Below are 110,980 nucleotides of genomic sequence, written 5' to 3' on the forward strand. Positions count from 1 at the left end.
CACAATGGCCAGAGCTGTGCCCCAGTCTGAAGCCAGGAGCCAGGAGCTTCTTCCAGGTCTTCCATGCAGGTGCAGGGGCCCAAGGACTTGGGCCATCCTCCATTGCTTTCCCAGGCCAGAGCAGAGCGCTTGATTGGAAGTGGAGCAGCCGGGACTCGAACTGGCACCCCATGGGATGCTGGCACTGCAGGCAGTGGCTTTACCCCCTACGCCACAGCGCTGGCCCCACACATACATACTTTCTTAGGTTAACTGGCAAACTGCTCTCCCACCCACGGTTGTCCTTTTCCTCACACCCTCATCAGCACTTGATGATATCTGACTTTCTACATGCTACCATTCTTGCAGTGATTTCTGTTATTTTAACTTTCATTTCTCTGTTAGCAGAGTTGAAAATCTCAGTAGATTCAGGGCCAGCGCCGCGGCTCACTAGGCTAATCCTCCGCCTAGCGGCGCCGGCACACTGGGTTCTAGTCCCGGTTGGGGCGCCGGATTCTGTCCCGGTTGCCCCTCTTCCAGGCCAGCCCTCTGCTGTGGCCAGGGAGTGCAGTGGAGGATGGCCCAGGTGCTTGGGCCCTGCACCCCACGGGAGACCAGGAAAAGCACCTGGCTCCTGGCTCCTGCCATTGGATCAGCGCGGTGCGCCGGCCGCAGCGCGCCGGCCGCGGCGGCCATTGGAGGGTGAACCAACGGCAAAAGGAAGACCTTTCTCTCTGTCTCTCTCTCTCACTGTCCGCTCTGCCTGTCAAAAAAGAAAAAAAAAAAGAAAAGCTGAAAATCTCAGTAGATTCAAGCCTCGCTCCCTGTAAATCACTCTCCATAGCCTATGCAGTAAACCTTTTCCTATTTATTAATCTTCTCAGTTTTGCACATTACAATTATACTCCCCTAATCTCTCAGCCTTCTGCTAATTTTGGTTATTCCTGGCTTCTTTGTATTGCCGACTCTAGATTCAAAGCCAGGAGCAGAGTGTTGTTGCCTAGTGGGCAGGGAAAGGAAGGATCTGATCCCATTTAGTTTCCATAGTAGGGAGTGGAGCCCTGCCTCCCACCAAGACTCCCACCATGGAGAAATCCACCAAAACAGTGCGGGGATTTTCATTCCAGGCAGCACTAGAGTTCATCCCTCTGCTTATTCAACATCCACATAAACCCTTCCTTCCTCGCCTACCTATGTTTTGAAAAAAAAAAATACTTCCACCAAATACAGGGAAACTACCTCCTATAACTAGAGCTGCATTCATCCCCTTTTAGGAGGGAGGCAAACCCAGAAGTTAGAATGTCTTCAGGTACAAGCAATAGAAAACCCAATTCCGATGCAATGTATTGGCTCCCTTAACTGAGGAGTCCATAGGCAGGAAGACTTCAGGCATGGTGTGATCAGGAACGTGCTTCCATTTTCTCTGTGATTCTCTTAGCTCTGCCTCCTCTTTGTCAGCTCCATCCTCAGGTCAAGCCTTCTGCATGTTTGCAAGATGGCTACCAGCAGTGAAAGCTACATGCATCCTTGTTCATATCCAAGGGAAGACAGGCGGCTTCTTCCCTCAAAAGCCTAAGCCTCAGTGTGATCAGATCATCCTTGAACCAACTATCACTGTGGCTAGGGGGTTGAAATTACTCTGATTGGTTTATACCAATAAAGGCCTATACCTAGAGTGGTTTGGGTAGTGGGGCCCATGCCACTCAAATTGCATTAATTGTTATACAGTGGAGGAGGAGAATGGAGATTGGAGGATGACCACACTGTCCACTAAAAGGGAGTAAACTAAGAAAGAAGAAGATATAGGGTCCGAGAAAGAGTGGGTACACCCAGAAGAATAATGAAAGGACGTCCCAGGATGACAGCTGTGCCGCAGGCCTACAGAGCAATCAGTCCAAATTGGAGCAGGAAGACGGAGGGCTCCAGGAGGAAGGTATCTGGGAAAAGGGATTCAAACGGTTTTATACTTTCCTTAAGAATTCGGAATAACCTTAACCTAAGAAGGTGATAAAGTCAGACAATGCAGAGAAAAAAAGAAAGGCCATTAGAAATTCTGGAGGGAGGGGGGAACTGTATAACAAATGTAATCATGGTACACGAATTGGATTTGTGGAACAATATTTACATAAGCATAATAGAATAAACACTTTATTGACTTTTGACTTTTAGAATGACCTATTGGTGATGTATGGATGACTCAATTATGGTCATAGAACAGAATGCAAGGGGCCGGAGCTGTGGCACAGTGGGTTAACGCCCTGGCCTGAAGTGCCAGCATCCCGTATGGGCACCGGTTCTAGTCCCGGCTGCTCCACTTCCTATCCAGCTCTCTGCTGTGGCCTGGGAAAGCAATAGAGGATGGCCCAAGTCCTTGGGCCCCTGCACCTGCGTGGGAGACCTGGAAGAAGCTCCTGGTTTCAGATTGGCACAGCTCCGGCCGTTGCGGCCAACTGGGGAGTGAACCATCGGATGGAAGACCTCTCTGCCTCTCCTCTCTGTGTAACTCTGACTTTCAAGTAAAATAAATAAATCTTTAAAAAAAAAAAAAGAACAGAATGCAAATATTATTAACCTTAATAATGTAAAGGTACAGATGACAGAAGAGATTGAGTATAAGTCTATTAGTTAAAGGTATAAAGCTAAAGAATAGGGGCCAGTGCTGTGGGATAGTGGGCTAAGCGACCACTTGCAGTGCCGGCATCCCATATGGGCCCGGGTTCGAGTCCTGGCTGCTCCACTTCTGATCCAGCTCTCTGCTAATGGCCTGAGAAATCAGTAGAAGATGGCTCAAGTGCTTGGGCCCCTGAAGCCACATGGGAGACATGGAAGCAGCTCCTGGCTCCTGGCTTCAGACCAGCCCATCTCCAGCCATTACAACCATTTGGGGAGTGAACCAGTGGATGGAAGACTTTTTTCTCTGTCTCTGTCTCTCTCTCTCTCTCTCTGTAACTCTGTACCTCTCAAATAAATTTTTAAAAAAATAATAGAAGATAAAATAATTAGTGACATGGCTATATTGGGGGCATGGAAGGAAGGAGGGCAGTTTGGCAGCATAAATAACAAGAAGCCAATGGAAAATGAGTAAAATTGAAAAATAAGTTGATAAATAGAAAAACCCACATATTATTTAAGGATATGAAGACAATAACCAGAAAAGTGAAAAACAATTACAAGTAGACTAATATACTTCCAGGTTAAGAGGAAAGACCATGTGTTTATCTTCACCCTCCTCCAGAGGTCCTGCTAAAAAGGTCATAAATGAATTTAAAAGCAGGGGTGGGGGGGTAAAAACAATGAAGACGAGAATGGGAGCAGGTCCATCATGCAAAGGAGGATTTCTACAAGCTTCTGGAAGATAGGAAGTAAATGGACGAATGGTGATTGCTGAAGTATGGTGGAAGAAGCCACAGCCTGGGGGTGTGCATGGAGGTGATGCCTCTGAGGAAGGGGTTGGTCTTTCTGCAGAAGCCTGGAGTGTCTTGGGTCTGTCAAATGCCAGACGACGAAGGGTGGGAGTGAGACACGGGGCTAAGAACAGGGAGTTTAATTGGAAGGCTGTACACCAAGCCCTCAACCACCCCCTTGTGCACAGTTCACAGCAGCCTGGCGATCTGTCTGTTAGATAAAAACCAGGCTGTTCTTTGCCAAGGAACTCAAACCATCTCAGAGAAGAGAGCTTGGCACTGCGGCCTTCAGGCCCTCTGCAGTCTAACAGTCAGTTCTCCAGTCACAGTAAAGGGACGTTAACTGTTGCCCAGCCCTTCCCCCATGCATACGGAACTTCCAATCAGATTTTTATTGCTACATTCTTAAATACCAGCAACCAATTGCAGATCACCAGGCATTAGAGAAAAGATTGTAACATGAAAGAAAAAGACCAAAATAAGCAAACAAGGAAGGGGGCATTCCAAATGAAATACACATGTCAAATAAAAGGAAATATAAAAATACTTCTGTTATTCTCAAAGAGATTCAAGGTAACTGCATCCATAAAACCAGAACAGGATGCTTTAAGAAAGGAAAAGAGAATATGAATGAATACTTGGAAGTTTAAAATGCAATACAGGGGCTGGCGCCATGGCGCAGTAGGTTAATCCTCTGCCTGCGGCGCCGCCATCCCATATGGGCACTGGTTCTAGTCCCAGCTGCTCCACTTCCAATCCAGCTCTCTGTTGTGGCCCAGGAGGGCAGTGGGAGATGACCCAAGTCCTTGGGCCACTGAATCCATATGGGAGACTGGGAAGCAGCACCTGGCTCCTGGCTTTGGATTGGTGCAGCTCCGGCCATTGTGGCCAATTGGGGAGTGAACCAGTGGATGGAAGACCTCTCTCTCTGTCTCTAACTCTCACTGTCTGTAACTCTACCTCTCAATAAATAAATAAAATCTTAAAAAAATTCAATAGAAAGGTTGAAAAGATAAATAAAAGTTAAATTTTCTCCTGGAGAGTAACTACACACAAAAGGAAGAGAGAGAATTAGCTAGGAAGAGAGGACAGTTGGAGGGAGGGAGGAAAAGGGGAGACAAAACATGGAAGACAGCAGAGAATATTTATTTATTTATTTTATTTTTTATTTGAAAGAGTAACAGAGAGAGGTAGAGACAGAGAGAGAGAGGTCTCCAATCTGCTGGTTCACTCCCCAAGTGGCTGTAATGGCCGGAGCTGTGCTGATTGGAAGCCAGGAGCCAGGAGCTTTTTCTGGGTCTCCCACATGGGTGCAGGGGCCCAAGGACTTGGGCCATCTTCCACTGCTTTCCCAGGCCATAGCAGAGAGCTGGATCGGAAGAGGAGCAGCCGGGTCTCGAACCGGCGCCCATATGGGATGCTGGCACTTCAAGCCAGGGCTTTAACCCGCTGTGCCACAGCACCGGCCCCAGAGAGAATGTTTTAAAAATTACAAAGGATAGCCGGCGCCGCGGTTCACTAGGCTAATCCTCTACCTTGCGGCGCCGGCACACCAGGTTCTAGTCCTGGTCAGGGTGCCAGATTCTGTCCCGGTTGCCCCTCTTCCAGGCCAGCTCTCTGCTGTGGCCAGGGAGTGCAGTGGAGGATGGCCCAAGTGCTTGGGCCCTGCACCCCATGGGAGACCAGGAGAAGTACCTGGCTCCTGCCATTGGATCAGCGCGGTGTGCCGGCCGCAGCGCGCTGGCCGTGGCGGCCATTGGAGGGTGAACCAACGGCAAAGGAAGACCTTTCTCTCTGTCTCTCTCACTGTCCACTCTGCCTGTCAAAAAATAAAACAATAAAAAAATAGAAAAAAATTACAAAGGATAAATTCAGGAGGCCTAACATCCAATTTTAAAGATTTCCAGGATAGAACCAAGAAAACAGAGAAGAGGAATTATGCCAAAGATAAAATATAGAATCTCAAGCCGGCGCCGTGGCTCACTAGGCTAATCCTCCGCCTTGCGGTGCCAGCACACCAGGTTCTAGTCCCAGTCGGGGTGCCGGATTCTGTCCCGGTTGCCCCTCTTCCAGGCCAGCTCTCTGCTGTGGCCAGGGAGTGCAGTGGAGGATGGCCCAAGTGCTTGGGCCCTGCACCCCATGGGAGACCAGGATGAGTACCTGGCTCCTGCCATCAGATCCGCACGGTGCGCTGGTTGCAGCGCGCCGGCCGCGGCGGCCATTGGAGGGTGAACCAACGGCAAAGGAAGACCTTTCTCTCTGTCTCTCTCTCTCACTGTCCACTCTGCCTATAATATATATATATATATATAATCTCAAAAGTTAAAGAACTTCAAAATGAGGGGCTGTAACAAATCAGCAGGAAGATGAGTGACAAAAGACCCCAAACCTAAACACATTAAAATTTTACAACACCAAAAATGAAACTGTTAAAAAATAACGAGAGTGAGGCCGGCGCCAGGAGTGGGAGTGGATGGAGTAGTACTTTTTCCTATTCTTCCCACGAAGTACACAGAAGATCCTTACACACCTAAAAAGACTTTGAATGGGGGAGAGAAGGTGGTGACACAGTAGTGAGTGCACCTCAGACATCCCAGACTTAGGGCTAGAGAATTTCGCCAGCAGTTCCGTAATAACCACTCTACCGCAGCCCAACAGCACAGAAGAAAATTGTGGTCCCACTCCCACCCCGCCAGCAAGGGTCCAGAGAGAAGTGTAGACTCCTCCGTGAGTGGACACTCTCCCTTCCCTCGAAGGTGGTGTCAGAGAAGGCTGTGTGGGTAGTTGGAACTCTCATGCCCACCCAGCAGTATTGAGGAAATCCTTCCCCTCTGTTATCCATGGAAACTGAGAGGGGAACTTGCTCTTCCATGCTCACTCAGTAGTAATGAGGCAGTGTCCCTTCTTCCACTGCCAGAATGGCAAGCTAAAATAGAATATTTAAATAATATCTAGTGTCTTATTAACACAATACCAAAAATGTCCAGTTTTCGGGGCTGATGTTGTGGTGTAGCCAGTAAAACCACCACCTGTGAAGCTGGCATCCCATATGGGCACTGGTTAGTATCCTAGTGCTTGGCTTGGGCCCCTGCACCCATGAGGGAGACCCAGATGAAGCTCCTGGCTCCTGGCTCCTGGCTTCAGCCTGGCCCAGCCCTGGCTGCTGCAGCCATCTGGGGAGTGAACTAGCAGATGGAAGATCTTTATCTCTGTCTCTCTCTCTGTGTTAACTCCTGACTTTTGAATAAATAAATAAATCTTTTAAAAGACCAAAAATGTCCAGCTTTATTTTCTTTTTTTTTTTTTTTTTGAGATTTTTTATTTATTTATTTGACAGGCAGAGTTAGTGAGAGAGAGAGATAGAGAGAAAGGTCTTCCTTCCGTTGGTTCACTCCCCAGATGGCCACCATGGCTGGCACCACGCTGATCCGAAGCCAGGAGCCAGGTGCCTCCTCCTGATCTCCCATGCGGGTGCAGGGCTCCAAGCACCTGGGCCATCCCCCACTGCCTTCCCGGGACACAGCAGAGAGCTGGACTGGAAGAGGAGCAACTGGGACTAGAACGCGGTGCCCATATGGGATGCCGGCGCTGCAGGCGGGGGATTAACCCAGTGCACCACGGCCCTGGCCCCCAAATGTCCAGTTTTCAATAAAAATCCCTCATTATATCAAGAGCCAAGAAAATCTCAATGTGAATGAGAAAAGACACTCAACAGACACCAATATCAAGGTGAGAAAGAGGTGTTAAAATTATCTGACAAGTTTTTAAGGAGCCATTACAAAAATGTCTCAATAATCAGGAACATGCTTAAAACCAGTGAAAAAGTAGAAACTGTCAGCAAAGAAACAGAAGACTTAAAGAATAAAATGGAAAATTAAGAACGGAAGAATAAAAAATAAAACAAAAACCTCAATGGATGGGCAATAGCAAAATGGAGAGGACCGAGGAAAGAATCAGTTAACCTGGAGACACACAATAGAAATTATGCAGTCTGGGAAACAGAGAAAATAGACTGAGGGGAAAAAGAGAACAGAGCCCCTGGACCTGTGAGAATGTTTTTTAAAAATCTAATATTTATGTTCTTGGGATCCCAAAAAGAGAGGCAAAAAGCAATGGGGGAAATTATCTATAAAGCAATGAGACTCAGATTGATAATGGGATTTCTTATTATTAAAACTGGGTGCTAGAAGAAACTGAAGCAATGACTTCAAAGTTCAGAAGGAAAATGAAGCTGAATCTCAAACTTTATAGTCAAAGGTGAAGGTGGAATAAAAATACTTTCAGACACACAAAGACTCAGGAAGTCTATTTCAAACAAAATATTTTTGAGAAAGTTTCTTGAGGATGTGCTCCATAAAACAATGTCAAAACAGGCAAACAAATAAAACAAAATCTCTAGAAATCAGTAAATAGTGGATATAACCACAGAAAGCAGTAAAGGGAAATCCCAAGATGACAGCTATGCATCAGGCCTTAGACAGCAACTACTCCAGATTTGAAAAGGGAATGATGGACTCCAGAAAGAAAGTCTCCTGTGGGGCAAAAAAGTTGACTTGACAGAATTCCTAATGTAAAGAGACTTTTTAAAGAAAAATTATAGAATACATGATTAAGTAAAATAGTGAAAGAGAAAAAATATCAGAAACTTCAGGAAAAAGAAAAAGCTGATACAAGAGAAAAATAAAAGTACATTGCTTGGCTCTAAAATGAAGAATACTTAGTCATATTAAGAGCTGTTTATTAGTTTTCAATGTTCAGAACCTAACTCCAGCAAACACACACACACAGACACACACACACACAATTCAGTTTATAGGATTTAACGTTTTCAGTTTTGACAATATAAAAGACAAGTGACAGAAATTGGACGATTAACAGTGGGGTACAGGGCTAAAAGATCAGGTCAATAAATACTTTCTCTAGGTCGTGGATCAAGAAATAAAGGAGTTACTTAAATTTTAGAATAAGCTAAATTATACTGAGAAGCAGGAAGGAGTTGAACCTGGTATAAATAATCTAAATCCCCATCTGCATAACAAGACATCAAGGGGTAATGTCTGAAAGTTAAAAAAAATGCCTGTATAGCACATTATTTAGGTATGGAGACAACAATAACAATGGTTGCTAAAGTCAGAGTAGGGGGGAGGCTTTTTGGGGCAGTAGACTCCTACATTTCCTAAGTCCTTCTGTACTGACTTGAGTTTATTGATTTTTCTAAATACTACACATGCATTACTCCCATTTTTAAATGAACATTCGAGAAACAGCAATTTTTAAAAGCTCAAAAAGGCCACTCCTGCCCACAACTCTCCCCCGCCCCCCCCCCCCAAGTTCCCCTGTTCCTCCAGACCTACTATAGCAAAATATAGTCTGGGAAACCATACAATCTCCCTTCCTCTCTCCATGTTCAAATGCAGGCTCTACTGCAAACTGAACTATTTGTTAGGCCAAACATGATATAGCTAGATCACGTCCTTGCTTGTTTTCATGTTTTCCAGGCCTGGAAAACCCTCCCTCCTCATCTCCACCAGTTAGAATCCTTCCTATTCTTTAAGCTCAGTTCGAAGTCCACCTCCTCCAAGTCTTCCTGGTCCCTTGTAGAACATCTTCCCCTCTTCTCAGGAGCTCCCCTAAATCCTCTCATGCTTCTAATTATTACTTCAAGTGCATTGAGGGCAGTGTTTCATGCCCCAAACCTTCTTTCCCAACAGCTGATCATGTCAGTTTCCTTTCTCAAAATCTTGTCCAGCTTCCTGAATTGCTCTACAAGGTCAAAGTAAAGCTTGATTGCATGGCTTTCCCTACTTCTTCCACTACATGGGACAATGCAGAGTCCCCACAAAAATCCACGTGCATTCCTACTCTTCATATTTTTGCTTAGACAGTTCCTTTGCTTGGAAGTTCTTTCCTCCCTTTCCATTTGGCAAACACCAACCCTTCTTTCACAACTCAATTCAAATATTCCCCCCTTCTATAAAGTTTTCCTGAGTACTCCTTCCACGCAGAGAGTATACTCACTTCACTTCATCTAGCCTGCCCTTATATCATTTGGCACTTCGAGTATATGTGTCTGCTTAGTTAGTCTCCAATTAGACTGAATTAATACAGGGTAGAGTATATTATGCCCAGAACCTAGCATAGGGCCTCACACATTGCAGGAATTCAACATATGCTTTCTGAATGAGTGCATGGGAAAATGATGTGCAAGTGAATATATGAATGAACAATTGTAGTAGTAAGTGCTCACTCAAAAGGGTCTTCAAAGTTTATGGAAAATGTGCATTACGACAAAATTGCATGAATTTCAAATTTTTTTTTACATCACCATAAACTTTTTTTTTTGACAGGCAGATTTTAGGGAGAGAAAGAGAGAGAAAGGTCTTCCTTTTCTGTTGGTTCCCCCCTCAAATGGCTGCTATGGCTGGCGCGCTGTGCCGATCCAAAGCCAGGACCCAGGTGCTTCCTCCTGGTCTCCCATGCGGGTGCAGGGCCCAAGCACCTGGGCCATCCTCCACTGCACTCCTGGGCCACAGCAGAGAGCTGGACTGGAAGAAGAGCAACCGGGACAGAATCCGGCGCCCCAACCAGGACTAGAACCCGGGGTGCCGGCACCGCAGGCAGAGGACTAGCCAAGTGAGCCATGGTGCCGGCCATCTACCATAAACTTTTTCATTCATTTCCCACGAACTTTTTGAAGCCTGCTCAAGTTAGCTTGTGACTAAGTCAATGAATGAGAAAAAGCAAGCCACTAACTCAATGAACAAAAAGGCCCAACCCAGGGAGGGCAAGAGAATGTCCTCCCACCACTATGTCTTGCTTGAAACCCACCAGGAAGACCTTCCACCTTGCTCTCCACCCATCTAAGCTGCACAGCATCATGGTCACCTTTTAGATTACAAAGAGCAGAGACATACTCAAGTTAACGATGTGGATTTATTAAAGCAGTCACAAGGAAATAAGCAAGACGAGAACAGCTACACAGGCAGCCTCACGGAAGAACAAAACTTGAAAACAGTTCATGATCCAAAGGCAGCTCTAGAGCCTGGCTTATTTTGTCACCCCCTCCGCGGCAGGCATCTGTTGCTCCCTTCTCTAGTGCTTCCCAAAATGGTGACTCAACTACTTTCTGGCTGTATTTATACTCCTCCTACTGCTACTGACTAACTTCTGCCTCCCTCGTTGCTAGCCCCATGGCTGGTGCTGCCTCACAGCTTCTAGGTCCTCCGCTGGCTCCTGCAGTTTCATGGTGCTTGGGGCTTCAGGTCCTATTACTCCACGGCTTCTGTGTCGTAGCTTCTGCTCGCCTCGTAACGCCTGCTGCCTCTTCAATTGTCGCTGCCCTGCTACCACGGGGTCCTGGTGACCTTGTGGCTCTGGCCGTTTCATGGCTTCTGCTGCCTCGTGGATCTTGTCTACTCAAGCCTTCTGCAGCTTCATGGATCTGTTTTGTCTCACGGTTTCTGTTCCTCACGGCTCCTGTTGCTTCATGGCGTCTGTATCCATTTGGCCACTGCTGCCTTGCCGCTTCATGGCTTCGGCTACGTTGTGGCCCCATGATCACACGATACAAACGTTTCATGAGCTCTGCTGTCTTATGATTTCTGCAGCTTTCTCTTTTGCTGTTGTTTCTGGTTAGCCCACATCCACCATCACTTCTGCCTCATGAACTTTTGATCATTTGCTTCTTCCGAACACCTCATTCGTCCTCCCTGAAAGATCTGATTGTTTCACGCACTCACCGTGTGATATGTGCCCTATGAGGTGGAGTTCCTGCATCAGTCCAGCATAGGCAGCTATGCATCTCAACCTGGCCATTTGTGGCAAGGACTGTGGGGTCACCTTACAGAGGGTGGCAACCTAGGTTAAAGAAACCCTCTGGAAGGGGCTGTAGGCATGGCCAGTTTGCCACGGACTTCCCTAAATGGGTACTGCAATCGGCAAGCATCTTGTTTGGCCTGTCTTGTACAGTATGCCCTTCAAAGCTCACCCAGAACCCCTTTACCCCGACCACTTCTGCCTGTCCTGATCTGCACTGGGATAGATCAAGAGCAAGGCTCTAAGAGGTGATGTGGGAAGGGAACTTAGGTTTCAATTCTGGCTCCAACACTTTCTAGTAGTGAGACACTGGGCAGTTAACTCCCTGAGGACCTCAGGAGAGGGTTGGACAAAGTCCCTAAGTTCCCTTAGGGCATCTCACTGTATGCTATTGTAGGAGAGATGTGAGGCTTACCTGGCAAAGCCCTCAAATCACCTCTTGAGGTAGGAAGGAGGGAGCCGGAGTCCTGGCTTGGAAGAGCCCCACTGCACAGGAGGGGCTTAGGCAATGTTCGTTGAATTGGATGCTTGGCTCAATGACTGGGAGGGGGAGTGGGAAACCACTCAGAACTGCACGGAACAGTCAACGGAACTGAGGGGGCAGCTAGGAGACTCGGACTCGGAGATGGATGAGGAAGACACCACCGGGACAGGGCAGGAGTTCTGGATACTCACGGGTACTCATTGCTGCCTCAGGCACCCTCCACACCACGTCCAGTTCCTCACCTTCCCTTAAGAGCCTACCCCTTGTCACCTCCAATCTATTCCTGCTGCCCTTGCCCTAGGGCAGGCCTCCAGGCCTCCTCACCAGTCTCCACTGCACGTTCTCCCTCACAATGTGTCCATTCGTTCACAAACTTTATTGGGTGCCTGTTTAGTGTGAGGCACTATGCTTTTTGCAGGGGATATACTGGTATCTATCCTGACCTGTTTCTTCATAGGCTGGCTGGCCAGAGCAGGCTTGTTCAACTGACATCTGATACGGGGTTCTCACCCGCCCCTGCCCTGTCTCCAAACAGCTTTAAGGCCCCTCCATTGTCTTCAAGCTGTGGTTGCCAAACTTGCTACACCCTAAAGTCAAGCTCCCAAGGCCCCACTTGACCTCCTGCAACTGCATGTTTTTAAGAGGATGGGCCTAGAATGCCCCACGGCTTTCCCATGTACAGCTGGCCTGGAAATCATACTAGCCCTCAAGGTTAATCTGAACCCCACAGCCAGGGACAGGACCCACCCCGCCTCCCGAATGGCTTTTTTCACTGCTCTTCCTCCATCCCGGGGATTTGGGCTTCAGTATTTCTGCGATTGCCTTGCTGGTCTTCCCACTACTTGGAAATCCCTACTACCAGTCCCTCCAGTCTCAGTTTAGAGATCACTGTCAGAGGTGCCTTCCCTGAATCCCCACCTAAGCTAGATGCCCCTCCTGTGCTGCCGCGAGAGTGCTGATCAGACCTTGTGGTCAGCAGCTATCTCTCAAATTGCCCCCCTAGTTAGACAGTGGATGCCTCAAAGGCAGGATAAGGATCTGACTCGTCCTTTGTGTTCCTGGCGTGCAACACAGCGATTGCCCAGAATCACAGGAGGCAGTGGGCAAGCAGTAAGGAGACCCAGGGTCTAGATTCTGACACTACAGAGTCCTGGTCAGACCACCGCATCTCCCCTACCCCCTCCTCAGGATTGAAGCCCCCGAAGCGCCTCTGTAGCATTTGTGTTCTTGTGGCCCAAGGCCTTAGCCCAAGGCACTTCATGTAATCCTTCAGACCCCGTGAGGTAGGGTTAGTTGTCTGGGTTATTAGCCACACCTACTGAATCAGAGTTCCAATGATGGGGCCCGATCCCCATGTCCCCTGGATGTGGAGGTGGAGCTAGGAACTGCCACTTTTCACTGTAAGCTCTTCTGTGCTATTCTGTTTCATTTTACTCTATACTATTTGGTATCTGTGAACATATTGCTGATTTTTAAAAACAGGGAACAGTTTTGCGAATGACTCTGTACAGCCAAGGTGAATAACCATCTCTATAATGGAGAAAACCCTAGCATGACTGGAGGACTGGGGCTCAAACCCATGCTGTTATCTGGTCATTCAACGTTTCCGGGCCTCAGTTCCCTCAACTGTAAAGTGGGGAGAACAGAAATTGCTATCTATCTTTAAAAAAATAAACTGTGATCTACATGCCAGGAAACTACTCCAAATCTATCTCAGGTACTCTTCCCTGCAGTGCTGCAAGTATGCGTCATCTCCTTTTATAAGGACCCTGGGGCTCAGGTCGGGTCACCTGTCCAAGTCTCCACAGCTATGCTTTGGGCCACGTCTGAGCCCTAAATTAACAGCCTTGGCCAACTTATGGTAGATGTACCACTGCTGGTATGTGACTTCTTTGGTTGAAGACAGACAAATGTATTTCGATAGTTATACCTTTTAATATGTATTAGAAAAATACATACATAGCACATCAAACCTGTGACTTCACAGCTATTACTACTTAGGGTGAAGCGGATGTAGATGACAATCAATGGGAGACCTCAGAACACCTCAAGAAAAAAATACTGAGTAAATACTACAGGAGGGCAATTTGGAAGTTATCTCTGAAAAACAAACATATACATTCCTGACTTCACAATTCCATTACGAGGAATAATTCCCCTCACCCCTTCTCTCTCTCTCTCACACACACACACTCACACACACTTTCACACAGGTATATGGATATTCCTGTGTATTATTTTGTAATAGGAAAAACTAAAAACAGTCTTAATGTCCACCCTAGAGAAATGGATAGTAAAATGCAGTAGGGTCATATGGTGATCCATACAGCAATTACAGAGAAGGGAATGATCTACACTTAGCAACATGCATAGATCTCAAACACATTGTTAGGCAAAGCAAGCAAACTGCAGAACAATTCAATATGCCATACGCATTAAACACAGTATTTCCAACGAACTTATCTATGTAAGAATGTTAAAACAAAGTCTAAATGAAGTATAACAGCAGGGAAGGGACAGGGTGGGGAGGAGCGGGAGGGGGGAGTAGTCGGTAGCTGAATGAGGCTTGTCTTGTCCCTTGTCTGTACAATCTAATTGCTTAAAAGGAGAATGGATTCCTGCATTACTTAGGTAACTGGAACCGATTCAACTTAAACGACAAATATACAGACAAGACCAAAGTCTGATGTGTACAAGCGATAAAGGCTGAAGCCCTCGTGCCAGGCGTTACTGCCACTGCATGGTCCTTCTAGCTCAGGAGGGGAGTCCCTAAGAGGAGTCTCACGTGCGTTAGGCTGGGATGTGGCCCAGGCTACCTCTTCCCTGCTTCCTCACAACCCAGGCTGGAGCCCAGGCACCTGGTTATCATCCATGGCTGAAGCTATAGGTTTACCCCGGCCCTCCACTTACCAGGTAAACCTCATCAGTGCCCTGGAACTCTCCCAGTTACCAGGGCATTTACAACATCTCAGATTGTCCCTAACGGCCAGGATGAGAAACCCTCGGAAGCCCAGGCATGAGAAGGCTTGTATTCTGAGAGGTCGGCACCTAGTGGGCTCCACACAAGGATAAGGCCTCCAGTGAGGAGCTTGACATCGTTAAATCCTATGAGGTAGGTAATATTCTCAGCCTCATTTTACAGATGAGACAAGTGAGGCACAGCAAGGCCAAACGACTTGCCCAGCGTCAAACTGATGAAAAGTGGAACCAGAACCCGTAACTGTTCCCAGAGCCCTTTGTTCTGATCTCAGTGCCTAACTAAAACCCTACCAGTCTGTCAAGGTCCAGCTTAAATGTGACAATTACCAATTACCTGGACGTAACTGTCCTCTTCTCATATTCAAAGCACATAGCAACGTTCAGCTAACCCCAGTAATTCATGAACCCATTGTATCTCCTTACCAGGACAGAGAGCATGCATGGTTCAACTCTCAATTCCAAGCACACAGTCGCACAGAGGGCACTCCATATGTGTTTGACGAACAGACAAGTGAATGAACACACAAGTGAGTGAGTGAGTGAGTGAGGACAGCTTCAGGTGACTGCTGAGGACTCCTAGGAGGCCTGGAGCACCTTTGTCCAGCTCTGGAGTGCTGTCATCCTAAGTGCTCTTGGAGTCAAATTCATCCTAGGCTCCTTCTAAAACAGTCTCCAGTATCTTTTATTTTTCTGCACACACATGCACACAGGTGAACACACATCCACACACACCCACACATAAAGTGGGCAAAATACCCAAGGGACCCATGAGTATGGATGGGGGGGGAGGGTCCGGGCAGGGGAAGACAGACAGATGGTCCTGTTCAGCCCAGCTCAGCTCAGCGCCTCCTTTCAGAGACCAGGATGCTCCCTGTGGCTCATGACTTTTTGCTCCAGACCTAACATCATCTCTGTTCCTCTTCACGCTTGATAGCAGTGCTAAATCCCATGACTACACCAAACAGGGCTAGAAGGTAAGGGAAGGTTGGGAGCCACAAATATCCAAAGACTGGCAGAGGGGCAGTTTAGGGATCCAGACAGGGCAGAGGGCAGAAACTACTGTTACTGCTCATTGGGGTTGGGGTTGGCATCTGGGTACTTGGTGAGGTCGAAGGTCAGGACTTTGCTGATCACACAGTCCCCTTGCTGAAGGAGGAGGGAGAAAAAGAAAAAATAAAATTGTGAGGAGAGAACTGAGAGGGGCCTGGTGCCCTAAGACCAGGGGATCTCAAACCCTCCTCCCTACATACCTGCCCAAAGCCCAGGCAATGGTACTCTCTGGGTGTGAGAGGATGTGCTCGGCCCCACGCACCTTCTCTCCCTGCCTACTACCTCTGCACTCTCCTCCTTTCTCCACACCCTGTCCCCAAATGCAACGGCCCTGCCCAGCTGGGCTGGCTAAGCTTCCAGGGCAGGGCTCCAACAAGCCCAGATGGCCGTTCAGGACCTGGTTCCCTATGCTCCCCCGCCCCCTTGTCCCTCCATCGCAGCCTTCCCTTCCTGCCCTGGGGAGTCAGGTAGGGAGTAGGGCTTGCTCTTGAGCCTGGCCCGCCCTACCTCGGGATAGACTCCAATGAGGCTCTCAGCCTTGGTGTAGAACTCTTCCTTGAGAGAGATGACGATGGCCTGGAAGTTGCAAGTCGACTGCTCCTTGATGTAATTTGCTACCTGTGGGAGGGGCCACCAGGCACTTAGCAGAGCTTAAGCCCTAATGCACCCCTGTGTTTTTCAGTCAGAACCAGTAGGTGTGGTGTGTGGGGTGGTAAGGTGGGGAGGGGGAGGAAGAGAAACAGAGAAGGAAGCTATCAACTACCACAGTGTGTGGAGGACCCTGCGCCCAGCCACCAGGGCACAGAATACAGGCAGCAGGAGCAGGTGGGGCACTCAGGAGTTGGCTCCCTGCAATCCAGCCCCAACCTGGGGTCTCCCTCCCAGGCCCCACTTTCCTTGCACCCACCTTGCCAATGTTGGTGTTATCCAAGGCAGCATCGATCTCATCCAGGACGAAGAAGGGGGCTGGCTTGTAGCTGGGAGGGAACCAGTAGGTGAGCTGACACTGAGGGGGGAGGGGCGGCAAGGCGGGGTGGGACAGCCCCAGGGCCCATCCAACAGGCCAGCTTCCCCCTCCACTTCTTCTGAGACTGAACAACCTAGGCCTCAATGCTGCCTGAGCTGCCAAAGGCCAGTATGTCAACAGAGGCCGCCTCTGCACCCAGCCCTGTGCTCCAGGATCTGGGAGAACATGGATTTTTCAGGAGCTTCTTAGCTGGCTGGGAAAACAAAGCTGTCCGTGGATCTGGCCACACTGACCAAGCTCCCCAGAGGTCCAGCCCAACACACGCCACGCTGTTGTGCCTTCTTGCCACTGCATGTGCTGTACCTGTAAGCCTAAAATGCCTGCTGGTCCCACAGGCAAACTTCTCAGTCTTTACATCTCCTGCTCCAAGTGCTGCCTACCCTTAAAAGCCTTCCCTGGCCTACCCACAGCCTCCCCCAACACTGGGTTAGGTGTTACCTCCTCTGTGCAGCCATGGTACCCATGCTCACTCAGTTTGGGCACTTGGCACGCTGCCTGTTTACATGTCTGGCTTCCACTTAAGACATGTGAGCTCCTCTAGGCCAGAGACCATGTGACTCATCTGTATGCCCAACCCCTCCAGGGGGTCTGACACACAGCAGCACTCAAGAAATGCTCACGGGCTGACGCTGTACACTGAGCACTACGTGCTGGGGGTCAGGCTCAAGTACTACTGGCATTCAGGAGGGGGAGGGCAGGGTATGCCAGAGTGGTCAAAGACGGTGTCCTAAAGGAAAGGGAGGAGAATGCGGAGGTGCGCAGAGGTGGAAGGTGAGGGTAAAGCTAAAGTTGCATGGAAAGGGCTCACTAGCTAGCAACCCTGTAAGCAGAAGCCTGAAGGTGGGACTGAAAACAGGCAAGGGCCAGTGAGGACATGCTGAGGGGGTGAGGGGGGATGGGGAAGACAGGTCCAGGAAGACCAGGGCCAGGGCTGCTGCCGTCAGTAGGGAAATGGGGACGCAATCCAGATCCCACCAGAACATCTTCACCTCTGCAGATCTCTGCAAGCCTTGGGCCCCAGGGCCTCTGGTGGCTTCAGCTGAATCTCTCGGTCAACTGCCTTGGGAGGCAGCCTTACCTGTGGATGGCAAAAAGCAGAGCCAAAGCTGCCACTGTCTTCTCCCCTCCTGACAAGTTGTCCATAGGCCGGAAGCGTTTGCCAGGAGCCACGCAGTTGTAGTTGATGCCATCCAAGTAGGGCTCCTCTGGGTTCTCAGGACCCAGGAATGCCTGGGTCAAGACAGACAGGTTAGGATCCAGACCTGAGCCTGCATGATGGCTTAGAGACAGGAAGCCTGGAGGGGAAGGCCAACTGAAGCTGGGTGGAGTTGGTTAGGTAAGGGGCTCCAACCTACCTGGGCACTGCTGTTGCGGGACAGAGCCTTATAGATCTCATCAATGTTGGTAGCCACAGATTCAAAACAAGCATTGAAGCGGTCAAAGCGCTCCTTCTTGATCTGTTCGAATGCCTGCTTGGCCTTCTTTGCTCGCTTTCGGGCTGCCTCAAACTCTGCCAGAAGGAAAAAGAGAGGACCCCTCAGGGCCTTGGCTCTGCCAGGGCAGAGGACTAAACCCTGGCAAGAATGATCTGCAAATGACGACCCAGAGCAGACACATCCCACAGAGGGAGAGGAATGCCTGAAGAGGGTTATACAGAGAGGACCCCACATGGCTCTGCACCCAGCGTGTCAGCCACCAGATACAACGCAGAAGAAACTGGGGCCTAGAGACATGTAAGTGTGGACCACCACCACCCCTCCCCGGGCCCTACCAGCAACCAGCTGTGTAGCCTTGGGTAAGTTGTTGACCCTGACCTCAGCAGTTTTCCACAGTTTTGGTGGCCCCACCACGTAGGGTTCCTGGAAGTCTTACGTCACGAAGTATGTCAGAGACAGGAGCATGGCTGCAGCCTCCTGCCCTCGCCCTGGGCCCCCCGTACAGGGGCAACTCTTACCATCAGAGGTCTCCTGGAACTTGTCGCGGACACTCTCCAGCTTTTCCATGGCTTTCATGTTGGGGGCAGCAATACGCTGAAGCACACTCTGCTGCTCATTCAGCTTCTGCTGCAGTGTGTTCATCTCCTGTTTGATCTCCTCCTCAGCCTGGGCATCCTGTAAGCCCCAGGACCCACGACATCAGGAAGGGCCTTGCTCCTGTGCCCAGGCCTCCCCACAGAGATGAGGGACCAAATGGGGCTTGGGTGCCTTGCTTCTGGGCAAATTCAGGTTCTTCCCCAAGTCGGCTCTTTCCACCAGATCCTCCTACCCACATAACCATTCCCACCATGGCTGGAAATAACAGGCTGACGCGGCTTTCTCATCTCTAGCCCTTCCCCCCAGGCTCTGCCAACCTCTCTGTGTCTCAGGAGGAGCAGCTGGTGGTGCCCCTCTCTGGCTGTCAGCCCAGGCCAGGAGCCAGCACCATCCCAGGGTGACCTCGAGGCTCCCACACAGGCTGCCCTGGACTCGACTTACAGCATCACAGTGTTTAAGTCAACTCATATTTTCTGCTTTGATCATTAGAGCTGAGCAAATCTCACCTGAATTTGGTTTAAGGTGTTATGGATATTGCAGCAAATGCCTGGGTTTGTGCCTTTCTGCCATTTTTTAGTCAACACTTCTTTAGGGGCAGCCACGGTAGCACAGCAGGTTAAGCTGCTGAGAGGGATGCTTGCATCCCTTACCACCGTGCCTGGTGCTGAGCCCTGGCTACACTGTGCTTCTAATCCAGCTGCTTACTGGTTGAAGCACCTGGAAAAGTAGAGGAAGATGGCGCAAGTGCTTGAGCCCCTGCCACCCACGTGAGACACTCAGATGGAGTTCCAGGCTCCTGGCTTCAGCCTGGTCTACCCATGGTGGTTGTAGATATTTGGGGAATAAACCAGCAGAGGAAAAGATCTATCTCTGTGCCTTTCAAATAAAATGACAAGAATTTTTCAAAAAGGGTAATGAACTTGAAACTTTGCTTCAAAAGCAAAAAACTCAAGAAAGCAACATAGCAGTAGTAGTAACTATATGTATACAGATTCCCATGTACACAAATGTGTTGGGGAGACTTTCTCCTGAGGGAGGCAAGGAAACACACGTACAGAACGATTTCTGAAAGCCAAGCCTTTCTGAAGCTCTCTGTACACCACTGTGGAGCAGTATCCAGGACAGGTTTTTCAGTGAAATATGAAAGGCATACTACAGTATGCTCTTTTATTGAAGAGGGAATATGATTATATTTGTATTTTAAACAACAAAAAGGGATAATCCAAAAACTAATTAAAGGATTACCTACAAAGAGAGATAAAAGGGGTAGAAAGAGAAGTTAAAGGTTCTCTTCAAGTACCTTCTTTTATACATTTGGTTTTAGAACAACATGAAGATGTTATATAACTATAAAACAAAATTAAACCAAGGTCAGTGTTGTTGCACAGCAAAATAATCTGCTGCCTGTGACACTGGCATCCAATACTGAAGTGCTGGTTCCATTCCCAGTCACTTCTTTCTGGTCCAACTTCCTGCTAATGCACCTGGAAAAGTGCTTGGGCTCCAGCTACCCACATGGGAGACCAAGATGGAGTTCCAGGCTCCAGGCTTCGGCCTGGTCCAGCCTTGGCTGTGTAGTCATTTGCTGAGTAAACCAGCTGATGGAAGATATCTCTTTCTGTCTCTCCCTCTGCCTTTCAAAGAAATAAACAAATCTTAAAAAAAAAAATTAAGTGTAGGGGGTAGGGGCTGGTGCTGTGGTGCAGTGGGTTAAAGCCCTGGCCTGCAGCACTAGAATCCCATATGGGCACCGGTTCAAATCCCAGCTGTTCCACTTTTGATCCAGTTCTCTGCTATGGCCTTGGAAAGCAGTAGAAGATGGCCCATGTCCTTGGGCCCCTGCACCCCCATGGAAACCCAGAAGAAGCTCCTGGCTCTGGATCAGCTCAGCTCTAGCTGCTGCAGCCATTTGGGGAGTGAACCAGCAGATGGAAGACCTCTGTCTCTCTCTCTCTGGTTCTACCTCTCTCTGTAACTCTTTCAAATAAATAAAAGAAACAAAAAAAAGTTGGGGCCTGCTCTGTGGGGCAGTGGGTTAAAGTCCCAGCCTGCAGTGCCAGCATCCCACATGGGCACTGGTTTGAGTCCTGGCTGCTCCACTTCTGACCCAGCTCTCTGCTATGGCCTGGGAAAGCAGAAGATGGCCCAACTCCTTGCACCCATGTGGGAGACCCGGAAGAAGTGCCTGGCTTTAGATCAGCTCAACTCCAGCTGTTGCGGCCATTTAGGTAGTAAACTAGCAGATGGAAGACCTCTCTCTCTTTGTCTCTACCTCTCTCTATATAACTGTCTTTCAAATAGATAAATACATCTTTAAAAAATAAAATTAAGTGAAAATGCATGAATTTAGGGGTAAAAATATTGTTGGGGAACAACATATTCGCAAGATGCCAAAACATCACCCCAAAGATTACTTATTAATTAATGTCAAATGCAAAAGTATACACGAAGCATTCAGGAACCTGGCAATTAACATTTTAACAACTCAGCACCACCAACAGTGGGCACTCATGATAGGAAGCACTTCTTGGCAGGTGCAGTACAAGGTACGTGGTGTCTCATGAATGCAGAGCTCTTGCCAAGGAAAAAAACCCACTGATCCCCAGACTACATGTAATTTCTAATTTATAGGAGATAGAAGGGTTGGAAAAATAGGTTAAATGATACATTCTACAAAGAAACTAACAAGTCTCTAATGCGGTACGTTTTCCATGTGAGTTCACATCGACTCTTCAGAAATCAGTACCATCCAAGAAAGTGAAGGGACTCCTTCACATTAACAGAAATTAAAGGGGCAGACATTTGGCCTAGAAGCTACGATGCCGCCTGGGAGGCCTGCATTCTACTTCAGAGTGCCTGGGTCTTAGTCCTTGGGTAGAGTTTCCATGCTGCTCCTGATTCCAGCACACACCCTGGGAGGCACCAGGTGATAGCTCAAGTGACTTAGTCCCTGCCACCCAAACAAGAGACCAAGACTAAGTTCCCAATTCCTGGCTTCAGGCTAGCCCTGTCCTGAGCTACTGCAGGCATGTTGGGAATGAACCAGTGGATGAAAGATATATCTCTCTTCTCTCTCAAATACTTAGAGACAGAAGGGGTGGGTGGGTGGGGGAGACATAAAAAATCCAAAAGCAATTCAATAAATCTTGACTTGATCCTAGTTCCACCAAAGTGTGTAGGGGGGAGGGGGTCTATGAATACTCTTGAAGCATCTAGGAAAATTCAAACATGGATTAAATACTAAATAATATTTATTCTCTTAGGTATAATGTGGAATCGTGGCTATATGAGAACCCCTTGTTCTTAGCATGCTGAAGAATTTAGGGTTGAAGTATCATAAGGTCTATACTTCCTTCAAAAGGCTCAGGGATAGGCATTTGGTACAGTGGTTAAGATGCCACTTAGGAGCCCCGCATCCCATACTGGAGGGCCTGTGTTCGTGTTGCAGCTCTTTTTCTGATTTATTTATTCTAGTGCAGACCCTGGGAGGCAGCAGGTGATGGCTCAAGTGCTTGGGTTCCTGCCACCCACATGGGAGACCTGGATGAAGTGCCAGGCTGGCTTTGCCCTGGCCCAGTCCCTGCTGTTGCAGACATTTGGGGAGTTCAATTGGAGGATGGAAGAAGATCTCTCCCTTTCTGTTCCCCTGTCTTTTGACTTAAAAAAAAGTGAATGTAGTAGAGAGTGGAGAGAGAAGAACTAGAGATAAGAATCTCAATGTGGTAAAATATTCATTGATGAAAATAAGGTGAAAGGTGTATGGGTGTTCACTGTTGTTTCAACTATGCTATAGATTTAGAATATTTTAATATTATAAGTTGGGAAAAGAACAAGTCAAAATGCTAACATGAACAATCCCTAAAAATTTGAAAACAAAGTAAAAGAAATCTATATATTAAGTTGGTTGAACATTCAAAGAATTCTTTCAAATTACTTTAAAACACAGGAAAAAGACTATACATGCTCAATGAGCATTTAGCTTATGATAAAAAGAACATCAAGGAAATTTTGAAGCTATTTAAAACTGCACTTAATAATCAAACTGATACTAATAATATCTTAATGTGATTTTCAAACTATTATATACAGGATAGGATAAAGTAAATAGGTTACTATGTTAGTGTTGCTAGGAACCGAGATTTTCAGCAAGAATCACTGGAGACTCAAACACAAAATCAATGTTAAGCTGTGAACGGTACGATTTCAATTGAAAGTATCAATGTGAACTCATTATGACACATTTTTCCTTCAAAATAAAAAAATGTATTTCGTAGCCCAAGCTACTGAAAAGTTCTAGAAGCACTGACCAACCCCCAACAGTCATGATCACTCCATTATCTAGATGGCAGTTGCTAAATTATAGCATTTCCCACTAAAAGAAGTCAGCTTCTCAGAGAAATGGCTGATTCCGGGTCTAGGGTGGGAAATGTCGAAGATGAGCCCAGACATATCAGAAAGCAAGGAGGATATTAAAGACTACAAGGTTGTGTCAAAATGACTCACAAGTCAAAGATGGGATAAGTGAGCACTAAGAGGGCTAATAACCACAACAGACTCAAACACATCAAAGGAAAATAACACGGTGAATAAATCTTGAGAATGCCAAGGAACCAACTCATCATTTTGTAAACTGACGAATAAAGGGAAACAATCAAGCAGATACGTTTCCTATACAAACTGTATCGCAGAGTAACGGACGAAATGATAGCAATTCTCTCTCTACAGTATTCCAGCCAACAAAGAAATGACAGAACAAGATCATTGTTTGGCAGTCCTCAACGGATTAATGGAGCTGGGTAATGATCATCACAGCCGGGAACCACAAAGTCCTGCACCCAGATGTTATGTGTTTCCTAATGGAAGCAACTACATTACCTGTGAATAACCACACCCACAACAAACAAGTCAACCCCAAAGACTAGCATCTAATCAGGCCTCTACATTGGTGCTGTCCAATACCATCCCTGCTAGCCACATGAGGCTCTGGGCACATGAAATGGGGTAAGGGCGACTGAGGAACGAAAGTTTTAATTTTACGGGATTTTAAGTTCATTTACATTGAAAAACTGATCCTTAATTCAGTTACTGGAAAACTTTTTAAGCATATTTGGAACAACTTGGGTATATGGGTCTCCTTTCTCAACTGTAAATTTTAGGAAATCTAAGTATAGATCAAGTATTTCTGAGGAAAGTTTAGCATCTAAACTAAGATGTTCTGGATTTGAATACAGGATTAGGAAGACTTAGTACAATAAAAGATCATCAAATATCAATAATTTTATATTGTTCACACATTGAAATGACATTCTTGGACACACTAGGCTAAACATAAAATATAATATTAGAATTAGGAGCATGGGGCCGGCGCTGTGGCGTAGCGGGTAAAGCCACCGCCTGCAGTGCTGGCATCATATATGGGCGCCAGTTAGAATCCTGGCTGCTCCACTTCTGATCCAGCTCTCTGCTACGGCCTGGGAAAGCAGTGGAGGATGGCCCAAGTCCTCAGGCCCCTGCACCCGTGTGGGAGACCTGGAAGAAGCTCCTGGCTCCTGGCTTTGGATCGGCGCAGCTCCAACTGTTGCAGCCAATTGGGGAGTGAACCAGCAGATGAAAGATACCTCTTTCTCTCTCTCTCCTTCTCTGTGTAACTGACTTTCAAATAAGTAAATAAATATTAAAAACAAAAAAGAATTAGGAGTGGCCATCTGGCAAAGCAGTTAAGACATTGCTTGAGATGTCTACATCCCATTATCAGAGGGCCTGGGTTTGATTCCTGGCTCTGTTTCTGATTCCAGCTTCCTGTTAATGTACTTCCTGGAAGTAGCAGGTGATGGCTTGAGTACTTGGGTCTCTGTCACCCATGTGGGAGACCTGGATTGAGTTCTGGACTCCCGGCTTCAGCTGGCCCAGTCCTGACTGATGTGGGCATTTGGAGAGTGGACTCATGGATGGATGATTTATGTCTTTCTCTGTCTCTTTCAAATAAATAATTATTTTAAAAGCACTGGCTATAGCAAAGCAAATACCCCAGTTGAAAAATACTAATTTCACCTTTTCCATTTTACTTTAAAAAATGTGGCTACTAGAAAATTAAAAATTACACAAACTGATCTTTACCTAACTACTCACTTATAGGAATGACAGAAAGTAGAAATATTTGTCTTGTTTCAGGAGGACTTCACTTCTGAAATGTTCGCTGTGGCCAGGGAGTGCAGTGGAGGACAGCCCAGGTTCTTGGGCCCTGTACCCCATGGGAGACCAGGAGAAGTACCTGGCTCCTGTCATTGGATCAGCGCAGTGTGCTGGCTGCAGCGCGCCGGCCGCGGCGGCCATTGGAGGGTGAACCAACGGCAAAGGAAGACCTTTCACTCTCTTTCTCTCTCTCTCACTGTCCACTCTGCCTGTCCAAAAAAAAAAAAAAAAAAAAAAAAGCCAGGGCTGGGCCAGGTTGAAGGTAGGAGCCAGAAACTCAATCCAGGTCTCCTCCATGGGTGGCATGGATCCAATTACTTGAGTGATCACCTGCCATCTCCCAGGGTGTACATTAACAGGAAAGCTAGATTTGAAAGTGGAGCCAAGACTCAAGCCCAGGCACTCTGATATGGAAATGTGCGTGTCCCAAGTAGTTTCTCAACTGATGCACTAAATGCCCAGGACAACACTGTAAACATCACAGCAAAGTACAGAATGTGGAAAACTTTTTGGGGAAAATGAAGCAATTTCTCCACCAACAAAATGATATTGCAGAGAAAAAAAAAAGCAGGTGGAATGGGGTCCTATTGATGAAATGAAACTTGAGAAACATCAATCGTTTTATTAATCACCCATATGTATCTATCTAATCATTTACAATCCCAACTCAAGCAACCAAACTCTAGAGTTTGGATGTGTGTATGTGTGTGTGTATACGTGTGCACGTGACAATCAGGGAAATGTAATACCAATCATATTAATTATTATAGAATCATCATAATGGTTCTAATTATTTTTAAGAATTATTATTTATTTATTTGAGAGGCAGAGTTAGAGAGAGAGGAAGAGACAGAGAGAAAGGTCTTCCACCCATTGGTTCACTCCCCAAATGGCCAGAATGGCCAAGGCTGGGCCAGAGTAATGTCAGGAGCTTCTGGGTCTCCCATGTGGGTACAGGGGCCCAAGCACTTGGTCCATTTTCTGCTGCTTTCCCAGGCCATTAGCAGGCAGCTAGATCAGAGGTGGAGCAGCCAGGACTCGGACTGGCACCTACATGGGATGCCAGTGCTGCAGGCAGAGGCTTAACCTACCACACTATAGAGCCAGCCCCCTATTTCTTCTAGAGATACATTCTGCAATGTTTACAAATGAAATATGATGTCCAGAATTTATTTTAGCATCATCTGGTAGTAAGCAAAGAGGACATCATAAGTAGGGATACACATGGAAGAAGTTTGGCTATGAATTGATAGTTACTGAAATTGGTGATAGCCTAAAACTAGCATTTTACTATTAGACCTTTGCATGTACATTTTTCCATAATAAAAATCTAAAGCCACCACAAAAAATCAATTTGAAGTGGCTCCCACTGGCCCAGAATGGGACAATATAAGCATCAAGAAGAAAAAAATGACTCCAACAGCTTGAAACATTAATATATCTAAACATTTAAGTTTATGACAAACACAAATTTAAAACATCATCATTCACTTTGTTTTTTAAAGATGTATTTGCTTCCTTGAAAGGCAGAGTTATGGCAGAAGAGGGGGTGAAAGAAAGTTATTTTCCAGCTGCTATTAAACTTCCCAAATGGCCACAACGGCCGGGAACGGGCCAGGCCAAAGACAGCAGCCAGGAACTTCATCAGGGTCTCCCTACATGAGTGCAGGGACCCAAGCACTTGGACTATCCTCTGCTGCTTTCCCAGGTCATTAGCAGGGAGCTGGATTTGAACTGGTGCCCATATGGGATGCCGGCATCACAGGCAGTGACTTTACCTGCTACACTACAGCGCCGGCCCCCATCAGTTACTATTAAAGGCGAAAAAGGAAGTCAGCTCATTATTCCAAAAGAAAAAGAAAATGACATTTATCCTATGTTTCCTATACTAACCCTAGTCTCCTGTTATCCCCAGGGACTATGTTCCAAGACCCCTCCAGTAGTTACTTGAAACCTTGGAGAGTACCAAACCCTACATATATGAAGTTTTTTCCTATACATACATATCTATATAAAAGTTTTTTTAAGAAGATTTTATTCGAGGGACCAGCGCTGTGATGCAGTGGGTTAACGCCCTGGCCTGCAGTGCTGGCATCCCATATGGGGATGTCCTTGGGCCCCTACACTCGCGTGGGAGACCCGGATGAAGCTCCTAGCTCCTGGCTTGGGATTGGTGCAGCTCCAGCCATTGTGGCCAATTGGGCAGTGAACCATCGATGGAAGATCTTTCTCTCTCTCTGCCTCTCCTCTGTGTAACTCTTTCAAATAAATAAATGAATCTTTAAAAAAAAATATTTTATTTGATAAGCAGAGTTATATATAGAGACAGAGATAGAAGGAGAGACAGGAGGAGAGTGGGGGGAGAGAGAAAGGGGAAGAGGGGAAGAGGGGGAGAGGGGGAGAGGGGGAGAGGGGGAGAGGGGGGGAGAGGGAGAGAGGGGGAGAGGGGGAGAGGGGGAGAGAGAGAGAGAGAGAGAGAGAGAGAGAGAGAGAATCTCTTCCCTCAGTTGGTTCACTCCCTAAATGGTCTCAACTGCTGGGGCTGGGCCAGGCTGAAGCCAGGAGCCCGGAATTTCATCTGGATCTCCCACATGGATTGTGGGGTTGTCCAAGCACTTGGGCCATCTTCTACTGCTTTCTCAGATGCATTGGCAGGGAGCTGGATGGGAGGTGAAGCAGCAAGGACTTGAACCAGCATCCATATGGGATACCAGCATTGCAGTCAGCGGCTTTTACCCACTGCCACGCCAACCCTCTATAATAGTTTATAAATTAGGCACAGTAAGAGATACCTAATAATGAAAGAACAATTTACAACAATGTATTAGAAAAGTTACATGAATGCCATCTCTCCCTTTCAAAAGATCTTACTGTACTGTACTCACTCTTCTTGTGATGATGTGAGATGACACAATGCCCACGTGATGAGATAATGTAAAAGGTGAATAATGTAGGCACTGCAGAGTTAGGCTGCTCCCCGAGAATTTCTTGAACGTAAGTACTATAATATTGTGGCAACTGAGCTGGTAACTAAGTGCCCAACCAGCAGCCAGGGGTGTGAATATAGTATGGATATGCTAGGCAAAGAGAGGATTCCTACTCCTGGTGGGATATAGTGGGAAAGAGCGAGAATCCAACATGCTACCCAGAACAACCCATGATTTATAGCTTGTGTATTGTTTATTTAAGGAATTTTCCATTTAATATTTGCAGACCATGGTTGATCATGAGTGACTGAAACTGCAGAAGGCAAAACTGCAGATAAGAGGGAACTACTGTATTTCAAGAGAATGAAACAGTTGACCGTGTTTCTTTTTAGAATTCCAACTAACAAATGGAGGAAAAATGAAATTTCAAAAATTACCACTTTGCAATCCTTAACAGATCCAGCCAATGATTGCCAACAGCTTCTGAAACCAACTTAGGAAAAGAGAGAACTCTATAAAAATGGACCAGTTCTTAACTTGTGTTATGTAAATTATCAAACATGCACAGGAACTCAGAGAATAGGACAGTGAATCCCCCTTACCCAGTTTCAACAACTATCAGCTTATGCCGGATACACGGCCATTTACCCCCCTCCCCAACTCCAAAATAGTCAATTATTTGAAAGCAAATCCCAAACATATCATTTCAGCCACAAATACTTCAGTACACACCTCTAAAATCCAGTTTCTGAACCTCAGCACGACTGACACTCTGGGTCGCATGATTAGTGGCCTCTGAGGTTGCCCCTATGCATTATAGGATGTTTAGCCCCATCCCTGGTGTCTACCTACTGCTTGCTGGCAGTAACCCCCCATTTCTGGGTGTGACGAGTGTGACAAGAGTGTCTCCAGACACTGTCCAATGTCCCCTGGGTAGTAAATACCCACTTTCCCACTGAGAATCACTGCTGTAAAAAGATAAAGTTTTGTTCTTGCACTGGTGTTTCCTACATAGTCAGCTCTCTGTATCCATGGGTTCCATTATCAGTGGACTGACATAAGCACCCAGTAAAAAAAAAATCTGGAAACATTGCATATGTAATGAACATACATAGACTCTTTTGGTCATTATTCTCAAAATAAGACAGTCTATCAATTATTTATATAGTATTTTCATTGCTATTGAAGTACATGGGATGAAATGTGTAGGTTATATGCAAATACAACCCATTTTATGCAAATCTTGAGCATTCTCATATTTTGCTATCTGAAGGTCCTGGAACCAATCCGCCACCCCTGTGGGTACCAAGGGGCAGCTGTCATTGGTAAATATAGTAGGCTGATCAGATCCACGTCTGAGTTTTTGGCAAGAAGAGCTCACAGAGAATGCTGAATATTTAACATTATACAGTGATAGAAATGACATCAGATGTCTACTAATGTGATGCAAATAGAAGTTCACATAATACTACCTATATTCTTATCAAATAAAAAAGGTTGACTCCAATCAAAACCTGGTGATTTGCCCACCAGTATATAGGAAACACGGGGAATGAAAGAATATGTTAAGCCACACAATGGGGACCAAATCAGCCAAATCCAGAATGCAGAAAATTATACAAGACCAACAATCCAATTTCTTCAATAAATAAAAACTCACAACTAGCACAAATTTTAACATATGGACCTCACTTGAATCCTGATTTAAACACATAAACAAAAAAAAATATGAGACATTTCATGAAAATCTTAATAGTCACCAAACATGAGATTATAATGCAGAGCAATTACATTATTTAGGGGCCAGCATTATAGTGTAGTGGGTTAAGCCACCACCTACAACACTGGCAACTCATGTGGGCACTGGTTTGAGTCCCAGCTTATCCACTTCCAATCCAGTTCCCTGCTAATGTGCCTAGGAAAGCAGTAAAGGATGGCCCAAGTGCTTGGGCTCCTGTACCCATGTCAGAGACCTGGAAGAAGCTCCTGGAGTCAGCCTAGCCTAAGCCTGGCCCAGCACTGGCCGTTGAGGCCATCTGGAGATGGAAGATATCTGTCTGTCTCTCCCTCCCTACCTCCCTCTCTGTAACTCTGCCTTTCAAATAAATAAATTTAAAAAAAAATTTTTTTATTATTTATTTGACAGATAGTTAGACAGTGAGAGAGAGAAACAGAGAGAAAGGTCTTCCTTCCATTGGTTCACCCCCCAAATGGCTGCTACGGCTGGCGCTGCGCCGATCCAAAGCCAGGTGCTTCCTCCTGGTCTCCCACGTGGGTGCAGGGCCCAAGCACTTGGGCCATCCTCCACTGCCTTCCCAGGCCACAGCAGAGAGCTATGGAAAAGGAGCAGCCAGGACTAGAACCCGGCGCCCATATGGAATGCCGGCGCCGCAGGTGAAGGATTAGCTAAGTGAGCCACGGCACTGGCCCCTAAAAAAATTTTTTTAAGGTTTAATGCTATGGTTTTTCTAAGTCTGCATACTCTATAGAGTATGCATACTGAAGCAATTATGGGTGCAATAATATCTGGTATTTGATTTAAAATAGTCGACTGGGAGTAGAGGAGGGGTGGAGAGCAGAAGTAAGGAGACTTATCATATACTGCTGTTGATGCTGGGTCATGGTACCTTGGGTTCACTGTATCATTCTCACTTCTATGTATGTCCATGATAAGTTAAACCAAATGAAACACTCTTGGATATGAAGAAGTATGGGTTGGAAAGCACTAGAAACCATTTAGGAGGCTCCTGCAGGAGTCTATGGGAGATGAGTGAGAGAGAGTGGAAACAGAAAAAAGTAGAATAGATGTTCGAGGGGAAATCAATTGGGCTTGGCCATTAATTGACTATGTAAAGTAAGAGAGGGAGGAGCCAAGGAGGCGGTTCAGATTTCTGGCTGAGCCTAGGGGTAGGGAGCACTGAGAAGGGGCAGATTGGAGAGGAAGGGTGTACCCTGACGTAGCTGTGGGGCCTGGCAGAGACGGCAGCTGCAACCAGGAGGGGAGAAGACACAGGATTAGAGAAGGCCAAGGAACAAAGAGTACCTGAGACAGAGCCAAGCTGTTCACCACACAGGAGACTGTGTGTGTATTATCTAGGCATAGACATGTACACACAGGAAAGCGGCAGACAGAGTAGGCAGGGGCAGGAGCAACAGGAGGTATGGGGTGGGAGATGTGTGTGTCTGCATGTTCATATGAGAGGGAGACTGACTCAACCTGATCCTCCTCCCTGGCCTGCTCTCCCCTTTCTCTAGCCACGGTCCGCACAGGGGCCCCAGATCATCTGATGCTCTCTGTAAAGCTGGGGAGACGCCCCTCCCCCACCATGGTTGACCCTTACCTTCAAATCCTCACACAGGTCACCGTAGTCGATCTCAATGAGGGCCTCTCGTGCGTAGATGCTGGACGTTCTCTGTGAACCACTCACTGAATCCTCCCCCTGGGAGCTACCCTGCAGAGGCGAGCAGAAGTGTCAAGTGGAGGAGACTGGCTGTTGAGAGCACCCCTCTACAGGGAGGCTGGGGCTCCTCTGCAGCCTTCAATGGCTCTGAGGAAGTGCCTCGCTAGAAAGCACTGTGGCAGAGGCACTGCAGGCAAAGACCGCACTTCAAAAGCAGCCTCTACCGCTTACGAACGGGGTGATCCTGGGCAAGTCAGGCTCTCAGACCCTGAGTCTCTTCATCTGTAATGCAGGGACGTTGCCTGCCTGGCAGGGCTGTGGTTAGGATTAGGGGTAATTATACCACATGCTTCTCAGATGTCCAGATCATTTCTGTTATTTGGTATTTTACCAAATCAAACTGACAGGCTATTTGGGAAAGGGAAGGGAGGAAGACAGAGTGTATACAAACAGCCTCTCAGCTAATACTCCCCTGCCCTCGCTGGTCATGGCTAAAATGCCTCTGCTTCTCCACTGGCTGGTGGCCCTCCCTTCCTAGAACTCAGCTTCCTCACCTCTGCATTGCTGATGGCCCTTACTCAACCCTCTCCTGGCCAACCTCCCTTACTGCAGCAGAGCTATCATCCCTCAGGCCCGCACTTCCCAGCTCCCGCCACTCTTGGCTCACGTCCCTCAGTTCTCACATCTACCAAGTTCCACCACCTGTGGAGCTACCGCAGGTCAGGTCCCTAAGGTTGATGCCGACTTCTGGCGGCTCTACCCCAAGTCAGCTAGCTTCCCTCTCACACCCAGGCTGCTCCCCTTGAGCTCACCTCGGCTCCTCTCTGCCGCATGCCCCTTTATGGCTCTCGCCCCCTCCTCACCACCTTCAGGCCCCCTCCCTGCTTAGTGCTGTTCATGGCGCACTACCACCAACAGCCACAGAACTCACCTCTTCCTGACTAATATCATCCATGGTGCCCTTCGACAGCGGCAGCTTGATATCCTGCATCTTGCAGGCCTGGAGCAAGTTGTGGCGGTCGCTGCGCTTCTGTTCCAGCTTGGTCTCGATGGCTGTCACCTCCTTTTGTAAATGGGTCATTTCCCTACAAAGGTCCGGGAGCTGGGTGAGACCCCAACCTAGCAGGCTGCCCGCTCTACCTCCTTCCTCCCACCCCAGGCCTCAACACACTCACTTGTTGGCGCCCCCAAGTTTCTTACGAATCTCCTCCATCTCGTGATTTTTGTCATTCACTTCCGACTTCTTGGCCAGGTGCTGGTTCTTCAGGTCTTGTAGCTGGGCCATGGTCTCATCTATGATCTTCATGTGTCTTTGCTCCTCCTGGTTCCCACAGGGGCGACAGGTCAAGGTGAGGGTTTTGCTCATCTCACCCGAGATCTTCTCCCGCCGCCCTCACCCTTCCTACCAGGCAGCCTGGGGAGCCACCGCACACCACCAACACCTCTCAGCCTTCTTTTACCTTTTTCTAACCTATTTGGTTGCCCTTTCCCACACACCCCAATTGTAAAGCTACCTTCTATAGAAAAGTCCAAAGTATTAAAAATATATAAAGTAGGGAGGAACAATCACTTGTAGTCCCACCAGAGAACTCATTAACATTCTAAGAATTTATTTTCTCCCAGCATTATTTATAGACAGCTATACATAGTTGAGACTAGATTGCAATTAAAATTCTATATTCTGAATTAATGTTATAGTTCAACATTTTTTCCACAGAGAAACTTCCTGCCATGTGCAGTATAACATTTGTCTTTTTAAAAACCCAAACAGCACTGTGTATTTTCTATGAGAACACATTTATGAATGTGCAAGTGTTTAGGTAAACCTGTAAAAGACCTGGAAGAACACACACTAACCTGGGATTGCCTCTGGAAAGACTAAAAGGACTGAAGTTAAGAATGGTCAGGCAAAAGGGAATGTGGCCTTACTTATAATACTGATTTTTTTTTTATTGACAGGCAGAGTTAGACAATGAGAGAGAGAGAGGTCTTCCTTCCATTGCTTCACCCCCTAAATGGCCGCTACAGCCAGCACGCTGCGCCGAGCTGAAGTCAGGAGCCAGGTGCTTCCTCCTGGTCTCCCATGCCAGTGCAGGGGCCCAAGCACTTGGGCCATCCTCCACTGCCTTCCCAGGCCACAGCAGAGAGCTGGACTGGAAGAGGTGCAAGCGGGACTAGAACCCAGCGCCCAAACGGGATGCTGGCACCACAGGTAGAGGATTAACCAAGTGAGCCACGGTGCCGGCCCCAATACTCTTGATTTTTTAAAAGGATATTGTGCATTTTGATCTTACAAAGTCACATATAGGGGACATATCTGTAACTTATTCTCAAATTGATCATAAAAATACTATGGGGGTGAGGCAGTGCTGTGGCGTAGTGGGTAAAGCCGCTGCCTGCAGTGCCGGCATCCCATAAGGGCGCTGATTTGAGTCCCAGCTGCTCCACTTCTGATCCAGCTCTCTGTTATGGCCTGGGAAAGCAACAGAAGATGGCCCAAGTCCTTGGGCCCCTGCACCCACGTAGGAGACCTGGAGGAAGCTCCTGGCTTCTGGCTTCAGATCGGCTCAGCTCTGGCAGTTGCGGCCAACTGGGGAGTGAACCAGCAGATGGAAGACCTCTCTCTCACTCTGCCTCTCCTTCTCTCTGTAACTCTTTGAAGTAAATAATAAAATCTTTAAAAAAAATACTACAGATATAGGGACAGTCCAAAAGCAACTATGGTAGCGCTTTGATGAATCCTGATAATGCGCAGCAAGTAAGAGTTCTTGGCACTGTTCTTGCAACTGTCTGCTCTATGGGAAATGTTCACTGAACCCTGTCACAGGATTCCACTACCCAATCTGCAATTCCATGTAGGACTGCAGTAAAACTTGGGGTGGGCATTTGGCCAAGCAGTTTAAGATGCTTGCATTGCCTATCACAGTGCCTGACTTCTGTATCTGCCTCTGGTTCCTGATACCAACTTCCTGCTATTGCAGATCCTGGGAGGCAGCTGATGATGGCTCAAGTGACTGGAATTCTAGGATCCCGGCTCTAACACAGCATCAGCCATTGCAGGGATCTGGGAAGTAAACCAGCAGATGAGAGCTCTCTTTGTCTGACTTCCTACCTCTCAAATAAAGATTTAAAAAAAAAGTTTGCAATGATACCAAAGAGGACAACAGTCATCCTGTGGTATTTGTGGGAAATTGATTCCACAACCCCATAAGCACCATGATCTGTGATGCTAGAGTTCCTTATATAAAATGGTATAGCATTTACACATAATCTTCTCACTTCCTATATAATTTATCAGTGGTGGGGAACATTTTTTCCTTTCAAGGGCCACGTGGATATTTATAACATCATTTGCGGGCCATACAAAATTATCAACTTAAAAGTTAGCTGTGAGGCCAGCATTGTGGCATAGCAGGTTAAGCCTCTGCCTGTGATGCCAGCATCCCAGAAGGGTACCGGTTCAAGTCCTGGCTGTTCCACTTCTAATCCAGCTTCCTGCTAATGCACCTGGGAAAGCAGCAGCAGATGGCCCAAGTGCTTGGGACCCTGCAACCCATGTGGGAGACCTGGAAAAAGCTCCTAGTCCTGGCTTCAGCCTGGTCCAGCCCTGGCCATTGCAACCATCTGAGGAGTGAACCAATGGATGGAAAATCTGTCTCTCCTCCTCTTTCTGTAACTCTTTCAAATAAAAAAAAATTTAAAGAAATTAGCCTGCTATAGGTTTATCAAAGTTTGAGTTCCACCTAGCATTGCCCTGGCAGGGCCAGAGCAAATGATTTCGTGGGCCTTATATGGCTTGCATGCCTGCTTCATATTTTTTGAGAGAGAGAGGCCTTCCATCCACTGGTTCACTCTCCAAATGGTCACAACGGCCAGGAGCTTCCTCCAGGTCTCTCATGTGGGTGCAAGGGCCCAAGGACTTGGGCCATCCTCTACTGCTTTCCCAGGCCACAGCAGAGAGCTGGATTGGAAGTGGAGCAGCTGGGACTCGGACTGGTGCCCATATGGGATGCTGGCACTGCAGGCAGAGGCTTCACCTGTTATGCCACAGCGCCAGCCCCAAAGGTTAATTTATTTGGAAGGCAGAGTTACAAAGAGAGAGAGCGACAGCGAGAGAGAGGGAGGAAGATACAGGAAGAGAGAGATCTTTATCTGCTGGTTCACTCCCCAAATGGCCACAAAGGTCAGAGCTAGGCCAATTCGAAGCCTGGAGCCAGAAGTTTCTTCCGGGTCTCCCAATATGGGTTCAGCAGCCTAAGCACTTGGGCCACGTTCCACTGCTTTCCCAAGCACATTAGCAGGGAGCTGGATCAGAAGTAGATCAGCCAGTATTCAAACTGGTGTCCACATGGAATGCTGGCACTACAGAGGCCTTACCCACTACACCACAATACCCCCTTCATACTTGCTTTAAATCATCCCTAGATTATTTATAATATCCAATCCAATGCAAATGCTATGTAAATAGTTGTAATACTGTACTACTTAGGAATAAAAAAAAATCTGTACATATTTTGGTGTAGGTATGACCACCATAATCCTAACTACACTTCCCATCTGCAGTTGATTTAATCTACAGATTCAGAATTCATGGATACAGAGGGTTGATAATACTTTAATCAGGAGTTAATGAAGAAAACACATAAACAAGCAGACAAAATTAACTAAAGGCAGACATAAAAGATTCAAATGATGGTCATGTTCAAGCCAACAGATCAAGTCACTTAACTAAATGCTGTAAGAGGTTTCACTGTAATTTAAAAAAAGTGAGAAAATTGAGTTATCACACACAATACATGCTGGCACAGGTAAGCAAAAATCAAAAGAACGTAGCTGTGCAGTGACTGGAGTTCAGAAAAAAATCATCATCTGCTGCACAGAATTTACACTGTGAACATTATACATATATATCTGAATTTATACTGTGCATATTATACATACATATCTATAATTTTATTTGAAAGGCAGAAAGAGACAAGAGACACAGAGATCTCTCACCCTCTGCAGGTCACTCCTCAAAGGCTTGCAAGAGCTAAGGCTGGGACCGGCTAAAGCCAGGAGTTGGGAACCCAATCTAGATTTCCTATGTAGGTGGCAGAGGACCAACCACTTGAGCCATCACCTGCTGCCTCCTAAGGCGTGCATTAGCAGGAACTCAGAATCAGCAGCAGAGCCAGGACTAGAACCCAGGCACTGGACATGGGTTATAAGCACCCAAGAGGTGTTTTAACTGCTACGCCAAACACCCGCCCCCATTTGCTATTTAATTTCTACGTTTATCTTGGCTTTTGGGTTTAAGTGTTTTAAGTATATATATTTCAGCCCTGTCAAGGATTTATTTTAGGGAATAGTTTTAGGGAATAGTTTTCCTTTTAAAAGTGGTCTGTGTATTATTACTAAAGGTTGAAGACCTCTAGATATCACAAATGTTAATATGTAACGAGCTTTTCTAAATTTCTACTTGCCAAGGGCACTGGATATTTTCCAAATGGGAACTATAAATAATGCTTGTAATAAACATCAAACTGTTTGCAGAAAGCTTTGCCAGTACGTTGGATTATCTCCTCAGGTAACACTGGGTTAGAGGGTTGCAACAAACCCTGAAGCCTCTTGACAGATGCTACCACATTGCATAAGAATGAATATTGGTCTCCTGTGCCACGGCTGGTGGTGAGTATTGTCCTTTTTGTTTTTAAATCTTAGTAAACAAACTATGTGACTGTTGCTTTATTTTGGATTGCTTTGATTTCTACTACGGTTACGTTATTTGAATATATTTATGGGCTATTTGAAGCTCTCCTTGAACTGTCTGTGCCACTTATCCATTGCCCCCTATTTAGATCTTGGTGTTTCTCTTGAGAGAATTATAAATTATGAACACTGTCTTTCTGTCCATCATATTTCTTCCAATTTTTCCTCCCAGTTTTTTGTCTTTCAATCTTCTCCTTCCTTACCTTCTTCAGCTTTTCTATCTCATTTTCATCCTTTTTCACTGTCTGCTCCCACATGTGGACTTTATCCTGGTCCTCCTTCAGTTGGTTCTTTTCAAAATCCAACTGGATACCCAAGCGAGTCTTCTGGTTCTCAAACTCCAAACTGTTGGGGGAAAAGGGAAACTAGGCCCAGGGCTCGGGACCCCAGAGTTACTCCTGAGTTCTAGTCACCACCCAGCTCATCCACAACTATAGACATAAAACTGCTCCCTAATGTTGGAGAGCTAAGTTTCTCAGCCTTGCCCTAGGGACATGACACAGGCCAGGGTGACTGGGCTAAAGCCCTTTAAACATTAGTGAGTACAGTACCCTTTCGAGTTCCTAGAAGTAGGCATTAAAAGGTCCATCTGGATCCACCAGCTGTGGCAATTACTCTTTATTTAGCTTCTAGGTACATATAGCATCTTTAATCCTCTCATCAGCAACTCCACAAGCAGGCATTATTATCCTAATTTTACAAAGGAGGAAACAGGCCCAGAGGTAAAAGACCTTGCCCAAGGCCTTAGTAAATGGTTACACGTGAGATCAGAACCCACATCTAACAGTAAAATCTGTGCTCTTCCTCATATTACCGCCACTGCACTATAATGTAGTGAGTTGAAACTGGTCTCTCCACACTGGCACTTAATAGTGGTGTGATCTCAGACAAGTTAGTTATCCTCTCTATGCCTCACAAATAGAAGAGTTATCAGGAGATTTATTTTTTAAACAAGTCAATTTGCATAAACTCCTTACTGCCATGACTGCCACACAGTAACTACTCAATAAATTGTAGTTATCATCGCCAGGTATATTACCTGTACTCAGCTCATCTTTGCCCAAGGGCTTTCTGTGCCTTAAGATTACAGAACCTCTTAGAGGGGAATTGCTTGGGAGTACAAAAACATGAGAAAAGACTAGGTTCTCACTATTGTCTTCCTCATCATCTCTCCAGAAACACAGGGTGCAAAACCAGCATACATAGACGCTAGCAGGCCAGGCAGGGCTAACTTCCAACTACCCCTCCACCCCCCAGTATGGTATGACAGCTGCTGCCAGATGTCATGCTAGCAGCTTAAACCTATTAGTCACTCTAATCCAAATGGAATGTAATTAACTGTAATTTTGAGCTATGCAATTTTAAGTCCAATCTCCTATGTGTGACTCATAAAGCCCTCTGTGATCTGGCCCCCGCTGACCTCTCCACCACCCCCGCCTTCCTCCTGACCCCGTTTTTATGCTCCAGACATTCAAAACTACTTAGTATCCAGAACAAGGCATGCTCTCTCACACCTCCAAGCATGCTGTTCTCACTGCCTGGAACTCCCTTCTTCTGTTGCTGCCCCGGCTGGCTAAATCCTACTCACTCTTCAGGCTTCGATTCCCCACTACTTGTTCTCCAAAACCTTCCCTGATGGTTGCAAGCAGTTTCCGCTGTTCTTTGTTAGTTTCCTCCCTTTCAGGAGCAGAGCTGAGTTTATCAAACCCCACAATTCATAATACACTTAACCAACGTCTGCACAAGACCCTTCCCTTGTCTACTGTTTCAATCCCTAATTCTTACTCCATTACCTTCCCTCCTGTGAACATGTACCCCAAAGCATCACACACACACACAAATGCGTATCTTGCAAAATGTCATAGTTTCAAGATTCACACAAATACACAGTACCACAAAGTTTAATCCTTTTTTTTTTTTTCAGTAAATACCAGGTAACAATTTATTCATGTTACTGTGTTACTGCCTATAAATCTCGATCTTGCTTTGAACAGCTACACAGAATTTCATAGCCTGTATATTTACCATGTATAACCTACACTTTCTCCCACTGATGACCATCTACACTGTCACCAACATCACATAGCCACAAATTATGCCAAGAACAACAACTCTAAACATGTCTCTTTATGAGCCCGTGGCAAGGCTCTCTGGAACACATAGCCAGAGCACATTATGTCCACATAACACACAGGACATATGTAGACTTACTTTCACCAAATCCTGCTAGATTGATTTTAGTTTGTATTCCTCTGATGAAGAGATTGAACATAAATTCCTAACAACTGTTAGCCAGTGAAGCTTCTTTCCATGAAATGGTAACTACATCCTCTGCCCACTTTATTTTTTCAACTGGGTTTCTTGTCATTTTTATTTTTCCTCTTGTTGATTTGTAATTCCTTCAAAAATCTCCTCTGTATTCTCTATCTACCCCAATTACACCATCGGTCATCCTGTTTTGAAACTGTTGATCTATGGGTTTCTCCCAGTACTTGGTTAAATTCCCTGAGGAAAGAAACAACCACTATTTCAATTCTCTAACCCCTGAGCCTGGCTTGGGATAGGAGAGCAAGAAATATTTACTGTATGGGTAAAAGGCTATATGAACTGTTGACCGAGGCCCAGGGCCTAAGGAGGGTGACCATGCCATGTTTCTGTCCTACCCCATCTCCCCTCTCCCCTCCAATACCAAGTACAACCTGGCACAAGGTAGGTATTTATGACATGTTTGCTGAAGCAAGGAAGAAAGCAGTAGCTTGTCTAGTTGTGGCTATTCTTCCAATCTGGAACTTCTTTCCTCCGATCTCCCCACCCTCCCCACCCCCAGCACTGCCATCAGGAAAGTGACAATAAAACATAGCATTCATTGCTCCTAGCAGGTACTAAGTATTATGCAAAATACACTATGGATTATTTCATCTGATCTTCCCAATAATACCACAAGACTGGTCTCATTATTATCCCATCTTACAGAAACTGCAACATAGAAAGGTCAAAACAAGGTGAGCAGCTGAGATTTTAATGCAGGAAAACCAAGTTTTAAGCTGGCACCTCACTATACTAGGCTGCATTATCTCTCCGACCACCCTCTTCCTTAAGGCTTACCTCCTATAATAAACGCCCATAAATCTAAGAGCTGCTTCATGCTTTCTGATGGCATCTGAACTTCCCAAATGTCAGGCTGGGGGCTCAAGGCAACCCAGTACCTCTGCAGTACTCCCACCTACCGCTTCTTGGCGATCTCATTCTGCCGCTTCACCTTCTCTTCCTCAAATTCCCGGATGTTGCGCACACCAATCTCCCGACAAAACTCTTCGAACACCTCATCCTCTACCTGAGGAGAAAGCCAGAGGGCAGCAGTCTTTCCAGACGGAGTCGTGCTCCCAACCCTAGTCTCACCCCCTACCAACCTGGTTCATCTTCTCCTTCAAATCTTTCATCTCTCTCTCTCGGCTCTGGATGATCCTCTTGATGTCATTAATGCGAGGCCCAAAGTTAGCTAATTCACTCTCCAGCTTGGACTTTTCCTATGGGCAGTGGGTTGAGAACGAAAGAGAAAGGCTCCTTGGAGGCAAAGAGCTACCCTAACTGCACTCAGGAAGGGCGGAAAGGCATATGCTGAGAGAACCTGACCCTAGACAAGTCTCCACCCTCTCCTCCTGGAGCCACCACAGCGCTTCCCCGCTTGTCTCCATTAGGTCAACTTCAATCCACAGGCTGGGCACACAGTAAACATTAGTTATAGGTCAACAATCCCTTATCTCTAACTCCTGGGGCCAGCTATGTTTGAGAATTTGGACTTGAGTTTAGCAAAAGGTAAAATGATTTATATACTACATAGTATCTAACACCTCCAGGGTGGTCTGGGGAAATAAGAAAAAAAAATTATTTAGAACAGTATATCTACCCAAAGGGACAGATCCGCCTGCAATTCACTTTCAGAAGTTCACATATTTGCTGAATGAATAAATGAATGATACGAATAACATCTCCCATTGGCTGAACACCTAGAAGTGTAAGCACTTCACAGGCATTACTTCAATCATCACAACAACCATATAAAATAGGGACTATTCTATCTCCCATCTGACAGATAAAGATGAGAAAACGGACACTGAGAAACAACCTGCGTAATGCCATAACACGTTAGACGTCGCGATCTTATCCCCTGGCTGGCTGAGTCCATGCTATGCTCAGTTCCCTGAAGCAGGCTGGAAGGAGGCAAGGAAGTGCAGGAAGTTGTCATCCCCCAGAAAAACCTATGCTAGGACCCTGAGGATGGCTTTTGGAGGACAGGGCTGAAAGGCGGGCCCTACCTGCAGATTGAGGGCCAGATGTCTTGTCTTGGTCTGCTCTAGGTCACTCTGTGAGTACTTGAGCCGCATCTGCAGGCCATGGGCCTGAGACTGCACCTGGCGCAGCTCTGCCTCTTTCCGCTTTGCCTTCATTTGCTCCTGAAGGAGACAGGAAAGAAGGGCTAAGTGGTGAGAAGGTAGCCAACCTGGGCTTACGACGCCCTGACATTAAGGACCAGCACCACTGCCTGTGGCTTACTTTTAGCTCCTCTGTCAGCCGCTCCTTCTTCTCTTTCAGCTTATCCACTGCTTTCTCATCCCAGCGCCGTGCCTTGGCCTTCAGGTCACTGGCCCCACCAGAGATCACTCCTGACTTCTGGAACAGGGTCCCATCCAGTGCCACTGTCTACAAACCGTAAGGAGAATGGAGGAGAAGAGGGGAAAGAAGCTGAACACAGGGATCTCCGGGATTGAGCCTGTCCTGCTCGCACCTGGGGAAGAGAATTCACACCTTGTGGCGCTGGTGGCCTCCAAAGGCAATGCGGCGGGCGTCTTCCACGTTGTCACAGACAAGGGCATTACCGCACGCATACTGCAGGGCCTTTTTGATATGGGGTGGTTCGTAGCGAATCACATCAATCACGAGCTTGGCCCCCTTCAGCTCCCGGAGCTTCTCATCTGTTGGTTTCACCTGTTGGGAGAGGCCCAGTAAAGCGGCAGAACAGAGGGCAGAGAGGAGGGGCTCTCAAACACTGCCCCGACCTGACTCCCACCCTCACAAGCCTCACCTCCAGGTAGTCAAGAGGCAAGAAGGTCTCAGGCTCCCCACGCTGCTCCTTGATATACTGAATACAGTCCCGGCCCGTCTTCTCTGAGTCAACAATAATGGCATCCATGTTCTTGCCCAACACCTTGGTCACAGCAATCTGATACTTCTTCTGTGTGGGCTGGCAGAGGTCAATGAGGCGGCCGTACTGAGTAAAGGAGAAAGGCAACACTGAAGTGTGAGGCTTTCGGGAACTGGCTCACGAATCCCATTTTCCAGCCTGGACAGAAGGGCAGGCTAGAATTTGTATCAGAATCAGGGAATGCAGCTGGCAGTGCCTACTGGACAAGACAACCCATGAGGCCGGCACTGTGGCGTAACAGGTAAAGCTGCAGCCTGCAGTGTGCGCATCCCATATGGGTGCCAGTTTGAGTCCTGGCTGCTCCACTTCTGATCCAGCTCCCTGCTAGGCCCAGGGAAAGCAGTGGAAGATGGCCCAAGTTCTTGGGCCCCTGCAACTGTGTGAGAGACCTGGAGGAAGCTCCTGGCTCCTGGTTTCAGATGGGCCTAGCTCTGAAGTGAACCAGCAGATGGAAGACTTCTCTCTTTCTCTCTGCCTCTGCACTCAAATAAATAAATCTTTAAAAAAAAAGAAAAGAAAAGAAAAAGACTGCCCACTAACTGCAGCTTTGTAATCTTATCCTGTGCAAGTAGGAATGGTCTGAGCAGGCAGCACTGGCTAGACTCGCACTGCTGCCTGCAATCCACACCAGCGTAGCAGCCAATCTTAATGCCCTTGCCAAAAGCAGGAAGGTCTGGGTACGAGAAGGAGGGCAAAGGGAGGAAATGATGGGTTATGTAATGAAGGAAACCCACTATTACAAGAGTACCTCAAGGGAGGCGCCAAGCAAGAGATGATACTGTCTCCAGGCGCAATTATACCAGATAACTGACAGGGGAAAGCACAAGCAGGCTGAGACTACTGCTTCCAGAGCCCAACAAGATGGAATGGAAGCCTACAAATCTCATCCTGGGAGATTAACTACTAACGACCGAATGGGACTCCAGTAAGGAACCACTACCTTCTGACTTAACATCTATTTGGTCTTGACCTCAGTTTCTGAACTGAGGTCAAGAACTCCTAAAACCCTGGACTCTCTGGAGTGAACAGTGTCTTTTATATGCTAAGCAGATGACTGGTAGCTTCTAGACAGCTTAAAGACAGGAGCTCGTCACCACAAAAACGAAAGAATCATTAAAGGCTGGGACTTTCCGTCCCAGCTCCCAACCTCCAGGGAGGGGAGAGGGGTTGAAGGTTGAGCTGATTATCAGTGGCCAATGATTTGATAAATCACGCCTATATGATGAGACATTTATACAAAACCCAAAATTAGGTTTGAGGAACTTCTAGATAGGTGATCATGAGAAGATTCCTGGAGGGGGGCTTACCCAGAGAGGGCATAGAAGCTCCACATCCCTCCTCCCCTACCCTTGCCCTATTCATCTCTTCCAACTAGCTATTAATCTGTTCCCTTTGTATTCCTTTTAATAAAGGATAAACATTAAGTGAAGTGTTTCCCAAAGTTCTGAGACATTGTAGCAAATTCATTACCTCAGGAAGGGATCATGGGGTCTTCTCATAACTTACAGCAGACTGGCAAAACCACAGGCCACGACCTTGCAATTGGGGTGAAGTAGGGTAGTCTTGTGACCTATGGGATCTGAGACTGTCTCCAAGTAGATAGTGTCAGAACTGAATTGGAGGATACCTGGCTGGTTTAAGCTGAAGAAAGGTTTGGTGGGTGGGACACGATGCCAGATACCTTATATATTGGTACATGATCTCAGATTCAAAATTAATTTTTTACCAGTTCCCTTCTCCAATACCCCCAAATCAGGCCTAATTCCCTAGGAATGATCAGACAAAGGGTTAAGATCTTCAAGGGCAGGGACTGAGACTAATTCATACTTACCTCCCCAGCAGTGCCTACGGAAGTGAGAGAAAAATATGTGGAACCAAACTAAGTTGAATCATGACTGGGATAACATTCAAGAAACCCAGGAACTCAGGATTTGATGAAAAAGAGTCCAAGAGATCTAATAAAGGTCTAAAAGTCAATGGTCCCGCTGCTATATGCCAAGGGAGCTCAGAGACTGCATTTGGCTACTTTGCGGAGGGGAAGGAATAATTCCATCCTATGGCCCCTCCCCATTCCAAAGCCTCCCCTGCTTTCCCTACTCCCCTCAGAGGAGTAGACAAAGCAAGACAACCCTTCAGGAAGATGCGATTGGTCTGAGGCAAAGAACTGAGCTAGACCTGAATTACAGTTCTCCCAGCTCTCAGCCGGACTGCTTTGGGCAAGTCATTTAACCTTTCTGCATCTGTTTCTCCAGTTATAAAAGGAGATGAGCGAGCCTGTCCTCACGGGGCTGCTGGTAAAATCGTACGACAGGTGAACGTGAGAGTAAGTGCTCAGGACAGGAGTTCCCTTCCACTCTTACCACGGAGCCAGGGTAAAGGCGCTTGATGCTTTCCATTATCTCTGCCTTCCGTTGCTGGCGGCTGCTCTCCTGGCGGTCGATGCGGGCATCCCCTAGCTGCTCCATCACCTGGTTCAGCTCCTTATTGATCTCATCGATACGCCGCTTGGCCATCTCTACCTCCTCTGTCAGCTCCCCCTCTAGCTTCTTCTGCTCCTCTAGGGACTGTCTACGAAGACAGAGAACACAGCAGTTTAGCCTGGCTGGTCAGGTAACACCCCTGGCTGAGAGAGACTCTGTGGGTCCTACCTAAAGAGGGCCAGCACAGGCAGGGTCACAGGAACAGGCCTGGAAGGGGGGAAGCAGCAGAACTACATACTTGCTGGTGGTGATATATTCCTCTAGTTTCTCAATCCGCTTCTGATTCTCTTCAATCTCCCGCAGCTTCTGCTTAATCTTGGCCTGGGAAACAAATACATCCCATCACCAGGGGCTGAGCAAATAAACTCTAAGACCACGGGGCCCTGTCTTATACCCTGTATGCGCCAAGAACTCAACAATCTAAGACAATCTGTTACTAATGCAGGAGGCCTACTAAAAAGGATACAACAGATAGCAATCAGTGTTGTCTACTGACAAATGGGAACTTCCCAGGGCTCCAGAACTATGGAGGATCAAATCAGGGCAAAATAAAGCTTTGCAGGCCTTACTGCATCTGTTTTCTCATCTGTAAAGTGTGGGCATCACAGAATACCTGTTAAGTGCTTAGTACAGGGTAGCCATTAATACTAACGCCTGCCCCATTCTTTTAAATAAGGAAAAGAAGTGCTTGGCAGAATGCCTAGAACATTGTAGGCTCCTGGGGTGTCATAACAAGTTAGTATCTCTGTTATCATCCCACCTCTGTGCTGTCCTTTCATCGTTTGGAAAATGAGGATACCAGGAGTCATCCTCCCATAATGGCAGTCACAAATGAAGAATTAAATGAATCCATGTGCAGAACAGTGCCCGGCACACAGTAAGTGCTCAATAGATGCTAACTACTGTATCTGCATTCACAGTCTCATGACTTCCTCTCCTCAGGCCTCCATCCCCATTCTTGTGACTCATGCCCACCTCCGTCTCCACTTTCTTCCGTTCTTCCAGATCTAGACGGTCTTGATCAGCTTTCTGGTCTCGGTTAAACTTCTCCAACTCCTGGGCCAAGGTAGCTGCTCTCTTGCTGGCTTCCTCTTTCAACCGGTGGTATTTCTTCACCTGTGTCAGGGAGGGTAAAGGAGGACAGCCATGAGCACATTGGCGCAGCCGTCTCCTCCCCACTAAGCCCTCCAGGGCCTCACCTGATTCTCCTCTAGCGTCAAGTCTCTGCCCTGACTCTGACTCTCCTCTTCCATGCGCTCTTCAAACTCCTGCCGGGCCTTCTCCACGGACAGCATCTCCTTCTCCAGCTCGTCCATGTCCCCTTTACGCTTCTTGTAGTGCTTCTGAGCGTTCTGCAGAGACTTCTTGGCTGCCTCGAGCTTCTTGATTTTGTGGGACGTGTTCTCCTTGGCTTTGATGTACTGAGGGCGCTTCTGGTTCAGCTCCGAGTCCTTTTCCCTTTTGACAGAGGTCAGGGAGAACATCAGTGAGCACAGAAGACGGGAAGGTTCTTGGGCTTCTTACCCAAAGAAAGGGGGGACTGAACCCCCAGCCAGCTTCAGTGAATTGCCTCAAAGAACAAGGGCCCAACGCCTCACAGAGCCTCAAAAAACGGGCAGTAGCCAGACTACTCCCTGGAACCTCTGGCTTCAGCTCAGCATTCTAGCCAATTCATAAGGCAAACCTTCCACCCCTGCCTCAACCCCAGTCAGGCCAGGCCCCTCATCAACAACTCCCAAGAATACCCTGTGCTTGCTGAGTTGTGCCCCATCTGATCGAACCTTTCCAAAGCCTATGTCTGCTTTAGTTAACAAGGAAAACACTGATTTAAACGCTGCACATCCCATGCTTTTAACTGCTAGCTTCAGCATTCCTCTTGTAAGTGAGGCTTTCTTGGCCACTCCAGTGGCTAGGCCTCCCATCCTCCCTCCCTTTCCCTTGGCAAGGCCATCACCCCTTTCAAGTTCTCTCTCTTCTAAGTACCCTCCTACCCAGAGGCTGAGGACTTAAATATTCTATTTGTCTAAAATGCAAGTTAAGAAATGTGCCTGGTTCTGGCCAAAAGTCAGTCAAGGGGGAAATAGAGAAAACTAGTACAGGCACTGGCCTCTAGGCGCAGAGGAGCCCCAGGGAGCAGCACAGCGTCTGGCTCCCCGCCCTCCGCCCCCAGTTGCAGGCCCAGGGCTGCCTCTTACTTGATCTCCTTCTCGATCTGCTGCTGCTCCCGCATCATTTTGCCCAGCTCCTTCTTCTTCTCCTTCAGTTCGTCCTCTACTTTGTCCATACGCTTCTTGTCCTTCTCAATCTCTTTGTTCTTGGAGGCCAGTTCCTTGTTGAGCTTCTCGATTTCCACTTCGTTATGGTAAAGTTTGAAGAGCTGCAGCTGCACCTGAGCTCGCACCACCTCATCCTTCAGGCGCTGGTAGCGGTCAGCCTGTGCAGACAAGGCAGTGGGGCCCAGAGGGCATCAGGAAGGCACTGGCTCCAGCCTGACCCCTCAGAGCCGACAGGCAGGCTGGCTACCCACCTCTTCTTTCTCCTGTTTGGCCTCCTTGCGCTCAGCTGCGATGTTCTTCTTGCGATGGTAGTTAAACTGCGTGTCCTCCTCGGCCTTCACCATCTCCTTCTTTCGCTTATCATACTCCTGGGCCAGCTCTCCGGAACGACTGATCTCTTCAAATAGAGCTGTCCTCTCTTTAGGATTCTTCATGGCAATAGATTCGACAGCCCCCTGGTAAAGGTCAAGGCATTCTTCCAGTTAGATCCCAGCCAGCACAGTTCCCCCTACCCACTCCCACTCGTTCATTCAAAAAAGGTTCACTGACACACACTCTCACCCCACCCCCGGGCGCCACATTTCACACTGGGGTTTGAGGACACATTCCCTGCCTTCTGAAAACAGGGAGTAGGAGAAACAGATCCAGAGAGAACACAGCGTTTCATGAGCAGTGACAGAAACAGCACAGAGAAGGACTCAGTGAAGCTTGGGGGCAGGAGACTGGTAGGGATGTGTATCTGGGAAGGCTTCCCACAGGTGACATCTAAGCGGAGTTTGGAAGACAGAGGGAGACTAACCAAGAAAATGAGAAAAGGCTCATTCATATAGAGGAAAATCAGTAAGCAAAAGCCTGCGGGCCACAGGAAGAACATGAATTTGGGGAAGTGTAAATGGTTTGAGTAGGCTGCAGGGAGAGTACTGGCAGTTACAACTAGTAAAATGTGGGCCCAATCAAACGATGGTGTTTCCCAAACCCAGGCTTAGAAATTTGGATTTTCATCCTAAGGCAATGGTTCTCAAACACACGCAAGCATCATGATGCCCTGGAGAGCTTGTTACAAACACAAACCGCTATGCCCCACTCCACAGTCTCCTTCTGAGCAGGCAGGGCTGGGATGGGGCCTGACCGTGTGCGTGTCTCACATGTTCCAGGTGAGGCTGATAGTGCTGCTCTGCAGACTAATTCGAGAGGCACCATCACAAGGTAACACAGAATCACTGAGATGCCCTAAGGAAAGATGTGTGTACTCATGTGACAAACCTGGCCTAGGGAATGAACTGTTAGGGGACAGGTCGGAGTCAAGAAGCCCAGTGAGGAAGCTGCCATTCAGGGGAGAGATGATGAAACCTGAGATGGATGTGCCCGGCACTGTGGTGTAGTGGGCTAAGCCTCCGCCTGCGGCGCTGGCATCCCATACGGGTGCCAGTTGGAGTCCTGGCTGCTCCTCTTCTGATCCAGCTCTCTGCTATGGCCTAGGAAAGCAGTAGAAGATGGCCCAAGTGCTTGGGCCCCTGGACCCGCGTGGCAGACCCAGAAGAAGCTCCTGGTTCCGGATCAGCCCAGCTCCGGCTGTTGCGGCCACTTGGGGAGTGAACCAACGGGTAGAAGAACTCTCTGTCTTTCCCTCTCTCTCTCTCTCTCTGTAATGCTGCCTCGCAAATAAATAAATCAATCTTAAATTCACCATTTTACATAATGTTTCAATAAAGAGTTTAAGCACTGTGAAAAAAAAACTTAAAACACAAAAAACCATGAGATGGAGCAGACCCAGTGGGGATGCGATACAGGCTGACAAAAAGACAATCAATAACTACTTAAATACCTACCTGGAAGACGAGGAAGTTGCGAGCTTTGATGAGGATACCCAACTTCTCTAATTCTTCACTGTACTCATGCAGCTGGACCACTTTATTGTTGATCTTGTACTCAGAGGAACCCCCTACAAGACAATGCAGGAGTTGAAAGCGAGGGCCACACTGTTCTACTACCCCAGTTAACTAGTCCAGCCACCTCCCCGGACCCAAAGAGCCTAACTGGTCAGCCTCACCCACCTACAATGACGCGGGCAAAGGTGCGGTCCTCAGCACCATCCTCAGAGTACACCATGCTGACAAAGGCCCGGTTGGCAGCAGGCTTGCCCACAGGAGCTCCATGGATCAGGTCCCGGAGGGTCTTAACCCGCAGGTTGCTGGTTTTTTCACCCAGCACGAAGCTGATAGCATCCATGAGGTTTGACTTACCTAAGGGAGGAAAGAACACAGCAAAAGGGGAAAGTCAGGAAGAAAGGGAGAGGAAACGGGATAAAGGAGATATTGAGCGGAGCAGCAATGTCCCCTAATCACTCAGGGCTCAGACTAATGGGAGAATAGTCTTCTGCCCCCATAAACTGGGCCCAACCAAAGCTCTGGGTCACAGGAGAATCAGTCCCTTGCAGTTATGACTAACAGCAGCCAGAAACTAGAACCCTATCTAAAAAGAAAATGTTACATTCATGGAACAGATTGTTCTACAACCTGTAACAACACAGGCAAAGGCCCACACACGGTGAAACAAGCAAGATAAAAAAGTCAATCCAGTTTGATCTCCACCATGTTAAAAACAAAAACAGGGGGCCAGCCTCATGGTGCAGATGAAGCCACTGCCTGCAACACTGACATCCCATATGAATGACAGTTGGAGTCCTGTCTGTTCCACTTCCAACCCAGCTCCCTGCTAGTGTGCTTGCGAAAGCAGAGAGGGTGGCCCAAGTACTTAGGCTCCTGCCACCAATGTGCGAGACCCAGATAGAGTTCCGGACTCCTAGCTTTGGCCTGGCCCATTCCTGGCTGCTTCAGTTATTTGGGGAGGGAACCAATGGATGAAAGATCTTTCTCTCCCTCTCTCTAATTCTGCCCTTCAAATAAACAAACCTTTCTTTCAAAATATGTATTTATTTGAAAGGCAGAGTTGCAGAGGCAGAGAGAGATTTCTCATCTGCTGGTTCACTCCCCAAATGGCCTTAAGAGCCAAAGCTGGGCCAATCCAAAGCCAGGAGCTTCTTTTGGGTCTCTCACATAGGTGCAAGGGCCAAAGTACTTGGGCCGTCCTCCACTGCCTTCCCTGGTGCATTAGCAGGGAGCTAGATCGGAAGTAGAGCAGCTGGGATTCAAAGTGGTGCCCATATTGGCGCCGCAAGTTATCCACTATGCCATATCGCTAGCCCAACAAATAAATAAATCTTACACACACACACACACATACACACACAGAAAACAGGGGCTTGAGTAAGGGAGAAATGGGATTTGTTTTTTAATGAGTATAGAATTTCAGTTTCACAGCCAGCACTGTGGCATGGCAGGTAAAGCCACTGCCTGCAGTGCCAGCATCCCATATGGATGCCAGTTCGAGTCCCAGTTGCTCCACTTCTGATCCAGCTCTCTGCAATAGCCTGGGAAAGCAGTAGAGGATGGCCCAAGTCCTTGGGCCCCTGCACCTATGTGGGAGATCCGGAAGAAGCTCCTGGCTCCTGGCTTCAGATGGGTGCAGCTCCAGTCGTTGCAGCCATATGGATGCAAGACCTCTTCCTGTGTCTCCACCTCTATTAACTCTCTTTCGAATAAAATAAATCTCAGAAAAAGATATAAAAACATACACCATAAATACCAGACAGAAAAAAATGTTAATGTGTACAAAGAGTCTACCAGGTGCCAGAGAGGAAGAGCTAACTCACTGAAGGGGAATCGAAGAATCCCTTGTAGAAATGAAGACGGGAAGGGTGGGGGGGGCAGTCAGGCCAAGGGCCTTTTTGGATCAGCAAAGTATACATATTAACCAATGCTAAGGGACCAAAGGCCAAGACGCACATCCTGGCTCTTTCCAAAGGGGCCACTACACCAAAACCCTACGAGCCCTAATCATTAGCCCTTTAGGCCAGTGGTTTTCGAACAAGGGCTTCTGGCAATGTCTGGAAACATTTACCTGGGGAGAGAGGGTGCTACTGGTCATCTAGCGAGCATTAGCCAGGGATGCTGCTAAGTATCCCACAATACACAGGAGTGAGACCAAAGCCAAGAATTATCTCGCTGCAAGCGTCACTGTTGAGAACCTCTACAGGAAGCTGAGAGCCAACGGCAGCCAAGCCTCCAGGTTAGGTTGGGGATTCAGTATGAGCTACTCCGGCAAGGGCAGCCTCTCAGGCTAGAAAGCGATCCAGCTAAAATTATCTTATTTTTCTCCTCCTTCCTTCTGTCCTTCCAGAACAGAAGCTGAGAGCACGGACTTGATGTGCTCTCCGCTGTTTCTGCACCCTGAACTTAAAACAGTAAGCATTCAAGAAATGTGGTGAGCCAATGAGTTCACGGCTTTTAAGGGCTTTGGTGACAGGAAAGGGAGCGGGTTCGAGGCAACCACCTCTGAGATGGGGGTCAGGACCCCAGGCATAAAGACTCGAACGCTGGATCCGAAATTCGTAAGTGCCGCCCTGGGAGAAGCGTAAAAAGGAATTGGAGCGTACCAATGCAAGGCGGGAGGAGGCGCCGGGCGGAAGCATAACTGTATCGTTCGAGGCCAGAGCCACGGGAAAGCTACCAACCGACCCATATTTTCCGGAAGGGTTCAACAAGGCTGGGAAGCGGAAACCAGCCAGTAAGGCTGAGAAGGGCGCGACGCGCAAGCTGGCAGCTGGGTCCGGTCGCGCCCCTTTTGGCGGGAGGGGGTAGTGGGCGGAGTAATTACAGTGCGGCCCGTACCACTCCGACCGGAGCGGGGGCCACGAAGAACTCAGACAAGAGGTTCGAGGGAGAGCCCCCGAGTGGGGACAGCTAACCAGAATCGGCCCCCACCACCACCCAGGAGTGCCAAGGGACCCTTTAGGGTTCGCAAAGGTTCGGGTAGTATGGGCTGGGTTTCGGGACGTAAGCAGGGCCATCGCTGGGTTTATCTCACCAGAGCCATTGGGTCCAATGATGGCGGTGAACCTCTGAAATGGTCCGATAATCTGTCGACCTTTGTACGATTTAAAGTTCTCGATCTCAATCAATTTCAGGAACCCCATAAGGGCGGCGTCGCCGGCGGCGGTAAAAGAAGCCCCCGCGGTACGCCGGAGAACTGAGCTTGCCCGCGCGGGAAACGCCGCAGTGCAGGCCGGGCGGATGGGAAATTTCGCGAGACTAAAGACGAGTCAACGAGATTTCAGACTTCCGGTGAGAACCGGAACCAGCGGCGGGAACTTCCGTCTGGCGGGGAGGTTTGTTGATCTGTTGCTAGGGTGCTAGTCTGCCTGCCCCTTATTGTTGCGTGTGGCTGCACCAAACCACAGCTAAGGCAAAGTTACCAGTAGAGAGGTTGCTTGGAGGATTCACAGCAGCTTTTGGGACCCGAACAGGCAGGCGGGATCCGTGCCCACGCTTGCTGACACAAGTCAGAAGTCACAGCAAGGTTATGCCCTTGGGAGCAAGTGGAAGGTGGGAATTTAGCTGTGGCTTTTAGCCTAGTCGGCGTGAAGGCCCGGACAAGGACAGGGTTGGGAACTGGCGGGAGCCTGCAGAGCAGAGGGCTGCGTAGGAAGGAGGGGCCAGCGGGAGGATTCAGTATTAGGTGAGCTTAGACCTTGTTGATGGTGATGTATTAGACATGGGATGAAATGTGAAGGAGGGTGGGGGGAGGCTATAGTCTGAGTTACTGCCCCTATTCCCAGCCCCTCTCTCTTGTTCCTCCAAACAGACCTCAGAGACTGCTGAAATGCAACCTAGGAGCTTCAAAATCTGGATTCCTTACTGAGGAAGGTGTTTGCGTGATCCCCAGGAGTTGGGGTCCTTAAGCCAGCGTTCTCCACCTCCATACTTCTTCCCTTCTCCCCACTCCATCTAACTTTGCCTTCACTCCATTCCCGCCGCTCCATAAACCTCTGCCATTTTCCTTTGCTTCCCCCCCCTTTCCTTTTTTTTTTTTTTTTTTTTTTTGACAGGCACAGGCAGAGTTAGAAAGAGACAGAGAGAAAGGTCTTCCTTCCTTTGGTTCACCCCCCAAATGGCCACTACAGCCAGCGCGCTGCGCCAATTCGAAGCCAGGAGCCAGGTGCTTCCTCCTGGACTCCCATGCAGGTGCAAGGCCCAAGCACTTGCACCATCCTCCACTGCCTTCCCAGGTCACAGCAGAGAACTGGACTGGAAGAGGAGCAACCGGGACAGGATCCGGCGCCCCAACTGGGACTAGAACCCGGAGTACTGGCGCCACAGGCAGGAGAATTAGCCTAGTGAGCTGCAGCGCCAGCCTCCCCCCTTTCCTCTTCCCTCAATGCCCTCCATTCTCCTCCTCCTGTGTACCCCTGTCCCTCTAAATTCTGCTCCCACCTTTCTCTATTCCTGACCTCCATCCTCTCATCCCCCTGTTATCACCTCCTATCTGCTCTTTACTAAGGTCATGGCCTTAACGATCCAAGCAGCTTAAAATGGCTGCTGAATCTTCTTCCGTGACCTTATATTGTGGTAGCAGTTGGAACCAGTAGGCGGGGGTTGATGCCATTCTCAGACTTAAACTGATGGTTGTCATGTTTCATTCCTGTCACTGTTTTTTAAAAAAATGATGTCTGAAGGCTGAGGTTCCAAACCCTGCATTCCCAACAGCTTATAAAAACAAAGGTTTATTTCTTAGGCTTCTTGTACTGTGAGTTGGCTACATCTCTGCTCTATGTCATCATTCCAGGACTCAAGCTGAAAGAATAGCCCTCATCTGGGACTTTGCCAGTCTCATTCATGGCAGAGAGTGAAGAGAAAAAGTGGCCATCATTTAATAGCCTTAGTTTGCTTTGAGAGTAGCACGGGTCAGTCCTCCTCATGTGGCAGAGGAGGTCAGCAAATCACATGGCTGACCTCCAGGACAATAAGATAGGGGTGCATAATCCCATGGGGAGTAGCAGCCAGTATTTTTGAACAGCAATGAAATTGACCATGCCATCTGTATGCTAACAGGGGATATGCAAAAGACCCCTCAAACTCTGCATGTTTCAAACTCACCTCCTAATCCTACCCCCAAGCCCATGTGTGTTCTCCACCCAGACTATTCACTTGATGATTTGGGCTCAGGCTCAAATCCTTGAAGTCATTCTGGATACTTCTCACAATGCACATCACATCTGTCAGGAAGTCCAGTCAGCTCTGCCTTCAAAGTATATCTAGAATCTGACCCGTTCTCACCACCTCTGCTGCTGCTAGCTGGTAGGAGTCACATTCATCTTTTGCATGGGCAACTCTGCAACAGCCCTCTGACTGGTCTACTTCTAGCCTTGCCCGACCTTTCTCTCCAGTCTATTAAAAAAAGATTTATTTATTTATTTGGAAATCAGAGTTACACAGAGAGAGAGAAAGGTCTTCCATCCATTGGTTCACTTCCCAGTTGGCTGCACCGGCAGGAGATGCGCCAATCCAAAACCAGGAGCCAGAAGCTTATTCCAGGTCTCCCACATGGGTGCAGGGGCCCAAGGACTTGGGCCATCTTCCACTGCTTTCCCAGGCCATAGCAGACAGCTTGATTGGAAGTGGAGCAGCCAAGTCTCAAACTGGCGCCCATATGGGATGCTGGCACTGCAGGCAGCAGCTTTACCTGCTATGCCACAGTGCCGGCCCCAACTTTTGACTTTTAAAAGATAACTTTGCTATGTTAAGAATAGATGGGAGGGGCTGGTGCTGTGGTGTAGCGGGTAAGGCCGCTGCCTGCAGTGCCGGCATCCCATATGGGCGCCAGTTCAAGACCCGGCTGCTCCACTTCCAATCCAGCTCTCTGCTATGGCCTGGGAAAGCAGTGGAAGATGGGTCAAGTCCTTGGGCCCCTGTGCCCACATGGGAGAACTGGAAGAAGCTCCTGGTTCCTGGCTTCGGATCGGCACAGCTCTGGCCGTTGTGGCCAATTGGGGAGTGAACCAGCAGATGGAAGACCTCTCTCTCTCTGCCTCTCCTCTCTGTGTGTAACTGTGACTTTCAAATAAAATAAATAAATCTTTAAAAAAAAAAGTCAAAAGTCAGAAAGCCGGCATTGTGGCACATCAGATTATACTGCTGCCCGCAATGCGGGCATGCCACATGGATGCTGGTTTCAGTCCCAGCTGCTCCAGTTCCTATCCAGCTCCCTGTTAATGGCCTGAGAGAGCAGCGGAAGATGGCTCAAGTCCTTGGGTTCCTGCACCCATGTAGGAGACCCAAATGGAGTTCCAGGCCCCTGGCTTCAGCCTGGCCCAGTTTTGGCCTTTGCAGCTATTTGGGGAGTTAACCAGTTGATCCAAGATCTCTCTATGTGCGTCTCCCCCTCTCTCTCGGTAACTCTGCCTTTTTTTAAAAAAAGATTTATTTTATTTACTTGAAAGACAGAGTTACACAGAGAGGTAGAGACAGAGAGAGAGGTCCTCCATCTGCTGGTTCACTCCCCAGATGGCCGCAATGGTGGAAGCTGCGCCGATCTGAAGCCAGGAGCCAGGAGCTTCTTCCGAGTCTCCTACACGGGTGCAGGGGCCCAAGGACTTGGGCCATAGCAGAGAGCTGGATCAGAAGAGGAACAGCCGGGACTAGAACCGGCGCCCATATGGGATGCCATCACTTCAGGCCAGGGCTTTAACCCGCTGCGCCACAGCGCCAGCCCCTCTGCCTTTCAAATACATAAAAATAAGTTGTAAAAAAAAAAGTCAAAAGGCAGACCACATCAGTCCACTGCTCAAAACCTTCCAACAGCTGCTCATTTTCTCAGTTAAAGCCAAAGGCTTTATAATATAAACTGCATGGTCTGGTGCCCCGTCATCTTTCTGACGTCATTCCTCCCCACCTGTCTTTCACTCGGTCTCACCAACCACACTTGCCTGGTGCTGAGGCCTTTGTGCTTGCTGTTCATTCTGCCTGGAATGCTTTCCTCCCAGATATTTGCATGGGTGATCCCCTCGCCTTCTCAGCCATGGTGCTTCTCATTTCCATAAATTGCAACACTCCTCCATCTCCTTGGTGCTGGCTCACTCGCTCTCTCCCTCTCTCCCTCCCTCTCTCCCTCCATATATATATATATATATATTCTATATTTTCCTATATCACTTATCATCTTACAAACTAACATACATTTTTGTTTTACTCTTTATTATCTGTCTGCCTCCACTAAAAAGCAACCTCCAAAAGAATTTGGATTTTTGGCAGTTTTGTTCTTTGTGGTCTCCCAAAGGCTTACAGAAGTGTCTAGCCACTAGTAGACACTCCACAGGTATTTGTTAAATGGTGGTGCAGTGAACATTGAATGAGAAAAGCACGGTGCAGAAGAATATGTACAGCCTGATAATTTATTAAAATAAAAAAAAATTTAAATATTGTCTAGAGATCCATACGTATACTCAGAATATTAATGAACACAATGGAATGGTAACACATTTTGGCTGGTGTCTGGGGTACTCTTGGAGAAATGGCTCATTACTTGCGGCGGATAGAAGATACCTCTCTCGCGTGCTTTCTCTCTGCCTCTGGAGAGTTGGTTCATGGGTCTCTATTTTCATGCTTCCTAACTGACATATGGGTTGTATGTATTTTCCTGTGTGTATCAACTACTTGATAGTCACAAAATGGTTTCAAAAGCAAACAAACACACCAGAATAGCTATGGAAGGAGTTGAGGAATGATGTTGCAAACACAGAAACACCACATAGAAAGGCCCTGAGGTGGGAACAGTTTTGCTGTGTCCCTGGGCTTGGTAGGAGGCCCCTGTGCCTGGGGCACTAGAGACAAGGTAGATAGTGGCATGAGAAATCAAAGGAACTGGATCTTGAAAGTCCACAGTGAAGAGTTGGGCTCTTATTCTAAGTTCAATGAAAGACTTTAAGTAGGTAAGAGATATCATCAGATTTGTTTGCAGAGTTTCTTCTGGCTGCAGCTTTGGCTGGCTCACAATGCCACAAGTGAGCTTCTGAAAACCTGAAGGAACAAAGGTAGATATAAACACTCTATCCTTTCGTTCCACTAGAAAATAAGTCACAAAAGTACAGGGTTGGGGGAATTGATTAGAGAAAAGAGAGCTGCTTCTGGTTTCTGTGTGATGAGCAGGCTATAAAGAAGACAACAGAGAGAGCAGGAAAAGCAATGTGGAGACTCTTGTAGTCACTCAGGAAGGTGATAATGGGGGCTTGAAGGAAGAGGGAGCAAGAGGAAGAATTCAAGGATGCTTCCGGGATTTGGGGCCTGAGCAACTAGGTTAATGGTGATGTCATTTACTGACACGAGGAAAACTCATTAGATCATAATGAAAAGGGGGAAGTGCTATCTGTGCTTTTGAGGCCTAGAAAAGTGAGCAGGGCTCAGATGATGAAGAACCTTATAGATCCAGTAATGGGGAACTGGACCCCGCCTTGTAAGCACCATGGAGCCGTTTACTCGAAAGCTGCTTTTGAAGGTTTTAAGCTGCGGAATGGCACAGTCAGGTTTGCTTTCGGAAAGATCACTCAGGTAGCCTAGCTCAGATAAAGCCAGTGCAGAGAGGGTGACCATGGGGCAAGGAAGGCCAGTGAGGCTCTGGGAATGTTGCATGATACCACTGTGAGGCCTGAATTAGGGTGGTGATGACAGGGATGGAAAACAGAGATACGAAGTATGCTGGAAAATCAAATCACTAGGAAGCGGTAGGGTGAGGAATAGAGGGTGGAGTATACTCAAGGCTGGGGGCTTGCACTGATGGGCCATTCTACTTCCCCTTTTCTCCAGATGTTTAAATTAGACTTCCCATCCGATCCCAAGGAAGTGGCAGCCATTGAGGCCAGAAGAAATAGAGAAAAAGAGCGACAAAGCCGATTCTTCAATGTGCGGAACCGAGTCATAGGGGTAAGTGGGCAGTAGGGCCACTTCATCTTCTACCCGGAGAGGAATGCAACAGCGCCTGTCATAGCCCTTTCCCTGATTCAAACAGGCCCTAGGGCTGGAACGGAAGGAGATGGGGAGAAGGCATCACCACCCCTACCCCAGGCCCAGGGCCTGGTATAGCACAAGAGCCTGGGGATGGCAACTGACTCTTCCCAGGTTAGCTCTGGGCTGTGTAGCCTGGGTTTGAGCCAAAAGAGGCCTGAAGAATATTCAGTATTGTATATGCCTGAGCCAGCTCTTTAAGGCTACATAAAAAACTGTTTACCAGGCTGAGGTACACTAAACAGTATTTCCTGTTGTACTATTTGGAAATGTTTTAAATGAATCACGATCAAAAAATAAAGACAAAATACCAATAATGTAAGAAACAAACTAAAAGATGGCTGGGCGGGTGGATAGAGGAGGATTCAGCATGGGATCTTCTGGAAAAACCACCATACCCCTGTTCAAAGCCAGGTCTGCTGTTGGATAGATGTGACTTTGGATAAGTCACCCGCCGTCTCTGAGCTCCAGGCTCCTCCTCTGTACAAGGAGGTAAAATAAAGGAAGTGTAGCAATGAGTCTTAACAAGGTGCACTCCTCAGGGTTTGCTCTGTGCTGACCACTGTGTTGGGCAGTGGGGATACAAAGATGAATAAGGCCTGGTCCCTGCCCTGAAAGGGCTCTCCGCCTGGCAGAGAGGCAAACTAGCATCATGTGGACAAGGGGGTTCTAGGCTGTATGGCAGTAGATCCTGCCTGAGGGGGGAGGGGTGGTCAGTGAGGTGAGCCTGAGCTGGTCATGAAAGAAAACTGGAGTTTGGGTAAAGAGAGAAGGAAATGGTGTCAAGTAGAGGGAGCAGTCTGAGCAAAGACTATAGGTTGGCAATAGCCTAAAATGTGCCGGAACTATAAACTCCACTCTGAAGGCTGGTGGAACAGGGAAAGAGACGAGACCAGAGAGAGGCTATACCACAGCTGGACTCTGATGCTATGCTCAGGGGTTAGAACTCTATCCAGTAGGTCATGTGGAGCAATAGGAGGATTTGGAAATGAGTAAATTCTGAAGAGTTTGCTAGAGTGGTCAAGGCCCCATCCTGAGCCCCTACCCTGATTTAGCTCCTTCTTTGGAACCAGGTGGATGTTGAAGCCCTGAACAACCAGGTAGAAGAGCGAAAGCTTCGAGAAGCAGACGAGTGGAACAAGGAGCAAGCTTATGGTAAAAGCCCAAGGCCAAAGGCCAGATAGGGAGTAAAGCAAGAACTGGAAGGGGCTGAGGTAGGGCAGTTCTGCTCTGAGGGGGGCCTGAGGCCCCTGGGGAGTAGGACAAGCCAATGGGCCTTGGGAGCAGAAGCCATGCTCAGTGGGCTCTGTCCTTCCTGTGTTGCCTTGTCTATGACTCTGTCCACCACCCCTCAGGTACCAGCCAAGTGCACTATGACTTGGTAGCCCAGATGTTAGAGAAGGAAGAGTCAGAACGCTCACGCCGGCTGGCTAGGAAAGTCCAGGAATATCGGGACCAGAAGCAGCAAGTCAAGACCAGTAATGAATTTGACTTTTGGGATCCAGACCAACTGTGGAAGGAGTTTCCAGGCCAGCCTGGTGACAGTGATCCCTGCTGTGGCCCATCCAGCCTACAGTGTTTCTCTGGGGAGGACCTGGACAGGGCCACATGCCTGAGAATGCAGCAGGAGCAGTTCAGGTGCAGCCTGAATAGTCAGATGCAGGAGAAACAGCAAGCCAAGGCTGAAGAGAAGTATACAGGTAAGCAGCCCGGTTTTCCAGACTCAGAGACTTGAGTTGAGGCCTAGAGGGCCACTGTCCAGAAGACCAGAACTATGTAGGGAGGTCCAATTACCCATGGGGCTCTTGCTGAAAGGTCAGCCTGTATAGGCCCCAACCTTCTTGACTTTTCTCCAGTAACTGACAGTAGTAGATGTTGTGCCCACATGAGCTTGGCACTTTCCTTACCTGGAGGCAGCATTAGTGCAGACTCAACAGCTCTGCCACTTGTGAGCTGGTGTGGCAAACAGCTCTTCCACTCTGTGAATCAGTTGCTACATCTTTAAAATGGGGATAATCACACAGGCCACACAGAACGGCTACTATTATTCCAGTACTCTCTGTGGCCACGTCCTGCCCTCCCAGTAGAGGAAGCTCTTCCAGGGCAAGGATCCTGTTCTACCTACCCACTCTTCCCTTCCATGACAGCACCCTGTTCCATTGTACGCTTACTGGGGTTGTAAGTAACTGGGAAAGTCTTTGGTTAATGTCTGCCTTCTCTCCAAAGCGTCAGCTCATCGAAGATGAGTCATTTCTCTCGTGTCTACCTCTGTACTCCGGTTGCACAGTACAGTGTCTGACAGCTCCTAGAACCACAAGAACACTGTGGCTGGAATGGAGGGAAATGTCAGTTGCTTTGTTTATGCTGTGCCCCCAACCCAGAATACCCTTTGTCCCTTTTACCTCTAGATACCATCTATTTCAAAGATCTCTTCCTTTTTGTCTCACCTACCACCCTAAGCCTTCATAATGCTCTGTGTAGGAGGAGTCTTCCAAAAGTCTGGATGAAAAAACTGCATGCATGTCAATGGTTTTGTACCAAAAGAAACATCTTGTAATTCCATTTTTTCCATGAGCTTTTTGAAGGGCTCTCATCCTTCTCTCCAGTTGTTCTTTTCAGATTGTGGTCTCAATTCTGTCTGATCTGTCTCCTCTGCTAGGCAGGGAGTTCTCTGAGGACAGGATCTAATTCTGTGGTGTCCTCAGTACCCAACGCTTCACCCCTTGGACTGAGGTTCAGAGAGGTGAAATCACTTATCCAAGGCCACAGAAGTGCCAGAGCTGGGATTGGGCCCCAAGTCCATAGGAGGCATCTTCCATTTAGGCACTTGATGCAGTTTGGGCTGTCCCTAGCCCAGAGGACAACTGCTCCTGTATCCCTACAGCTCAGACACTACCCTCTTCCCAGAAACACACATACACAAAGCTTACTGAACAAATGGCTAAGTAAGCAAACCGGGAGTGGAGCAGGCCAGTACAGTACCCCCAGCCACGTTTCTCTGTGTAGATATGCTCAGTGACCAGCTGCGCATGGCCATGGACATGCGGGCCATGCAGATGGCCAAGCTGGAGGAGTCTTGTCGCATAGCCATGATGTCTGCAATGGCCAACGCCAACAAGGCCCAGGTATGTTGGCCTGAGCCATCCAGTGCACCAGGCTCTTCCCACCCCCTGAATGAAGTCCTGGGGAACTTGTACCATGTCTGTCCCCTCACACACCAGCCCTCTCATCTACCTGAGCACCTTCCTTCACCTGAGATCCCCCATACAGCACAGGCTGCCCCTCCCCATCTCTAGACCACAAGATGACTGGAGAACAAGACTTGCCTTCTCATCTCGAGCCTCTTGGTCTAAGGGGGAAGTTCCCTAATCATCCCACCCCTCCCTTCTGAGATGAGGCTACATTCCCTCCCCCAGCCCTACCCCTACTACTGAGGCTTGCCTGAGGTTGGGCACCAAATAGTCACACTTGGAGGGCCCCTTCAGGCAGCTGAGCTGGCTGAGCGGCAGCGCCGTGAGCATCAGCAGGAACGGGAGGCCAACCTCAAGGAGATCCAGAGCCAGGTCACCAGTAACCTGCTGACTGAGAACCCGCAGGTGGCCCGAAACCCTAGGGCTCCCCACCGGGTTCTGCCTCACTGCTGGAAGGGCATGACTCCAGAGCAGCGAGTTGCCATCAGGAAGGCCCAGGGTGCACAGCGCCATGAGAAGGAAGCACAACGCCAGGCTGAACAAGCACTGAAGACTGAATGGGAAAACCAGGCCCGGCGTGTGGCCCAGGCAACACTGGAGCTAGAAGAGCAGGAGAGGATATTGTGTGCTGAGCTTCGGAGGGGACTAGGCTCCCTCAATCAGTACCTGGCTGCAGAGCAAAAAGCCCAGTGAGTTAGTTCTAGGGGGTGGTGGCAGGGACAAATGCCGAGGGAGGGTGGGGAGGGATGGCAAGAACCAGGGAGAGAGGGAAAGCCCATCAACTGAGGACCCTGGACTTCTTTCACAGGCAGAAGTATCTGAACTCAATAATCTACACCAACCAACCTATGGACCAATATTACCTACAGTTCAACACCAGCAGCCGCTGAGCTCAGAATGAGCATCTCTCCTTCCCCGCCTCATTGAGCTCACAGATGGCCAGGAGTCAAAGAAGAAAATGCTCCTTACCCTCACCCCTAACCCATTCCCCATGGGAGAGAGCTAAGCCAATACCCTCACCTTCTATCCCAGAAAATAAATTTATTCATTAAAACCAAGGCTATGTGTTGTCACAGGGTACAAAAAGTATGAGGTACTGCCTTCCCCACCCCACCCTACCCCAGGGCTCTGAACACCCAACCCTGTGAGAGACTTCACCTTTCTTCCCCTTGCCAGTCCCTAGCACACAATACTGCTCACACCCTGTGAGAAATAGACTTTATTAGGCACAGAGGGTAACTGATAAGCAGTTACAAAATGGCTCCTGGGCTTCTTCCCAAGTCGGAAAGAAGCAGCCCTGGGGAAGGAAGAGAGGCAGAGGAACTGCTTTCTTGGTCTTCTCCCTTCAAGGCTGCATGCGGATGGCCCCATCCAGCCGGATGACCTCTCCATTGAGGAATGGGTTCTCGATGATAGTCTGTGCCAGGTGAGCATACTCAGCAGGGTCCCCCAGTCGGCTGGGGAAGGGCACCTGGCTGGCCAAGAAGTTTCGCACCTTCTCCGGAAGGCTAGTCAGCAGAGGAGTGCCAAACAGACCTAGATAAGAGAGCCAGAGTCAGGGACCCATCCTTGCTTTCATATGCACCCAGTCCTTCCTCACCTTAGCCCTGTCTTGGTGCTTCCCTGGGCCCCAGAGATGGAGGCTGCTCTTGCTTAGATGGTAAACACATTCCCCACTCAATTGCCTATGGATCCCAACCAATCCCAGGTAGGGCAGGGAGAGGAGAAATGCGTACCTGGAGCAATAGTCATCACCCGGATGCCCATGGGAGCCAGATCCCGAGCAATGGGCAGCGTCATGCCCACTATGCCCCCCTTGGAAGCAGAGTATGCAGCTTGGCCAACCTGGGGAAGACATGGAAGTCACAGGTTGGGAGGGCCTCAACAGGTCACTGTAGAGGCACAACCCTTGGCCCCTGCCTACATACCTGGCCCTCAAAGGCAGCAACGCTAGCAGTGTTGATGATGACCCCACGCTGGCCTCCCTGGTCTGGTTCATTCTGGCTCATCTCACCAGCCACAAGGCGGATCACATTGAAGGTACCTATGAGATTCACCTGGAAGATGGGAAGAGAGATGATGTGTGATCCAAGGCAGAGGGAGCCTTTTACTCCCCAAAAGTCCGGGGGACACACATGGCCAGACACCTCTTAACTCCTGCCCCTAGAGAACCTCCAAGGCCTTACATTGATGACTCGCTGGAAGTCTTCCAAGCTATGAGGCAGGTTCTTCTTTAAGCTGTATGTCTTGATAGCCACTGCAATGCCTGCACAGTTAACGGCCACATCCACACGGCCAAACTTTTCTTTTGCTATAGCCAGAGCTGCTTGCACGTCCTTCTCAGAGGTCACCTTCAAAGGGAGAAATGGGGAAGGTTTGCATCTCCCAGCACAGTCTCACCTCTAAACCTAGGGGAGCAGAGGGCAGGTCCAGCCTTTGGGTGAGAACAGAATTGTATGAGCAAGGGAAAAGCCAAGAGGAAGGGTTATGGCAGAATCTGAGAGAAGAGAGCAGGACACAGGAGATAAAGCTTAGGCACTATAGAGCAGTGTTGCAATACTTTTCAAATCTGTACCCTTTTTGAGAAATCTGCATACCTCTGGAGAGTTTCAATTGCTGTGCATCAGAGCACTGATACAACTCTGTTCTCTTTTATTTTTTTTTTAATTTATTTATTTGAAAGGTAGAGTTATAGACAGTGAGAGGGAGAGACAGAAAGAGAAGTCTTCCTTCCGTTGGTTCACTCCCCTAATGGCCGCCACGGCCGGCGCTGTGCTGATCTGAAGCCAGAGGCCAGGTGCTTCTTCCGAGTCTCCGATGTGGGTACAGGAGCCCAAGGAGTTGGGCCATCTTCTACTGCTTTCCCAGGCCATAGCAGAGAGCTGGATTGGAAGAGGAGCAGCCGGGACGAGAACCGGTGCCTATATGGGATGCCATTGCCACAGGCGGAGGATTAACCTACTGTGCCACAAGGCCGGCCCCACAACTCTGTTTTCAAAATCATTGGGGACTGGCCTTGTGGTGTTAGGGGGTAAAGCTACCACCTGCAACGCCAGCATCCCACATGGACACAGGTTCGTGTCCCAGCTGCTCCACTTCCAATCTAGCTCCCTGCTAATGTGCCTGGGAAAGCAGCTGAAGGTGGCCTAAGTACTTGGGTTCCTGACACCCACATGGGAGACCTGGAAGAAGTTCCTGACGCATGGCTTCAGCCTAGCCCAGCCCTGGCTGTTGGAGCCATCTGGGGATTGAAACCATGAATGGTTTCTCTCCTTCTCTCTATAACTCTGGATTTCAAATAAATAAATCTTTAAAAAAAAAAATATTGACAGATGGCTGGTGTCCTGGCTCACTTGGCTAATCCTCCGCCTGCGGCGCCAGCACCCCAGGTTCTAGACCCGGTTGGGGCACCGGGTACTAGTTCTGGTTGCTCCTCTTCCAGTCCAGCTCTCTGCTGTGGCCCAGGAGGGCAGTGGAGGATGGCCCAAGTGCTTGGGTCCCTGCACCCACATGGGAGACCAGGAGGAAGCACCTGGCTCCTGGCTTTGGATCGTTACAGCGCCGGCCATGGCGGCCAATAGGGGAGTGAACCAACGGAAGGAAGACCTTTCTCTCTGTCTCTGTCTATAACTCTCTCTGTGTATCTCTCTCTCACTGTCTAACTATGCCTGTCAAAAAAAAAATATTGACAGGAAGAAAACATTTTTTTCATATCCCTACCTGCCAAGATGATTCATCAAGCTTTACTTTCTATAGTTTGTTTTATGAAAACAAGCCTTTCGGCTTTATAACATTACAGGGCAGCACAATATACATTTTCAAACTATGTATACCCTCTCCATGAGATTCTGATATGTCCACCTCCATCCCCATTGTTGTGAATCCTAACTTCAGAGAGCACTTATCACAGATTCTCTCACAATGCTTGAAGGCTCAGGTCCAAAGGGACAAGGCCATGGATCCCCCATTCCCATACATGACACCTTTATGGGCTGGAACCCCATGGGTCCCCAGGCCAGTTTTGGTGAGCTCATGCGCACACCCTAGGAGAGAGAGGTGACTCCACTTACATCAGCAGGGGCAAAGGTGCAGCTCTTTCCTAACTTCTTGGCCTGGGCCTCCCCATCCGAACTGGGCAGGTCCAGAAGCACAGCAGAGGCGCCCTGCCCCACCAGTCGTTCCGCCGTGGCCAGGCCCAGGCCCGAGGCGCCACCGGTTATAACAGCCACCAGACCCTGTGAAGAGAGACACCGTCAGCTTCCACACTGTCGAAAACACCCACACCCAACTTTTCACCTGTCTGTTCTCCCCGTTTCTGCGGAGAAAGGGGGCAGGGGGAAGCTCCTGGTGACCTCTGCGGTGTGACCCAGTTGGCTTCCTCTCTTCACTGGTGAAACTTCTAAAAGGAGGTCTCATCCCCAGACAGCCCGTCCTGTGACCCCACGGAATACTTGACTTCACTTCCTGAGCCCAATCGCCGTAACCCCAGGCCTAGAGAAAAACGACCCTCTCTCCCGGCACCGATATCGTCCCCTTGGTTCTATGCCCGCACCATCCAGCCCACGTAGCGGGGCACGTGGCAGAGGCAAAGAGCCGTCTACCTTCACGCTCCGACACGCCGCAGCCATGTTTCTCCAGCTTCTGTACGGTAGGCGGCAAGCGCTTGTTAATTGGCTGAGGCAAAGCCGCGGGGCGGGGCCTACGGGGCGGGACGTCCGCCGCACGGGGCGTAGGGGCGTGGCCCGCTGTTCCGGGCTGTTGGCAAGGGTACAAAGTCCGCGGAGTTTTTCCACCGGTGGAAAGGGCCCAAGAGCTGCAGCCAAAAACCACCACGTCCCCAGCCGTTTTGTCAGGCGGCCAGCTCCGCGGGGGAGGGGAGGTGAAGATTGAAAGCGAGTCCCTTTCCCCTCAGAAAAAGCCTTCATTCCAGTCTATAAATGCATCTATAGACTGTATACCCAGGGGAATAATAAAATGTTCGTCCTTCCAGAAGGGAACTGTCCAGTTGAAGAAAGACAATGACAGGACAGACAGACACAAGGGACAGGGCCAGATTCTGGAAGACACAGACAAGGAGTTCCGAAGGTGAAGGTTCCGATATGTACAGAGGCAGAGACACCAGAGAGGATCACAGAGATACAGATGTGGAGCGCCACTAAGACAGATGCTAGGAGACAGATATTCTGAGATAGAGCTGCTGAGAAGTGCAAACGGAGAGGCCAAAGCATTTTTCATCAGCTCAGCCTTTTTGCTATTCTGCTCTATTTGTGTCTCATCTATTTTAAACCCAAAAGCCTAGATCACACGTTGTAGATTGCACCTCAAGCAGCAACTATTAAATTTAAGGCCTAGGTCTTTAGTCAACCTAGAACATCTTTCAGCCAGCTGCTGAGTTAAAAATCTTGAGCCCATTCAGCACTGGTCCTTGGGGCCATTTGGGGAGTGAATCAGCATATGGCATCTCTCTCTCTCTCTCTCTTTCCCTCCCTCCCTCTCTCTCCCTTCCTCCTTCCCTCCTTCGCCGCCACACCCGCCCAGTCTCTATCACTCTGCCTTTCAAATAAATAAAATAAATCTTAATTTAAAAAATCGAGCTCAAGATTCTTATCTGTTTGCCTTTTTTGCTTTTCCCTAAAGCAAGGTCTTCAGGGCATAAATCTTGACCTGTATTTTCTTTCTTTTTTTAAAAGATTTAGTTTTTTGGCCGGTGCCGCGGCTCACTAGGCTAATCCTCCGCCTTGCGGCGCCGGCACACCGGGTTCTAGTCCCGGTTGGGGCGCCGGATTCTGTCCCGGTTGCCCCTCTTCCAGGCCAGCTCTCTGCTGTGGTCAGGGAGTGCAGTGGAGGTTGGCCCAAGTGCTTGGGCCCTGCACCCTATGGGAGACCAGGAGAAGCACCTGGCTCCTGCCTTCGGATCAGCGCGGTGCGCCGGCCGCAGCGCGCCAGCTGCGGTGGCCATGGGAGGGTGAACCAACGGCAAAGGAAGACCTTTCTCTCTGTCTCTCTCTCACTGTCCACTCTGCCTGTCAAAACACACACACACACACACACACACACACACACACACAAAAGATTTAGTTTTTTGAAAGTCAGAGTTACAGGGCTGGCACCGTGGCGCAGTAGTAGGTTATTCCTCTGCCTGCGGCACTGACATCCATATGGGTGCCGGTTCTAGTCCTGGCTGCCCGGCTGCTCCTCTTCCAATCCAGCTCTCTGCTGTGGCCTGGGAAAGCAGTGGAAGATGGTCCAAGTCCTTGGGCCACTGTGCCCACGTGGGAGACTTGGAAGAAGCTCCTGGGTCCTGGCTTTGGATCAGCACAGCTCTGGCTGTTGTGGTCATTTGGGGAGTGAACCAGTGGATGCAAGATCTCTCTCTCTAACTCTACCTCTCTCTGTAGCTCTATCTTTCAAATAAATAAAAATAATTCTTTAAAAAAGAGAATGTCAGAGTTACACAGAGAGAGGAGAGGCAGAGAGAGAGAGAGAGAGAGAGAGAGAGAGAGAGAGAGGTCTTCCATTTGCTGGTTCACTTCTCTAATGGCTGCTACGGCCAGCGTGCTGCACCGATCCGAAGCCAGGAGCCTCTTCTGGGTCTCCCATGTGGGTGCAGGGGCCCAAGGACTTGAGCCATCTTCTACTGCTTTCCCAGGCCATAGCAGAGAGCTGTATTAGAAGTGGAGCAGCCGGGTCTCAAATTGGTGCCCATATGGGATGTCGGCATTTCAGGCCAGGGCGTTAACCTGCTGCAGCACAGCGCCAGCCCCAGACCTGTATTTTCAAGCTCATAACTGCTTTACATTCCCTCTATCTGAAGAATCTCCTCATCTACCTTCACACTCAGGAAGACTGCCCTTTCAGCGTCCATCAAAAGATGGGGCGCCAGACTTAGATCATCCTGTCTACATGCAGTGCTCTGATCAATTTATAGTGCTCTTCACCCAGCCTGATAGGCTTCAGCCACAGTGGCTTCCTTTGGGTTCCTCTTCACACTGTCACTTCTGCCTGTCTGCTTGGAATGCTCTGTTCCCTGATCTTTCTATGACTACTTATTTTTTCTGTTCATTCAAAATTAAGTTTAAATGTCACCTTCCCAGAGGGATCCTTCCAGACCACTCAAGCTGTAGCCACGTCTTCACTCTCCCATTACACCTTTGAATTCTCTTCATAGCACTTACAGGTCTAGAATCTTTTTTTTTTTTCAACCTTGGGATCAGATGTGTTTTGAAATTCAGAATTTTCTCAAGTTTAGAAAGGAAGACATAGACTCCATATTACATAACTGTTTATACGGCATATACTCTGCATTACATAACTACCGAGAAAAGTCTCGAACATCTTGATTAAACATTAGTATTTCTTAAGCGTAAGGTATGAAAATTCACAGTAAGTGTGAATGGAGACTATTCAGGTCAAGTTTTGCTACCTAATGAGTTTGGCTCTAACGTATGAAAAAAACACGTGCTTTTCAGATTTTTTGGCATGTGGAATGGTGCCTAAAGGCTTATGAGCCTGTATCCTGGTCTAACCTGACCTTGCTTGCGTACTTCTCCCCCTGTTGAAAGGTTAGCCACAGGGTTTTGTCCCACTGGTTCACTTATTGGCTACCCAATGCCAAGAAAATTCCCTGGCATGTACTAGGCACTTGAACTGAATGTGTTGAATGAATGAATCTTGGGAGCGTGTGCAGACTCAGATTAATGATCCCCTCAGTGCCCAGCTCCAGAGATCTTTGCCTCCTCTCCACTTAAACCACCTGTCCAGGACACATTACTGTCCTTGTCATCCCCTGCAATAAGTCCTCCCTGAGATCACCACACCACCTTCCCACCTTCTCTCACTCTGACCATGTTTGCAGGTCTTCTGGGGCCTCCTCCACCACTTCTTTTTTTCTTTAAGATTTTCTTATTTATTTATTTATAAGGCAGAGTTAAAGACATAGAAGCACACACACATACACACAGATCTTCCATCTGCTAGCGCTCACTCCCAAAAGGGCCACAACAGCCAGCACTGGGCCAGACCAAAGCCAAGAGCTTCATCTGGGTCTCCCACGTGCATGACAGGGGCCTAAACACTTGGACCATCTTCTGCTGCTTTTCCCAGGCCATTAGTAGGGAGTTGGATTGGAAGTGGAGCAGCCGGGCCTCGAACCTGCGTCCATATGGGGTGCTGGCATCACAGCTGGTGGCTTAACCTGCCATGACACAATGCCGGCCCCTCCACCACTTTTCTCTCCTTGAACCTGTGGACCTTTATATTTTCTACCAGCTCAGCAGCCTCTTCCTACTTTTTATTTTTTTTTTTTAGTTTATTTTATTTGTTTGAAAGGCAGAGCTACAGAAAAAGAGAGATCTTCCATCTACTGGTCCACTCTCCAAATGGCCGCAATGGCCAGGGCTGGACCAGACTGAAGCCAGGAACCAGGAACTTCCTCCAGGCCTCCCATATGGGTGCAAGGGCCCAAGGATTTGGGCCATCCTCTCCAGCCTTCCCAAGTGCATCACCAGGAAGCTGGATTGGAAGTGAAGCAGCCAGGACTTGAACGGGCGCCCATATGGGATTCCGACACCGCAGGCAGCTGCCTCACCTGCCATGCCACAGCACCGGCCCCTCTTCCTACTTTTCTTCTGGCCAATATAGACTCTCCCATTCCTCCTCACCCTCCACCCATTCTCACCAGCACTCGCAACCTATTAGCCCCTAGGGATTCTGCCAAGGCACAGCACAGACTCTGGAGCCAGAATGCCTGCATTTGAATCTCAGCTTCATAGTTTACTAGCTGAATGATTTGGACAATTGACTTAACTCCTGTGCCTCGGTTTCCTCTTCTGAATAATGGATATAATCACAGCTGTTACTTTGTAGGATTGTTAGGAATAAGTGAGCTAACAACTATGTAAGGGAAGAAGGACTTAGACCAGTGCTTGGACTTTAGCAAGATTTGTGTAAATATTAGCTATTGCTACTCTTTAGAGCAGTGTTTCTCAGCACTTTTTATGTTTTGTACACCTCTGGCATTCTGAGTGAAGACTAAGGAGCCCCTTCCCAGAATAATGCCTGGATCCTGTAAGTAGGATTACAAAATAAAACAATTATATTGAAATACAATCACCAGGCACTGGTGGTGTATTGCACCAGATTAAGCTACTCCCTGAGATGCCACCACCCCATATGGGTGCTGGTTCAAGTCCCAGCTGTTTCACTTCCGATCCAGCTCCCTGCTAATGTGCCTAGGAAAGCAGCAGAAGATCTGCCAAGCGCCTAGGCCCCTGCCACCCATGTAGGGGACCTAGATGGAGTTCCAGGATCCTGGCTTTGGCCCTCTCTCTCTCTCTCGCTATGCCTTTGAAACAAATAAATGAATCTAAAAAATTATAATAAAAAAGAGGGGCCAGCGCCGTGGCGCACGTGATTAATCCTCCACCTGTGGCGCCAGCATCCCATATGGGTGCCGCCAGTTCTAGTCCTGGTTGCTCCTCTTCCAGTCCAGCTCTCTGCTGTGGCCTGGGAAAGCAGTAGAAGATGGCCCAAGTGCTTGGGCTCCTGCACCCATGTGGGAGACCCAGAGGAAGCTCCTGGCTCCTGGCTTTGGATCAGCGCGGCTCCGGCTGTTGTGCCATCTGAGAAGTGAACCAAGGGAAGGAAGACCTCTCTCTCTGCCTCTCCCTCTCACTGTCTGTAACTCTACCTGTCAAATAAATAAATAAAATCTTTTTTTAAAAAAGCGAAAGAAATACAATTACCAAAACAATAAGAAACACATCTGTAATATAATGTATGTGCTTCTGTTTATTGAAAGAATGAGCTTTTCACCAAGATGCTGCTGAAGGCGAAGAAGGAAGCTCCTCCCTCTCCTAAAGCTGAAGCCAAAGCAAGGGCTTTGAAGGCTAAGAAGGCAGTGCTGAAAGGCGTCCACAGCCACAAAAAAAATCCGCACATTCCCCACGTTCCACTGGCCCAAGACACTAGGTCTCCAGTGGCAGCCCAAATATCCTGGGAAGTGGGAAGAACACCCCCAGGAGAAACAAGCTTGACCACTCACCATTATCAAGTTCCCCCTGACCACTGAGTTTGCCATGAAGAAGACAGAAGACAACAACACACTGGTGTTCCTTGTGGATTTTCAAGGCCAACAAGCGCCAGATCAAACAGGCTGTGAAGAAACTCTCTAACATTGCTGTGGCCAAAGTCAACACCCTGATCAGACCTGACAGAGAGAAGAAGGTGGATGTTTGGCTCCTGATTATGTTGCTTTGGATGTTGCCAACAAAATCGGGGTCATCAGAACTGAGTGCAGCTAGGGAATTCTAAATATACGGTTTTTTCACCATAAAAAAAGAACAAAAAGATGCTTTTAAAAATATTTATTTATTTTCATCTACATAAAAGGGAGAAAGAGAGAGAGGGAAGGAGAGACAGAGAGAACTTACATCTACTGGTTCACTCTCCCAGATGGCCACAATAATCGAGGCTGGTCCAGACTGAAAACAGGATCCAGGAACTCCATCCTGGTTTCCCACATGGGTGGCAGGGGCCCAAGCACTTGAGCTGTCTTCTGCTCCCTCCCAGGTACATTATCAAAGAGCTGGATCCAAAGTAAAGTTCAACTGGGGTCGGCATTGCGGCGTAGCAAGTTAAGCCAGCACCTGTGACACCATCATCCTGTACGGGTGCCAGTTATTGTCCTGGCCTCTCCACTTCCTATCTAGCTCCTTGCTAATGGCCTGGGAAAAGCAGTGGAGGATGGACCAAGTGATTTGGCCTCTGCCACCCATGTGGGAGATCCAGATGGAATTCCATTGCCGCCATTTGGGGAGTGAACTAGCAGATGGAAGATCTATCTTTCCCTCTCTCTCTGTAACTTTGCCTTTCAAAAAATAGATAAATCTTAAAAAAGAAAGACAGACAAATCAGAATAACTGGGCCTTGAATCAGCACTCCAACATGGGATACAGGTGTCACAAGCAGTGATTTAACCTCCTGTGCCACAATGCCCACCCCGTATGTGCTTCTTCATTAACACATTAAATAACAAGCTGCATCAACAGGTCTATTGACTACCATGATTTTTCAATAATGATGTTAGTTTGGGGAGATAAAGCAACAATTGTTATGTGCTGTGAAAAAAATCTGATTTCTATTGGTGACAAAGCTACAGGTACTACTAATACTAGTGTAGTTTTTTTTTCATAGTAAACCCTTATTTAATTTCAAAGCAGCCTCTCTTAAGTCAGTTTAAAAAATGGTAAATTATACATAAATGATAGGTTATACATATGAAATTGCCATTTTTAGGTCAAAAGTGCCAAATATCAACATTTTAAAAAACGTTTTAACCTAATAGATAAGTTTCCTACAGATGGCTATGTGGTTTTTTAAAAAAGATTTTTGTTATTTATTTGAAAGGCAGAGTTACAGAGACAGAGAGAGAGAGAGAGAGATAGAGGTCTTCCATCTGCTGGTTCAACAAGCTGGGCCGATCCAAAGCCAGGAGCCAGGAGCTTCTTCTAGGTCTCCCACATGGGTGCAGGGGCCCAAACACTTGGGCCATCTTCTACTGCTTTCTCAGGCCATAGCAGAGAGCGGGATAGGAAGTGGAGCAGCCAGGACTTGAACCAGCACCTATATGGGATGCTGGGGCTGCACAACACAGTGCCGGCCACAGGCTATGTGTTATTGACAGTAGAAGCTTTGGCAAACAAGTGGAAATATATGCATATTTTACATCTTAGAATTGTGATTACCTTTTCAGGGTGTCTAAAGGAGCAAGCCAGGGGAAGAACTTAGCTTATTTTTTGAAATGCTGAAACATTTAATATTCTTGATTCTTTACGTACTCTTACTTTTGCTCTATAAAAAGTACTAGAGTCTTCATCATTAAAAAGAAGGATGTTGAGCTAGACATCTGGCCTGCTGGTTACGATGCCCATATCCTGGGTTCAGTACCTGGCTCCAGCTCCTGATTCCAGCTTCCTGGTACTTCTTCTTCTTCTTCTTTTTTTTTAAGATTTATTTATTTTTTTGAACGTCAGAGTTAAACAGAGAGAGGAGAGGCAGAGAGAGAGAGAGAGAGAGAGAGAGAGAGGTCTTCCATCCACTGGTTCACTCTCCAATTGGCCGCATTGGCCACAACGACTGGAACTGAGGCAAAGCCAGGAGCCAGGAGCTTCTTCCTGGTCTCCCACGCAGGTGCAGGGGCCCAAGGACTTGGGCCATCCTCCACTGCTTTCCCAGGCCACAGCAGAGAGCTGGATGGGAAGTGGAGCAGCCAGGACTCTAATTGACACCCATATGGGATGCCGGCACTGCAGACGGCAGCTTCACCTACTATGCCACAGTGCTGGCCCCCTGGTACTTCTGACCCCGGGAGGCAGTGGTGATGTCTTAATCGATTTTGTTCCTGACGACAGGTTGGGTTTGAGACTTGGACTGAGATCCTGACCCTCAGCTTCCACACCAGCTGGGGGGCTGTTGTGGACATTTGGAGAACAAGGCAGTAGAAACTAGTGTAGTTTATTACACACATTCCCTTGAAGGACATTTGACATTTTGCTAGTTATAGTGAAGATAAAGATGCAACTTTCCCCACACGAAAGTCTATGGACTCCTTGAATTCTATCCACCTGCTCCCTGGGTCTATGAACTCTGGGTTAAGAACTGTTCAGAGTGAATGGAAGCCATTAGGTGAATGCTTCCTCCCTTGTCACCTGCAAAAGTGTCTCAACCCACACCATACTTCTTTGGTCTCAGAGAAGAGAGGTCTTGTTTGGGACCTTCCTACTGGGCTCTGTGTTGCAACCTTTCCCATTCTCTTGGGGAATCTGTGCCATTGAGCATTCACTCTTTATTGTATGCACTTCTGTTGTTGAGACTATTAGAAAACAGGGAACAAGGGACCAGTGTTGTGGCACAGTGTGTTAAGCTGCTGCCTACAGCGCCAGCATCCCATATAAGTTTGAGTCCCAGCTGCTCCACTTCCCATCCAGCTCCCTGCTAATGCACCTGGGAAAGCAGTAGAAGATGGCCCAAATCACTGGGCCCCTGCCACCCACATGGGAAACCTAGATGAAATGCCAGGCTCCTGGCTTCAGCCAGCGCTGCGCCATTTGGGGAGTGAACCAGCAGATGGAAGATTTTCCCTCTCCCTCTCCCTCTCCCTCTCCCTGTAACTCTCCCTCTCCCTCTCCCTCTCCCTGTAACTCTGCCTTTCATCAGTTTGGATGCATGTCTCATGGGAGCCAGAGAGCCAGAGGTGAGCTCTGACACCAGGACACCAGAACCAGCAGCACCCAACATAATGTCACAATCCCCTGGGATAATAAGCCCTACCAGGAGACAGAAAACCAGTGGTGGTCTTCACTCCTGGAAGATAAAAACCACAATAAGATCATCTGTGCACCTCTGCAAAGACAGGGCTGCACTGCCTCCTGCTGGTGTTAGAGTGACTTTGGCAAGTAGGAAGGACCTCAAGTGATGACTATGGGGAGCATTCGAGTGTGTAATTTGGGGCACGAATCGAATGGCTGGTTGAAACTCTGGGGGACGGGAGAATGACTGCGGTGAGTTCCTGAGACCGAGCCTGGGTGACGCCACTCTAAGATCACGATGACCTTCCCACTGTCCAAATCAAGAGCATTTTGCAGCGTCTGTGTAATCAGACCTTTCTTGCTACATCTGACAAGCTGATCATTGCTTCCAAGAAACCCCCACTTGTCTTCCACAATGCCTCACTCTCCTGGTTCCTCCTATTGCTCTGGCTAGTCCTTTTGGGTCTCTTTCTTGGCTTCCTTCTCTTCTGGTCTGTCTTTGGGGAGCTCATCCATCTCCTGGTTTCAGTACTGCCTCCCACCTGAAGACTTCCCAATCTCTGCCTCAGCTCCCCTTCTCCACTGCACTTCAGAATCATACAACACATATTGCCGGCGCCGCGGCTCACTAGGCTAATCCTCCGCCTGCGGCACCGGCACACCGGGTTCTAGTCCCGGTCGGGGCGCCGGATTCTATCCTGGTTGTCCCTCTTCCAGTCCAGCTCTCTGCTGTGGCCTGGGAGCGCAGTGGAGGATGGCCCAAATCCTTGGGCCATGCACCCCATGGGAGACCAGGAGAAGCACCTGGCTCCTGGCTTCGGATGAGCGCGGTGCGCTGGCCACAGTGCGCTGGCCGCGGCAGCCGTTGGAGCGTGAACCAACAGTAAAGGAAGACCTTTCTCTCTGTCTCTCTCTCTCTCACTGTCCACTCTGCTTGTCAAAAAAAAAAAAAAAAAAAAAAAAAAAAACCACATATTGACAATAGTTTGCAGGTCCCCTACACTGGATGTCCCTTGGGAACCTCCAACAAAATCCCCCTAAGCCAGCTCTATCTCACTTGGCAGCAATAGCATCTTCCCAGACACTCATCCCAGACCCTGGGACTCCTGCCTTCTTCACCCCATCGAATCAACCGCCAGATCCTGTTGATTTAACTTCCACATACCTCTTGAATCTGGCGCCTCCTTTGTCCTGTTTTCCTGTTATCACCATCCACGATCTCATGCCTGGACTACTGCAACTGGTTCTGACCCCAGTGTTCTTCCTCAAAAAGGATCCTCCAAGAAGTCAACAGATGCATCTTCCTAAAACCTAAATTTTATTATGTTACCCCTTCAGTGTTCCCCCGCACTTTTGAGGCTCACCATCATCTGATGGCTCCTGGCTGTTTAACTTCAGCCTGTATGACACTGTTCGGTCCAGAAACAACACATGATTTGAGAGTTCCTATGTGTTGCTAGAGGAAATATAGGATGCTGACTAATTGAATTTGATTTTCAGACACATAATAGTTTTTGAATTATATATTTATTTGAGAGGCAGAGACAGACACACACACACATACAGAGAGAGACAGAGGCAGAGAAAGACAGAGACAGAGAGAATCTGCTAGTTCACTTCCCAAATGCCTGCAACAGACCTGTCTGGGGCTAAACCTGGCATCTGGAAACTCAATCCAGTCTCCCACGTGGGTAGCAGGAACCCAATTACTTGAGCCATCACTACTGCCTCCCAGGATCTGCATTAGCAAGAAGCTTGAGTCAGCAGCAGAGCAGGGTATGGAACCCAGGTACTCCTACTCCGACACTGACATCCTAACTGCTAGGCCAAATGCCAGCCTTTGAATGCTTTTTTAGTAGAAGCACACCTCACACAATATTTGGGACATAGTTACTACTTTTTAAATGCTTGTTATTTATCTGAAATTTAAATCTGGGGGCAGCTTGTATTTTTATTTGCCAAATCTGGCAACCCCCTGCCACAAATTACCCACACAGGATGGTGCAATGTCCCTCCTTAGGTTCCCACAGCTCCATATGCCTCCCTCTGAACCAAGACTTAGCCTCCTGAAAGATGGGAGATGTATTCTGATCTCTATATCCTTGCTATGCAATACGGGGCCTGGCAAAGAACAGATGGCAGTGTTTGTGAGTGAATGAATGCATATGTATGACATGGCAATAAACCTGAATCTTCTGGTGGAATCAAAAGTGTTGTGATCAGTACACAGTGTCAGCTCCACTTATATCCACCTTCCCTTCACAGCCTTACAATAATTGCCTCATGGTTTACACATCCACCCAGGCAGGCGAGCTAGAAAGTTGGGAGTCGCCTGCAGACTTAGTGAAGCAGTGATAAGCCCTGTTGTTTTGTTTTGGTTTGCTTTTCAGAAGGGAGAGGGGTGGGAGGGAGATGACCATACTCCTGCAATATGGAGTCGAGGAAGGCAAAGAGGAGGGGAGCTAGGGAGCAAGTGGAGGAGGCAGGAAAGGGGATGTGGAGGGCCTTGAGGAAGGCATGAAGGCAAGCCTTTAGGATAGAGAGCCAGATGGCACCAGAGCAAGGAGTGACAGCCACTGCCGGCAGGAAAAAAAACCAGGAGGCTCAAGCAATCCCAGCTGAGCCCTTCCCCTCCTGTCCCCGCCACTGCACCGCCCTTCTTGCTAACGGAGGGCACACGGAGGACCCATCAGACCCCAAGTGCCCTCTTTGGGCCTCCCAGCTCTGCAGCCTTCAGAGCTACACTGGTTTCTCCAACAACTTCCCTGGCCCCCAAACTTGGAGGGTAAAGGAGGAAGTGTGAATATCCCTTGGACTCCACGCCGGTCCGAGGCGATTTAGGGAAAGCTTTGGAACAGAATAAGCGACTGTGGGGGGAGATGAGTCAGCCTGCGAGGGCCTGCAGCTGCCAGTGAACCCCCCCCCCAACTTGTGTGATTGAGCAACACCCAGAAGTGGGGGGGGGTGTCCCGTAGGGGGTGCCCATTCCGCGGGCGAGGCGGTAGAGACTGTTTCTGGGCTAAATCTGGATTGCACACCCACCAAAGGGGGCCGCTGTGTGATCTAGGTCAAGTCAACGTCTCCCAACCTCAATTTGTTCCCCTGCGAAATGGGAATTCGGGTACTTGACTCATCCAAGCAAATCATGTCTGCAAGGTTGCGTGGGCCATAAAAGCCACAATCGTTCTTAGTCTTGAGCCCCCTGGAGACTGTTCCAAAGGCGGGGGATGTGGGGTGCCGCACAGGGAGCAAAAAGTGGCTTCGGTCCAAAGGGCCCATGGGAATCCGGCGAAGGGGTTCAGGCAGGAGGCAAGCTCCTCTTTTATTTCTGCAACTTCGAAGTGAGGAAGAAAACACTCCCGCTCTCCAACCAAGGACTGGAGGGCCAACACCTTCGAGTCACCATGTTTGTCACCCACTCATTCATTTTCTTAATATAGGGCCTGCTGGCTAAACGGAAGGACTCACATGAAGACTCCAGTACGGAGGCGGTCGCTAGAATTGACCCTGGAGAGCAACAAGGGCGGTAGCTCATAGGAGCGGCGCACGGCGTCTGCGCATGCGCCCGGGCGGGGTCGGTCTATCTTGGGTGGAGATGCCTGCGCATGCGTGTCCCGCTCTGCGCGGTCCCAGGTGGAACAGACGATGGAGAACACTGCAGTCCGTCCCAATAGTGGGTGGCCGTTAGAGGATGTGGGCAAAGCACAGGTCGCAGAAGGCGGGAGAGGGTAAGTGCAGAGGGTGGTTTAGTGTGGTGCGGAGCGGAAGTGTACAGAAGTTGTTGCTGCTTTAGCCTGTTCTTTGATGTGCGGCACCCAGGGGGAGACCAAAAGCCGGCAGACAGAGGTGAGTGCGTGTGTTAGACCTGGAGGAAACCTCTCTTGAGCCCGCCCGACCATCTCCATGTCCTAGAAGGGACTCAGTCTAAAGTTCAGTCTTCCCTAAATCAGCCACCAGCACCTCAGCCCCCCAAGGCTAAATTTGGGCGGTAACCACGCCCCCTTTCAGCCTCCCCCCCAGGCAGCTCCAGGGCCCCACCCCACATTCTGGGTGGCTCTAAGCCAAAAGGGAGGGCCTGGTAGGTGGGGTGGGGTTAAGGATCTGCTCTAGAGACACCTCTGGGTTAGGAAAACCACTGCTTCTTCCTCACCTGCCAGTGACACTGAAGACCCAAAGAGGGGCTTTGTGAGTGCCAGGAAGAATGGCTTGTAAACCAGTGACCAGGAAGTGAATACTGTGCTTTTGGGTTAATGACTTTGACCCTCAGACCTCTTTAAAGAAAGGAGGTGCCCTCACTGTGGTGGGGGGGAGGGCGCCACCTGCAGTGCCAGCATCCCATATGGGTGCCGGTTTGAGTCCCGGCTGCCCCACTTCCGATCCAGCTCTCTGCTATGGCCTGGGAAAGCAGTAGAAGATGGTCCAAGTCCTTGGGTCCCTGCACCCACGTGGGAGACCGGGAAGAAGCTCCTGGCTTGGGATTTGGGGAGTGAACCAGCGGATGGAAGACTTCTCTCTCTTGCTCTGCCTCTACCTCTCTGTAACTCTTTCAAATAAATAAATGAATAAATAAACAAATCTTTAATAAAAAAAAGGAAAGAAAGGGAAGGGAAGGGAGTTCCTAGCTGCTCCTGCTGCAACAGAAAGCCATAGAGATTTTAAGGGACTTTATAACAATACTTCTGATGAATGAAGATCTGGAGACCCATCATACTATTTTGTTTATATACTGTGTGTTGGTCTCTGTTGTCAGCGGGTTAATTCTGGTAAACCTCTCAACAACCCTGTGAGATTACCATTATCCTCCTACACAACAAGAAGGTGAATACTAGGGGCTGGCACTGTGGCGCAGTGGGTTAAACCCCCGGCCTGCAGCATGAGCATCCCATACGGGCCCTGGTTCCAGGCTGCTCCACTTCCCATTCAGCTTCCTGCTAATGTGCCTGGGAAAGCAGCAGAGGATGGCCCAGGTCCTTGGGCCCCAGCACCCCCGAGAGATGCCTGGAGGATGCTCCTGGCTCCTGGCTTTGGATTGGCTCAGCTCCAGCTGTTGTGGCCATTTGAAGAGTGAACCAATGGATGGAAGACCTCTCTCTCTTTCTCTCTCTTTACTTCTCTCTGTAACTCTGCCTTTCAAATAAATAATTTTTTTAAAAAAGAAAAAGTGAATACTAAAAAGCCACTTTCCAAGGTGATATCATTAGGTGCAAAATGGGTCTTGAAAAATCAGACGGTCTGCCTCTAGAGTCTGTCTTAGGAGCACAAGACCAGCTAAGACAGACCCAAAGATCAACATTGGGACTGATTTCCTGCACACCTCCTCTTGTGGTTTCAATCTTCCAAATGACCCTGGGAGGGAAGAATTATGAAAACTGAGGCAAAAAATTGCTCATGACACTTGCCCAGTGGTAAATGCAATTAGGCCAGCTGTGTTCGCTAGCTGGCAATGATGTCAATCAGAATTATATATTCCCACACAGCCTGGAAGACAGACCCTGTCCTTCCTGATGGTTTCATTTCAAAGGAATGGCTTTCAGGTACTTGAGAATGACACTTTGGTTGTAGCAAAGGGACAGAGTGAGGATTTACAATTGGAAGCTTTTTCTTAGAGTTAAGAAAGAATAACTCAAGGACCCATCATCGGGTATTGACTCAAGCAAATGGTAAACTCTTTTGACAGCACTAAGCATTTTAATTTTTAAAAAGCTTTATTTATTTGAAAGGGAGAGAGAGAGAGAGAGAGAGAGAGAGAGAGAATCTCCCATCTGTTGGTTCACTCCCCTAAATGGCCACAGTGGCAGGGGCTGGGCCAGGTCGAAGCCAGGAACCAAGAGCCAGGAGCTTCATCAAGGTCTGCCACATGGATGCAGGGTCCCAAGTATTTGAGCTATCACCTGTTGCCTCACAGGGTTTGAATTAGCAGGAAGCTGCATCAGAAGTGGATCCAGAGGCTGGTGCTGTGGCATAGCAGGTAAAGCCACTACCTGCAGTGCCGGCATCCCATATGGGTGCTGGTTCGAGTGCCGGCTGCTCCACTTCCAATTCAAGCCTCTGCTATGGCCTGGGAAAGCAGTAGAAGATGGCCCAGGTCCTTGGGCCCCTGCACTCGCATGGGAGACCCAGAAGAGGCTCTAGGCTCTCCTGGCTTCGGATTGGCACAGCTCCGGCCATTGTGGCCAATTGGGGAGTGAACCAGCAGATGGAAGACCTCTCTCTCTGCCTCTCCTTCTCTCTCTGTGTAACTTTGACATTCAAATAAATAAATAAATAAATCTTTAAAAAAATGGATCCAGTACTCAAACCCAGGCACTCTGATATGGGATGACAACACCCCAAGCAGTGTCTTAATTGCTGCACCGAATGTGCACCCTTTGAGTTTTTTAGACTGAAACTCAAAAGCAGGTTGGGTTTGTCCCAGGGAGGTGGTTTTAGGCTGCTAGAAGCCAAGCTAAAAGTTTAAGCAAGTCTGTTAGTGTAGGAATTTGAATAAAAATGTTCCTGCACAGTTGTTGCAGTTCTCAAGGGGGGAGGATGTGGAACCAACAATAAACATCTAAGACTTTAGGGGTGGGGTGGGCAGGATTGTGATGCAGCGGGATGAGTCACTGCTTCCAACAGGATGCCAGCATCCCATAGCAGACTGCTAGTTCAAGTCCTAGCTGCTGTGTTTCCTATCCAGCTTCCTCCCTGCTAGGGCGCCTAAGAAAGCAGCAAAAGATGGCCCAAGTCCTTGGGCCTCTGCTACCCATGTGGGAAATCCAGGTGGAGCTTCTGGATCCTGGCTTTGGCCTGGTGCAGCCCCAGCCATTGCAGCTAATGGATGAAAGACATTCTCTCTCTCTCCCTCTCTCCCTCTCCCTCTCTCTCTCTCTCTCTCTCTCTCTCATTCAAATAAATACATATTAAAATAATAATGACTTTGAGGTAAGAAAGATATTGGAAGGCATGGACGGTGGGGAGAAGTGAGTGACTGTTTCGGTGAACTGAGAAGCCAAGTATGCAAAGATGTGAAAGTAAAGCAGTCGGGAGGGAAGGGCGAGAGAAAAGCCCTGAGGCAGAATCAGGCCTGGCTTTTGCCAGGGCGGGAAGAAAGGCCAGTGTTCCTGAAGTGTGGCTAACGTGCCAGGAAAGCAGTGAAAAAGACTGGGGCTAGGGCAGGGCAGCATGAGACAGCTGAAGCCAGGTCATGGGCCAGGTCACGAGGCCTTACGTGCCAGCAGGATGGCCTCTTTGGGCCATAGAAGTTTTCATTGGATAACAGCACCTTGTGCCGAGGGGCTGAGGATGGAGGCCTAACATTCTGTCTGTACCATGTCCACCAAGCTATGGGCCATGTCCCAGTGCAGGAGGAAGGGATGACTTTTTCTAACCCACAAGCTAACCAGACCCTGAGCCCAGAGGGCCACTGCTATGGGCTAGATGTGTCCTGCAAATTCAAAAGTTGAAATCGTAACCTTCAGCAGGATGGTATTAGGAGATGGCACCTCTTGGGAGCTGATTAGATCATGAAAGTGGTGCCTAGGGCCGGCGCTGTGGCATAGCGGGTAAAGCTACTGCCTGCAGTGTCAGCATCCCATATGGGCACCAGTTTGAGTCCTGGCTGCTCCACTTCTGATCCAGCTCCCTGCTGTGGCCTGGGAAAGCAGTGGAAGATGGCCCAAGTCCTTGGGCCCCTGCACCAACGTGGGAGACCCACAAGAAGCTCCTGGCTCCTGGCTTCAGATTGGTGCAGTTCTGGCCATTGCGGCCAGTTGGGGAGTGAACCAGCAGATGGAAGACCTCTCTCTCTCTCTCTCTCTCTCTCTCTCTCTCTCTGTTTCTGCCTCTCCTTCTCTCTCTATGTAACTCTGACTTTCAAATAAATAAATAAATCTTTAAAAAAGTGGGGTCCTTCATTTTGGCTTAGCAATTAAAATGTCAATTAGGACACCTACATCCCATGTTGCAGTGCCTGAGTTTAATGCTCACCTCCACCTCTTGATTCCAGCTTCCTGCTGATATAGACCCTGGGAGGCAGTGGTGATGCCTCAACTCATAAGGTTCCTGCCACCCATCTGGGGAACCTGGATTGAGACCCTGGCTCCCAGCTTCAGCCTGGCATAACCCTGACTGTTGGAGACATTGGGGAATGAACCAGCAGATGGGTGCTCTCTCTTTATATGTACCTCTCAAATAAATAAAATACAATGAAATAAAATAAAAACAGACCTAAGAGAACTTGGTTGTCCATTCTACCACAAGAGAGTAGAACAAGAGGGTGTTGACTCCTTACCAGGCACTGAATCTGCTGGCACCTTGATCTTGGAGTTTCCAGCCTTGTGAACTGTGAGAACCGAGTTTCTGTTGTTTATAAGCTACACAGTTTATAGTATTCTGTTAGGGAAGTCTAAATGAACTAGGCCAGTCGCTGCTGCCTGCAGTGCCGGCATACCACATGGGTGATGGTTTGAGTCCTGGCTGCTTCTCTTCTGATCCAGCTCCCTGCTGTGGCCTGGGAAAGCAGTAGAAGATGGCCCAAGTGCTTGGGCCCCTGCACCTGCGTGGGAGACCAGGAAGAAGCTCCTGGCTCCTGGCTTCGTAGCAGCTCTGCTCCAACCATGACGGCCATCTGTGGGGAGTGAACCAGCAGATGGAAGACCCCCCCCCCGCCTCAACTCTGCCTTTCAAATAAATAAATAAATACATCTTTTTAAAAAAGTAAATGGATCATTGAAATAGCACAAACTGTAGTTGCCAAGTTATCAGGCCAGTTATGAAGTTATTGACAAAGATGAGACAGCTGTCTTTAAAAATACAGCCGTGAACAATGAGTTTGTCACCTTATTACAGTAGTGTTCGGGGAGCATGTTTGACACCCCTATGGAGACATTGCAGCAACAGCTAAACAAGAGGAAAGATTATACATTTGGGTACCACTGATATATGAGAGAGACTTCACCTGGGTACTCTACCCCTCTCACTCCCATGTCTAATTTCCCCTTCCCCTCACAAGCCATTTCCTGGGGTCTCTCTCGGTTTCTTTCCCTAATTCCTTTTACTTCCTCCAACTGAGTTCTATGTGCAGTTCTATGTGCAGTGCATGCAAAATCCTCAGCCACATCCTCAAAATCAGGGACAGGAAACACTTTTGAAATATTTATCACATTGTCAGTTTGTGCATCTCTATCTTGCAGAAAGGATTGGAAGCCACTGTCAGTTCCAGGACTTCTCTTTTCCTGCCACTGTACCAGGAGGGACAATAGAACTAAGCTAGGGCAAGATGATAAGAATCCCTTTTATTTATTTTGCTTTAAAAATTCTTTTATTTTTATCTGCAGTCATTTTATTCTCTTTTCAAGTGTGCAGAATAGTAGAGAATATAAAACACTCCGGTTTCATCAGATCTTCACATTTTGCCATATTTATTCCAGACTTAATTTCTCTTTTAAGTTTTATTTATTTGAGAGAGCTAAAGAGAGAGATAGAGGTAGAGAGTGCTCTTCCATCTGCCGGTTCATTTTCCAAATGTCCACGAGAGCTGGGCCTGGCCATGCCAAAGCCAGGAGCCTGGAACTCTATAAGGGTCTCCCACATGGGTGGCAGGGACTCAACCACTTGAGACGTCAGCACTGTCTCTCCAGATCACATTAGTAGGAAGTTGAATCAGAAGTGGAGTAACTGGCCGGAGCCGCAGCTCAATAGGCTAATCCTCCACCTTGCGGCGCCGGCACACCGGGTTCTAGTCCCGGTCGGGGTGCCGGATTCTGTCCTGGTTGCCCCTCTTCCAGGCCAGCTCTCTGCTGTGGCCAGGGAGTGCAGTGGAGGATGGCCCAAGTGCTTGGGCCCTGCACCTGCATGGGAGACCAGGAGGAAGCACCTGGCTCCTGCCATTGGATCAGCGCGGTGCGCCGGCCGCGGCGGCCATTGGAGGGTAAACCAACGGCAAAAGGAAGAGTTTTCTCTCTGTCTCTCTCTCTCACTGTCCACTCTGCCTTTCAAAAAATTAAAAAAAAAAGAAGTGGAGTAACATGGGTGTCCAACCCAGTGCACATTAACGCCTGCCCCTAATTTTTCTTTTAAAGGGTTTTATTTTTTTAAAAGATTTATTTATTTATTTGAAAGAGTTACACAAAGACAGAAGGAGAGGCAGAGAGAGAAAGGTCCACTCCCCAGATGGCTGCAATAGCTGGAGCTGCACCAATCCGAAGCCAGGAGCCAGGATCTTCTAGGTCTCCCACGTGGGGACAGGGGCCCAAGGACTTGGGCCATCTTCTACTGCTTTCCCAAGCCATAGCAGAGAGCTGGATCGGAAGAGGAGCAGCCGGGACTAGAACCGGCACCCATATGGGATGCCAGCACTGCAGGCAGCAGCCTTACCTGCTATGCCACAGTGCCAGGCCCCTATTTACTTATTTGAAAGTCAAAGAGAGAGAGAGAGAGGGAGAGGGAGAGGGAGGGAGAAAGAGAGAGGAGACAGGGAGAGAAATCTTCCATCCATTTGTTCACTCCCCACATGCCCCTAATAGCATGCCTGGAACTCCAGCCAGGTCTTCCACGTGTTGACAGGGCCCAAAGCAGTCAGGCCATCTTCCACTGCTTTCCCAGGAACATTAGCAGGGAGCTGAATCAGAAGTGGAGCAGCTGGGACTCAAAATGGCATCTATATAGAATGCTAGCATTGCAGGCTGCGGCTACAACACTGGTCCCTTGTTCCCTATACGGGATGCCGTGTCAGCATCACAGGCAGCAACCTAACTTTCTGTGCCACAGTGCCAGCCCGAAGACCCAGGTCTTAAAGCTCCTGACCTATACTTTTTTTTCCTTTTAAAGATTTGTTTATTTATTTGAAAGTCAGAGTTACACAGAGAGAGAAGGAGAAGCATAGAGAGAGGTCTTCCATCCGCTGGTTCACTCCCCAATTGGCCACAATGGCTGGAGCCGCGCTGATCCGAAGCCAGGAGCCGGGAGCTTCTTCTAAGTCTCCCATGTGGGTGCAGGGGCCCAATGAGTTGGGCCATCTTCTGCTGCTTTTCCAGGCCATAGCAGAGAGCTGGATCGGAAGTGGAGCAGCCGGGACTCAAACTGGAGCCCATGTGGGATACTGGCACTGCAGGCAGCAGCTTAACTCACTACGCCACAGCGCCGGCCTCCTGACCTCTACTTTCAACACATACCATTGACACCAGAGTCTGTTCCTGGCATGTGCATGAATGCATCAGCCCCTCCCACGAGGGTCCAGGAAATGGGGGTGAAGATCAGGGATCACTCCTCCAGCCCTTTCAATTGTCAGGATCCACACCTTTCCCGTTGGACATGTGGGGAGACTGAGTCCCTGGTAAGGAGCATACTTGGGCAACTGGGGTGAGCTCTCCTGGCGGGATGCTGTCAGGTGTCAGGGCTCTGGCAGGTTGCGGGCTAATGGGATAGCATCATGCCTCATGCCATTCCCTGAGGGCCCAGCAGGGAGAAATCACTCCCTCTCTCACCCACCTCCCCTGGCCAGGTCATCCTGCAGCCATCACCATGTATCCAGAACCTAAGGTGGCCTCCATCCTCTGCAGCTGCTTCATGCTGCTGTCCCCTGGGTCTGATGGCCATGCCAGGCATGATCAGCCAGGCATTGTTCCCAGGTAGAACAGGCTTCAGGTGTTGAGCTGGAGCTGCTGACACCCAGGGTTCTGGGTCCTTGTCTTGTAAGTCTCACTAGGAGGACAGGCCAAGGACAGGTGTGCACTGTTACCCAGCATGGGGGGGGGGGAGTGCAGGAGTGGAGAGTGGTCTCCAGGCACAATCAAAGGGATCAATATGGAGATGGCTTGGCATAACAACTGGAAGAAGGGCTGGCGTTTGTTGTATAATGGGTAAAGCTGTCCCCTGCAGCGTTGGCATCCCATATGGGTGTAAGTTTGAGTCTGGCTGCTCCACTTTCCATCTAGCTCCCTGGTAATGCACCTGGGAAAAGTAATGGAAGATGGCCCAAGTGCTTGAGCCCCTTGCATCCACGTGGGAGACCCAGATGAAGTACCTGGCTCCAGGCTAAGGCTTGGCCCAGCCCCGGCAGTTGTGGCCATTTAGAGAGTGAACCAGGAGATGGAAGATCTTTGTCTCTCCTTCTCTGTAACTGTGCCTTTCAAATATAAATAAATCTTTACACATGCCTGCACCCATGTGGGATACCTGGATGGAGCTCCTGGTTCCTGGCTTTAGCCTGCTCCAGCCCTGAATGTTGTGGCCCTTTGGGGAGTAAACCACTGGATGGTGGAAGATCTCTCTCTGTACATCTGTCTCTCCCACTCTCTCTGTTGCTCTTTCAAATAAAGAAATAAATCTTAAAAAAATACAAAGTATTAAGGAAGCAGTTGACCCCCTGCTTCAGTCTCCTCCCCCAGTTAACCTTGTCCTGAGCTTGAATTGGCCTCTGGCTCCATGTATGAATGTGTGCATGAACATTTTCTAGTATTTTGTAAACATAATATGGTCTTGTTTTACATGCCTTGAAAGCTTAGATCTGCATTAACACTGTGTGGCCCCTTCTGCAGAGTACCTTTTACTACTCAGAGTTGTCTATGTTGGTACCCAAAGTTCTAGGTGTCCCTTATACAAGGGGACTTCAAAAAGTTTGTGGAAATGAAATTGAAAGATAAGTTTAGGGGCCAGTGCCGGCATCCCGTATGGGCAGTAGTTCAAGTCCTAGCTGCTCCTCTTCCAATCCAGCTCGGCTATAGCCTGGGAAAGCAGTGGAAGATGGCCCAAATCCTTGGTCCCTTTCACCCACATTGGAGATGGGGAAGAAGCTCCAGGCTCCTGACTTCGGATTGGCCTAGTTTCCACTGTTTTGGCCATTTGGGGAGTGAACCAACCAATGGAAGACCTCTCTCTGTGTCTCTCCTCCTCTCTGTAACTCTGCCTTCAAATACATAAATAAATCTTTAAAAAAGATAAGTTTATTTTGGTGCAATCTTTGAAATGCATGATTTTTAAAAATTTTTAAACTTATTTTTATTCATTCGAAGGGCAGACAGATGTTCCATCTGCTAGTTCACTCCCCACATGCCCGCACAGCCAGGACTGGGTCAGGCCAAAGCTAGGAGCTGGAAATGCAATCCAGGTCTCTCACACGGCTGGCAGGGACCCAACTACTTCAGCCGTTACCTGCTGCCTGCCAGGGTGTGGGTTATCAGAGAGCTGGAATTGCAAGCAGAGCTGCGAGTCCAACCCAGGCACTGTGTCCCAAGCGGCATCTTAAACCCTGCACCAAATGTCCACACCTAGTTTTTTTTTTAAAGATTTATTTATTTATTTATTTGAAAGTAAGAGTTACACAGAGAGAAAGGAGAGGCAGAGAGAGAGAGAGGTCTTCCATCCGCTGGTCCACTCCCCAATTGGCTGCAACGGCCGGAACTGCGCCGATCTGAAGCCAGGAGCTTCCTCCGGGTCTCCCACGCAGGTGCAGGGGCCCAAGGACTTGGGCCATCCTCCACTGCCTTCCCAGGCTACAGCAGAGAGCTGGATCGGAAGTGGAGCAGCCGTGACTCTAACCGGTGCCCATATGCGATGCTGGCACTACAGGCAGTGGCTTTATCCGCTTTGCCACAGCACCGGCCCCAGGGCCCTGTGATTGTCACGACAAGAGTCACGACTAGCTCTGGACTTAAGAAGAATGAAGAGACTTGCCCCAAGATCACAGGAGGGCAGAGCCCCGGGCTTACAGACTCTCACTCCTTATCATTTCTTCTGTTCAGGTGCCATCTGGGTGAATGGTCGCATCACGAAGGCGGCGGGGCTGAGCGCCCAGCAGCAGACAAGGGAAAGAGAGAAAAAGGAATTGCAGTGCTGAAGATGGGAAAGAAAGGCAGGCAAGGCAGGGGAGAACGGGGCAGAGCCCGCAGAGGCAGCTGCGTGGCTTTAAATCTGCTAGTGACTCTCATTCTCAACCGGGGCTACTCATTGGGATCACCTGGGGAGCTTCAGAAACTACCAATGCCTGGGCTCCACCCCCAGAGAGGCGAAGGTAATTGGCCTGGGGGGAGGCCAGAGCGGCAGGATGTTTAAAAGCTCCCCAGCTGACTTGAATGTAGAGTCAGACCTGCTAACCATTGACTAAGCAAAGCAATTTGTCAGGCAGTGAATTGGCTGAGGGGGCGGTACTCGCAGGCTGGCTTGTTAACATTAATAAGATCTTAGACCTGGAAAGCTGGCTTGATAATACCATGTAAATAAGGTATTGAGATCTGAGATGTGGATTCTATCGACTGAAATGGGCTCAAATGAAGGAGGTGATCATTGGGTTTCTTTAGTACTGTTCATACTAGTTTTAGACTATCGTGTTCAGTTATCAGGGTTTAGCTTTTGTAGGAGAGACTGGCAATTTTCATGACGAATACCAGTAAACCCCCACAGAGTAATAGAATTCAGCAAACCTTCTAAGCACTTCCTTTATGCAGGGCCTGGCCTGCAGGGAGGGAAGACAGAGATGGAAAAATCACATCGCGTGCCCTTAAGCAGCTCAGACTACTGAGCTCCTCAACAAACATACGGGCAATTAACGCAATGTGTTAACAAGGGAAGAGAGGGCAGTGAACGCGAAGTCAGTTTGGGCCATTGCGGAGGCTGGGAGCTAGGGGAGCGTGTGCAAAGTGTTGGGCATGAGTGCGGCTGCAGAAGGGCAAAGGAATTGGTGTGGCAGGTGCACAGAGAAGACGGCACCTCGTGAAGTTAATGAAAAAATGGTGTTGGCCGGCGCCGCGGCTCACTAGGCTAATCCTCCACCTAGCAGCGCTGGCACACCGGGTTCTAGTCCCGGTCGGGGCGCCAGATTCTGTCCCGGTTGCCCCTCTTCCAGGCCAGCTCTCTGCTGTGGCCAGGGAGTGCAGTGGAGGATGGCCCAGGTGCTTGGGCCCTGCACCCCATGAGAGACCAGGAGAAGCACCTGGCTCCTGCCATTGGATCAGCGCGGTGCGCCTGCCGCAGTGCACCAGCCGCGGCAGCCATTGGAGGGTGAACCAACGGCAAAGGAAGACCTTTCTCTCTGTCTCTCTCTCTCACTGTCCACTCTGCCTGTCAAAAAATAAAAAAAAAAAAAGAAAAGAAAAGAAAGAAAAAATGGTGTTAAAGGGTAGGTTTGGTGCAGAAATATTTTGAAACCCATGAACAGGAGGGGGTCTTCCAGAAATTCATGAAACTGTCTATTATGAAAAAAAACTTTGGATTTCAAACCCTTTTGCACCAAAATAACATCTTTTAATTCCATTCTCTGTGAACTTTCAAAAATATGTTATTTATATTTGAAAGGCAAAAATGACAGAGACAGAGGGAGAGAGAGAGATCTTCTGTCTGCTGGTTCACTCCCCAGATGACTGCAACTGCCAGGGCTCGGCCAGGCCAAAACAAGGAGCCAGGAGCTTCATTCAAGTCTCTCACGTGGGTGGCAGGGACCCAACCACTAGAGCCATCCTCTGCTGCCTTCCCAGGCACATGAGCAGGAAGCTGGATCAGAAGCAGAGCAGCCAGGAATTGAATCAGGACCTCTAATATTTGGTGTGGGCATCCTAAGTAGCAGCTTACCTCACTGTACCCCAACACCTGCCCATCCATTAACTTTCCTTTTTTAGGACTAATTTATGTGAAAGGCAGAGAGAGAGAGAGAAAGTTTCCATCCTCTGATCCACTCCCCAAATAGCTGCAATAGCCGGAGCTGGGCCAGGCTGAAGCCAAGAACCAGGAACTCTATCTAGATCTCCCACATGGGTGGCAGGGGTCCAGACACTTGGGCTCTCTACCTCTGCCTTCCCAGGTGCATTAGCAGGGAGCTGGATCAGAAGCGGGGCAGTCAGGACTCCAACTAGTGCTGAATTCAGTATGGGATGCCTGGCACTGCAGCACCTTGCATGCTGTACCACGATGCCCACGCTCCATGAGTGTTTTTGAAGTAGCCTTGTCCATAAGTGATGCGGGACACACAGTGGGTGGTCCCTGTGTGCCATGCCCAGGAGCCCTACTTTACCTTGTAAACAGCAGGGCGACATCAAAGGGAGGAGCATGGGTTGGACAGGGAGGGCCTTGAGGAGGAGGCATCAAAGCTGGGTCTTGGGAAATGAATAGAAAATGAACACACAGGAGTGTGGGATTGGAGAAGGCGGCTTTCCAAGCAGGGACAGACTGGGCATGGGGAGAGCAATGCGCATGGGGAGAGCAATGCGAGCAAAGGTGAGGAGGCAAGAATGAGCCTGATTGTGCCTGCCAGGGGCAGTAAGGGGACCTGTCATCCGGCAGGAGTGATGAAAGCCATCAGGGTGCTCTTTGAAAGTATCCATGCCTGTGCTTGCTCTACGCCTCTCCCCTGCGACCCTAGAAATTCTGATTTATTATAGCTGGGAGTGGGGCCCAGGCATCAGGATATAATTTTAGTATGTTTTCAAAGTTGCCCAGGTGATCCTAATCTGCAGCTGGGCTGGAGAGCCACAGCTGGAGGGGAGCTGTTGAGAATGTGGGTGGAAAGGCAGAGTGGAGCAGTGATTAGAAGTTGGCCACTGTCTATGGAATATTCACTATGTGCTGGGCACTGTGTGTATCCTAATCCATTAAATACTCACAACTCTCTGGGAATAGGTGCTATTATCCTTAGGTTGCAGATGGGGGAACAATTTATTGACCCACAGTTGTATGGCAAAGTGGCAGGCAGTCTGGCTTCAAAGCCTATCTTAGGAGACCTTACAAGCCAGGCTAAATAGGCTGGGCTTTTTTCTGTAATCACCTGTAGTAGTTCAGGGTTTACTTGTCTAGAATTTCTTTATGCATCTCTCAGCAATTACAAATACACATTTCCCTTTCTTACTCAGAAGGCAGCATACTCTTTTTTTTTTCCTTTTAAAGATTTATTTATCTGGGGCTGGCGCTGTGGCATAGTGGGTAAAGCTGCTGCCTGCAGGGCCAGCATCCCATGTGGGCACTGGTTCAAGACCCGGCTACTCCACTTCCAATCCAGCTCTCAGCTATGGCCTGGGAAAGCAGTGGAAGATGGCCCAAGTCCTTGGGCCTCTGCACCCAGATGGGAGACTTGGAGTAGGCTCCTGGCTCCTGGTTTTGGATCAGTGTAGCTGTGGCCATTGCAGCTAACTGAGGAGTGAGCCAGTGGATGGAAAACCTCTCTCTCTCTCTCTCTCTCTCTCTCTCTCTCTCTCTCTCCCTCTCTCCCCTTCTCTCTCTGTGTAACTCTGACCTTCAAATAAATAAGAACATTAAAGAAAAGATTTGTCTGGGGCCAGTGCTATGGCATAGCGGATAAAGCCACAGCCTGTGGTGCCAGCGTCCTATATGGGCACTGGTTCGTGTCCCAGCTGCTCCACTTCTGATTCAGCTCCCTCCTAATGGCTTGGGAAAGCAGTAGAAGATGGCCCAGGTCCTTGGTTCCCTGCAGCCACATGGGAGACCCAGATGGAGTTCCAGGCTCCTGGCTTCGGCCTGGCCTAGCTCAGGACATTGTGGCCATTTGGGGAGTGAACCAACTTCTCTCTCTCTCTCTCTCTCTCTCTCTCCCCACCCATCCTTCTTTGAAAAAAAAAAAAAAAGATTTACTTATATGAACCACAGAGTGACAGAGAGAGGCAGGGAGAGAGAGGGAGAGAGAGATCTTCCACCCACTAGTTCACTCCCCAAATGGCCAAAATAGGCAGTGCTGGGCCAGGCAAAAGCTGGGAGCTTGAAACTCCATCTGGGTCTGCCACATGAATAGCAGGGACCCGAGTACTTGGGCCATCATCTGCTGCCTCCCAGGATGCATTAGCAGGGAGCAGGATCAGAAGCAAAGGAGCTAAGAGTTGAATCAGAACTTGGATATAGGATGCCAGCATTGTTGTACCTGAGCGAGTGCAAACAGAGGAGCACCACACATAGATAAAATTTAATGGTAATTTTTTGCCGGTGGTGGAGAGCGGGTTCATGCCTTAAAGAACTCTCGACCTCGAAACTCAAAGCAACAAGGTTTATAAAGGCAAAAACCACAAGGAGGGGAGAGGGAGTACATGGTTGCTAGCATCAGGAGAATATGTGGTTACTAGGGTCAAGCTGACCCAAGGCCAAATGAAGCCAATATCAATTGCGATCTTGACAATAGACCAATTGCAGTTGTAACATTAGTCCAGGTGCAGCCTATCTGTTTTAAGCTTGAGCGATTATGCTAGGGAGTTTCTAGTTCTGCCAAGTGGGATGCAGTTTTAGACCTAGTTAGTTTCAGATCATGATCTCACTCTGTGTGGGGGGTGCCTGCTCAAGATGGACTCTTGGTTGCCCTAAAATGGAGTCCTGACTGTGACTTCAGCATCACAGGCAGGAGCTGTGCCACAATGCAGGCCCCAAGAATTACTTAATTTTTGAATAGGTGATATGCACATGCCTAAAAAATAAAGGTGAAAGGAGGTCAGTGGCCATCTACTCCCTATGTTCACCCCACCATTAACCATTATTAGTCATTTATTACAAGGGTTCTTTAAAAAGTCCATGGAGGCCGGCGCCGCGCCTCACTAGGCTAATCCTAGTGCGTACACTAGAGCACACCGGGTTCTAGTCCCAGTCGGGGTGCCGGATTCTGTCCCGGTTGCCCCTCTTCCAGGCCAGCTCTCTGCTGTGGCCAGGGAGTGCAGTGGAGGATGGCCCAAGTGCTTGGGCCCTGCACCCCATGGGAGACCAGGAGAAGCACCTGGCTCCTGCCTTCAGATCAGCGCAGTGTGCCAGCCGCAGCACGCCAGCTGCAGCGGCCATTGGAGGGTGAACCAACGGCAAAAGGAAGACCTTTCTCTCTGTCTCTCTCTCTCACTGTCTACTCTGCCTGTCAAAAAAAAAAAGTCCATGGAAATGCATATTATGAAAAACCAATGCATGGGGTTTCACTCTTTCTTGCAGTAAACTTATCTTTTTTTAGATTTATTTATTTATTTATTTGAAAGTCAGAGTTACATAGAGAGAGGAGAGACAGCGAGAGAGACGGGGGGGGGGGGGGTCTTCCATCTGCTGGTTCACTCCCCCATTGGCCGCAATGGCCGGAGCTGTGCCAATCCAAAGCCAGGAACCAGGAGCTTCCTCTGGGTCTCCTATGTGGGTGCAGGGGCCCAAGGACTTGCACCATCTTCTACTGCTTTCTCAGGCCAGAGCAGAGAGCTGGATTGGAAGTGGAGCAGCTGAGACTCGAACCGGTGCCCATATGGGATGCTGGCACAGCAGGTGACGGCTTTACCTGCTATGCCATAGCGCTGGCCCCAACTTATCTGTTTTAAAAAAACTTATTTATTTGAAAGGCAGAGTTACACACACACACACACACACACACAGATCTTTCATTCAGTTGTTCACTCCCCAAATGGCCACAATAGCTGGGACTGGGCCAGACCAAAGCCAGGAACTCCATCTGGGTCTCCCACATGGATGCAGAGGCCCAAGCCCTTGGACCACCCTCTGCTGCTTTCCCAGGTACATTAGTAGGGAGCTGGATCAGAAGTGGAGCAGCCAGGATTCAAAGCCATACTCACATGCAATGCTGGCATGGCAGAGAGCTGCTTAACCTGTTGCTCTACAATATGGGACCCTAAATTATTTTAACCCCATCCACCATGAATTTTTGGAAGCACCCTCGTATGTAATTTTCCAGTGTTTATTTTCTCTCTACTTTCTCCTCTCTCTCTGATATAGATGTTTTACATTTATTAATAAAATCATTGACATGTACACAATAATAAAGAATACTTCTGAACGAGCTGGGCCAGTCTGAGTCCTATGAACTACCAGACAGACACACTGGAAAAACTGGGAATGGAATCCAACAGGAGGAGGGGGAACACAGACATAAAGAAAAAAACAAAGGTGCAACTCAACTTGATGGAGAATAGAACAGGGCTCCCTCCGAAAGCCAGCTCCTGTGGTTTTGAGCTCTTCACAAAAACAGAAGAGGGAGCTATAGAACCATGAAGTTACGAAAGCTGTCCTGAGCCATGCTTCCCTTCTCCACATAGACAATTTCTCATATAAAAGGATGGAGGCCAAACCCCACAGAAAGCTGTCGGAAAGAAAAAGGTAAGGAGCAGAATGACATTCCTATAGGCAGTGAGAAAATGCCAGAAGTATAGACCTGCTATGCCACAATGATGGCCCCAAAACATATCTTTTTTTTTTTTTTTGAAGATCTATTTATTTATTTGGAAGTCAGAGTTGGAGAGAGAGAGAGAGAGAAGTAGAGATCTTCCATCTGCTGCTTCACTCCCCAAATGACCACAACAGCTGGGGCTGGACCAGGCAAAGCTAAGAGGCTGGAAGCCAGGAGCATCTTCCAGGTCTCCCATGCAGGTGCAGGGGCCAAGGACTTGGGCCATCCTCCACTGCTTTCCCAGATCATAGCAGGGAGCTGTATCAGAAGAGGAGCGGCCGGGACTCAAACTGGTGCCCATATGGGATGCTGGAGAATCAGACAGTGGTTTAACCTGCTACACCACAACAGTGGACCTGAAATTTATCTTTTTAATTACATTTTTCCTTCCTTCTTCCTTCCTTCCTTCCTTCCTTCCTTCCTTCCTTCCTTCCTTCCTTCCTTCCTTCCTTCTCTCCCTCCCTTTTGTGGGACAAGTCTTTTATTGCTTTGGAAGTTACATTTTTTTTTGACAGGCAGAGTGGACAGTGAGAGAGAGAAACAGAGAGAAAGGTCTTCCTTTTGCCGTTGGTTCACCCTCCAATGACCGCTGCGGCCGGTGCGCTGCAGCTGGCGCACTGCGCCGATCTGATGGCAGGAGCCAGGTGCTTCTCCTGGTCTCCCACGCGGGTGCAGGGACCAAGCACCTGGGCCATCCTCCACTGCACTCCCTGGCTATAGCAGAGAGCTGGCCTGGAAGAGGGGCAACCGGGACAGAATCCAGTGCCCCGACTGGGACTAGAACCTGGTGTGCCGGCACCGCAAGGCGGAGGATTAGCCTAGTGAGCTGTGGCACCGGCCTTGGAAGTTACATTTTTTCTACAAACCTCTTAAAGTACTCTTGTGTTTCCAAATGAGCTCCAAGAGATTAAAAAATGATATAAGATGTGAAAGAACAGCGTCCATCAGAATGAGAAAGATTCAGAAAGGAGATCATAGCGTTTGGGAAAGAATTGGAAACAAAAGGTCATTTCAGAAATGCAGATGAAACTAGAAGGAGCACAAGGGCAAATAAACTGACAATGGGTGTGAAAACTAGATGTAGAGGAGGAGGAACGTTGTCAGCTTCAAAAAGAAATGAAAAGGCTGCAGGTTTCAATATGAGCAAGTAGGGAACTAAAGAAAAGAAATTTCCCTCCTTCCAACAAGAGAAAAGCTGGGGTCAGTGTTGTGGCACAACAGGTAAAGTCACTACCTGTGGAGCTGGCATCCCATATAAGCACGGGTTCGAGTCCCGGCTGCTTTACTTCACATCCAGCTCCCTGCTAATGTGCTTGAGAAAGCAGCAGAAGATGGTCGAAGAGTTGGGCCCCTGACACTCGTATAGGAATCTCAAATGGAGTTGAAGAACCTTAAAAATCAAACCAAGATGGAGTGACTTAAGCTAACACTATTAAAAACAAGAAGTCACCTTTGCCCCAAATAAAATTAAAGTTTAAAAATTATAGCCCTAAACCTTTTCCCCCAAAGCTAAAATTAGGTGCAGCTATAAAAATAAGGGACCCTGTGCTTAGCTAGCTGCGACACTTGTGCCTGGCTGTGCTAAGACCTAACCCAGTTTGTATGCCTCCTAATACTCAAATAACGGTGTGGGAAGCGGGACGCTGCTCTCCCTCCAGGGGAATGAAGGGAGCAAGACGTCGTCCCCCTCAGGGTGAACAAGATGGCGCTGACAGGGAAAGGAACTACTAAAGAAGTAAACAACAAAATGGCGACGAGGTGCATGTCTCCCATGTTATCCAGTAGCTGATTGGATAGAAGACGCATGCCTTTCACATGATCAGCTCACGGATTGGACTGCTGTGTGCATGGACACTATAGTGCTTTTGATTGGTCACTGCGGGTATATAAACCGTGTGGCTCTGTGCTGGGGGTGCTCTCTCGACTCCTGAGTTCAGGAGGCCCATCTGCGCAGACGCCAAATAAATCCTCTTGCTTTTGCATCAGCTGGTCTGGACTCTGAGTCTTTGGGGTGTGCCTCTCGACGTGTTAGCATCCTCACTCCGAGGGTCTAACAGAGTTCCAGGCTCCTGGTTTTAGCCTGGCCCAGCCCTGGCCATTGCAGCCATTTGGGGAGTGAATCAGCAAATGGAAGGTTGATCTCTTTCTCTCTCTTCCCACTCTCTATAACTCTGTCATTCAAATAAACAAATTAAATCTTTAAAAGAAAGAGAGAGAGAGAAAAAAAAAGCTGGGCAGGAACGAATTAACCCCTGCACGAACTCATCAGAGAACTGAGATCATGGTAAACAGATGGTGCTATGGCTTGGATATGACTTTGGGTGTTGAATATCTTCCAGAGGCCCTTGTGTTAAAGGGTTGGGCTCCAGAGTGGTGCTATTGGGAGGAGGTAGAACCTTGAAGAGTTGAAGCCTAGTGGGAGGTGCTTAGGTCCCTGGGGACATTCCCTGGAAGGTGGTTCTCCTGAGAAGCTTGTTGCAAAAGCCTGAATTTGGGCTCTCCCATCTCTCTCTCTCTCTCTCTCTCTCTCTCTGCTTCCTGGTCCACCATGTGATGCTTCCTTCAGGCACACTCTACCCTCCTGCCTTTAGGACTTTCAGCCTCCCAAGCTGTGAGCTAAATAAGTCTCTTCAAAAGTAGCTTGCCTCGGGCATTTCGTTGTAACAAAAGCTTACTGCTACAGATGACCATCCTGAAATCCGGAGAGAGAGAAGAGCCTGCAGAGAGATGCAGGCCCATGAGATTGGTTTACCTGGCCTGAACCCACCATATGCTGCTTGAGCTGATGGGAGTGTTAAGCTAGAAATAGGTGCCTCCTGGTGGAAGAACTCACAGGACCACCTGTCAAGGTATCTTGCCCCCAAGTTGAAACTGTAACAGACTAAGCTCTACTTCCAAGTTGATAGAAATCCACTTAACAAGGGCTGGCACTGTGGCGTAGTGGATAAAGTCACCTCTTGCAGTGCCGGTATTCCATGTGGGCACCAGTTCAAGTCCTGGCTGCTCCACTTCTAATCTAGCTTTCTGCTATGGCCTGGGAAAGCAGTGGAAGATGGCCCAAGTCCTTGGGCCCCTGCACCTGCGTGGGAGACCCGGAAGAAGCTCCTGGCTCCTGGCTTTGGATCAGTACAGCTGTGGCCATTGCGGCCATCTGGAAGTGAACCAGCGGATGGAAGACCTCTTTTTCTTTCTTTCTGTCTCTCTCTGTGTGTAACTCTTTCAAATAAATAAATAAATCTAAAAAAAAAAAAAGAAATCCACTTAACAGAGGAACATGGCAAACAAGACCATGGGAAATAACCAGCCTAATAACCCAAGGCTTCCCTCAGGTCTCTGCTCAAATGTCACCTCCTCAGTAAGGCCTGCCCTGATGTCTCCTGTAAACTAGCCAGCCCTCCCTATCCCCAGCCACCTGGCACTCCCTTCTCCCTTTGCTTTGTTTTGCACTCAGTATCAACATCAGAGTTTCTTTCTGTCGTTTGTTTATTAGCTATCTCCGTCTCCTGAGAAGGTGACGTTCATGAACGCAGGGGCTTTGTCTGGTTGCCGTGCTGTTGTGTCCCCAGCAGTTAGAACACGTCCTAGAACAGAGTTAAGCACTGCGTAAACATCCGTAGGATAAATATACACACAGCTGAATGGATCTGGCCGAGTATCAGAGCGATTGCCCCGGCGTAGCTGAGCCCTCAAGGTAATTCTCCCACGTGCTTTCTGTCTATCAGGAGCACGAGGGCATCGTATTTCCAAGGATCTCTCCACCCGCTAGCAGGATGTTATGATACAAGTGGAGTTCATGGCTCCTTTTCAAAAGCTATTTGTGTGTTTTGGTCCCAGATGTACTACTGCAATCCTAAACACCATAAATGTAACTTCTGCTTCTTGTTTCCTGACGTAGGAGGAACCAGGAGATAAAAATCCTATCATCTCGGAAAATTCCCACTATGTCAGCTGCATTGAGTCAGAGGGAGAAAGCTCCTTTTCATCTACTATGGAGCAATTTGTATTAAGTTGGTAAACTGACATACAGTGATAGATGCATATTACCCAAAGCTGCACTGAAGGAAATGGAAGCTACTAGCTATATGTGGCTATTTCCATGTAGATGAATTAAAAGTAAGTAATGTGTCTGACACACATTATAATAATTAGCAACATGGCTGAACTTTGAGAACATTATGCCAACTGAAGTGCCAGGCACAATGACTAAGTACTCTATGATTGTACTTGTATGGGATACCTAGAGTAGTCTTCTTCATGGAGACAGAGTGTAGAATGCTGGTTCCAGGGACTGGGAGAACCGGGGGAGTGGAATGGGGAGCTGTTCCTCAATAGCTCTGAGTTTCGGGTGAGGAAAAAGGCAAACTTCTGAAGGTGGGTGGCAGCGATGGTTGCACAAAAATGGGAACATACTTTTTTTTAATTTTTATTTTTTTATTTAGTAAATATAAATTTCCAAAGTACAGTTTATGGATTACAATGGCTTTCCCCCCCATAATTTCCCTCCCACTCGCACCCCTCCCATCTCCCGTTCCCTCTCCCATTCCATTCCCATCAAGATTCATTTTCAATTATCTTTATATACAGAAGATCGATTTAGTATATATTAAGTAAAGATTTCATCAGTTTGCACCCACACAGAAACACAAAGAGTAAAATACTGTTTCAGTACTAGTTATAGCATTACTTCACATTGGATAACACATTAAGGGCAGGTCCCACATGAGAAGTAAGTACACAGTGACTCCTGTTGTTGACTTAACAATTTGACACTCTTGTTTATGGCATCAGTAATCTCCCTAGGCTCTAGTCATGAGTTGCCAAGGCAATGGAAGCCTTTTGAGTTCGCCGACTTTGATCTTATTCTGACGGGTCATAGTCAAAGTGGAAGTTCTCTCCTCCCTTCAGAGAAAGGTACCTCCTTCTTTGATAGCCCCATTCTTTCCACTGGGATCTCACTCGCAGAGATCTTTCATTTAGGTCTTCTTCTTCTTTTTTTTTTTTTTCTTCCCCAGAGTGTCTTGCCTTTCCATGCCTAAAATACTCTCATGGGCTCTTCAGCCATATCCAAATACCTTAAGGGCTGATTCTGAGTCCAGAGTGCTATTTAGGACATCTGCCATTCTATGAGTCTGCTGTGTATCCCGCTTCCCATGATGGATCGTTCTCTCCCTTTTTGATTCTATCAGCTAGTATTAGCAGACACTAGTCTGGTTTGTGTGATCCCTTTGACTCTTAGACCTATAAGTGTGATCAACTGTGAACTGAAATTGATCACTTGGACTAGTGAGATGGCATTGGTACATGCCACCTTGATGGGATTGCATTGGAATCCCCTGGCATGTTTCCAACTCCACCATTTGGAGCAAGTCCGACTGAGAAGGAGCATACTTAAAAAAAAAAGGTTTATTTATTTACTTGAATGTCAGAGTTACACACAGAGAGAAGGAGAGGCAGAGAGAGAGAGAGAGAGAGAGAGAGAGAGGTCTTCAGTTCACTGGTTCACTCCCCAATTGGCTGCAACGGCCAGAGCTGCACCGATCCAAAGCCAGGAGCTTCTTCTGGGGCTCCCACATGGGTGTAGGGGCCCAAGGGCTTGGGCCATCTTCCACTGCTTTCCTAGGCCATAGCAGAGAGCTGGATCAGAAGTGGAGCAGCCGGGACTCGAACCGGTGCCCATATGGGATGCGGGCACTGCACGTGGTGGCTTAACCCAGTACGCCACAGTGCCGGCCCTGGGAACATACTTAAAACTGTTGAATCACACGCTTACAGATGCTGAATATGACAGTCTGAATGTTTGTATCCCTCTAAAGTTCATGTTGGGGTGGGAGTTTGGTGTTAAGATGGCCCTTGGGAGGCCCACATCTCATCTCAGAGTGCCTGTGTTTGAGTCCTGGCCTTGCCTCCAATTCCAGCTTCCTGCCGATGTGCACCCTGGGAGGTAGCAGGTGATGGCTCAAGTACCTGGATCCGGGCCACTCATGTCGGGACCTGGATTGAGTTCCTAGCTCCGCAGCTTCAGCCTGGCCCAGTCCCAGTTGTTGTGGGCAGTTGGGGTGTGAACTAGTGGATGGAGGATCTCTTTTTGTCTCTCTCTCTCTCTTTCAAATAGATATTTTTAAAAATGAAAGTCGGCCGGCGCCGCGGCTCACTAGGCTAATCCTCCACCTAGCGGCGCCAGCACACCGGGTTCTAGTCCCGGTTGGGGCGCCGGATTCTGTCCCGGTTGCCCCTCTTCCAGGCCAGCTCTCTGCTGTGGCCAGGGAGTGCAGTGGAGGATGGCCCAGGTGCTTGGGCCCTGCACCCCATGGGAGACCAGGAAAAGCACCTGGCTCCTGGCTCCTGCCATTGGATCAGCGCGGTGCGCCGGCTGCGGCGGCCATTGGAGGGTGAACCAACGGCAAAGGAAGACCTTTCTCTCTGTCTCTCTCTCTCACTGTCCACTCTGCCTGTCAAAAAAATAAAAAAATAAAATAATAAAATAAAATAAAAATGAAAGTCGTGGGGCTGGCATTGTAGCACAGCAAGTTAAGCTGCTATTTATGATGCCGGCATCTCATAGGAGCGCCAGTTAAGTCCCGGCTGCTCCACTTCCAATCCAGCTCTCTCCTAATGTTCCTGGGAAAGCAGTGGAAGATGGCGTAAGTACCTGTGCCCCTGCCACCATGTGGGAGACCCAGATGAAGCTCCTGGCTCCTGGCTTTGGAATGGCCCAGCCCTGAGCAATGTGACTATTTGGGGAGTGAACCAGTGGATGGAAGATCTCTTTCTCTCTGTCTCTCCCTCTCTCTGTAACTCTGCCTCCCAAATAAATAAAATAAAATAAAATAAATCTTTTAAAAACTGAGAGAAAAGTTCATAGAACATAAAACTAATCTCATAAAGCAAATAATTTGGCTGGCACCGCAGCTCAATAGGCTAATCCTCCGCCTGCGGCGCCCGCACACTAGGTTCTAGTCCCGGTCGGGGCGCCGGATTCTGTCCCGGTTGCCCCTCTTCCAGTCCAGCTCTCTGCTGTGGCCCGGGAGTGCAGTGGAGGATGGCCCAAGTCCTTGGTCCCTGCACCCGCGTGGGAGACCAGGAGAAGCACCTGGCTCCTGCCTTCGGATCAGCACGGTGCACCAGCCGCAGCACGCCAGCTGCAGCGGCCATTGGAGGGTGAACCAATGGTAAAAGGAAGACCTTTCTCTCTCTCTCTCTCTCTCTCTCTCTCTCTCCTCTGCCTGTCAAAAAAATAAATAAATAAAAAATAAAAATAAAAAAGCAAATAATTTGAGTGGCAATTTGTGCATCCACAATATTGTACAACTAACACCTCTTACCAAGTTCCAAAATACTTTTTTTTAAGATTGTTTATTTGAAAGTCAGGGTTACACAGAGAGAGGAGAGGTGGGGGGGGTCTTCCATCCGCTGGTTCACTCCTTAATTGACCACAATGGCCAGAGCTGCACCGATCCTAAGTCAGGATCTTCTTCCAGGTCTCCCACGTGGGTGCAGGGGCCCAAGCACTTGGGCCATCTTCTACTGCTTTCCCAGGCCACAGCAGAGAGCTGGATAGGAAGTAGAGCAGCCGGGACTAGAACCAGCACCCATATGGTGGTAAAGCTGCAGGCGGCAGCTTTACCTGCTACGCCACAGCGCCGGCCCTAGCATCATGTTTTCATGGTTCATCCACCCTGGAACATGTGTCATTGAAAACTTCAGTCACAACAGCTCCGCCCTAGGAAATTTGACCAGATCCAAGCAGGGCTTGTCCACACAAGGCCATGTTCCTAGGATGATCCCAGCTCCCCATTCAAATGCCCGCATGAGTAAGTTTAATGCTGACTGGACAACTTACTTTGTGCTTCTAGCCAACACCCCACAATAGGCCCTTGACCTCCCTTTCTGAAAGCATCCTCTAAGAGAGGCTTAGAGTTGTAGATATTATTTATTGCAATCGAGAAGCTTCTTTCTCAAGGACCTGAGAATCACTCCCTTGAAATGTAATGGATCATCAGGAATGATGGGGTCTTGTCTCCTAGGCAATGCGAGAGGGTTGGATCCAGCCAGCAGACACAGCGGGGTTTATCTGCAACAAGCAGCCCTCTGTGCTTTTTCACTTCTCCCACTCTACAGAGCCCTTGCTCTACGAGAGTAGAAGTGCTGGGCCATGTGATCCTTCTATTTTTACCTTTTAGTGGAACTGCCAAACTGTTTCCATAGTGGCTGAATAATTTTACATTCCCACCAATATTTATATGAGGGTCCCAGTGTCTCTACATCCTTGCCACCTCTTCTTGGCTGATTTCTTGATTATAGACATCTGTCTTAGTTGGCTGTTGCTGTAACAGAATACCTGAGGCTTGGTGATGTATAAGGAATAGAGGTGTATTTGGCTCATGGTTCCGCAGGGTGGGAAATTCAAGAGCACAGTGCCACCTTCTGGTAAGGTTCTTCTTCCTGCATCATAACCTGATGGAAAGCATCACTTAGCGAGATTGAACAAATGTTGATTGAGCTAACTTGGGTCACTCTTCCTCTTCTTAAAAAGTCACTAATGCCATTGTATATGTGCCAGTCTGATGACCTTTTTAAACCTCAACTACCTCCTAAAGGTCCTACCACCAAATACCGTCAATGTGTGAACTTAGGGATTAAGTTTTAACCTAAGTTTTATAGGGGAGGGCATTGAAACCATGACACCTGATTTGCTCCTGATTTGCATTTCCCTAGGGACTAATGATGTTGCGTGCCTTTTCAGATGCTTCTTGGCTATTTGTGTATCGTCTTTGGGGGAAATGTTTATTGAAGTCCTGTGGCTGTTTCAAAACTCAGGTGGTTTTTCTTTGCATCATTTGAGTTGGAAGAATTCCTCATATTCTAGTATACTGGACACAAGACCCTTCTCAGATGTAAGATTTGCAAGATTTTCTCCTATTCTGTAGGTTGTCTTTTTATTTTATTAAAGATTTATTTATTTATTTGAAAGTCAGAGTTACAGAGAGAGAGAAGGAAAGGGAGAGGGAGAGGGAGAGGGAGAGAGAGAGAGAGAGAGAGAGAGAGGTCTTTCATCCACTGGTTCATTCCCCAAATGGCCGGCAATGGTCAGAGCTGTGCTGATCCGAAGCCAGGAGCTTCTTCCGGGTATCCCACTTGGGTGCAGGGGCCCAAGGACTTGGGCCATCTTCTGCTTTCCCAGGCCATAGCAGAGAGCTGGATCAGAAGTGGAGCCAGGACACGAACCGGTGCCCCTATGGGATGTCGGCACTGCAGGCAGTGTCTTTACCTGCTAAACCACAGTGCTGGCCCCAGAAAATTAGCTTTTCTTAGTTGGGTTCTGGGAAGCTTGATGGTTTGGTGACTTGGTCGTTTAGCAAATTGGTTTTGGAAAGAAAGTATGGGGCCAGCATTGTGGCACAGCAGGCTAAGTGGCCACCTGCTGCGCTGGTATCTCATATGAGTGCCAGTGCGAGTCCACTTCCAATCCAGCTCCTTTCTAATGTGCCTAGGAAAGCAGCAGAAGATGGCCAAAGTGCTTGGGCCCCTGCCACCTGTGTGGGAGACCCGGAAGAAGCTCCAGGCTCCTGTGTCATGGCCATTTGGGGAGTGAACCAACAGATGGAAGGTCTCTCTCTCTCTCTCTCTCTCTCTCTCTCCATTCTGCCTTTCACATACATCTTTTATAAAAAGAAACTGCAATGTTTTGATAACAAAGAATATGAATACAGGCATGAGTCTGCTTATTTTTGCAAATGAATGTCATTGTTTTACCCCAGGATTTTGGTAGGTATCTGTGGACCCTGAAATCCCCATGTTTCTGTCACTTTCAGGGTCTATGTAACAGTGGAGCTAGGGGGACCCTCCCTGGGGGCACTCTGGGCCTAGCCCTCACCTCTGGCAGTAAAGGTTCCTGTCAGCTACATAGCATTTCTTTTTTTTCTTTTTTCTTTTTTTTTTGACAGGCAGAGTGGACAGTGAGAGAGAGAGACAGAGAGAAAGGTCTTCCTTTGCCGTTGGTTCACCCTCCAATGGCCGCCGCGGACAACGCGCTGCGGCCGGCGCGCCGCGCTGATCCGATGGCAGGAGCCAGGAGCCAGGTGCTTTTCCTGGTCTCCCATGGGGTGCAGGGCCCAAGCACCTGGGCCATCCTCCACTGCACTCCCTGGCCACAGCAGAGAGCTGGCCTGGAAGAGGGGCAACCGGGACAGAATCTGGCGCCCCTACCGGGACTAGAACCCGGTGTGCCGGCGCCGCTAGGCGGAGGATTAGCCTAGTGAGCCGCGGCGCCGGCGCTATTTCTTTTTTTTTTTTTTAAGATTTATTTATTTATTTGAATGGCAGAGTTACAGAGAGACTGAGAGAGAGAGAGAGAGAGATCGATCTTCCTTCCTTCCACTGGTTCACTCGCCAAATGGCTGTAATGGCCAGAGCTGGGGCAATCCAAAGCCAGGAGCCTGGAGCTTCTTCTGAGTCTCCCACATGCGTGCAGGGGCCCAAGGACTTTGGGCCATCTTCTACTGCTTTCCCAGGCCATAGCAGAGAGTTGGATCAGAAGTGGATGGCCAGCGCCGCGGCTCACTAGGCTAATCCTCCACCTAGCAGCGCTGGCACACCGGGTTCTAGTCCCGGTCGGGGCGCCGGATTCTGTCCCGGTTGCCCCTCTTCCAGGCCAGCTCTCTGCTGTGGCCAGGGAGTGCAGTGGAGGATGGCCCAAGTGCTTGGGCCCTGCACCCCATGGGAGACCAGGAGAAGCACCTGGCTCCTGCCTTCAGATCAGCACAGTGCGCCGGCCGCAGCGTGCCAGCCGTGGTGGCCATTGGAGGGTGAACCAATGGCAAAGGAAGACCTTTCTCTCTGTCTCTCTCTCTCACTGTCCACTCTGCCTGTCAAAAAAAAAAAAAAAAAAAAAAAGGCCGGCGCCGTGGCTCAATAGGCTAATCCTCCACCTTGCGGCGCCGGCACACCGGGTTCTAGTCCCAGTCGGGGCGCCGGATTCTGTCCCGGTTGCCCCTCTTCCAGGCCAGCTCTCTGCTATGGCCAGGGAGTGCAGTGGAGGATGGCCCAGGTGCTTGGGCCCTGCACCCCGTGGGAGACCAGGAAAAGCACCTGGATCCTGGCTCCTGCCATCGGATCAGCGCGGTGCGCCGGCTGCAGCGGCGGCCATTGGAGGGTGAACCAACGGCAAAGGAAGACCTTTCTCTCTGTCTCTTTCTCTCACTGTCCACTCTGCCTGTCAAAAAATAAAAAAGAAAAAAAAAAAAAAAAAAAAAAGAAGTGGAGCAGTGGGGACTTGAACTGGTGCTCATATGGGATGCCAGCACTGCAGGCAGCAGCTTTACCTGCTATGCCACAGCACTGGCCCCAGTACATAGTATTTCCATATTATTCATCTGGGCAGGCACGGTCAGGGCAAAGTCCATACCCAGCACTTGCTGTTTCCCCAGCTCTGGGTGTGAGGTCCCTAGGAGCTAGGGGTGGGCCTAGGAAAATGCCAGGTGCAGACTGGCCTGGCCCCCTTGACCCGACTGGTTCTGCATCTTCATTTCCAGTCCATGCTGCCATCCTCGGAGCCATGGGCAGTGAGATCAGCAGTTGTGGATGGGGACAACCAGGGGCCACGCTGACTATCAGGAGAGCGTTTAACTTATACCACTGATTCCTGATTGAGCCCTTACACAGTGCACATGCTGGGGACACAGGGAGCTACCATTCTGGAGGAGGTAGCAAGCGGTGAAGAAAGAAATCAGGACGTTACAGATCAATGCAGCATCGTATCGGCGGCGATGAATGCCCCGAAGGAAAACAAAGCAGGCAGAAAGATGGAGAGGACTGAGGCAGGTGGGCACTTACCAGTGCAAGCAGGGAAGGGAGACCTCCCTAAGGTGACACACATGAACTGAGACAAGAATGGCATTCTGAAGAAGCCAGCTGGGGGGCTGGCATTGTGGCACAGCAGGTTAAGCTGCAGATTGTGACAGTGGTATCCCATATTGGAGCCATGGTTCGAGTCCCGGCTGCTACAGTTCTGATCCAGCTCCCTGCTAGTGCACCTGGGAAGGTTATGGAAGATGGCTTGAGTAGTTGGCCCCCTGCCATCACGTGGCAGACCTGTGTGGAGTTCCAGGCTCCTGGCTTCAGCCTGGCCTAGTCTCGGAGTGAACCGGTGGATGGAAGGTCTCTCTCTGTCTCTTTGTTTTTCCCCCTCTCTCTGTCACTCTGCCTTTCAAATAAATAAATCTTTTATTTATTTGAAAGGCAGAGTGACAAAAAGACAGAGGTAGAGGCAGAGAGAGAGAAAGAGGTCTTCCATCCGCTGGTTCACTCCCCAAATGGCCGCAATGACTGGAGCTGGGCCAATCCAAAGCCAGGATCTAGGAGCTTCTTCTGGGTCTCCCACGCGGGTGCAGGGGCCCAAGGACTTGGGCCATCTTCCACTGCTTTCCCAGGCCATAGCAGAGAGCTGCATCGGAAGTGGAGCAGCTGGGACTTGAACCAGCTTCCATATGGGATGCCAGCACTGCAGGCGGTGGCTTTACTAGCTATGCCACAGCGCCAGCTCCTCAAATAAATAAATCTTTTTTTAAGCCAGATGTGCAGAGATGTGGGGGATGGGTGTGCTTAGCACAGGACAGTATAATGGTCCTGTGTTAGGAATGAGCCTGACTGGTGACAAGGGTACAGATTTTGCCAGGCACCAATTCCAGTTTGACCCAATCTGGTAATGCAGGAGGAAGAGGAGGCAGGGAAAAGGAGGGAGGCGAGAGGCTCTCATGGAGCATGGAAGGTGCAGGCAGCAGCAGGTAGCGCCTTGGGCACAGGGGGAGGCTATGGCTTTATGGCATTTGGGTGACTCTGCTCAGGTAGCGCCAGTATAAGGTGAAACCTTGATGCCTGGGGAAGTCAGGGTTAGGATCAGGGACAGGGAGGGCTAGGCAGGGAGGTTAGGGTCTTCCTGGACCCTTGAGGCCACCTCCCTTCTCTTCCTTCCTCCATTCTTCCTTCCGTCCCTCCTGAGGAAGACGTGCACCTGGGAAGATGCAGGTGCCTCCCACTCAGGGGATGACCTCCTGACTTTTGTGGTGCGTGCCAAGGGCTGCAAGATGACGGTCTTGGCCTATGGGAGTTAGCTTCCAGATCAGGCAGAGGCACAGACACATAGACAGAGGCCAGCACTGGCGCAGCCCAGAGATACTGTTGTTGCAGTGACCTACGATGCATACACACGGACTCACCATGCACACTCTGACATAGGCAACAGCAGACCCCGATGCTGGCACAGACACCCAGAGACACTCAGTCTAGTGACCATCAGGTGCTCACAGAGGCACAAGTCACGCTGAGACCCACATGCCATACAGAGACACGCAGCCCCTGGGCACAGATGCGCAGACACAGTGAGAACATACAAAGCTGTACAGGCAGGCCTCGAACTCACAAGCCGAGGAGGGGGAGAGGCGTGCAGACACCAGCTTCCAATGCTGCTATTCTGATGCCTCTGCCTCAAGGGCTGGGGGATTTGCTCTGGCTGTTGCGGCCATCTGGGGAGTGAACCAGCGGATGGAAGACTCCCTCTCCCTCTCCCTCTCCCTCTCCCTCTCCCTCTCCCTCTCCCTCTCCCTCTCCCTCTCCCTCTCCCTCTCCCTCCTCTCCCTCTCTCTCCATCCTCTGCCTCTCCCTCTCCCTCCTCTGCCTCTCCCTCCTCTCCCTCTCCCTCCTCTGCCTCTCTCTCCTCTGCCTCTCCCTCTCTCTCTCCCTCTCCCTCCTCTGCCTCTCCCTCTCCCTCCTCTCCCTCTCCCTCCTCTGCCTCTCTCTCCTCTGCCTCTCCCTCTGCCTCTGCCTCTCCCTCCTCTGCCTCTCCCTCTCCCTCCTCTGCCTCTCCCTCTCCCTCCTCTGCCTCTCCCTCCTCTCCCTCTCCCTCCTCTGCCTCTCCCTCCTCTCCCTCTCCCTCCTCTGCCTCTCTCTCCTCTCCCTCTCCCTCCTCTGCCTCTCCCTCCTCTCCCTCTCCCTCCTCTGCCTCTCCCTCCTCTCCCTCTCCCTCTCCCTCTCCCTCTCCCTCTCCCTCTCCCTCTCCCTCTCCCTCCTCTCCCTCTCTCTCCATCCTCTGCCTCTCCCTCTCCCTCCTCTGCCTCTCCCTCCTCTCCCTCTCCCTCCTCTGCCTCTCTCTCCTCTGCCTCTCCCTCTGCCTCTGCCTCTCCCTCCTCTGCCTCTCCCTCCTCTGCCTCTCCCTCTCCCTCCTCTCCCTCTCCCTCCTCTGCCTCTCCCTCCTCTGCCTCTCCCTCTGCCTCTGCCTCTCCCTCCTCTGCCTCTCTCTCCTCTGCCTCTCCCTCTGCCTCTGCCTCTCCCTCCTCTGCCTCTCCCTCTGCCTCTGCCTCTCCCTCCTCTCCCTCCTCTCCCTCCTCTGCCTCTCTCTACTCTGCCTCTCCCTCTCCCTCCTCTGCCTCTCCCTCCTCTGCCTCTCCCTCTCCCTCCTCTCCCTCTCCCTCCTCTGTCTCTCCCTCTCCCTCCTCTGCCTCTCCCTCCTCTCCCTCTCCCTCCTCTGCCTCTCCCTCCTCTCCCTCTCCCTCTGCCTCTGCCTCTCCCTCCTCTGCCTCTCCCTCTCCCTCCTCTGCCTCTCCCTCCTCTGCCTCTCCCTCTCCCTCCTCTGCCTCTCCCTCCTCTCCCTCTCCCTCCTCTGCCTCTCTCTCCTCTCCCTCTCCCTCCTCTGCCTCTCCCTCCTCTCCCTCCTCTGCCTCTCTCTCCTCTGCCTCTCCCTCTCCCTCCTCTGCCTCTCCCTCCTCTGCCTCTCCCTCCTCTCCCTCTCCCTCCTCTGCCTCTCCCTCTCCCTCCTCTGCCTCTCCCTCCTCTCCCTCTCCCTCCTCTGCCTCTCTCTCCTCTGCCTCTCCCTCTCTCTCCCTCTCCCTCCTCTGCCTCTCCCTCCTCTGCCTCTGCCTCTCCCTCCTCTCCCTCTCCCTCCTCTCCCTCTCCCTCCTCTCCCTCTCTCTCCTCTGCCTCTCCCTCTCCCTCCTCTGCCTCTCCCTCCTCTGCCTCTCCCTCTCCCTCCTCTGCCTCTCCCTCCTCTGCCTCTCCCTCTCCCTCCTCTGCCTCTGCCTCTCCCTCCTCTGCCTCTCCCTCCTCTCCCTCTCCCTCCTCTGCCTCTCTCTCCTCTGCCTCTCCCTCTGCCTCTGCCTCTCCCTCCTCTGCCTCTGCCTCTCCCTCCTCTGCCTCTCCCTCTCCCTCCTCTGCCTCTCCCTCCTCTGCCTCTCCCTCTCCCTCCTCTGCCTCTCCCTCCTCTCCCTCTCCCTCCTCTGCCTCTCTCTCCTCTGCCTCTCCCTCTGCCTCTGCCTCTCCCTCCTCTGCCTCTCCCTCTGCCTCTGCCTCTCCCTCTGCCTCTCCCTCTCCTTCCCTCTCTCTCTCTGTAACTCTGACTTTCACATAAATAAATAAATTTTAAAAAGAGAATAAGTAAACCTTAAAAGGAGAAGCGATCAGGAGGAGTAATCCTCAGAGCCAGGAAAGTTCGTCTGCACAGCAGCCTGAGTGAGAAAACCCAATACAAGGGCCCCTGAGCAGAAGCTTCAGAAGGGCATCACCTCAGTGGCCTGTGAGCTCTAGACTATCAGCCCATCAGCCCTGGGCCAAAGGCTGTTCAGGTACGGTCTTAAAAAGTTTAAAAACGGGGCCAGTGCTGTGGCGTAGCGGGTAAAGTCGCCACCTGCAGTTCCAGCGTCCCATATGGGTGCCGGTTCTAGTCTCAGCTGCTCCACTTCCGATCCAGCTCTCTGCTGTGGCCTGGGAAAGCAGTAGAAGATGGCCAAGTGCTTGGGATCCTGCACCCATGTGGGAGACCAGAAGAAGCTCCTGGCTCCTGGCTTCAGATTGGCATAGCTCTGGCCGTTGCAGCCAACTGGAGAGTGAACCAGCAGATGTAAGACCCCCCCCCCCGCCTCTCCTTCTCTCTATGTAACTCTGACTTTCAAATAAATAAATAAATAAATAAATAAATAAATAAATAAATCTTTTATAAAAGTTTAAAAACAAGCCTCACAAGTATCAAATTGATTAATTGCATTTCAAAATAAGATCAAAAACTTATCTTTTAATTCCATTTTTCTACAAACTTTTTTTTTTTCAAAGAGAGAGAGAGAGAGAGAGAGTGTGCATGCTCCCATTCTCTGGTTCACCCCGCAGATGCCCACAATGATCAGGGCTGGGCCAGGCTGAAGCAGGGAGCTGGGAATTCAATGCAGATCTCCTGTTGGGGTGACAGGGACCCAACAACTTGGACCATTTGCACTGTCTCACAGAGTCATTAGCAGGAAGCTAGAATCATGAACTACATACAGCCTGGGTATCAAACCCAAGTACTCAGATATGGGATGTGGGTGTCCTTTTTGTTTAATTTTTACTTATTTGTTTTCATTTTATTTGAAACAGGCAGAGAGACAGAGACGGAGCTTCTAGCCACTGGTTCATTTGTCAAATGTCCAAAAACAACCAGGGCTGGGCCAAGTGAAAGCC

General features: G+C 48.9%; 3 protein-coding genes across 15 annotated transcripts; 1 reads left to right on the forward strand and 2 right to left on the reverse strand.

Moving 5' to 3' along the window:
* Positions 1 to 13,597: 13,597 nt before the first annotated feature.
* SMC1A (structural maintenance of chromosomes 1A) lies at positions 13,598 to 52,141 on the reverse strand. Its single transcript, XM_051827118.3, has 25 exons — positions 51,928 to 52,141; positions 49,056 to 49,244; positions 48,831 to 48,943; positions 47,253 to 47,456; positions 46,921 to 47,159; positions 45,925 to 46,183; positions 45,701 to 45,841; positions 44,964 to 45,046; positions 44,606 to 44,813; positions 42,126 to 42,311; positions 41,849 to 42,028; positions 41,597 to 41,743; positions 41,359 to 41,496; positions 40,453 to 40,569; positions 40,270 to 40,376; positions 37,246 to 37,387; positions 32,467 to 32,612; positions 32,223 to 32,376; positions 31,232 to 31,342; positions 18,693 to 18,849; positions 18,094 to 18,248; positions 17,817 to 17,968; positions 16,619 to 16,688; positions 16,219 to 16,329; positions 13,598 to 15,807 (listed from the first exon to the last, which is right to left on the reverse strand). Exons 1-25 carry the CDS (start codon positions 52,034 to 52,036, stop codon positions 15,724 to 15,726), a joined length of 3,702 nt encoding a protein of 1,233 aa, XP_051683078.1. The 5' UTR covers positions 52,037 to 52,141; the 3' UTR covers positions 13,598 to 15,723.
* On the forward strand, positions 52,047 to 62,145 carry RIBC1 (RIB43A domain with coiled-coils 1). Of its 12 annotated transcripts, none has more exons than XM_051827126.3 (8): positions 52,047 to 52,184; positions 52,705 to 52,766; positions 57,699 to 57,815; positions 58,970 to 59,051; positions 59,252 to 59,596; positions 60,903 to 61,021; positions 61,382 to 61,776; positions 61,896 to 62,145. In XM_051827126.3, the coding sequence occupies exons 3-8, from the start codon at positions 57,699 to 57,701 to the stop codon at positions 61,975 to 61,977; spliced, it is 1,140 nt and encodes a 379-aa protein (XP_051683086.1). In that variant the 5' UTR covers positions 52,047 to 52,184; positions 52,705 to 52,766; the 3' UTR covers positions 61,978 to 62,145. The 12 variants fall into 12 exon arrangements, with proteins under 12 accessions (XP_051683086.1, XP_089179887.1, XP_051683080.1 ...); XM_051827125.3 differs by having other exon boundaries at positions 52,088 to 52,228; XM_089323761.1 differs by lacking the exon at positions 59,252 to 59,596.
* A 143-nt stretch (positions 62,146 to 62,288) lies between these two features.
* Positions 62,289 to 65,732, reverse strand: HSD17B10 (hydroxysteroid 17-beta dehydrogenase 10). 2 transcript variants are annotated; one of them, XM_002720017.6, is made up of 6 exons: positions 65,689 to 65,732; positions 65,158 to 65,322; positions 63,274 to 63,438; positions 63,016 to 63,144; positions 62,824 to 62,932; positions 62,289 to 62,623 (listed from the first exon to the last, which is right to left on the reverse strand). In XM_002720017.6, the coding sequence occupies exons 1-6, from the start codon at positions 65,713 to 65,715 to the stop codon at positions 62,433 to 62,435; spliced, it is 786 nt and encodes a 261-aa protein (XP_002720063.1). In that variant the 5' UTR covers positions 65,716 to 65,732; the 3' UTR covers positions 62,289 to 62,432. The 2 variants fall into 2 exon arrangements, with proteins under 2 accessions (XP_002720063.1, XP_089179890.1); XM_089323764.1 differs by having other exon boundaries at positions 65,640 to 65,732.
* Positions 65,733 to 110,980: the final 45,248 nt, after the last annotated feature.

The sequence above is a fragment of the Oryctolagus cuniculus genome, chromosome X, assembly GCF_051225735.1.
Source record: "Oryctolagus cuniculus isolate XC-2025 breed Fujian yellow rabbit chromosome X, ASM5122573v1, whole genome shotgun sequence".
Taxonomy (NCBI): domain Eukaryota; kingdom Metazoa; phylum Chordata; class Mammalia; order Lagomorpha; family Leporidae; genus Oryctolagus; species Oryctolagus cuniculus.

Coding starts and splice junctions, on each gene's coding strand:
- SMC1A (XM_051827118.3), bottom strand. CDS start 52,036: ATGGGGTTCCTGAAATTGATTGAGATCGAGAACTTTAAATCGTACAAA. Junction 47,457..48,830: donor GCAACTTCCTCGTCTTCCAG/GTAGGTATTTAA, acceptor GACCTTTACCAG/GGGGCTGTCGAATCTATTGC. Junction 18,850..31,231: donor ACCTGTGTGAGGATTTGAAG/GTAAGGGTCAAC, acceptor TGGGGCTTACAG/GATGCCCAGGCTGAGGAGGA.
- RIBC1 (XM_051827120.3), top strand. CDS start 52,134: ATGGGAAATTTCGCGAGACTAAAGACGAGTCAACGAGATTTCAGACTT. Junction 59,052..59,251: donor GAACAAGGAGCAAGCTTATG/GTAAAAGCCCAA, acceptor ACCACCCCTCAG/GTACCAGCCAAGTGCACTAT. Junction 61,777..61,895: donor GCTGCAGAGCAAAAAGCCCA/GTGAGTTAGTTC, acceptor CTTCTTTCACAG/GCAGAAGTATCTGAACTCAA.
- HSD17B10 (XM_002720017.6), bottom strand. CDS start 65,715: ATGGCTGCGGCGTGTCGGAGCGTGAAG. Junction 63,145..63,273: donor ACTTCCAGCGAGTCATCAAT/GTAAGGCCTTGG, acceptor CCCATCTTCCAG/GTGAATCTCATAGGTACCTT. Junction 62,624..62,823: donor GGTGATGACTATTGCTCCAG/GTACGCATTTCT, acceptor TCTCTTATCTAG/GTCTGTTTGGCACTCCTCTG.